We start from the raw sequence: 144,179 nt of genomic DNA on the forward strand, positions 1-144,179 counted from the left end.
GCTCATTCACCACAAAGCAGAATGCTTAACAACTTAAGTAACTTTGGTTTATGGTAGTACAATATTCCTTCAGAAATCTAGTTATGTAAAACTTTTATATTTCTAGATAACTTTACTTTTTATGTGTGAAGGAAGTAGTGATTCTTTGCATATAAGGAGCTTGGAGCCACCACTCCATCCCCACAAGTAGAAAGCTGAATAAACTGAAAAATTAACAACTCTTTTTGGAACCCTAACCGAAGTGAGTTCACAGGAAAAACTGTTGCTCCCCAAATTGGAAAGACTTAGAGGCAAATACAGAAAACCAAAACTTATCAGAGAAGATACCCATAAGCAGAAATCTCTGCAGGAACCAGAGCCAAGTTAGGAAAACCTGATGTATAAGAGGCAAATTGCTGAAGGCTCAGTGTGGACAAGTCTGAGAGAAAAAACTCCAGGAGGAGGCGCTCATGATGGTGGTGTGAGTAGGGTGGTGGAAAGGGAAACAAAAGCAAAAATGAACAAGTGGGACTAAATCAAGCTGAAAACCTTCTGTACAGCAAAGGACCCAACAAAAAGGCATCCTACAGTATGGGAGAATATATTCATAAATGACAGATCCAATAAAGGGTTGACATCCAAAATATATAAAGAGCTCTGCACCTCAACAAATATAAAGCAAATAATTCAATTAAAAAATGGGCAGAGGATCTGAACAGACACTTCTCCAAAGAAGAAATTCAGATGGCCAACAGGCACATGAAAAGATGCCCCACATTGCTAAGCATCAGAGAAATGAAAATTAAAACCACAATGAGATATCACCTCACACCAGTTAGGATGGCCACCATCCAAAGACAAACAACAACAAATGTTGGTGAGGATGTAGAGAAAGGGAAACCCTCCTACACTGCTGGTGGGAATGTAAACTAGTTCAACCATGGTGTAAAGAAGTTTGGAGATTCCTCAAAAAATTCAAAATAGAAATACCATTTGACCTAGGAATTCACTCCTAGGAATTTACCCAAAGAATGCAGCCACCCAGTTTGAAAAAGACATATGCACCCCTATGTTTATCACAGCACTATTTTCAATAGCCAAGAAATGGAAGCAACCTAAGTGTCCATCAGTAGATGAATGGATAAAGAAGATGTGGTACATATACACAATGGAATATTATTCAGCCATAAGAAGAAAACAAATCCTACCATTTGCAGCAACATGGATGGAGCTAGAGGGTATTATGCTCAGTGAAATAAGCCAGGCAGAGAAAAACAGGTATCAAATGATTTCACTCATCTATGGAGTATAAGAACAAAGCAAAAACTAAAGGAACAAAACAGCAGCAGACTCACAGAACCCAAGAATGGACTAACAGTTACCAAAGGGAAAGGGACTGGAGAGGATGGGTGGGAAGGGAGGGATAAGGGGGAAAAAGGGGATTACGATTAACACACATAATGTGGAGGTTGGGGGGCACTGGGAAGGCAGTATAGCACAGAGAAGACAAGTAGTGACTCTATAGCATCTTATGACGCTGATGGACAGTGACTTGATAATGGGGGAGGTCTAGTAACCATAATGTTACTCATGTAATTATACATTAATGATACAAAAAAAAAACAAAAAAAAAAACGAACAATTCCAAGGGGACCCAGTCATAGGCAGGCTGATAAAACTCTAATGAGTTTTACTTCCTGGAGCAGTAAATATCAGAGGAAAGTCCCCTCATGCTTCCAGCAGGGGAAAGAGGAAAAGGAACCTTTCTGCAGCATATCAGAGCACTCTGTTTTTCTTAAGAAGGTCTGTCCTCAAGGGAAACCATTTAACTGCAGATTAACCTGCTGGAAATTTATCAGAGCCTAACTGAACTGGGGGAAGGTAAATACCCAACTCTAACCCACTGTAGACAACCCTGTCCTATCTAAAGGAAGGGGAGGGGAAACCTCAGCACTTGTGAAGATCTCAATCCAGAGACACAGACTCACTCAACTGAGACATAATCATCAGCTGATAGAATGTGTCTCCCCCACCTGCTCCATACTTACCACTACATCACCTAAGGCCTATTTACAGCAGTTCCTTTTACCCAATATCATTACAAGGCATATTAAAAGGCAAAAAACACAGTTTGAAGAAACAGAGCAATCATCAGGACCAGACTCAGATGCAGCAGTGATGTTAGAATTATCACACTGGGAATTTAGAACAACTATGATTAAGATGCTAAGGGATCTAATAAAGTAGAAAGCATGCAAAAGCAGATGGGAAATGTAAGCAGAGAGACATTCTAAGAACTAAAGGGGGAAAAAAAAAAAAGAAATGTAGAGATTAAAAAAAACACCAACAGAAAAGAATAATGCCTTAATAGACATTAGTAGACTGGATATAGCTGAGGAAAGAACTAAGCCTGAGTATATCTCAGTAGAAATTTCCTAAAACTGAAAAGCAAAGAGAAAAATGAATGAAAAAAAGCAGGATAGAATATTGAAGAACTGTAGACAAGTACAAAACATATGAAGCAGGTGTAATGGTAATACTAGAAGAAGAAAAAAGGAAAAGAAATATTTGAAACAATAATGACTCAAATTTTCCCCATATTAATATCTGAAACCCAATCACAGACCAAGAAGACACAAGGAATACCAGGCAGAATAAATGCCAAACTAACAAATCACAAACCAAAAACAATCTAAAACCATATATATACGTATTATGTTCAAACTACAGAGAATCAAAGAAAAAGGATAGATCTTGAAAAAAGCCAAGAATAGGGGGACCTCTTTCTTATGAAGAAGTAAAGATAAGAATTACATCTAACTTCTTCTCAAAAAACATGTAAGCAAGAAGAAAGTAGAGTGAAATGTTTAAAGACTGAGAGGAAAAATACCCTACCAACCTAGAATTCTGTACTCTGAGAAACTATGTTTCAAAATTGAAGGAGAAGTGATAATAAAGAGGGACATTACATAATGATGAAGTGTTCAGTTCTCCAAGAAGACATAACAATATTTAAGGTATTTGTAGTAGCAACAAAATGAGGCAAACATTGATGGAACTGCAAGGACAATTGATGCATCCACTATCACAGCTGGAGACTTCAACGCCCTTCCATCAAAAGTGGACACATTCAGCAGGCAGAACCAATAAGGAAATAGTTGAAATAATATCATCAATCAACTGGATATAAATAGACAATATAGATGACTTCACCTAGCAGTAACAGAATATACAACCTTCTCATGCTTGCAGGGAGCATTCACCAAGATAGACCACATTCTGAGCCATAAAACATGCCTTGATTTAAATGAATTAAATACACAATGATTTAAAATAAGTAAGTAAAACAAACTTCAAATTTAAGAGTAGAAATCACATGATACCTGTTAACAGACCACATCGAATTAAGATAAAAATCAATAACATCAGGATAGGTGGAAATTCCCCCAACACTTGGAAATTAAGCACTATACTTCTAAATGACACATGGGTCGAAGAGAAAATCTCAAGGAAATAAAAACACAACTGATCAAAATATGCAGGATGCAGTGGAAGTATTGCTTAGGATAGTTTATAGCACTGAGAGCATATAGAAAAGAAAAAAGATCTAAAATCAATTATCTAAGCTTCCATCTTAGGAACAGAAAAAGAAGAGCAAAATAAATGCAAAGTGAGCAGTAGAAAATAAATAATGAAAGTCACACAAAAAATCAATGAGATTGAAAACAGGAAATCAATAGAGAAAATCAGTAAGACCAAAAGCTGGTTCTTTAAAAAAAAATCAGTGGAATTGGTAAGTCTCTAAAGAGGCTAACTAGGGAAAAAACAGTGGACAAATTACTAATGTTAGAAATGAAAAAGAAGAAATTACTGATCCCACAGACATTAGAAGCTCTATGCCCATAAATTTGGTAACTTAGATTCACTTAGATCTTGGATAACCCACATCAATTTTTGTAAGATGCAAAAGAAGATATACAGACGGCACATAAGCATATGAAAAGATGCTCCACATGATATGTCATTAAGGGAAATACAAATTAAAACAATGAGATATTGGTACACACTAGCAAGAACAGTAAAAATCTGGAACCCTGGATATGAGAATGAAATGAGAGTAAGAAGGATGCCTTGGTTGACTGAATCAAAATGGTGCTGTTCAGCGCACAAAACGCAGTGGGAAACACAGGGTCACTGAAGGTTAGTTATATCTGTGGTGGTGGTCTGTTTTGGCACAGGACAGTCACTTGGTGTGCTTCCCTGGGACGCTGACTCTGAAACAGACTACCGTAAAGGAAGCTGATCTGAGAGCGCTCATGGGTCATACTGTGGGGGAAGTAAAAGAGGCAGAGTCAGACTGAGGGAGAGGTTGGGCTCTAGAGCAGTTGTGACAATGCTTCAGCCCGTTCTACAGGGAGCCCTGAAGTGGGGTGTGTCAGTCCCCTCCCTGCCTCTGACCCGCAGATATGGGAGGAGACGCGATGAGACATCGAAGATCTGGAAGGGCCAGCCAGGGGACTCAAGGTGTAACAGCACAAGGGTAATGCTGAAAAGGCATTCCTCATATTTATTGAGCAAATGAACCCAAACATCCAAAGAATTCTGAGTAGGGGGTTCAACACATGACCAACACACAATCATTATCTGACCTTGAGTCCAGCCCTAGGGTGTGATGCTCCTCAAGGACACCGAAACCATGTGATGGCAGTCACGAGAGTAGGAACTGTTTTGTCTTTACTCATTCTGTTATTGATCATGCATCAGGAGTTGTAGGAGAAACAATCAGGTCATATGTATTTGTACATCTGATTCCTATATTACTTGATTTATGTATTAATCCCATTAATCCCACAGAGTTGCTCTTCAGATTTGTCCCAACTTGAGACACACCAGTCATTGGATGCAGACTGGCTCCTCTGACATAAGTGACCTTGAGTGAGGTAGACGTTTTTGGCTGCAGGAAGTATCTGGAGAGCAGTGAGCTCACAGCTATCAAGCAGCAACAATTCCTCCAGTCCTGAAGGACGGTGTGGGTGGCAAGGCACAACATCTACAAAGGACATCAATGGAAAATCCTAGTAAACATATCCTTTTGACCACCCACAAGATAAAGAATTGTGCTGCAGATAAAATCATCACTGGTTACTTGATGAGATCAGGAAAAATATCATCTTTTAAACTCTGCCATCTGCAAGGCACTGTTCTAATAGTCTATCATGTGTCAGTTCATTTATCTGTGACAATAGATTTAAGTATCTGTATTTTTAGAGAAGGCTTAAGTTTGTGAGATCTGCCTGCCTTTCCATACTCCTATATTGCTTATTAAAACAGCTTTGATAGCTTGATCTTTAAAGGGTAGAACAGGTTCTGTTTAGTGGCAGAGTTTGGGGAAAGGGTGCCATTTGGAAATTGAAAAGTTCAGGGAGGTTTCTGTGCTTTCAAGGAGAAATGTTCCAAGAGACAGGAGAAGAGAGAAACTTTCAAAAGGGAGGTGGGATGGTGCAAATAACGATTTTGTTCACTTCTTATGAGGACAACTCTTTTTAAAGGGATTGGCCTCAGGTCAAATAAAATTAAGCCAATGATTATTCAGTAATGTTGGCTGCCCATTTGAGGCAAACATCATTATGAATGGTAAAGCCTTTTCTACATTTTTCCATTACTGCCCTTAATGGGAAATGTTTGGGTTTGCATTATTTTTAAAACTAAGAAAAAGGAAAGGCATGTGATTTCTTATTCATTCTGCATTTGAATCAAATTGTTTGAGTCAACACATAGCACAATATTAATCCAATATTCTGAGTGCTAGATCTGTGCTTACCTAAAATAAATTTTCTAATTTATCAAATTAAACAAAACATTCATCTTGTTCTTGTCTATTGCAGGTATGTTGTTTGTTTTTCCAAATCCTGTTCACTTATACTATCATCATCCCAGTTCAGAATTTAAAAAAATGCCTTACTATTCCATCATATTATAATTGTACAGCAAATTCACTGGCATTACTACTTTTATTTTAGAAATTAGGGAAAATGTGTATATGATGAAATTCACAAAAAGAATGAAGGCAGGGTTTTGAGCCCCAGACTCTCTGACAGAAAAAAAAGGTGTTCCTTTCACTCCAAATTTTCATTCCATGTTCACTTTTCATCAAGCATCTATTATATTTTTCTAGCTATTATTTCTTTCATTTATACATTATTTTTAAATTGTGTATCCACATTTGAGCCCTAATTCTAAGTCTTATTTTCTAATGTTTTACTTAGTGTACTAGATTCCTGACCTGGTTCTCTATTTCTCTTCCTCTTTCTTCCAAGTCAGCTGTCATGGTACTGGTAGATTTCTATTCTTAAAATCTATTGTGCTTGGCTACTCCCTTACTCAAAAATATTTATTGGCTTTTTACAACCTATACAACAAACTCCTTACTTTGGAATACAATGGCCTTCATAATCTTGTTTCAATCCATTTTTCTAAATGTTATCTCCCATTGCTTCCAAATGCACACAGCCCTTGAGCCACAGTGGTCCATGGTAACTCACCACACACTCTCTTAAACTCTGTGTGTCCATGTGAATTCCTGCCTCTGGCTCTCAGAACATGCAGTTTTTCCTTCATCAGAAAAGGCATTCTCCAGGCTCCATGCTAGGAGTTTCACAGACATTTTTCCTAATCTTCTAAAGAATGTTGTAAGTCTCTTGTTTAATGAGGGAAGAAAATAAGTCTTTAAATATCAAGAAATTTGCACAGGACAACACAACTGCCAAGAGAATGGTGGCTCTTGCCTACAAATTCCATGTCCTTTTAGTATTCTATACTGTGTTCTCAATGCCTTTTCTTTCATTCACTTAAAATTTTAACTACAATTCAAAGCATAGCTGAAGTCATAACTTCTTCACAACATTTCTTACCCTATATAAAAGCTATGTCTCTTCCCTGAACACTCTGAATTGTGTGTCTGTGTGTGTATACAATTCTTCTGATATAAGCCATAAACCTCTTGTACCACAGCTTTCATTTCATGTGCTCCTGGGTTGCTGTCCTAACTATACATTCTTCAAGAGTATCTTTCTCTAGTATGACTATAGTTCAAAACTTCAGTAAAGATATAAGTGGAGTTGAACAGGCAGAGAAATTTGAAGATTAATTAGGGAAAAGATAATTCCAAGGAGATATGAAATTATTCTTTAGCTAACACAATGAAGAGAGAAAGGAGAACACACAGTTGTTGAAACATTCATTTTTCTTCCTGCTACCACCAACAGCTAATATATCTCTCTGATCCATATATGGATAGAAAATAGAAATAGCAGCAAATAAGAGTGAACATACTGAAACATGGGCTAGTGTTAGGAGAGTCATGGCTCTGTGACTGCTTTCTGACACTCATGTGTTGTGGGCAATGAGAGGGAAAGGAGGAAATAGCCAGATGAGGATTCATGTGGCGTGAGTCATAGAAAGAGGGCCCAACACAAGTACAGCGAGTCCTGCAGTGGGTGAGGCCTGGACCTCGTGTGGCATTCACAGCAAGGATCTGCGTGTGGTGAGATAGATGGATTTGGCAAATGAAGTTTTCCCTGGAATTCTTACTGTTTAGATGAAGGCTGAACATGTAGTATCTAAAATCTACTAGATCCTTATATCTATTGAGATTTAAGTCCAAAATCATTAAAATTAAATGGAATTTAAAATTTAGTTCCTTAGTGGCACTGGGCACCCTTCAAGTGTTCAATAGCCTCATGGAGCTAGTAGATACTGGACTGGACTGCACAAATACAGAGGATTTTCATCATTGCAGAACATTCTACTGCACAGTTCTGACTAAAATACAAGTAACATACAGTACTCTTCTCAGATTTCTCTGTCTCCAAAGCCTACAGTTTATCCACTGGAATGAGTATAAGCCAGATATAGAAATGATTTAAATAAACTGAGGTAAATCCATTCAGTATTATAAAAGGGATCCCAGTAAAACTTGTTTTCAGAGAACATATACATAGCTTTCAAGTTTGGGTGGAGCGGAAAGTAGCAGATGCAGTGACATTTGCATGGGCATTAATAAAGTTTTTTAGATGAGAAATGGCATTGCAGCAACAAGAACAGCACAGGGTTAGTGAAGAAAGGCATGAAGGCTGACAAAATGTGTGGGCAACAGTCATTTGACTCCCATTTAAAATGATCAGAGGAGAGAAAAGTACAATTTAGGAGAAAGGTGGGTCGAGATTGATTGGTGTAGATATAAAATTTTGTTTTTTTTATAAGGCATTTTGTTTTACAGTGCATTCCTTCAATCTGGAAACACAAAGTAAATATTCACACAGGGATACTGAGAAGGGGAGAGTCTTGTACAGTGGATAATTTCAATAAATCTGCAGTTATTTGGTCTTTGTGATAAAGGTGGTGGACTTTGGTTTTATTTAAACTTGCAATTCAACAATGATCCTGGGGAAGTATGGTCAGTAGAAGGGGTGGAAACTGTGTAATTTCCACAAGTAGGGATTGTTGAGTGTTTCAGTTTTTTCAACTCCTACTGTTTAGCTGACTAAGGAAAACAATAAAAACTCAGCTAGTTTCTGTCCATTGGGACTTTTAAAAGTTTGTTTTCAATTTAAACAGTGGACATGTTATAAGGTATGTTGCCATTTGTTCCTGGGGAAGATAAATTGTCCATCCTCATGATGCCAGATTGAAAAAGAATGTGGATGAAAAGAGGAAGTAGGATTCATGCCCCAATACTAAGGAGGAGAGAGAGAACCATGTGCCTGGATAAGAGGGTTGGCAATGGGAACAGAAAGGGAGAAAGGATTTGAAAGCACTTTTAGGAGCTACAGAACCTATATTAAATGCAGGAAGAAAGGGAGATCCAGACATGCCTCAGATTTCCAGTGTGAGGGATGATCAGAATTGCACTGCCACACCAAGGAATGGGGAAGGTGTATGAGGCAATGTGTCAATTTCAGTTTCAAACACATTGATTTTGAAGTGCTACGGGACTAGCCGCAGACTGAGGGGCATGTAGGTGGAGATGAGCTTGCGGGGCTCCTCTTGCCAGAGTCTGACCCCTCAAGAATAGATCACAGCACTGTGGTCCACACCTCCTAGTTCAGCGGGCTTGCCAAAAAGCAGCTGTTTGTAGGGGTGTTAACAACTTGGCCAGAGCTTGCCAGGCAAGAGTTCTGCCATGGCAAAGCCTGGAGTTGACAGTGTGAAGAGAAGAAGGGCAGGAGGCTTATTCTTTCATGTTCCAGTGTTGAAAAGGAGTCAGGGTATGTGCTAACTTTGAACACATCTTTTCACAGCATTATGAAGTTATTTCTAAGAAGAAAGAACATTTTTATATAACAATATGTTAGTTTGATTTGTAACTATTTAGATGTGCAGGATGTGAGCTTTGAGTGACACTTTGCCCTTGAAAATCTCAGTTGTAGGCCTGACTGGATTCAGTGACTGGATTCAGTGGCTAAGAAATTCTCAACATATTTTCAATTGACCAAGCAGTAGCATTAGACAAAGTCGTTACTCCCTTCTCTTAACACTCTTTCTTCCCTTGCTTTCTAGGAGGACAATATGTTCTCCTGATACTTCTCCTCCCACAGTAGCAGCAACTTCTCAGATTCCTTTAAATGACCTTGGACATAGTCCCTAAATGTCTTTTCTATCTTTGCATTTCCTGTACTTTATCATCTACTTTTGCAACTTTAAATGCCAGTATCTGCTGATGACTCATAAATCATTCCTACCCAAAATTTTGACCTCTAGACTCATACATAGTGGCCTGCTTGAACTCTTAATTTAGCTGCCTGATAATTATTTCAAATGTATGATATTCAGGATTGAGTTCATCTTTCTCCTCTGAATCTGTTTGTTCCACAGTCTTCCCTATTTCAGTGTAAGCAACTCCATTCTTAAACTTACGTGGGCTCCTCTCTCTCTCTTAAACCCTACATCCCTCACAACCTGCCAACTCTACCTGTAATGAGTATGGTGACCATTCGTCACCGTGCCAATAATCTCACCTAAATCATGTTTCCTTTCACCTGGATGATTGTAAAACTTTCCTAATTGTCAACATGTTATCTGGATTTCTCCCATTAACATGTTGCTTATGTCAGTTTACTCCACTGTTCAAAACCCTGTTTTCCAGTCTTAGAGTAAAAGCCAAAGTCCTGAGCTAACCTAGGAGGCCCTCAATAATCTGGAAAATCCACCTCCATACCCCTTCTCTGCTTTCCTCTTCTATACTGTTCCTGCACTCACTCTAATCCAGCCACCCTTACTCCCTTACAGTTTGCCAGTCACACTAGGCAAGAGCTGGCCTCACATCATTGGCTTTGCTGTGACTCTGTTTGCTCAGATTTGTTCTCCAGATGTCTGTGTTTTTCATTCCTCATCTCTTTGATGCTTTTGCTCAAATGTTACTAAGGTGGACTTTCTGTGCACCACTCAGAACTCCTTTCATGACTGAGACACTCATCCTTCCAGCAACTGAGAGTGTTGGCAGTAAGTCCCCTCCAGGAACTGTGCTTGGCTAAAAGGAGATGCCCTACCCAAGGTGGTAACTCCTACCCGAGAGCAGCCCACATCCAAGGACCAGGTGGTTTAGGAGTGTAAGGGCTTATCTCCCGTCTCAGCTAGGACTGAAGAGTCAGTCCACCTATGGATCCCCTGGAGGATCGTCTGAGGCCTCTCTTGAGACTACCTTGTAGGTCAGGCTTTCCCACTGCCAAGTCCTGACCCCCTCATTCCATACAGCTGTATCTGCCAAAGGTATTCACATTCTCCTTCCTCATGCAAATCTGTGTCAGATTCTGTTTCCAGAAAGCTTAATCCGAAGGAGTGGTCCTAAGAAATGACAGTAAGTCGCAGACTCTAAAAGCAGTATTGGAACTAGATTACCTACCCCCATCCCTCAAGCTCTAGCCAGCTGGACAATTAGAACCCCGTTACTGGTGACAGGTATATTACTGACAGGTATATTACTGATCCAGGTGCCAACACATGGGAGATGGCTTGTAGCTACAATATCATTTTTAAAATTATCACTGGTAGTGACCTGAGAAGGCACACCAGTGAGGGACAATGTACAGATGCGCAAACTCAGAGTTTAAGTTAGGGAAGTAGAAATTATAAGGAGTCCAATTGGGGGCTTTCTCAATGGAGAAAGATAACAGAAGGCCCAAAGTGATTAATCACCAATTTAATGTAAAATACAAAAGCCAGAGGATCTCCTGTGCTGTACAAAAAGACTCTAGTCTCCTGCAGTGGAAGTGAGGGAGAAAGTGAACAGAGTTCATTATAAGGACAGGAGAGTTTCAGAGAGGATTGAATTTTCAACTGTGGCAAGACTATAACACCAAAATCAAGATCTTCATTGGAAAGGAATGGAAACAGGACAGCCAGGCCTGGGCTGATGCACCAAAAAATCATCAATTCTTAGATTCCACTTGGATCCTTTGGGCTGCAAAAGTGGTACACTCTTCCCTTTAAAGGCTAGCACTCTCTGCTTGCATGAAGACAACACAGAGGCCTTTGTCTTCTAAGATAACATTCAATCTGGTGAGGATCTACACACACTGCTCCTAGAGACTAGGTCAACAGCTATAATCTACTTGTGACATAAACTGCCAAGGAAGTTCTGAACATGCTACCACAAGAGCTACAGAAACTAACCAACATGTCTTTACAGGCACTGGAAGAGTATTTGGAATTACAGATGGTGACAAGTGTCACATATATATGATTGGATTCTCAGAGTGCTAGATCAAAGGAAGGTGGAATATATGGTTGGGTAAAGGAGAGGTATCATATGGAAACCCTTTCCTATAATCTAGGTGCCACCATAATACCAGGGAGATAGTATTAACCTGTTTCATAAAATGGCTCTTGGAAGACTGGATATAGTGCTGCCCCATGGCAAATGGTAGACAAAGGCAATAGAAGGCTCAGAGAAGTTGGCATCCTAGATTGGAAAACTAGTCAGACTTTAAGAAATGACCAAATAGCTTTCCATGCATTGAAAGAATAAGGAATGCACTAGTGAGGTGGATTTCAAACATTATTGAGGAGGTTCTTTACAGGAAGGGGTTGATGACAGAAATGCAATTACAGACTTAGTCATCCTCAAAGCACCGGAAATAAGATCCCCAATTAAGAGAGATAAGGTACGCTGGGAATGCTGTAGGGAGACGTAAACCAAGATTTCATTTTCAAAATGGAAAATCCATCTGACTCAACTGTGATTTTACCCAGCACTTCACAAGCCTGCAAAAGTCTACCATCTCCCTGCACAAGTAGTTCAAGAAAACAACCTATGAGTGCATCACTTAGAGAACGACTAAGGAAAACTAGATCTTCATTGAATTCCTGTTCCAGTGTGGTAAAACGTCTTAAAGTAGAAAATTAAGAAAATAAGACCTTTTCAGAAAAACCATCTTCAAAAGAAGAAAACTGTTTGGAATTTCAAGAAAGTATTAAACACATAGACGATGAATCTGAAGAAAATATGTATTTAAAAAATACCTTCAAGAATATCAATGTATGTGAATCTAAGTCACTTGATAGTGGGTCATGTACTGATCTCCAGGATGACTTTGTAAATGAAAATCTTCCAAAAAAATAATTAAATGAAGAAAAAGCAAAATTGGTGAAGCAGATTCAGGAGAAAGAAGACCTTCTTTGGAGGCTAAAACTACTCAAAATGTATACATCAAAGAATGACCTGTCTCAGTTACAGTTGTTAATAAAGAAGTGGAGAAGCTGTAGCCAGCTGTTGCTTTATGAGTTGCAGTCAGTTATATCTGAGGGTAACAAGAAACTCAGCCTCACTCAGTTGATAGACCAGTATGGATTAGATGATAAACTACTACACTTTAACAGAAGTGAAGAAGAATTTATAGGTGTTTAATTCATAATTTTTTCAAGAATGTCTTTAAGAATGACAACTTTAAAGATACTTATATATTTTAAATGGAAGGTATAAACTATTAGGGCTTAGAGAAAGGTATCTTGATGAACATCAATTTAGGGCCTCTTATAAAAATATAAAATTTCTAAAATGAAAATTGAGTATTTTGGATAAATTTGCAAAAGAAAACTTTACATTTAAACTAATGTAGAAAAAAAGTTTAAATCATGTTTAAAAAAATAATTTGAGCAATTCTGGAAGTCAGTTTTAATACATTGTTTTGTTTATTGTGGTAAAAAAAAGTTTTATTTTAAATGTTAAAAAGTAGTCCAGTCTGGTGAATGTCTAAAGCAAAACTGATCTAAAAATGCCTGCCTCTCTCCTAAGTTTATGAACCTTGTTTCCATCTATTTACCACATTTCCATGGGGATGGTCTAGTGGGTAATTAATTAAACTCCTATGTCTAAAATTTAAAAAAAAACAGAGAGAGATCAGGTACCAGCATTTAATTTTGAGATCCAAAGTAGGTATAATGTTGCAATGTGTCAAGATCACAGTGGCAGTCAGGAAAGCCTAATATAAAGAAACCTATGGGAATAATTAATAGAACAACGTTCTTAGAGCAAAATAAATGGGCAGGCAACACGAGTATTACTCAGTTTAGTCAACCAGAAGAGTCAAAGTTAATCATTATGCGGATAATGATGGCCACCCTCAAAAAATGTTAAGACTCCTTGTCCTATTTCTAGACCTGAGTTATATCTCAGAGCCAGGATCCAGTTACTGAAAGGTCCCCAGGAAAGCAAAATCTTTACAACCTGACAAATGTATGGAGTGAAGATTTACTAAAGATATCCTAAGGGGTCTGAGTGCACCTTGATACCTGGAGACCAGCAGTAGCATCACGGTCCTCATGTTAGAGTGGAAACATATGGGAACCAGGTACTAAATTGTATCCTGGACCATGTCAAGGGTGCAGTGGATCCAGTGGATTCGCAGATGCAGTTGACAATGATTTGAGTCCCTACATTTACTATCGGAATGAACATGGCAGTTGGCATAATCCCTGTATCATTTTTTGGTTTGTGTCAAAGTGAGCCAGCATAGTGAAGAATATCGAGTGGAAGCCGCTGAGACTGACCAGTCCCCCGCTGTTGTGCTCTCTACAGGAGTGTGTGAGGCTGGTCTTTGCGCCTCCTTTCAGCATGAATCTGAAGGACCATCACAGCCTCAGGGCTCCCCGTGGGATTGGCTGAATTCTCTGTTGCAACTGCTTTGACATCTGATTTCCCCTTCTGCTGATACTGTTTCCTTCACTCACTTACATGGACTGCTCTGAAGGACACTTTCCAATAACCTTTCCAAGTGCATTTTTCATATTAAAGTCAGGTGTTTTTTTTTTGTTTTTTTTTTGTTTTTTAGGAGAGCAAGGTACAGGCTTTTATTTAGAGATACAGTGAAAGGACAGAGCTCCTGGCTCACACCAGGAGGGGACAAGAGAGTCCCTAAAGTCAGTTTTAAGGGAACTTAATCTAAAACAATTATCTTTTCAGTTAGGTCTTCCCTGGATATGTTATATAAACTTCCAATATCATCCTCACCACCACCACCACACTTCATTCATTCTGTTGTTGCTGTTGTTTGTCTTAACATTTGTCACCATCTGCGGTTATATATACTTTAAATATTCATCATATTTATTGTTTGGGTGAACCCCTCTACAGACTCACATACTAAAATTTAAGTTCTGTGAGAAGAGATATCTAATTTGTTTACTGCTGAATCTTCCATGCCTGGTATAGAATGCTGAATACATCAGTTGCTGAATAAATGAATTCCTGCAATTCTAGAGGTAATATTTCTAACTTGGAATCATTTGGGAAGGAGGATCATCATTTCCATGATGGAACAAAGAGCTATCAAACTCCAACTGTCTCTCAATCACTCACTATTCACTGATTATTTTAATGAACAAGATTTTCTAGTTACTGTCAGTTTAGAATCTGCAAACAGAAGAGAAGAACCAGAAGGTATAAGCACGGGAATGTATCCTGCCTACCTAGTGAGGAAGCACAAACTGAGCAGCCGCAGATTCCTCTTAGGAATTTGGAAAGTAAAGAATCACCCAATGGTGTCAGTCACTGAGACGCATAACAGAGAATATGCATATTAGGTTCTTTCTTAAAGAATTGGTAGTATATAAAGTCAGCTATGGAAAAGCACAATATTCCAAGGGAAGAAGAAAAGCATGAGTGAAAGCTAAGCTGGGGCACCTAAGTAGGGAAGAGCTGAAGTCCGGCTATAAGAGAGGAGTTGTTATGCAAAGTACTGGGAGATACACTGGACAATGGGTAGTGCTAACTAGATTATTGGTAGCAGGACTAAAACAGGAGTCTGTAATAAAAAAGGAGTTCTTGTTTTTTCAACAAGGGAAGTATAGTAATGAAATTTGGGTTTGAGGAAGTTTAACCTGGCACAGTCAGACAGGTTCCACTGGACTAGGGCAGGGACTAGAATCAGGAAACCTAAGATTCAGAGGCTGGAATCTAAGGAAACCTAGAGACTAGAATCAGGTTAAACCTAAATGGCAATAATCAGGACTGAAGTTACTGAGGAACAAGATTAAGGGATTAAATAGTGGAAATGTTGTGTTAAAAGACACATAAAAAAACATCCCAAAAGAGGCAGAATTTGGGACAGAAAAAGGCTCCTTGGGAAATCATGACTCTCATCTTCTCTGTCAGTTAAGCTTGTAACATTTTTATTTTCAATAATCATTGCATACAATCATATCCTTATCCATAAAGAAGAGTATGGGGCATATGCAAAGGTAGAAATCGACTCTAATGAATAAAAATAAATATTCATATTACCTTTTAAGACATAATAGCTGTGTAATGCTGACATTGTAAACTTATTGCACCATCTCAATGTACTAACTTGAAACAGCAAGTTTTGTCCTATTCCCTTCAGATCAAAAGACCTCTCTCAGCAAGTCCCCGAAGACATGAACTCTCTGGAGGAACTACTATGCACAAGGCTCCCAGAAGTACACATATGAGTACCATTAGCAAACAAGGCATGGTTTGCCTCAAATTTCATGGGAATATGCAAGGATAAAGGTCATTGTTAAGGCAGCCAGGCCTCGAAATACCTGGAGACCCAAGGCCTGAAGTCAACACCTCCTATAAAAAATGGAAACAAAATAAAGAGTAATACAGATGGCAGCTTGTCTTTACAATTTCTACAAGGAGCTGAGCCATTGAGGCTACTTACTGAAGTCAGCCACATGGCACATTCTCAGGGGGAATCCATCCTGATAACTGTAGAAGCCCAGGTAATACTGGCAAAAGAGATGTCTCCAAAAATGTAGGTTGAAATCTCATTACTAAAAGCAGGTGGGAAATATCTGCATGCCATCTCAAGCTGGATGTTGAATTATAAATATAAAATAGTGATTACTCAAACCTTTTAAGGGCTAATATCCTCTTTTGAAGATTCCACAGAGACCCCGACCAAAAATAGCCAGAGGAAAAATTATTCACACCAGGCAAGCCTGTGGTATTTCAGTGACAAGCTTGTGGTATTTCAGTGACCTTTAGAGTTGAGGGCTTACTCTCTGTATTTTACCTCAAGTTGATTTTCTTCCTTGCACAGCCTCGTATCAAAAGAAGGTATGCTCAGTCAGGTAATGCTGTGATACAAAAAAAAAAGAAAAGAAAAGAAAAAAGCAACAAAGTTTTTAGAAGTCATTCTCAATGACTTTTCTAAAAGACCACAGTGTTCCAACACCATGTCCCTTGCTTTCAGTATATGTGCAGCGGTTGTACATGCATGTGTGTGGGTGTACACACAGAGCAGTCTCTATTTAGCTGACCAATATATACAAGTCTAACATGGTGGTGTCCTGGAAAGCCTTCTGTACCTTGTTTTGAAGAACAAACAAAATTTATGGCCACGTTTTTCCCTGAATAAAAAGCATCTAATTTAGTTACCTTTTCTTGTTGCCATCTTCTATCAATTTTCCCCTCAGTACAGAACAGGGTTTAACCACAGAAAGGGAGTATGCTGGTGTTATTTTTCAGGCTGAGAAAGAAAAGCTTAAACAGTGTAACAATTGTAATTTTATAGATTGACAGTATTTCAATATACAATTGGGCTTTTTCATTGATTTTGGAGTTATTCTAAACTTTCTAGGGTGTTGAGATAAACCCACTATGATGCTGAATTTTAGAAGAAACGCAACCATACTGTCATCCCAGCAGAGCACAAGAGAAAAGGGGCTCTAGGGGCTCTAGGACTCTAGTAATGCATTAGCAAGAAATAATTTCTGAACACTTCGTATGGCAAGTTCAAATCCTGTGCATAGCCAAGGGAATAAGATACTATCCCCCACACTAGTGGAATTTGCTATTTTATTTTCACCATTTTCTTAGGTCCAGAAAGCTCTAATTCTAAGTGAGGCAACACAGACTAACAACTGTGTTAACAACTACAGCTCATTAGTGAAGCTGAGTCCCAGGTACCCAGGGGAAAGGGCTGAGAAAGGAAACTACTCTCTGGCTCTCCCCAGGCTGCCTCTCCTAAATATAGATGCATCTTGAATTTTATGTTAAGAATATTTTAGTCCCTGATGAAAAAAATCACATAATAATCTCATAAACTTGATGACTAAACATTCGGGGTTACATAGAAAAGTAAAATTTCATAATTTTACACAGTGCAGAAAATGTACACTTCTACTCCTAAAAGATGGTCAGTTTTAGTCAGAAATCCACACAAGAAGTCTTAGTAAAATGCATATCCTTTCAAAACCAGGGTATGTCCCCACCAAGCAGCTATGGGCTATATTATGAAAGAGCAAAAAGCTATAGGGTATTACTTCATCCGTTGTCAATTCATATGAAGTACTTTGCCAGTTAATAATTGCTACGGAACATACAAGAATCTTGTACATTCAGGGTACTGTGTATAATCAATTTTGACATAAAAACAATTGGCAAAAACAGATTTCAGTGTTTGTGTTCTTTTGTGTTTCTGTCAGAACGGACTCTGTTCCTGGGTAAGTATAAATAAACCGGGCAGTGTGAATTCTGTTCCTTTGGGGCAGGCCCTTTGCATTGTAAAAGCAATAGCACATGATTTGCACAAACCCTTGCATACCTACTTGTCCACATTTTTGTACTATCATCTCACATGGATTTGAAGGGATGAAATCCAAAAAGTTTTGACTATGCTTATGTATATGCAGACTATTATTTTATGTGAAAAAATAAACAAAGCAGGAATATGTATTTAACTCAGAAGCCTATTGCCTTGCATGAATATGCAAAAACCCACCTGTTCAGACTTTGCACACGATCCCACAAGAAGATCAGCACTGACAAGCTGATGAGCTGACTCTATTCTAGTATTTCCTGGTAACCCACATGCACAAATTCCAAAATGTGCATTGAAAGATTTGCCTGCTGCCCCAGGTAGGAAAATATTGATTGATGACCTAACAAGTGTTTTATGCTTCACATAAACAAAAAAATTGTTCAATATAATCTCTGTCCCCAAGCTTGCAGATTTTCAAGAAGTACACGATTACTATTAGGGTAGGGTATTATCCTATAGGTAGTATACAGAGCAATTATGAGGTATGGAACCTATTTAGGTATACTGCACTATTCTAACTTTTCAGGAAGAACCAAATTACCTACTGTTTCAGAGTATGCCACTTTTTATTCCCTTGGTACCAAATCAATAACAGTCCTTACAGTACAGCAGCTTCTGTAGAGATTCTCAAAAGCTGAGTGAGAATCTAAGTACAGTAGACTATAAGTGGATAATTCAATATAATCTGGTAGTTAGAGTGATTATTAAGAATTTGAAGACAGAAGAAAAGATGCAAGCTTCTTGACTAGTAATAACTTCAAGTAACAGTAAAAAGATTGCTTATTAGTAAGAAGCTTTCCATTTGAATTGCTCATTTCAGATTATCTTTGGTGTATAGATTTGGACAACTTTCTACATTACTGTATACTCTTCTTTAAGGAGATGAGTAGATTTTCAAAGATGTTCTAGAAGTAGCCATTTAATTTAAAAGCATAGGAATTTCCTCTTTAGCTTCAACCATACAGCCACAGGGCTGTATGATTTGACCCTCTGATCAGGTGACAGTTCAGAAAGCTTCTCCTTAGTCAAAGCAGAATCTTAGAGAGTGAGGGACTGGGCTGCTGGGTAGCTGGACAGAGCATTACTCTTGGATCCTGTGTCTTAACCAGAGAGCTGAGCTCTGCGTTTGAAAAAGTTTGAGCAAATAAGCTGACAAATATCTAACACCACAAGATGGGAAGCAGAATTAGCTCAGAGAACAAGGAGTCAGCCAAAAGATCAAAGGAACTGGAGAAAAAGCTTCAGAAAGATGCTGAGAGAGATGCAAGAACTGTGAAGTTGCTGTTATTAGGTAATTTTTTTTCCATTTGCTTTCAAAATGCTGATTTTTTTCCAAGTGTGATGTATCTATTTTTCTCAAACTTTAATTTCAAGTGTATTACCATACAGGAAATTTATTATGAAAATGTGGTTAGAAACGTCAATAACTTTATACATACTATAAATATTTACTGATTTTTTGTTTAGCATTTCATTCCATTTTTATTGTTAAGCTGAGAGACAAACATTACATGACTCAATTTCTCTATGTCAGTAATGCATTTTACTATGATTGAAAGAAAACTCATACACATTTATTATTTTATCACACCCCAGTCATAACCTGAATGTCAGCTTTTTAATACTGAAAACAATCCTTTAATAACAAACTATAAAGATTTGTTATTGTCTTTGAACAGAAATATATTGAGTTGTTTGATATGTTATTTAATTAGTTGAGCTATTAAAATCAGTCTCAAGTTATTCAGAGAGTAATGATAAGATACTTCAAGTTATATTAATACTATTCAGCCTTCTGAATACTGCCTACAATAGTATCTGTATGCTCAGAAAATGTTCGATTTAAATCCCTTTAGGATATATATTCATTCAGGTTATGAATTATGTCTCCTCTGTCTTTTCATTCCCTTTAACTCAGTACAATGTTCTATACAACTATAAATTCAATAAATGTTCAATGACCTGAAAGATTGAAAATTATCCATATACCACACATTTTTCTAAACAAAATGTTTAACATGTAGTGGTTACTGGAAGATAAATGTGTTTCTGAAATAAAAATAAAGACCCATAAAAAGAATACAAAACAGTAACTTTAACCAGTGTGCTTTCCTCCTGCTCTTATACACAAAGACTTCATTTTTATCTTAGCATTGTGAGTCTTTCACACAACAAAATGTCCTCAGTTTCCTAAGTGGTCCTTTACTGTGTCTAGTTGGCTCCCAGCAGCACGAGTGTCTGAGAAACCAGCTGTGGGTATTTCCAGCACTTACTCCTCAAAGGAAAGGAAATGTGCTCCCCGTTTATGAACAAGTTCTGTGGCTGCACCCTTGCCCACAGCACTTGTAAGTAACCACCTAGAGGGCTGGAAACTGAGAAAGATACTGGGTCAACTCTTATGAAACCAGCAAATATACTTTCCCTAACACTCCAGAGTCATCTCTGAGGCTTTGGTCAAGCAAAGAAAAAACAAATAAAAGGTGAGAGGGAAAGCCAAGTATTCCTACAAACGCATTCTGTGTCTTTCTTGTATTATTAACAATAGCATAAGAGTAGTGGCAAAATACATTTAAAATCCCCATCTTTGAATAGAATTTCAAAAGAACAGATATATTTTCAATGTATCAAATATTTTTACATTAAAGTGGTGGGTTAGATCAAGAAGAAAGGGTAACTTTTGGAGCCAGAGATATAAAAGAATCATTAGTGGTACTACTACATCTTTTACTCTCCCAAGACAATCACAATTTCATAATTTCAGATCCAAAGTCACCCTTCAATCTGTTTAGATTTCTTTGGTTCCAGGAACATGTGCACTGAACTTGTCACATCTTATTCACTCAGAATGAATCACATTCTCTTAAGCTCTTCCTATTTCAAATACATTTCAAACACTTGACGAAGTTTTCCCTTCTGGACTCTGAGTACTATGCATAATGATTCAATTGCAAGTTCAAAACAATAGTCTTGTAACAACTCTGCTTTGATTCTCATTTTTTAATTGAACTTAAATTCACTAAAGTGCAATTTTTATATTCAATTTGCCGTCATTAAGATATAAATGTGTTCAGTGCAACTAAACTAAGCCTTCCCACTCTCCCATCCCTAGATCCTCTCACTAATCAAACCTATTTAATTTCTCCCATCATTGAAACAGTGACTCATTTATCAGTGTAGTGTGAACAACAGTTTTTAAGTTTATCAATAAGTGTTTATCACATCAGACTAACCTAAGTTAAGGCTTAGGGATCAGTCTAACACAATTTTATAAAAATTAGAAATTGAAAAGCATTTTTGACAGAATTCATTCTTTATGTTGACCTTGTTTTCTGATGAATTCCTACATACTTAAGCACATAATGAAACTTGCCGAATTTAACATGTACTATAGACTAGCTGAACAATTTTGTATTATTGGACACAAGATTCCACTGAATCTAAAGAGCTCTCAAAGTGCTATCTTACAAGTAAAGGATCACCTTGCAGACAGATTCCTTCTTTATTATGCCTTTCAGACATTCAGTGAAATTACACAGATGCCAAATTTTTCTTCTTAAGTCAAAAGAAGGCTTCTAGGAAACATTGGAGATGACTCATATATTCCTGGCACATTTGATAATTGCTATTAGGACAGTAAGTCACACACTTAAAAAAAAATGCCTGTAAAGCTGCCCCAGAAAAGAACATTTTAATAAGAAAAACAAATTCTAATTAATAAGATGTTCTCTTTTGTAGACTTCCTAAGTTAGCTTTTTTAAGACTTAAAAATGTTTGATTAAACTTTATTTCTATTCAAACGAAATACCTGTCATTTAATGATGGAAAGAGTGTGGATCGTGTTTCCATTTTTTGTAATGTCCCTTCTCTTCAAATTTTACATTACTTTCTTCTGTAGTTTTTTTAGATTCAGAGCTCCATGGGAAGTATAGGGGAAAAAATCAGCTTGTTTTCCTTCATATGTGAAACACTACACATTCATTCTACAATTCTCAGTGATACATAATGAGCTTTCAGACTTGATTTCCAGCATTATCATGGGCCATGCATCGTTGGTGTTCTCTTTCCTTTAAGTTTTCTAAAACTTTTTATTTTTTTTCTATGTGCTATATTGTAAACATCAGACTTTTTTGATGGTGCCATCTGAGTTCGTTTTAAAATACTATTCCAATTATCTGACTTCTACAAACATGAACTTTGGTGGATTCTAAAGATAAAAGAATGTCTACTTTAAATGTGTTTATATTTACCTAGCTGAGCAACATTTTCAAATTTTCCAAATGGTCCCATTTATTCAATGAATGAACATTTTTGGACGCATGACTTTTTTTTAGTAAGACATAGGAAAATCATGATGACTGTAAAGCTCTCTAAAAGCCTGTTACAAAATAGCTGGAAATATAAAATTGCACAGCAGAATTATCTAAATAGGTTTGTCTACCTGGCAGAATGGAGAGACTACAATTCAAAACCAGTAAAGTAGAAGATATTTTTAAGCCATCTGAGATAAAAACTGATATGTTAACATTTTTATCAAGTGCTATGCTTTTTTCACTTCTCTGAGTGACCTAAGACTAGTCACATGGCCTCAAATAATGGGTGTCAAAGGATTTTGTAAATTGTACAAATCCAGACAAATATGGCTTATTCTTCTGGGTAATAGATTCTCAAGACTGAAGTAAATTGAATGTTAATAAATATATACAATTTTCCTTCCTTTTATGTATACTTAAAAGAAAACAGGACACAAGCCTCAAAAACTTAGTTCTATTTTTAAATAGGTCTTTATTTTTATTTTTAAAAAGTACCTCTAGATATGAGTAGGAGAGGATGCAGGAAACAAGAGGTGTTCCTGAGTCACTGGATAGATTATAAATTCATCAAATGTAAGACATTCTTTTTGAGTTTCTGTTACACCAATAGAGTCAATGCCTGTCCATAGATACAATCAGAAAAACAGATCCCCTGAAAAAAATGGTATTAAGATGAGCCAATAAATTTATTTGTGATCACTAGTAATAAGAGAAGTAATTTGTGAACATGTAGGGCATATTCCTGAATAATGATTCTAATTTTTTGTTTTATTTATCTAAATTAAAGCTGTTCTTTCCATGCTCTAATATTTTATTTCAAAATATAATAATTCATTTTATGTCTCTAAAGATATCCACTCCTGTGGATGCATGAATGTTTTTAATATAAGTGTTTAAAATTGCTTTTCAATAATGTGGAGAGAAAACATGCAGTAAAGCTCTACTTGGAGAGTTTCAAACTGTCTCCAAAATGTAATAGACCACATCACAGCGATTTCAAAGTTCCAGAAGCAAAGCAAAATATTTATAAAGTTGCATTTATAAAGAATGGCATGTGGCAGCATCAAGTAGCTTTCTAAAATATACCTTTTTCCAAAAGCAAAAAGCACTTGGGTAAATGTTTTGAATAAATCTGATTATTTAAGATTGATTTTATCTCAAATAATCAGCACATGCTAAACATAGACTCACAAGTCTCTCATATAAAAGATGCAAACTGGGGGCGGAGCCAAGATGGCGGCATGAGTAGAGCAGCGGAAATCTCCTACCAAAAACACATAGATCTATGAAAATATAACAAAGAAAACTCTTCCTAAAATAGAGACCAGAGGACACAGGACAACATCCAGACCACATCCACACATGCAAGAATCCAGCGCCTTGTGCAGGGGGAGAGGAAGGCCACAAACCAACAAAAAGGGAAGCTCTTCCAGCGGTCACTCGTACCAGCTCTGCAAACTATCTCTATCACCATGAAAAGGCAAAACTACAGGCAGACAAAGATCACAGAGACAACACCTGAGAAGGAGACAGACCTAACCAGTCCTCCTGAAAAAGAATTCAAAATAAAAATCATGAACATGCTGACAGAAATGCAGAGAAAAATGCAAGAACAATGGGATGAGATGCAGAGAAAAATGCAAGAGCAATGGGATGAAGTCCGGAGGGAGATCACAGATGTCAGGAAGGAGATCACAGAAGTGAAACAATCCCTGGAAGGATTTATAAGCAGAATGGATAAGATGCAAGAGGCCATTGAAGGAATAGAAACCAGAGAACAGGAACATATAGAAGCTGACATAGAGAGAGAGATAAAAGGATCTCCAGGAATGAAACAACACTAAGAGAACTATGTGACCAATCCAAAAGGAATAATATTCCTATTATAGGGATACCAGAGGAAGAAGAAAGAGGAAAAGGGATAGAAAGTCTCTTTGAAGAAATAATTGCTGAAAACTTCCCCAAACTGGGGGAGGAAATAATTGAACAGACTACGGAAATACACAGAACCCCCAACAGAAAGGATCCAAGGAGGACAACACCAAGACACATAATAATTAAAATCGCAAGGATGAAGGACAAGGAAAGAGTTTTAAAGGCAGCTAGAGAGAAAAAGGTCACCTATAAAGGAAAATCCATCAGGCTAACATCAGACTTCTCAACAGAAACCCTACAGGCCAGAAGAGAATGGCATGATATATTTAATGCAATGAAACAGAAGGGCCTTGAACCAAGGATACTGTATCCAGCACGACTGTCATTTAAATATGATGGCGGGATTAAACAATTCCCAGACAAGCAAAAGTTGAGGGAATTTGGTTCCCACAAACCACCTCTACAGGGCATCCTACAGGGACTGCTCTAGATGGGAGCACTCCTAAAAAGAGCACAGAACAAAACACACAACATATGAAGAATGGAGAAGGAGGAATAAGAAGGGAGAGAAGAAAAGAATCTCCAGACAGTGTATATAACAGCTCAATAGCGAGCTAAGTTAGGCAGTACAATACTAAAGAAACTAACCTTGAACCTTTGGTAACCATGAACCTAAAGCCTGCAATGGCAATAAGTACATATCTCTCAATAGTCACCCTAAATGTAAATGGACTTAATGCACCAATCAAAAGACACAGAGTAATAGAATGGATAAAAAAGCAAGACCCATCTAAATGGTGCTTACAAGAAACTCACCTTAAACCCAAAGACAACCACAGACTAAAAGTCAAGGGATGGAAAACATATTTCAGGCAAACAACAGTGAGAAGAAAGCAGGGGTTGCAGTACTAATATCAGACAAAAAAGACTTCAAAACAAAGAAAGTAACAAGAAATAAAGAAGGACACTACATAATGATAAAGGGCTCATTCCAACAAGAGAATATAACCATTCTAAATATATATGCACCCAATACAGGAGCACCAGCATATGTGAAACAAATACTAACAGCACTAAAGAGGGAAATAGACTGCAATGCATTCATCTTAGGAGACTTCAACACACCACTCACCCCAAAGGATAGATCCACTGGGCAGAATATAAGTAAGGACACACAGGCACTGAACAACACACTAGAACAGATGGACTTAATACACATCTATAGAACTCTACATCCAAAAGCAACAGGATATACATTCTTCTCAAGTGCACAGGGAACATTCTCCAGAATAGACCACATACTAGCTCACAAAAAGAGCCTCAGTAAATTCCAATATATTGAAATTCTACCAACCAATTTTTCAGACCACAAAGGTATAAAAGTAGAAATAAATTCTACAAAGAAAACAAAAAGGCTCACAAACACATGGAGGCTTAACAACATGCTACTAAATAATCAATGGATCAATGAACAAATCAAAATAGAGATCAAGGAATATATAGAAACAAATGACAACAACAAAACAAAGCCCCAACTTCTGTGGGACGCAGCGAAAGCAGTCTTAAGAGGAAAGTATATAGCAATCCAGGCACACTTGAAGAAGGAAGAACAATCCCAAATTAATAGTCTAACATCACAATTATCGAAACTGGAAAAAGAAGAACAAATGAGGCCAAAAGTCAGCAGAAGGAGGGACATAATAAAGATCAGAGAAGAAATAAACAAAATTGAGAAGAATAAAACAATAGCAAAAATCAACGAAACCAAGAGCTGGTTCTTTGAGAAAATAAACAAAATAGATAAGCCTCTAGCCCAACTTATTAAGAGAAAAAGAGAATCAACACAAATCAACATAATCAGAAATGAGAATGGAAAAATCACGACAGACTCCACAGAAATACAAAGAATTATTAAAGACTACTATGAAAACCTATATGTCAACAAGCTGGAAAACCTAGAAGAAATGGACAACTTCCTAGAAAAATACAACCTCCCAAGACTGACCAAGGAAGAAACACAAAAGTTAAACAAACCAATTATGAGCAAAGAAATTGAAACGGTAATCAAAAAACTACCCAAGAACAAAACCCCAGGGCTGGACGGATTTACCTCGGAATTTTATCAGACACACAGAGAAGACATAATACCCATTCTCCTTAAAGTGTTCCAAAAAATAGAAGAAGAGGGAATACTCCCAAACTCATTCTATGAAGCCAACATCACCCTAATACCAAAACCAGGCAAAGACCCCACCAAAAAAGAAAATTACAGACCAATATCCCTGATGAATGTAGATGCAAAAATACTCAATAAAATATTAGCAAACAGAATTCAACAGTATATCAAAAGGATCATACACCATGACCAAGTGGGATTCATCCCAGGGATGCAAGGATGGTACAACATTTGAAAATCCATCAACATCATCCACCACATCAACAAAAAGAAGGACAAAAACCACATGATCATCTCCATAGATGCTGAAAAAGCATTTGACAAAATTCAACATCCATTCATGATAAAAACTCTCAGCAAAATGGGAATAGAGGGCAAGTACCTCAACATAATAAAGGCCATATATGATAAACCCACAGCCAACATCATACTGAACAGTGAGAAGCTGAAAGGTTTTCCTCTGAGATCAGGAACAAGACAGGGATGCCCACTCTCCCCACTGTTATTCAACATAGTACTGGAGGTCCTAGCCATGGTAATTAGACAAAACAAAGAAATACAAGGAATCCAGATTGGTAGAGAAGAAGTTAAACTGTCACTATTTGCAGATGGTATGATACTGTACATAAAAAACCCTAAAGACTCCACTCCAAAACTACTAGAACTGATATCGGAATACAGCAAAGTTGCAGGATACAAAATTAACACACAGAAATCTGTAGCTTTCCTATACTCTAACAATGAACCAATAGAAAGAGAACTCAGGGAAATAATTCCATTCACCATTGCATCAAAAAGAATAAAATACCTAGGAATAAACCTAACCAAAGAAGTGAAAGACTTATACTCTGAAAACTGCAAGTCACTCTTAAGAGAAATTAAAGGGGACACTAACAGATGGAAACTCATCCCATGCTCATGGCTAGGAAGAATTAATATCGTCAAAATGGCCATCCTGCCCAAAGCAATATACAGATTTGATGCAATCCCTCTCAAATTACCAGCAACATTCTTCAATGAATTGGAACAAATAATTCAAAAATTCATATAGAAACACCAAAGACCCCAAATAGCCAAAGCAATCTGGAAAAAGAAGAATAAAGTAGGGGGGATCTCACTCCCCAACTTCAAGCTCTACTACAAAGCCATAGTAATCAAGACAATCTGGTACTGGCACAAGAACAGAGCCACAGACCAGTGGAACAGATTAGAGACTCCAGAAATTAACCCAAACATATATGGTCAATTAATATTTGATAAAAGAGCCATGGACATACAATGGCAAAATGACAGTCTCTTCAACAGATGGTGCTGGCAAAACTGGACAGCTGCATGTAGGAGAATGAAACTGGACCATTATCTCACCCCATATACAAAGGTAAACTCAAAATGGATCAAAGACTTGAATGTAAGTCATGAAACCATTAAACTCTTGGAAAAAAACATAGGCAAAAACCTCTTAGACATACACATGAGTGACCTCTTCTTGAACATATCTTCCCGGGCAAGGAAAACAACAGCAAAAGTGAGCAAGTGGGACTACATTAAGCTGAAAAGCTTCTGTACAGTGAAAGACACCATCAATAGAACAAAAAGGAACCCTACAGTATGGGAGAATATATTTGAAAATGACAGATCCGATAAAGACTTGACGTCCAGAATATATAAAGAGCTCACACACCTCAACAAACAAAAAACAAATAACCCAATTAAAAAATGGGCAGAGGAACTGAACAGACAGTTCTCTAAAAAAGAAATACAGATGGCGAAGAGACACATGAAAAGATGCTCCACATCGCTAATTATCAGAGAAATGCAAATTAAAACTACAATGAGGTATCACCTCACACCAGTAAGGATAGCTGCCATCCAAAAGACAAACAACAACAAATGTTGGCGAGGCTGTGGAGAAAGGGGAACCCTCCTACACTGCTGGTGGGAATGTAAATTAGTTCAACCATTGTGGAAAGCAGTATGGAGGTGTGTCAAAATGCTCAAAACAGACCTACCATTTGACCCAGGAATTCCACTCCTAGGAATTTACCCTAAGAACGCAGCAATCAAGTTTGAGAAAGACAGATGCACTCCTATGTTTATCGCAGCACTATTTACAATAGCCAAGAATTGGAAGCAACCTAAATGTCCATCGGTAGATGAATGGATAAAGAAGATGTGGTACATATACACAATGGAATACTACTCAGCCATAAGAAGTGGAAAAATCCAACCATTTGCAGCAACATGGATGGAGCTGGAGAGTATTATGCTCAGTGAAATAAGGCAAGCGGAGAAAGAGAAATACCAAATGATTTCACTCATCTGAGGAGTATAAGAACAAAGGAAAAACTGAAGGAACAAAACAGCAGCGGAATTACAGAACCCAAAAATGAACTAACAGGTACAAAAGGGAAAGGAACTGGGGAAGATGGGTGGGCAGGGAGGGATAAGGGGGAGGGGGGAGAAGAAGGGGGTTATTAAGATTAGCATGCATGGGGGGGAGGGAGAAAGGGGAGGGTGGGCTGTACAACACAGAGAGGACAAGTAGTGATTCTACAACATTTTGCTAAGCTGATGGACAGTAACCGTAATGTGGTTTTTAGGGGGGACCTGATATAGGGGAGAGCATAGTAAACATAGTATTCTTCATGTAAGTGTAGATTAAAGATTAAAAAAAAAAAGAAAGAAAAAAAGAAAAGGGGGATTACTCCTTGATAGGATAAAACTATTGGTAAATCAAAGATGCATGCTTTAAATATCCTTAATGTTGATCACTTAAAGGGTGTCAGATGATCAGCTATGGAGGTACTCTTTTCTCATAATATTCGTTTCTCTTAATAAAAAAAAAAAAAAGCAGTTCCTGTGTGCTGACCTCCAATGAGTTCTACACAGTGGTATAGAGGGCATGTCAAAGTGTGGGCAAAGGGTCTGTTTGTTTCTATGCAGAAGATCAAGGCCTAGCTTGGATACCCAGAAAATGAACTAAGATACGAAATGAGGAGAAGCTTCCGGCATCAGCACTCTCTGGAGGACTTGTGCCAGGGGATGATCATCAAAAAGCCTCCACAGGGATCCGGACGATGCTGCGGTTGTGGCTGCATCCACTCCACCATTTCCTGGACTTGCCATTGGAATGAGGAGGGAGATGTCTAGGCTGGCATGTGCATACAGTGAGACAACGAATTTGACTGGATCTGTACTGTTGGAACTCAACCAGGAGTTGGGAGGGGTGCAAGTTGTAGCACTCCAAAATCTTATGACTATAGACTGTCTACAGTTAAAAGAACACATGGGATGTGAGCAGATCCCAGGAATGGGTTGCTTTAATTTGTGTGATTTCTCTCAGACTGTTCAAGTACAGTTGGACAATATCCATCATATCATAGACAAATTTTCACAAATGCCTAGGGTGCCTAAATGGTTTTCTTGGCTTCACTGGAGATGGATGGTAATTATAGATTTGCTTTGTTTATGTCACCGTATTCCTATTATGTTAATATGTGAGCGCAAGTTAGTTAGTAGTTTAAAACCTATACATGCTTAAGGTACTCTACAAGAAGATATGTCAAAGAAATAATCAATCCTCCCATGTTTTCTTCCATATGCTACCTCTATAGCTTTCTTCTTCCTTCCTAATTACAACCCTTAAATAGAATTCGTGCCTCATATCGAATTTACCGAGTATCATAATTCCTCCAGGTGGTAAAGATACCTCGAGACAAGTGCTGGGCATAGAAGCCACAGGGCATAAATATGCAAAGAAGTAAAAAGCTAACCTTTTCAAACAATATGGCTTCTCTCTCACTTATCAACTTTACATTTCCCTGTATGGCCCCGGAAGATGACTGGTTAGCCAGAGACGGGTAAGATTCCTCAAGGGAGGAACAACCTAAGACAGGCACAGTCGCAGGGGGGCCACCAGGTGAGAAATTGGGGATCAACAGAGGTGAGGCTCAGAACCTCACCCCCCCTGCTTTGAGAGAAATCTTCTGCATTCGTGGATGTTTTGCTGCCCTTGTCTAACTCGGATTAATACTTAGTCCATAGGCACACACCTGATCATCTATCTACATTTGCCCTCTTACAGCACTAAACTATGTTTTCTACCTTTATCTTGCATCTACCTACCACTTCAGCATTTTATTAAAAATAAAAAAATAATAATAATAAAGGGAGAAATGTGGGATCCACATATAAATCAAGTATAAAAATCAAACAAATATTCATATTTGACCTGATTGTTTATAGTTCATAATGTGTGATCAAAACCAAAAGTTTCTGTGATGACTGCCCTTGTACTGTTCACCATGTAAGAATTTATTCACTATGTAAGAATTCGTTCACCGTGTAAGAACTTGTTCGTTATGCTTCAGAAGATTGGAGACTGACGAGAATTAGGCTTGAGATGGATTAATGATTGTGCATTGAGCATTGACCCCCCTATACAGAATTTTATTGTTGTTAACAACCATTTGATCAATAAATATGACAGATGCCCTCTCAAAAAAAAAAAAAAAAGACGCAAACCATTTATTAAACCACTTCGTATTTAACCAAATGATGGTATTTGTTAATGAGATTAAATATCCTGTGTTGCTAAGAATGTCTCTTCTTACATTATAATTTAACAGAACCTCCCTGGTAATATCACAGAACATTTTTATATTCACATTTTTTCATTCAAATCCTGAATTACTGATTCCAGAACAACAATTTGACAGGCAATCAACAGTTAACAAAAAGTTATTTAGCCCTACTGTTAGAAAGGAAGCAGGTTAGTGGAATATTTGACAGTATAAAGATTCACTATGTTTTACATGAAATAAATATACTCCAGTTAAGATTTTAGATGCAAATTCAGAAACCATCTCCTTATTTAAGGGTCCTCTAAATACTAATGTATAAATACATCAATGTAGAATTTGAACCTAAAGAAGTAGGATTCAAGATGAGATTTCATTAAGATATGAAAATACCCATTCTGTGTCTTTGATCTCAGGGCTTATAAAGTACAAGTCATGGGTTATTTCCTGCCACAATATTTTATATTCAAGTAGAATGAATTTGCTACTTAGAATTGTTCTTCTTTTAAGATAGTCTAGAAATTTCATTCTCTCACCAGGATGTTATATTGTATTATTTCTCATACTTTTCCATGCTTATTGTGTTAGTTATTCAATTTCAAATACTTCCCTCCAATAAGAGTCAGTCATTTTAGATGCATTCCTATTAAAATTCTGGAATATGTTATCCCCTTAATCTTCTACCTTTATTGACACTCACACCATCAACCCTGAATAATTATTCAAAGTTCTCCATTTACCACTCTGTTCTAATACACTGTTCCCAATGGATTTCCTCCAAAGAGATGCTACTGAACATCCTTCCAGCCCTTAGTGCTCATCTAACCCAGATCCCCCCCATAAACTCCTAATTTCCTCCATTCCTAGGCATTGTAAAACAAAACAATTTATCATTTTCAGTTTCCTGGCTGAAAAATTCATTTTGAACTTTGGCTGGGCCAATATTATTTTATTTATTCCTAGTTTTCTACTAAAATACTCTAAAAGGCAGCTGTTTCTGCATTCCCAACTTTCACGTAAAATTTCCTCCCCTCCCTCCCACCCTAGACGACCACCCATGCATGTGAGAGTGATCAAGCCATCACCTCCAGATCTTACTGAGCACTAATTCATCCTCTTCTACTTCAACCACTGTTAAGGAAGTGGTAGTATTCCATTTTAAGACTCTATTTCAGCCTTTGTGCTACAAATTATATCCTCTTCCCTATCTTAAGAATCTTGCTTTATGAATTATTCTTTTGCCATTTTCAAAATTCTTTACTGACTCCTTCCGCTTGTAATTTAAAGATATTTCCATTAGTCTAAAAAAAAAGTTCTTTGACTCTATAATCCCCTTGAATTCATCCTATGAAGATATGGTTTTATCTTTTAAAAGTGTTTTTATATTGAAATGCTTCTCAAAGTAGTTTGTGCTCACTACTTCTATTTTCTTGCCCTCTACATACTTCTCAGTTAATTACAATTTAACTTGTATATCCTCCTCTTTACTAAAAAATTATCTCCCACAGCTCCAATAGCCCCCAATTCACAAAACTCAGACCTCCATAACTTTAAATCTCTGTTCTTTTTAAACTCCTGTAACACTCCAATACCTTCTCAATTTTCATATCCCTTCACTCCTCAATTCAAGCTTGCCTCTTCTCTCCATTCCTAAATGGTTTCATTCGCCAAAGTTTGTCCTTGGACCTCTGTGTTTTTCAATCTGTACTCTTTCTTGGGAACCTCTTATCCGAACATAACTATCATTCCTAGAAGAATGGCACTAACATCCTTTTTTTACCACATTTCTTGACCCATATTTGCAAATTTCTATTATTTATCAATAACCTGATTGTACTTTGAGAGACCTTAAAATTGTTTTCCAAGTTTATCTTGCTGTTTATTCATCCCCAAACTTTGCTTTTTATGGGGTTCCCATTATATTTTTTCCATTATATCAACTCTCTACTTCTATCTTCTTTAGCTCATTTCTTTGTGATCATTCCCTGCCCATTGTCAATCTTTTCACAAAGGTTAGTTTTAGCTCTATCTCTGATGGGATAGACCTCCTATTTCTCTTTTTCCACTGCTTCTGTTACTGTTTTCAATATGCATGAAAACCCTATGAAATAGATATTATTTTTATTATATTGATAAAAATAAAATGAGAATTTAAGAAAGAAATTCAGTTTCTATGATCACAAACTTGTATACAGAACAAAACCTTTGATTTTTATGTGTGTCAGTTTTAAATTAGTTATCTGTACTCTGAGTTCAATGAAAACAGAATGTGTCTACTTTTGCTCTTCACTGAATTCCTGCAGCTTAGCACCAGATAGCATGCATGCATAATGTATGGAGGCATGATAGGATTGGAATATAAAATATTTCTATAAGTTGTTCATCCTGACTAAAGCATAAACATACATTTGGCATGTAGGAATACAGCTAGAAGACAGCCCTATATTTCACCACAGAGGAGCTTTCTTTTTTTTAATTGAGATAGTAAGATATTGATAAGTTTTCAGATGTAAATGAGAATTATAATACCTGGAGTTTTTTGTCAAAAGCCATCCTGGCTATCCTATGAGACTGAGATTTTATGATGATGATTAGGAAATTTGTCACTGCCATGGAAGTACTTGATGAGACTGTAAATTAGGTGGAAATTACAAGTTTGGAAGTAAGATTTGAGAGACATTAGGTGACAAAAATCAATAAAATTTGGTGGCTGACTACATCTGGGTGTTAACTGAAAGGAATGATTAAAGGTGGAGTTGTGTACTATGATTATTCATCAGTATATGAAATAAAGAACAAAATTTACATTGGGGAAGAAATGAAAGATGTAATTATTTGGAACATTCAAATTTGTGATTTCTGTTACACAACCAAGTGGGGTTATCTATGAAATGGATGAATATAGGGGCCTGGGTATTAAGAGGGACAACAAAGTGAGCACTATAAATTTGACATATTCAATCTTCTATTTTCCCTTTTCCAGGCATCAAATGTGTATAGGCTAACCATGTAATTAACCAAGGTCTTTTTTAAAGCTTTATTTTATACAAAAAGTTGTGTGCATGACTGTTCCCACAATGAATTTACCTTTAGACAAATATCTATCTATCTAATCTTCTATGTTTCTATTTAAAATAGGCCTGTTTGGGAAATATTCTGTACTTCGGTTTCTTCCTTTTTTAGCCTAAAAGGAATACTAATAAAAAAGGTGACATATTTGTTTAAATATGTCTCAAAATCCCAGAAGACTCATATGTCAGAAACATTATCAGATGTTTTTAAAACAAGTATAAAATTGAAAGTATTCAATAAAATTTCATAAGAAAGAAAAGACAGTACATAGTCACAACATTCTTTCTGACAACTGAAACATGCTTAGTTTTCCTGATGAGGTGTTTTACAGATAAGTGAAATTATTTTGCTGATTAATACTATAGCACATAAATAAGCACTCAGAAATATTAGTAGTCATAAAAATACATCTGACTCAATGTGATACACTGAAAAACATATTACTTGTGTCATATTTATGGAAAAATATTTACATTAAATCTAATCAAATATAGAATACAGATTACATAAAATTGTGCTAGAGTTTAGAAAAAATATCAGTGTCATGAAACAAAAATACCAACAACATGATGAGCAAAATGTTCTAAATTAAAAGAATTTAAGTAGCATAATAATATGTAAACCTTGATTGGATCCAGGATCCAAAAAATATGAAAAAAATTTTTTGGTACAGTCAGATAATATGAATATGGAGTGTATATTAAATAATATTTTGGATTTATATAAATTTTCTCAAGCATGAAAATAGTATTGTGGTTTTATAGAAAAATCTCCTTATGATTACAGGATGTATTATGAAGTATTTATGAGTAAAGTGTCTGCTTTCAAAAGGTTCAGCAAAACAAAGCATATAAAAATATTTTGTGTATAAATATATATTAGAAAGAAAGTAAACATGAAAAAGCATTCATAACTGGTAAACTTTAAGAGTATAAAATATAGGTTTCTAATGTACTATTTTCTCAGACATTAAGTTTTAAGATTACTAAAATTAAAAGTTTGGGAAAACAAGTGCACATTGGGATATTACTTATTTTCTGGCAAAAGAAATTACACAATTTATCTATGAATTTATCTGCAAATTCAATATAGATTTAGAAGTGAATTTTTCCTATTATCTCATGAATGAATCATTTTAAAAGTACATAAAACTTATAGTAAATTCTTAATGAATTATTTGATAACCTTGCCAAGTAAAATTAACAAAGACAGTGACCTGCCAATCTCCTTCACAAATATTAATACAAAAGTCAAAGCAAAATATTAGCAAACTTATTCCAGCAATGTATACAATGTAAAAAAATTTTAAATAAAGAGAGGAAGTTGTGGGATGGGTGGTAGTTAAAGTGGGAGGGAGTTATCCCAAGAATGCATGGTTGAAACAGTTCTACAACATCAGTATTACTCAGTACATTATTGTTAGAGGAGAAAATTCATCATGATTATGTTTGGAGATGCACCAAAAGAAAAACAGAAAGATAAAACTTTTATCTGTTTTGTAGTAAAAATGCTTAAACTAGAATAGATGGCAATCCCCTTAACCAAATAAAACAGTATGTACACAACCTTCAGTAATAGCCATACTTAAGAGCAAACATTTAGCATTGTTGACTACAGATAACCAGGACTTATTAATGGGCCTGTTACAGTCTCTCGCCCTTGGTGCTCTTCTCTCCAATGCTCTTATCAGGGATTTGGGTAAGGTGGATAAGGTAGCATTTCACACTTGAGTAAGACTCAGAATTGAAGCATACAATGACATATAACAAAGTGCTCTCAACTAGCAGAAATACTTGGTCCAAATAAACAAAGTGGAATTTAATAGCTACCTTTTACTGAGGTAAAAACCAATGACACATATGTAGTATGTGAGAGAATCTGTTTGCTAAGAGGTGATGTGAAAAAAAGTAGACAAATTTTAACTAGTATAAATACAATATAGGTGAAGAATGTTATAAAGCTACAGAGAAAAAAAAAGGCAAACTAATCATGGTCTCTATTAAGAAAAGTGTTTTATTTAAAAACAATTACCAGTAGTCAGGCACACCTAAATTGCATTCCTATCCTATTACATCAGAATACCAGTGCTGTTGATAAATCTCCTGATATCTACATCACAATATTTAGTACCAGCATTTTGGAAGGACATTGGCTCTTGTGTGGAGTGTGATTCAGTGTAGAAGGAGTCTAAAGATCATGTTCCACAAAAAAGGACTAAAAAAATGGATTATACTTGAAAAGTCTCTTACAAAAGAGATAGAACATGCTTCAAGTAATAGAAAATGTTGAGAGCTCACTATCTGAGTATGTCCTAAGTATTTTATGTGTAATTTAATCTGCCCAAACCCTAAGATGTAGATATTAATAATGCAATTTTACAAAACAGGAAACTCACTCTTAAATTTGATCTGGATACTCAGTCAGAAATAAGTGCAAGCTCACATTTACTTAATTTCAAAACATAAGTATGCTTATTACATTCTCCTCCCCTCACTCTAGACTATTTGAAGTGTTGTCATGTGGAAGAGACAGGTAGAATTTTTGTTGCCCCATGAGAAGGAGGAATAGTGAGGCAACAAATCAAGCGGCTCAAAAGGACTGCCCTAAAAAGTCTTTTGTGCCAACAGTCTACCAATGGTTAACAAGCAGATACTGCGTACCAGTACATCCATGGAAGTATACTGCTTTTATATTAATCTAAAATAAATGAATTTAAATAATTTGTAAGTACTGAAATCATTTTGACATTGAACACTATCAGTGCATTCTTAAAAACAAAGCAATATTACAGCATTAATACGGAATCAGGAGACCTAGGGTCTCTGCTTTAAGGCAGGTCTGAGACTTTGGATGAGTTATCAAATTTCTACTGGACTCACTGTTCTTATGCATAGAATGAAGAGAGGTGCATAGTTGATTTCTGAAGTTTCCTTCTACTGTAGAGTTATGTGAATTTTTAAGATTGCCTACAAAAAATCTTATTCATGATTATAAGTAGAAGTTTGCATTCTTATTTTGCCTGTTTCAGTGAATTATATCAAATAAGCACTCAAGCCTTCAGTGTGTTCAATTGAAGTTCAGTTACAGATACAGATATAGTGTAACTTTAAAATTGTTTTTGATATTTGTAAATAAAAATGTGGAATAAATACCCTAATTAATTCTAATAAGATTAAAATAATTTATGGATATTTAAGTATGAACAGAGTATAAACTTAAGTAATTATTTGAAACATTACCTACTTCAAAGAAATAAATGTGTATTTGTTAAAATTCCTTTGGTACCCCTTGACCCAGAAGATAATTTTAGTGATGACCACAGTTTGGAAGGAAGAGATTATTTTGGGACACCCACAGTCTATGTGAATGTGCTGTTTTGATGTAATATTTGGCTCTGTGACATGATCTAATCTTACAAGAATAGAATGGCTATTGTGAACTAAGACCTAGAAGCATTGTGAGAACGGGATTCACAAATTTATTTCTGAAATACATTTGCAATAGGATTCCAAGTAGTAAATGAGATTTTTGGAGAGATTGAGTTTTCTTCAGAAATTATCCTGTTAATGCTATAGTTGATCCTACTGAACCTTCACAGAGAAGTCTGAAATCAACGCACAGAGCAAGGAATCCAGATACCTTCTGTAAAGTCTTCCAAAGGAGCATATTAATGTTTCATATGAAGTTTTGTGGTAAGGCAGGGACATGGGACAAGCAAGCATCATCTTTAACTTTTCCTGTCCATGATGACAAATGAAGAGATATAAATAGTATAGTAAGAACAGGAGGGACCCAACCTTAAGGCTAAGGTCCCATTTTAAAAACCAGGGAGTAGGAGGTAAGATTCTTAACATATTTTATGGTAATTAACCAACAACTGACCCTATGTTAAGCCATGGCAAGTGGTCCTAAATGGTATGTCCCCATTGCTTGCGGGTAACCACTATCTTGGAGAACAGGATCAAGAAATCCCTTGTGTTAAGTTTATCTTACAGAACATCTAGAGGACAGACTATGGATGATGACACAGTGTCTCTCACCAGAGAGGGACATCCTGAGACCACATGTTACGCCTAGGCTGACCCCCACCACTCCCTTTACCCCCCATATCCCACCCCCAACCCTTTGCCCCATTCTTGAAAGCCTAGAAAGACAGAATCCTAAGGCTCTAAGCATGCCTCCTCTCTTGAGTTTGCCCACACTCCCCTTTCTTCGAGTACTTTTTGCCTTAAATAAAGAATTCTCACTGCTCAACTTTTGCATTTTGTCTCTGTGCTCTTTCAGTGATAAGCATCTTTGTTACTTCATTATTTCATTCTGTTTTAGACTTGAACACAAGTCTTCACTCTCTCTGTCCTACTTCAAACAAGCATGGAACGGCTACTGAGACCTCTCATTTGGGTTTACAAGTTCCCATTGCCTGGGTGACCCAGACAGGACTTCAGCTGTAGATAATGCTTTTTAGTAGCCTCCCTGAAAATCTCCTTTCTTTGACTTCGGGAAGTTCTCAGAATATAATCTCTACCCAGTGCTCTGCAGCTCCCCCAAATCCTGGGGTCTGGGGTGGTAGAGGCTTAGTTCCCATGCCATGCGATACAAGCAAACACTGGATGCCAGGTGACTCCGGCTTTAGGAGTTGGCAAGGGATTTTCCCTAAACCAGCAGGAGTTCAAAGAGCTTCACTTCCCTCTCTGCTCTTCCTTGTTCTCTGCCATTCACTACTATCTTACTTTAATGAATTCCTTACTTACCTATACTTGTCTGACCTGCTCAAGAATTCTTTCTCTTTCAGAGTCAAGAACGCTCCACTGTTCAGGTTGAGGTTTCACCTAATGGGCAGCAAGAGACCTCCCAGATGCAGCTGCCCTGGCAACAGTTTCTTAACAAACTGCACACTATTTTTAAAGTGATAGATTACTCTGCTTACCTGAGACACATCGTGATCAGCTAAATTATAAGGAATCATTATATAATAATATACTCTCTAGTTTCAGAAATAATTTGGGGAACTTACTAGGTCTTATTGTCATCAGTAAATTGGCCATATTTATGAAGTGTAGAAAAAAATTCTAGATGTACATCAGTTCTCTGACACAGTCTAAAAGTTGCTTTCCTCAAATGTATGATAAACTTTTGACTTGTCAGTAACACAGAATGAATATAATGAAATTTGGTTGTGATTACTTTAAAAACTGTATGTGTTCCATAATGTAGGGGGGTCACGAGGAAGGCAGTACAGCACAGAAAAGACAAGTAGTGACTCTATAGCATCTCACTACAATGATGGACAGTGAATGCAATAGGGGGTGGGGGGACTTGATAATATGGGTGAATGTAATAACCTCAATGTTGCTCATATGAAACCATCATAAGATTGTATATCAATGATACCTTAATAAAAAAATTATCGTAGGTGTCCATAGTGGTTTTCAATTACACTGTATTTGTCCAGAACATATACTGGTACAACTCTGGAAAATTCTTTACACACTTTTTTTCATTATTCTTAAGGTAGATAATTAATTTAAATGAAAATGATCTAAATTAATTTCATACCACTGTAGAAATATAATATCATAGAAATATCATAGATATTATAGCAGTTTTTAAGTAAATTTAATTGATAATCAGAAATGAAACATTCTTTTCTCAGTCTCAGATTTTCACCAGGCTTTTTTAACCCACTATTTCCAGTCTGATTGAAATAAATCTACCTGCATGAACAAATGCTGAAACCCCTGTTGGGCCCACTGACTTTCCTCCCACATCCCTATGACTCTGAAGTTTTCCAAACAGCAAAATTGAAAAAATATCTTTGGAAAAGTGAGATAGTCTCCAAATCTGTCACCTGTGTAGAATGATGCTACAATTTCTAATGCTCACTTTTACTGTTAGAGAGTATAAAACAAAAAACTACCAAGAAGAGTTTTACTATCTTATTGGATAGCTTTTCTTTCAGTGACAACACAGCCTGGAGCAAAAGAGCAAATTCTCCAAAGCCAACGAACCAAGATATTGTGCAAAGCTCGCTGATTGGCTATTGCTACTCACACACAAGCAGTGCTCAGCCATGCAAAATAATATAGCCAGTTGTCTTCTGAAAATGGGGGATGTGGTATTTTACTGTGACTTTTATTTTATTCTCAAATGTTTTTTATTCTTGGACATAGTTGCCTCTAATTAAATGAGATGGTTGTGCCCAATCTGTCAGTTTGTGTTTGATTATGTTAACAGAAGCGTATGAAAAAAGATTAGCAAATTGCTGTGGTTGATTCTTGCATTCATCAACTTCGTAGTCAAATTTCACACTGTGTGGTATAGAATACTCTAGCATAAATCAATAAGGAGAAGTATGCTAGTGGTTTACCCAAAGTATGGTGGGAATCTATATACCATCCCAGGCAATAAAATACTATTTCCCATAGCTTCACTACTCAAGATTATATAAAATGGACAGCTGTTTCAGATAACTGCACAAACTAGATACATTTAAATATGCCTGAGACAAAACAAATCTGCTGTGAAGTAGAATGAAATTTAGGTGTAGTTATATCTGTCCATCATAGCCTAAGAAAACATTGTAAATCAGGCTGAATATTTCAATATGAAAAAAATGATATACAAAATAGAGGACAAAATTCTATTTTTTAAATTAAGGTATTATTGACATACACTCTTATGAAGGTTTCACATGAAAAACAATGTGGTTACTACATTCACCCATATTATCGAGTCCCCCCCCATACCCCACTGTAGTCACTGTCCATCAGTGTAGCGAGATGCCACAGAGTCACTATTTGCCTTCTCTGTGCTACACTGTCTTCCCCATGATCCCCCCCATACCATGTGTGCCAATCATAATGCCCCTCAATCCCCTTCTCCCTCCCTTCCCACCCACCCTCCTACACCCCTCCTATTTGGTAACTGCCAGTCCCTTCTTGGAGTCTGTGAGTCTGCTGCTGTTTTGTTCCTTCAGTTTTGCTTTGTTGTTATACTCCACAAATGAGGGAAATGATTTGGCACTTGTTTTTCTACACCTGGCTTATTTCCCTGAGCATAATGGATCAAAATTCTATTTTCAAAGTATGAGTTTAAAGAATTCATCTGTTTCATTAAACTTCTACTATCAGGCACTTTTCTAGGTGCTTCAGATATACCAGTGAACAAAGCAGACAAAGACCCCTGCCCTTATGGATTTTACCTTGTAGCAGTGTAACACAGACAGGAAAAATTAAGAACAATATGTGAACAATTTATAAGTTTGTAGAATAAGACAAGTGGTAGAAAAAAATGGAGCAGGGAGAGGAAGATAGAATGGGTTACCGTGGTATTACAATTTAAATAGGGTAATCAGGATCTTCTGATTCAATATATATGTTAATATAAATCTGAATAGAATTCTGAGATTCACTGTTACCAAAAGTCATACTACCTTTGCTGACATAAATTCATACTAGTTTTGGTAAAGCAAGGCAGTTGACTGCTATGCTGGTAAGAGATGTGTATGTCTATTAGTTTTTTTGAATCTGGATTTTTCTTGGGAAATGTTTCAATTGCCTTCATTGTGTTACTCTGAAATATGTCTAAAATTTAACAGGCACACTGAGCCTTGGAAGATGTCCTGTGACCCAATTTCTGGAATGCCAGTAATATACTAATTATATTTCCTTCTCTTAAAAGATACAAAAACTGGTATAAGAAGACTAAAAATCTGCTCACTGACATTTTAGATCAAGCCCTTGGTCCATATCATATTTCAATCATATTTCTATTAATAAATGTTAGTTGTAACCTGAGGACACATTCTAAAAGATGTGATTCCATTATCAATTCTAAAATACTGTTTCCTCAATACTTTCTAGGTTTGTTGGTGATCCTCTGTAAAAATTCTATGAACAAATTTGTATTATCAGTTCTTGGTGACTCCCTGCTTTTCTCCTGCCTATAAAACCAGGACTTTTAAGTTGAACTCACTGCCTGAATATGTTCCTTCCCACTCCTCCCTCACAAGCCTAGGATTCACAGACAAGGACAAACTAAAAAGTTTGTTTTTATTTTTTATCCATATCCTGCATATTGTGTAATTTTAATAAAATTCTCATCACTCTCAAGAGTCATATTAATTTTAATTTCTCATATGGCAGCCATCTTTATATCATTATTTTAAACACCCTTATATAATTTCTCCTGAGTCCCATTGCATTTCCAACTGCCTAAAATTCAACTACATATATGTAACATCCCACTTTTTAAAATTCATGATATTTTGGTACTATTAGACCTTGAAAATTGTTGAGGTGTTTTGCTTTATGTTCTCTATTTTTCCTGATAGTAATCTACAATATCATTGCTTTTAATTTTGATGGTTTATGTTTTCTAAACAAGATTATCAGATAAAATGTACATATATAATAGCAAATACTTAAAGGCCACAACTTGATGAGTTTTGACATGTATACGCAGGTGAAATTATCATTACAATAATCAAGATCCTGAACATTCTCATTAACCCTAAATTTTCATTATATGCCTTTACAATCCATTCCATTTTCTCCCTTGAGCAGGAAATACTAATCCACATTCTGTCACTGTACTTTGGTTTGTACTTTCTAGAATTTTATGTAAATGGGATATGTTATGTAATATATGGAATAAATATATTGATACATACATATGGAATAAATATACTTGCCCCTTGCCCCTCCCCGAGGAATGTGTAATCCATTTTGAGACATTGCCATACCAGTCATTGTTAATGAAAGAAAAAAGAGAGGATGTGAACCCAACAGTCCAAGCAGGTTTATTGCTAAACCTGAGAGAGACTCCCCTGTTCTGGCTGGCAGAACAAAGAAGGTGTCTCTCACAGGCTGAGAGGCTTTTTATGGCCAGGATTTCTGCGGGGGCTCTTTGAGGGAGGGGTCAGGGGAAAGGTGGGCTTTGTGCCTTGTTGATGTGTCCTCTGGAGAATGCTTGTAGCCTCAGTAAGATGAAACCTAGGTCTCTCTGAGATGGTGGATGGGCTTACTCCTGTCCAGATTCTATCAGTCAACCTATAGGCTTGTAGGTTTTCTTAGTGTTATTAGCAAATCTCCTTTTTTTAAACAGAAAAGAGCTGTGTACCAAGTTAAGTATGATGTTGATGACAAGAGCCCATCCATCAGTCAGAATCAGCTTGAACAGTTGTGAAAATAAAAGGCTATTGTTTTATTTTCACTATGTCTAGTGTTTTTTGTTGTTGCTGTTCTTGCTGTTTAATCAAATAAGATGCATGAGAAGTCATTCTGGGAGAAGGAATGATCTACAGACTATGAAGTTGGGACCATTTCTCTTGGGTTACAAACCAGGAAATACAAGCTTTCCAAATTGCATCCAAATGCAATAACAGAATCTTTTTCCTGATTGTATACACTTCTTGCTTTAGAAGATGTTCTGTGCCTTGGAGCCAGACCTATATCTGGATCTAGCATCAATATACAGACATTTTATTTTCTTCTGCTGTCCTGGCAAGTAGACAGCTAATACCTTTCAAGATTTGTCAGAAAGATTACTCTCCTTTACACAGGGGAGGTGTCTGTCCGAAAGATTAATCCATGACAAAGTGAGACACGAGTTTTAATATCTATATGCTTTTGGTGTGTCAGTTGGTAATCTTTCTGTTGCAGGAGCAGGAGAATCTGGAAAAAGTACTATCGTTAAACAAATGAAGTAAGTATGCATTATTTGGTGTCTGTCCATGTATTTAGCCATTCTTAAAATTAATAATTTTGGAAAACTCTGTTTGGTAGCCTCTAAATCACAGGTAGTGGCAGAGCTGTGACAATTCCTGTGCAAATATTCCTCCTTTTAGCAGAAAGCATACAAATGGGTAATAATTTCCATTTTTCTATTAAATTTTGCCTCTCAATGAGATGAATACTAAAAGCAGTTATTTTTTAAATATATTAATATGAATATGATCTAGGGCTTTAAATCCATGGTCATAAGCCATAAGTATTTCAAAATATGCCACTCAATGATATATTTGAATTTATGAGGAAATGATTTGTTAAATCTAATTGGCATTTTGCCTACCTGGGCACAGGATGCATATTTAAAACTATCACTCTCATGGATTTCAATTTATTTTTGCATATATTTTGTCTACTTTTTTTCTCTTTGTAATGAAATAAGTGGACCTGAATTTCTTAATAAGGAGATGATGAACACAAAAGTTCTGTAATTCAAGAATGCAATGTCTAAATGAATAAAATGGCAATTGATAAGCACAGATGCATACAAAACCTCATGGCTCTGTCACTCCTGGAGAATTTTAAGAGACAATTGTTACAGGAGAAGAAGATAATCATTATTTACTTACTTTCAATTATATGTTTGAAGATCTTGTTCCTTGTAACATACTATATAAGGGAATTATCCCAGTCAATGATGAAACTGTTTATAAGCTAAGCCACTCTTTTATTCTTCTTCCTAGATAACAATGCCATGTAAGTTCTGTATCAACCAGTATTTAAGTCCTACTTTTGACATCTCCTGTTACCTTTATCTGCAACCAAATTTTTACCCTTTCTCCTGTCTTTAAGGAATAGAACTCCTTTATCCTAATCACTGACCATACAGCTTTCAGGTGTTCAGCTCTACCTTTGCACCCAAGTCACTTCACATTTCCTTATGACATTACTACTGTGTTCACCTGACCTTTCTTTCAGGCTATAACCATGCTAGAATCCCTTTTATCCTTTTACCTCTCCATTTTCTACGAGGTTAAATGCAGTAAAAAAAGAAATGACCAACTGTCTAGCTACATAAAACTTAAAACATTTAAATATACCAAACTTTAAATAAAATTAAACAATGGAAAACTAGAAAAAATTTACAAATATGATAATTGACTACCTTAAGATATAAAAATGTATAGACTATTAAGAAGAATAAGCTGCCCAATATATAAATGGGAAGAGACTATAAACAGTATACAAAACATAAAATTCAAAAATCTATTAATAATTAACATAATTTTCCAATTTCAAGTTTTGACAGTGAACTGGGATTTCGTGAATGAACTTACTCCTGGTCTATCCATAAAGACATTTTACTGCATTTTTTTCTACAGCCTTCAATTTGTTTTAATTACTTATGTAAGTTAGTTTAGTATTTAATTCAGCAAGACAAATATGGCCATGTTTAAAGTAGAAATACAGCAACCATTGGCAATCAAATATTAAAAACAATAAATAATAGATCTAAATACTGCCTTTACTCCTTTCACTGCAGAATCCTTGTATTTGAAGGTTTTAATATCTTGGGAGCATTTGTGTTCTTTTTCCCCTGTGCTGAAGCCACTATGTGTAGGGATACAACACAAATCCTTAGTAATTGGCAAATAAAATAATGCCAAATGAACAGAAAGCACTTCAAAAACAATGAGAAAAAACAACAGAAAGTAACGAGAATATATTATGCAGCAAAATGCAATAAAGTAATTAACATATGCAAAGCTTTGCATAGGTAAATCTATTTTAATCTGTTTTTCCAAAACTGTTGGTTAAACTCTGAGTTCTGATTAAATGAATGGAAGGAAAAGACGAGTTCCCCCAAATAAAACGATGTCTGGGCATTTCAGCCTTCAGAACTCAGTGACACGTACACAGATGGAAAAGTAACAAGGAATTTCACCGCAGGTAATTACTTACATTAAACAAAGATGCCTTTGTTAATGCTATAAATAGAAACCAGGCACTCCTATTTTCCACTGTATCTTAAGTGATAGGAAAAGACATGAATGTCCCACTAAATTACTTCACTTCCTCAAGATATGTTGTAAACACGACATGTTTCAGAACTCTGCATATATCTTTGTCTTGAGAATCTGGAAATTTTTCTCTTGAAAAGATATAAGCTTTCTAAGTAAAATGCTCATGATTTACTCATTTTAGCATAAAAACCTCAGAAAGAAAATATTATATTAAACCCCAATGATAATAAAAATCCAAAGCCATAAAATTGTGCAGGTTTAACAAACATGTGTGCAAAATTCTTCTTTTTAACAAATCTATACTGTAATTTTGTCCAAGCAAATTATTATTGATGTATTTTAATGTTACAAAAAATCAATTGTTCAACTCACAAAAGCTTCTCATGCTTACATTATAGGATCATCCATAAGAATGGTTACAGTGAACAAGAATGCATGGAGTTCAAAGCAGTAATTTACAGTAATACATTGCAATCCATCCTAGCTATTGTGAAAGCCATGGATACCCTTGGGATTGATTATGTAAATCCCAGAAGTTCAGTAAGTATGCAAATAATGACAGGTGTAAGTCCTACCAAGGAGTTTGAGCCATAAAACAGTAGGACTTAATAAATTTGTAATAGTAAATCTTCAAAAAAAATTTAAGAATATAAAGTATGAATTTGGGAAACATTAATTCTGTTTAGTGTAAGATTTCCTATTTTCCTTTAAATGAAACTTTTCTTTTTGGCTGTGTGCTATAACCTTATTCAGCATTAACTGCTTTTCCAGGAATCAAACCTAATATTATATAATGTACTATATTAGAGAAAAATACTGCTAGATTTGCTAGATACAAAAGAGCTTATTCCATAAAATCAAGCTTTCATCTATCTATATTTTCTTAGTTTGAGTCATTTCATGGAGACTTTATTGTTAGTAATAACACTATAATTATCATTAATGTTCAATACTAATTACAAAGGCTATGTGGTACAGGGAAATGGTTATTTTATAATGCTAATTTTTTTTAAAAGGAGTTCAGAATTATGTAATATATAAAATGCTTGTAAAAAAATATACTCAGTCACAGTTTTGTTCATAAGGTAAAATCTAAAACTTTCATTTTTCTTCTACTTTATGTTTTATAATATAATGATTTTATGTTAAAACACACTAAAAATCTCTTAGTTTGTAACAGTTTATATGTAAACATAAAATTATTTTAGCTGGCAAATGAAGCATAGTATTACCCAAATATCAAGAGTAACCACACCCAAAAAAGAGTAATTGTATACAAGCGGTAGGAAGAACTCACCTTTTCCATGTGTCCCCTACTGGTTGCCTCTGGATGATGTCAACTGTTCACAGTGTAGTTCTTCGATACCTTGTATTAATAAAAATAGAAACAGTACAGTAAGTAGAGAGAGGAAAGAGACATTTGACTCCTATCCCCTACCCTCACCCCAGAGTTTACTGTTAGACTGTGAAAATTACCATTGGAAGGCATTAGGATGCAAAGAAAAATACTTCTTCCATGCTGTTAATTTTAAAGGAAATGGTAAATCAACATTTTGTTCTGCCTCATTCCAACAGAGCATGAAAATGCTAAGTACATCCTTAAAGCAGATAGTTGATAAGCAGTCATGAATTCTGCTAGGCTCTCCTTCCATTTTTGGCTTTCTCTACAACTTGGCTCCAGCAAGTCACCTACTTTTTGAGGATACAGTTTCCCTCTCACGTAAAAAAGGGGGAAGTTACAGGAACTGAACTCCAATATTCTTTAATTCTTTGTCATCCTGTGACTTATTGATTTTCTTTCTATGGACAGTTCAGTTATTGCTCTGACCCTGGCTTTTCCTAAAAACCTAGGATTTTAAGCTGACCTTTAAGAGACTTCCTGGTATTGTTGTAGGGCAGCTGCATCTGGGGAGGTCTCTCCCTGTACACTAGGTGAAACCTCAGCCTAGAAAGGGGAGCGTTCTTGACTCTGAACAGGAATGAATTCTTCTGCAGGTCAGAGGAGTGTAGGGAAGGAAGGAATTCATTAAAGCAAGAATAGTAGTGATGCCGGGGTTCTTGTTGGTGTAGTTAAAGAATGAACCTCGTGAACAGACAAGGCAGGAGATTTACAGAGAGTTTTTATTCAGATACAGAGAGAGAGAGCTTTATTCAAGATAAGAGAAAGTATGGAACTCCCCGCAGGGGCAGGGAGGGGCAATATTGCCATTTGGGGTCTCAGTGTCTAGGTGTGGGTAAAATTGTAACATTTCCAGAATATCTCCCCTGGCTTTAGTACATCTGCAAATCAATAAGCGTTCAGAAATGGAAAGAAGTATGGCTTTAGTGCATTTGCATCATTCCTCAGGGGCGGAGAGAAGTTCATCTCTGTATCAATGTGTAATTACCTGGGCAACAGAGGACTTCTCTGTACTTGAGAGGTGAGGGGAGGGCTGGTTTTCTTCTGCTGGAGCAGGACTGCAGCTTGTGAGCAATAAACAGATTTTAAACTTTATTTCTCCCTTTGACTGATTTCTGTTTTTAGAGGTATTTTGCCCCAGTATTTCCTCTCCCCAGACTTACATCTGGCACAGTTGGCCAGATTCCTCTGAAACTGAAATCTGTCATAATAGATGTGACCTTTGGGAGGGCTGCCCCTAGAAATGATGGGGAGAAGTGGCACTTGTGCTGAGGGACGTGTGTCTACACTCGTGCGGTCGTGGAGGCACCACCACTGCTGGCCGCATCGACCCCAGCCATGGCCTGAGCCTACTGCTTCTGCCACTGCTGCTGCTTCTGCTGACGGCCAGAGCCTGGTCACAACTATGGAAAGGAGCAGAGGTCTGGGTCACCTTGATAGAGAAGCAACTGGCTATTGTGTATCACACCTTGCTGGCTATGGAGCCCATTGCTGGAACAGCTCCAACCAAGGTAATAATCACCTATCCCATCATGGGGTGGGTGAGAGACTGGACCCAAAGACCATGAAGTGGTGTGGCACAGATACCTACCATATGTCATGTGACTGGCCATTTGCCTTTGGCATCCCCAGGAAATAATGAAGAAGATGCATTGGCCCAGGAGTGCTCTGGCCAGAAGGAAAGTCTGCCTCTAATGTGGCCCAATGGCTACATCAGAGTTTGTTGCACCTGGGGCAAAAGACAATGTGGGCTGTAGCCCACCAGTGGGGCTTGCCATTGACCTTTGAAGAAGTCAGCCAAGCCCAGAAGGAGTGCCGTGCACGTTGTGCAGATCGTCAAACCACCAAGAGGGGCCTAGAGCATCTCTTTGCAGCCTATGGCCAGTCGCTGGTGATTGAGAGCAATCAAGGCACCCACTTTACTGGACATGCATTGCCAGGATGGGTGCAGCAATTAGGAATAAAATGGACATATCCCTGGACATTTCTACACATGGACCAGCAATGGCTGGATCTTCTGGCATCTTGGGGAAAAGGCCTAGAAGCTGGCCTCCTGTGTGGTCCTGGAATAACAGCAAATTGGCCCCCCATATCATGGTTATTTGCTTCTACAGTCCTTGTGTCCTGGATGCACCCCCTGGCTGCAGCTGCTACATGATGGCTGGAATGGATGAGCTTTGGACTTCATCTGCATGGAACTTTGAACCTAGCTGAATCCTCTGATTTGAGAATTATCATGATTGTGTTGCTATTGTGAAGAAAAAAATGCTTAAAGAGAGGCTTGACTTTGTCTAATGTTTGGTTAAAGTTTTGTGAGCAATCTAGCATGGTTGTTAGGAATGAGTAAATAAGTGTAGAAAAATATTTGTGCTTAGTGAGAGACTGTGCTGTAAAGTACATTTACTTAATCTGCATAGGCTGAATCTTCTGGCTTGAGCATTATCAAAATTTTATTGCTGGTGCTATTGTATGTTACTAGATTGGTTGGAAGAGGGGGATCGAGTAAATTGTATCATTTCCAGAATACCTCACCTGGCTTTAGTACATCTGCATTATCAACAGGCGTTCAGAGGTGGAAAGAAGTATGGCTTTAGTGCATCTGTATCATTCCTCAGGGGTGGAGAGAAGTTCATCTCCTTATCAATGGTAATTACCTGGGCAAGGAGGGCTTATCTGTACCGAGAGGTGAGGGGAGGGCTGTTTTTTTTCTGCTGGAGCAGGAAAGAGAGACATCCCGGGACTGCAGCTTGTGAGCAATGAATGGATTTTAAACTTTATTTCTCCCTTTGACTGATTTCAATTTTTAGAGGTATTTTGCCCTGGAATTTCCTCTCCCCAGACTTACACTAGGGTTTTATGTTTGCTGCAGTGGGAGTTTTCTACAGATTCAGCCAGAATGGTAGTTATATTTTAAACTATCTCTGTGAAGGTTTCCTAGATGCTTTGTTGTAAGCTAGTGGGACTACAGGACTATGAGCGATGAGCTATTCTATACCACTGGGTCCCGATGGGGATAAGTTGTTATATTGTTTCAATTTCAAGCACCCTGTTTTGTAAGACTGTCCTTTTCCAGGTCCCACGCTGTACTCTAACTGGGCAGGAGTTGCGCCCTGCTGCCTTTCTATCTCAGTAGTGAATGGCAGTAGCCATGTAGAGAGCAGACAGCAAATAAGAAAAGAGGGAGGAAAGAGAAGCTCATTGAACTCTTGCTCAGCATAGGACAAATTCCTTGGCAACTACTGAAGCCAGGGTCACCTGGCATCTAGTGCCTGCTTGAATCTGCTCGGCATGGGAACTAAGTCCCTACCACTCCAAGATTTGGGGAAGTCACAGAGCCCTGGATAGAGTAAGATTATGTTCTGAGAGCTTCCACTTTTCCTACTGGTGTGAAATAAAACAGGAAGAGAGAAAAGGATTGTGTTAAGACTGGAAAGCTGAATGAAATAGCAAAGGGACAAAGACATTTACCACCAGAGGTGGAGGCTCATCGAGTTCTTGTCTTTACCATGGAAAAGAGTTCAGAGACAAGCACAATTGGCTTATGCAACAAGAAAGTTTATTTGAAAAGATGGTACATGCTCAGAGGGGAGTGTGGGTGACCTCAAAAAGGAGGCATACTTAAGAGTTTAGGGTTTGGGGTTTTATAGGTCTTTTTGGGTAAGGGTCAGCATAAGACATGATGATACAGATGGTTTATAATTCCTTTGAAGTTTTGCCTTAAGAATAGGTTATTTAGGTGACTGTGTTGGTCCAGATCTAGGCATTCTTTATCCACATAAGTTCATTTACACTTTGGAGGTCTATCTCCTGTTCTGGTTACAAAGTTACTTAATTGATTAAGGTGCTGGAAGAAGAGGAAGAACAACATATAGATTAAGTTAAAGAATAAACTAGGCCTTTTTTCCAAGCTAAGTAGATTTTACAATAACATGACCCTTGTCCTATTTCCCTGCCGTACCTCAATATAACCCACTAATTTAAAGATGTAAAAAATAAGGACCAAAGAGAAGATTAGCAATTTGGTCTACATTAAATAGCTAGAGTTTAGGGAAAAATCTGCCCTATGTGGAGCAGAAATTCAGTGAGCTTCTTTTTCCTCCCTCTGTTATTCCCTGCTCTCTGCTGTCTGCAAGGCAGCTGCGATTCCCTGTTATTTTTGCTTTAATGAATTCCTTCCTTACCTACACTCATCTGACCTGCTCCAGAATTCATTCTTGTTCAGAGCCAAGAGCCCTATCCTGTCCAGGCTGAGGTTTCACCTGGTATGCAGGGAAAGACTGTCCCAGGCATGGCAGCCTGACAAAACCATGGCTTTTGATTTAGCTTTCAATTTGTTTATTTATGCAGTTTGTATGTTTTTACATAACCATTTGTATATAATCACACAGATTGCCATTCCAAAAGAGAAAGAGTCTTGAAAGAAAATTTATGTAAGTTTTTTTGGTCACTGGTTTTAAAAGTTTGAACAAGTTAGTTGAACTCTCTGTCAGTTTCTTCATCCAAAAATGCCAGTGCTTCCCTCATTGAATACACATTAAAGTACAAAATATTGTAGAATGTAAGCTCCTAGTAAATATTAAGTATTACTACTTTCTAATAATAACTTTTAATGTAGGATAAGGGTTGACTTCTTCTGATGCTTATCTTTATTGTTTTGGCAAATTAACCTCCAACTTTTAGATTCCTGATTTGTAAAATGGAGAAAATGCAGTGTCTATGTGACTGCTGTTGTGAGGAGTGTGTGAGATAATACAGGTGCTGTCTTGTATACTGTAATACTAATGCGCACTAGAAAGAGGATGAGTCTTTGGAGTATGACAACCAGGATTTGAGTCCACACTTTTTCATTTGCCCAGTAAAGTATCATGGTCAGTAGTTTAATTACTTTGAAATTCAAATACTTAATTTAAAAAATTTTGTCATAAAGAATTTTGATTTTTAGTTTAAAAATAAACCATGGAATACATTATTTACTCAATGAACCTTTATTTCTGCCTTTGTCACCTCCAAATATCCTATCAGGACTAAAGCAATGCTTGCCTTCTTTATGTTTTTTTCCTTCTTTTCTTAATGAAATCTCACCTCTGCCCTATTTGTTTGCCCCAAAGGCATGCAATTAACACCACCTACAGAAATGCTCAAAAACTGTCTGTGATTCAAAATGTTTACCATTGCTTATTTATATGACAACAAAAGGTATGTGATGGCAAAGAATATTACATAACAATATATTTTTTAAATACTATGAAGTTTTATCTTCCACTTTTTCTTACTTGGTATTTATTTCCTGGATAATACAGGGCCATAATCAAGGGAAAACAAAGTACAGATTAGGTCAGATTCATTACCCTTTTACCCTAGCACTTTGACACTCTGAGAGCTCAATGAACTTACACTGAAGTATTGTTATCACTTTTAACATTATATTGAGAAGTTAGTAATATATGACAAAATATCTTATTTTGAGCATACAATATTTCATAACTTTCACAATGGATTACTCTTTTTGGACATCAGCCAGCCATTATAAAGAACAGCAGTTCTATTAACCTTTATATTGAATAAATGTTAAATAGAATTATTACTTAAAGGAATATGACAAAAATCATCAAAGTGAAATACTCTACTTTAAAAAATAAGATTTGTGATTCCAAATACCACATCTTTATCCTTTTCACAAAATCACCGTATATAGGAAGACCAACAGCAGCTTTCTGCGATGGCAAATGCCCTGGAAGATGGCAGCATGACCCCCGAACTAGCTGAGGTAATCAAACGGCTATGGAGTGATCCAGGAACCCAGGCCTGCTTTGAAAGGGCATCAGAGTATCACCTCAGTGACTCAGCAGCTTAGTAAGTGAATGCACTTGACAGGAGTTATAGTTGAAACATTTAAAATTAAGAATTATAATTCTGCATTTTCTGCATGTGTAATCACAAATGGGGAAAGGAAATGGCTTTACATTTTATTATACTTAAACAAAAGTAATTGAGGAGAAATTAAAAAGATCAAGATAACATAAAAGAGATGTAAAAATATAGGCAGAGGAGAATTTAAAGAACTAATTTTGAAACTATTTGCCTGAGAAGACCTGTATGTTGCAAGTATTTTCTCCCAATTACAAAGAATTAATCATTGTGTACTGTGCTCAACATAACATAGACTGGTGACATGTACTCTGGGATTTGGAGCTATTCATTTCCTCTCTCTTTAATTACTGATATCACCTAAAATAATTCTGTAATGACATATGCTTTGGTTTCACTGGTTTGATGAGCATGATACAGAATTCTAGAAGAAAGTAATATATTGATTTCCAAAACAATTGCATATTGTGGGATTCTTTTTGAGACTCAAGAAAGATTATGTAATTTTCACAGCTAATAACCAGTTAGCAATCATCAGCCTCAAAGAAATTAGAAGGTTATGACACTATTTATAGTTTCATTATCAAAATGATTTTAAATTTCCACTTTAGTAAGTGGTTTTAACCTATTTTATGGTTATATGCTTGTGTGCATGTATGCACATGTATGTAAATATAACTGAATTTTTCTATATTTTTGTCTCTGCACACAGTTGTATGAAACAGTATAAATACAATCCTTTGATGAACTCCCAGTAGAACATGCTATACTTTAGTAGTACTTTTAGAAAAAAACACAGTGTAAAAATGAAGCAAATGAAGGATTATTTCAGGACAGACCAATGAGTGGGGGAGGGCAAGTAGGGAGGGCGGGAGAAGGGGACTGAGGGGTGTTATGAGTGGCATACATGGTGTCGGGGGGATCATGGGGAAGACAGTGTAGCACAGAAAAGGCAAACAGTGAGTGACTCTGTGGCATCTTGCTACACTGATGGGCAGTGACTGCAATGGGGTGTGGGAGGGGACATGATAACAGGGGTGAATGTAGTGACCACATTGTTTTTTCATGTGAAACCATAAGAGTGTATATTAATAATACTTTAATTTAATTAATTAATTAATTAAAATAAATAAATCGTGATGGCAGAAGGATTATGGAGAGAAAAAAAACATAAATTTTAGGAAAAGCTAACAGCAACAGTCTTCTAGGATTACTCATTCACTTTCATTTCAAATCCTAATGGACACATTGCCCTTGGTGGAAAGTCCTACTCTCATCTCTCCAATAAAGCAGAGAATGGAAATCATCATGTGACTACATAAACTTAAATAATTGTTTTTATAATTGTCCCAGTGCCTAGCCACATTTTAATACTAAGAGGGCTCCCTCTAGGATAGAAACCATTGATTTTCTATATGAATCATTAATAAAGGCAGTCACAATTAATAAGAAACTAAATTGTGAAATATTTTCATAAAATGTTGCTGAGCAAAGTTCTAGGGAAGGAGGGAGAGATGGAGAGACAGATGATAGATAGCTGTAATTAATATACTTAGTATTAGATGCTTATTATTGATTACACGATTGTGATTACACATTAGGTATCACTTGCAATTATATACATGTGTCACTCTGCTTACATAAACTTTATCATTATGCTTACCAAATGCTTTGATCTTTAGCATCAATATTTATTCACTGTATACTCTAAATGGGCAGATGAAATGATATTTATTGTATTTTCTAGTCTTTCTCATTTTTAGATTTAGCTTTTTTCTTTGGTTTTTAACTACTGATTCATTTACAGGATGGCAGAATAACAACAAGAAAGTTGATCCTCACCCCCCTATCTGTCTAAGGTTTCATATAAAATGAAAAAATCTAAATGCTAACTCTTTTATGCCCTTAGAAGAGGTCCTTAAATATATATAGTAAGTAAAAGCTTGCAAAAATAGTTGAATGGCCACTGCTTTCTTCAAAAAAATTTTTTTTCAAGTACTGAATTACATTCACATATTAAAATTAAATATAATACCAGAGTGGTCCCCTATCCATGTCTATTTCATATGCATTATACAGGGCATTTTCTCTTTCCCTCCCTCCCTCTTCCTCCCTCCCCCTTCCCTCGCTCCCTTTTATTTGTGGGGGGATGAAAGTGAAATATTTTCTCAAACCTAGAGCCCCTTCAAGTTTAGGCTAACAAAAAGGTGAGTCCTACTCATAGTAAAGGACTGGCACATTGTTGACAACACAGCACCCCCTTCCCATCGGTACTAGCAAATAAAAGAGAAAAGGGCATGACGGTGGCAAGAATGGTAAAGATTTTAATTACTACTTCATGGTGTAGTGATTGAGGCCATCCAGTATGCTATTTAAATTCTGTATGCTTTAATATTTAACATAGACTTTACTAGAAAAAAAACCTATTTTTACATGATTAGAAAAAGAATCAGGTGTTTTTTAAAGCAGTTGAGCTATATTAAGTTTTAGACCATACACTCGAGCACCCAAATCCCGTGTTTGTTTACTAAAGCAAGCATTTCAAATGCAAATGTGTCACTCTGGTAATGCTTTTGTTTTGCTTGAAATCATTTAAACATGCAAATGAAAGTACATTAAAATCTCTCTTTACCAAAGTATTCACTGAGCTGTTATTAAAATGAATTTAATCTCTGTGTTGGCAGGTATGTTTTTTTTTTTTGCCCCTACATGAACCAACTGTCAAGATACCTAACCACACACGCAGACCAAGTCAGTAGGGAATTCACAAAGGAAAGTGCTTCCCAAAATAGGAAATGGATAAACAAACTAGAAAAATCTCCCAATGCTTTCTTCTGACATATTTATATCTTGCTTTATCTCTCTTTAAGAAAATTAAACTTTATTAGAATAAGACATGATGATACATTTTCACATTACACATATATGTGTTTCTGCAGGATAACTGTCTATTTTTCCTTGGCCAAAATACCTTTGGGGTACTTGCCCATTCTTAGTTTGTTTCAGCTTAAAAGCAGGAAGATCCTCCAAGAATAAATGATCTATATTGCTCTTGAATTTACTTACTAAAAAAAGATTAAATGATCATTTATTGTTGTTTTCTTAAGGCATCATTGTAAATGCTAAGCTATTACAGCTCTTTAGGCCCTGAAAAATTCAACTTTTGGATCATAACTAATGTTCAGATGGATTCTACCTCTCTATTCTGTCTGGACGCATGTATACCTATCACGATCTTTCTATTTAAGCAATATGTAAACTTGATTCAATATAGTGGCCAATTTGGTCATAAAAAGTTTACCAGGCTATTATAATCTCTAATGTAACATTTTCACAGAGCTAGCCATATTGCTAAACTACTAAAGACTTGATATTTCAAAAGTCTAGAACAGTGATTTTTCAACTGTTTCTAAAGAAATAAAATACTTTTAACCTAAAGACATTATCTGGTTTCAAGGAAGGAGCAAAGAACAGATTCTCTCCTCTAATCCAACAGACTTTTAAAGAGCACACAGCTTAATCCATCTTATTCCTGCTCCTCACTACCCTGATCTTGTGGGCAAAAAGAGAACAGTATTCAACTGAGCAACGGTAGGGATTTACATAAGGCTTCCAGAGAAGAGTCTAAGGACACTCTGATGCCCTGCTGGAAGAGAAGAGGAGGTAGGAATGGATATAATGTATAAATTTGGCTGAACTTAAGTTCTTTCTCCAGGATTGCTGATCAGGGATGGGTCAGCAATTTCATGAGTCAGTTCTAGCATTAGCCAGCAAGGAAGTCAAAAGATTTTCTTTTTTGAGTTAACTGGATGGCAGTTAACAAAAATGGTTCAGAGTCCTAAGCAGTCACTCTCTTAAAATTGAATGTCTAAATTCAAACTACAGCATCTTGAGAATAGTCTAGTGACTAACATAATAAGGCAGCTTTTTTTTGGATTCTCCAGAATCTTTAGGAGAATTTTTCTCTCAATGGCCTATCCATATACCAGCAAATCTATCACATACGCCTCAGAAAACACAGCCTAAGGCAGCACTGACCTAGCTGCCTTTGTAAGAGGCCCCCACAGGTCAGCTCTGTCCCTCACTCAGAATACCACACTATCCCAGCCACTCAGATCCTAAAATTCTGATGAGCAGAGTATGAAAAGCAACAGTCTGGAGTTAAATAAGTTTAATGGACCCTAAACTAAAAATTCATTTATTCTGAATCCTGGTATTGTAAAATGCGAAGTTAAAAATACATATGCTGGATTTTTCTTTTTTATTAGCTACCTTAATGATGTAGACAGAATAACAGCACCTGGATATGTCCCAAATGAGCAGGATGTTCTACATTCTCGAGTGAAAACAACTGGAATCATTGAAACTCAATTCTCCTTTAAAGACTTGTACTTCAGGTATGACCAAATGTCTTTTCTAACTGGCAACAGAAATATGCATCAGGTTGAATACTGGTTTATGGGGGAAGGGTCTGCCCCACATTTAAGTGCAGTGAACCATTAGGGCGTGCTCACTAGCGCTGGCTCGCTCTGAGTGCCAGGCTCCTTAGTGATCTCATGTATCCGGTGCCCAAACCCTCACCCTGAGTATCAACCATCCCACAAAGAAAAATGCTTCTATCTTGAGCAGGTAGGCGTTAGATTTTGTTTTTCTCATCCTTGAAACTGATATCCTGCTTTGAAAAACACAGAAAGTATATATAAGTAACATTTATTTAAATATTATTTACATTTAAAAATCTGGTGCCACAGATACTATTTCCTTTGTCTTCCTACAATCCCATTTGCCTAAAATATTCTCATTAATTTGTTTCCTTAATTTTAAAAAACTGCAAATAATTGGGAAGAGAATTACTTGAATGTGATGCTATTTTCTGGAATAACAAGGCCTATTTTATAAGCTTATTCAAGTATGAAAATAAGTCCATTATTTTTATTGCTGTTGCAATACCAAAGCTTCCTAGAATTTCTATTGCAAAATTACTCATTTCCAATACCAACAAATTGAAATCATACCATAATGTTAGAAAATGTCTCTTGACACATAAGCACCCCTCCTTATGGAGGTGAATGAAACAGACTATTAAAGCATTAAAACTAAGTTCTAGCTGTACCATTTAGTAGTGAAAAAAAAACAATGAAACTATAAGTCATTCATGTATGCAATAATGGGAATATTCTCAAAAAGCAGAAAAGGTGGACAAATGGTGACCTGAGTTATGGGGATCCATTTGTGAGGAAAAATTTATTTCAGTGGGATAAAAGCCTTAAAATGTTTTAAGTATTAAAATTGGTGATACATAATATTAGAATTAGAACAGCTATTACATAGATGGACAGGGCATTTTCAAATTGATATGAAAGAAAGCTCTTTAAAATTTATACCTGAATTTCAGGTCCACAAATAGTTAATTTTCCAAAAATGAGGCAAAGATCAAGCCAGGAAAAAGGGACTGAAAAGACTGGGATTGACATCCACTCTTGGCAAATGTAAGCCAAATTTGTCTTCTGTCCTGTCATCACTGTGCTACAATTCCTCTTTGGCAATTATTTTCCCCAGACTGCTGATCTCTCATCCAGTTCCGGAGTTTTTCTTTGGGAGCCCAAGTCCAGCTATTCGGACCCTCTGCCCCTCCTAAGCCTGTGAAAGCATTTCTGGCACACTCCCCTTTCTCTCTTACTCTCCTTTCCACCTCTCCAAATTCCTCACTGAAACCCACACAGGAAGCTGAGTGTCAGCCTTGAGGCTGGTCCTACGAAGGTTCCAATCCTAGGTTCCAAGTAAAGATGAAGTCAAGTCAAGTCCTGGCAAAGAGTTACAGCTGGTTGTTAGCAATTTTACATGAGATCACAGCATTTTCTGGATCTTAGATTGTCTGGACCATAAGCCAGTTTTGCTGTCACATACTGAACACCTACAGACTCACAATCCTGGTCCTTCTCTGCACCACCAACCAATTTACTATCTTCTCAGAAAGAGTCACAATTAGATTATCTTTTTTATGTATCTATTCCTTGAACATTCCAAGCCTTAGGGTCTTTGCTTGGACTCACTATTCTCTTTGCCTAAAACACTCTGACCCTGGATCTCTGCAAGGACTGGCTTAACATCTTATCACTCAGTTCCCATATCAAATGCTATCTCCTCATGGAAACTTGACCATCCTATTAAGCATCCCTGCATATGCATATCCCTGTCGCTACTACACCCGGCAGTGTGCTGGTGAACACAGAAGAGCTGGCTCTCTGGGGCTGGGGGAGAGGAGCCTGATCTGTGGCTTCTCTGGTGTCTGTATCTTGACAGTGGCCACTTTCAGCCTGCCAATGTTGTGCCACTAAATGCAGAGTTGAGAAGAAACCAAGCAGCTCCCACTAACCATGCCAAGATGAGCCCGCACCACTGTACCACTGATAAATCACACTACTCTCTTTTGTTGAAACCTACCAATATATGAAATTGCCTTGTTTATTAGTTTGCTCTTTTCATTTCTGCTTCTGCCTCATATGCTCTGAGCTGCACGAGGCCAGAAGCCATGTCTGATACAGTACTTTGTCTCCTGTGATTACCATGGCACCCAGCAGAGTAAGCATAAAGTTAATTCTTGCTGGATGAATACACGACTATGCCAAGCATTCTCTGTACACTATCTTTACACCCTCCCTGTAACATGATGAACTGGGCATGTAGGACAGAGTCAAGAAATGGAGGCTAAAATGAAGTGAGAGATTTTCCCCAAGACTCACACATACATCATACATGATTTCTACATCATGATAGAAACATGATTAGAATGCCCATCTTTCTAACTTCAAAGACTAAAGCTTTTACATTGCATATCACTGAAGGGCTATTATGTAATCTGGAGTGGAAACCATTCTTTTTCTGTAGAGTACATGCTTCTTCCAATGCTGTTAGCCATTCATCATTCCCTTCAGAGAGAGGAGAGAAGGGGAAATAAAATGACAGCCAATTGGGGAGACATCTCTGAGGTAGAGGGCTCTATGGTACTTGACAGGTCTGTGCTTCTAGAACCAGGATGCATGAGAATTGCCAATGAACATGTAAAACCTCAGAAAATCATTTTCATTTCCTGGAACAACTGTTTCACTCAATACCAAGTAATATAAATACTTGTAAACTTTTTAAAATTACATTCCAAGTAGAATATAGCATTTGCAGTTTTTAAAAAAGTAAAATATTATTTTAAAGATAATGTTTCCTTCATAATAGGCCTCTTTAGATTAGACTTCTCAACCCCTATTGGTACATCATCATTTCCTGTCCTTTTGTAGACCTGTGGTTAATTGTATGAAGCATTGCCTTCAGTCACATAAGGAGGTGTATTTAGTGTATTGTTGGCCCTTACGAAGGAATGAGAAGTGCCTTGCTGATTCTCTATTACACTATCAATGCTAAAATGTAAGGCGTTTGTGAATTGAATTGTGAAGCCCCATGACACCTTATTTTGACACATTTTCTGTACTATTCAGCTACTACCTCTTTGCCATCTATTAAAATAGGTTTTGAGGCCTTTTGTTTTTTTAATAATAGGTTTTGGTTTCCCTCTGGCTCTGGGGGGTTGTTATTAAAGGCATCTTCTATATGGAAGAGAATAGAGAATACTAGCTACTCACTCAGATGTAGGAAGTTTCTTTAAAAACAGGTATTGAAAAAATGCAATTCTACTGCATAACATAAAAATGCAACTATACCTTTTTCTTAAGGAACAATTTAAAATCACTTAAATACATTTTTAAGCTTAGTCACAGCAACTGAGATATATTAATCTCTTAATAAATTCCCCCGGTTAAGTCATTTTTTAAAGTGAATAAGTGAATATCCAAAAGTGCACAGGCTTTTGTAGAATAAAATTCTGTAGTTCAAAATAGAAAGTATAAAAAATAATGTACAACTTCATTTCAGTAAGTGCCCAGAATTAAAATACCTTACATTAGCATTGATTTGTATTCATATAGCATAAATCATCCTATGACTATTTAACCAAAGACTTAATTTACATATTAAATAGGAAAATACTTGAATTTTAAATAGGAACATCAAAATGAAAAATTCCCTCTGCCAATGTATTGTATTATCTTCATGTATCACCTAATTCAATGGAAATTTTCTTACCAAACCAAAATTCCAACAGTCAAAATGATAAAATTAATTATCTTTACAGATATTGAAGTACTGTGTAAATTTAAAATACAGTGTAAATGTGGGCCATTTCCTTTTATAATTCCTCAGGACAAAGAATTTACCGGCTTAAAAGAATTTATCAAACAATTATAGAAAAATCACTTTCTCCTTAACTGCTCTACGATTAAAAAACAGAATTGAAAGGACAGAAAACTATATGATAGACAAGGAAAAGAGGTTGGCAACTATTACAATGTAGAGCTTTAGATTTTGTAAAGATAGCATAGCTATTTTTAACAATGGTTGAGCAGATCTATGATATGAAATAAATTATAATTTCCTGAATTTGAAATTAAATCAGGTACACTGTGTTCATTTCTGTGAAGGTGTAAGTCACCTTAGCTTAGGAGTGAGTCTGGTTGTCCACTAACAGCTATGATCTCAATTTAGCTCTTATTTTCTATTAGAGTTCACAGATCAATAATTTATATATATATATAACTATATATTTGTTTCAGGTATGTTCATGGTTAATATTACCAAAGTAAGAAGAAACCTAACATGATGTCTAATTTATCTAGTAATAGAATTTACTTTAATGACTTTATGAACTATTTTATTCGATCATGAGATATTGTCTAGGAGGCATTTTAAGTTCCACACACATGCAGACGCTTTAATAGAAAGTATGTAATTATATTAACAATTATAGGAGTTTAAGACCATGGCTCCCATATGGTTGTAAGTCCTTTTGATTTTGTTTTTTAATCACGAGCAGCTAAGGGATTTGGAATAACCTCTGTCCATATGCTTTGTGTCTGCATTTATCAACCCTGATCTATTTCCAGAACAGTGGACAAAGGAAAGAGTCGGTTAGACCATTTGATACAGTGACAACACAGATCCACCTGTTGGCACTGTTGCATGGAGTCATCTTAAGTAGTTATACCAAATCTGATACAGTCAGGTATCTTGAGTAAAACCCATTCAACAGAATAGTTTAAAATAAATTCCAACTCAGATTACATATGAATTGTTCTATGGTCAAATATATGGATGTCAGAAATTGTGATATTTTAAGTTATCTTGTTTATAAGGTGAACGAAGACATCTAACAAATAAATTAGCTGCAGTAGTATTATTGATTTTTAGCTATCTTTGGTTATATAATGATTTTCCAAGCACTATAAAGGGCAGATTATTTCATAGTAATTTATTCTGATATGATGTGTGAATAATCTTGTGTGGTCAAATATGTAAACAACTGTTTGACATAATAAGCCCATAAAACTCAACAGCTTTCCCAACTATTTAAAACAGACTATAAAATTCAGCTGCTCAATCAGCTGCTTAATATAAAGCCATAAAACTCTAATGACTTGCTCTACATTAATGGCATGGTCAGTTTGACAAATAACCAATATTCAGCTGTCATTTAAAAGCCTGACCTGTCAATGTTTAGCTACATATACTTCAGGCACTTAAAAACTTTTCTGTTAAATGTAAGAACCCTCCTTGACCCAGAATGAGGACTACAAATTCCATTCAATATCATTAAGGCTGTGGTTACCTACATGCCCACTCACCTCATCGAATGCCCCTGTAGATTTGACCAAACCAAATGTTTAGTCAGCAAATATATGTGTTTTGCTCTGATTTGTATTTTTGTTTTTCCACAAAATGGCCATGATGGAGTGTGTGTATGTATATATTCTTCAGTGAAAAATATAATTAACAAATGCTGCACTTTGAGAATCTCCAAATTTTCTCAATTGATTATAATGCTTTACTCCTCTAAAATAAGCCCCAAATTAAACTTTAGATGAAGAGCTAAAAGTGAAAATAGACATATGAAAAAGAAATTACTACAACAGGGGCAAAGCAAAATAACTTTTCTTAGAGCTAATATAATAGAAGAATCAATATATATGTAAACCTCCAGCCACTGGTCTGATTTGCTAATGAACCCTTCAGTTCAGTAATAGCAAATGACATCAGAGAAAAGATTAATGCTCCTTGAACCTATGTCTCTAATGTCAATCAGCAAAAAAAAAAAAAAAAATGTTTATCAAATGAGTCATAAAATGAGATTATTAGCATGCAATCCAAGATAGACTTTTAAAAGCCACTTTATCAATATGAATAAAATCCTAAGACTGAGTAATCTTTGTCCTCCTGACCTTGGGAGAGCTAAGCCTATTAAAACATGTTTATTGGAGGCTGCATATGTTGAAAGAACATTGAGCTAAGGGCTTTATTAGGTTATACTCATTGATTGTATAAATTATTGAAGATAACAGCTGTATCTTTCACATCTGTGTTAATATCAATAGTAGGCTGCAAAGAAGCTGAATCATCAGAGAAATTCATGAGATAGCCATTGAGGTTGCTGGGCTTACTTTCACTCTGATTTTCACCTCAAAGATTTTTTTAGATATTCCATTTCTGGGGAAAGCCATCTGAGATCATTATGTTGTAGAAAAGAAATAAGTAGGAAGTATATGAAATTTCCCTTTTCACTCTTCCGGGGAGTTCAGATTCCCCCTCGAGTCCATTGGGAATACCCATATCTTGATAATTCATTCTTACTACTGTTTTTTACTGTTAGGGATTAGGGACACCCTGCAAAAATTTTTTTTTAATTTAAAAACCATTAACATAGAAAAATGAAATTATTCTCTCTGAGATAAAGTATTTTATTTGGTCACTATGCAGGGAGTCTAAGTATACAAAGTCACCTTAGGGACAATTATACAAAGTCACCTTAAGGATATTCTCAGATTTGCAAGATTTGAATAAATCAGACTGAAAATATAAATGTATTAAAGGAAGAAGTTATCACTCAGAATGGATGGAAATAGGTAGTTCACCATAAAAGCAGAGAAAAGAAGCTCAGATGTTAACAGGACTAACCCAAGTCCTGTTTAGTGGAAGAAAACTAATAAGGTGTTCTGGAATTTGATTCCTAAAGCACAGTCATTCCTACAGTGGAAATTGAACTTTGAGCCCTCTCAACATAGACATTTCATTAATTTCAGTGACATTTATGCTGGTTTGATGACTGGTTAGCTCTCCATTATAGATGCCCACTATGGAAGCAAACTCCAAGGAGGAAGTTAGAGCAGAAGGTGAAATAAGAATTGTGGAGGTTCTTACATGTTAAAATCTAGTGGGTGGGGACAAAAGGCTTGGTTTTCATTTGAAAAGCCTATGAAGAGTTTCAACCTAGTGATGTAGACCCTCTCCTCAACTCACTGAAATCCACAAATTAATGCATCTTTGTTTAATTACAGTATCATATTTGCCAATAAATGATCCATCATATATTCATATGTGATTAAACTTTGAATATGTACACCTACAATCTAGATAATTTACACTCACTCCATTAAAAGAATGGAACAAAACACCTGGGAAATAGTTTTAAATTTTTGCCCAGTGACCTACTGACGACATGGAGAACTGCTTGACCTGGGGAAGAATGATCAGTTCGACTGGAAAGATAATTCTAATCCACTTGGTGAGACGCTGACAGCTAATGGCAGACACTGTATACTAGTTGGGACCTCTGGTCTAAGTGGATAGACTTACACTCAACGAGCTTCACAACAGAGCTCAGCTTTCACAGCATAACTATCATGTTCACAGAACCTGCCACGGCACCTGGTACATAGCAGCCTCAACAAATATTAGTTGAATTAATAAGCCTGGGACAAGGTGTTTAAAGGGTCCATCTGAAATACAAAGGGTCCATCTGAAATACCTACCCCTTAAGTTAATAGTGAGGTTTAAATGAGTAAATTGTTATAATGCCTACATGCCTGGCAAATAGTAAACTCTTAGTACACATGACCAATTAAGATTGAGACATTATAATCATTGATGTGGGAATTTTTGGAGAAAATAAAAATTATGATAGAACTATTTCCATGTTTCCCACATTTTACAGTTTATTTAAATAAAGCAATAGATAAACTCTATTTTCGAAGTCTGAAAAAAAACTGAGATCACTTTTATGAATTAAGAAAACATTTGACTAAAAATTTAAAGATGAAATGCAAATATATTATCCTTGGTTCCATAAGAATGTCAACTGATTACATTCAAGTTTTAAAAGTTAAGTTTGTTGGCTAATTTTCACATTAATATAACTTTAAAATCAAAATTCTGTCCTCTTCCTCCAGTAACTATATTGCAAGCCTGAATCTACAGAGAGTCTGGTAATTACAGCACATATAAATGTCTTCATTGACACTTAATTTAAATTTCCAAAACAAATAACTATGGAACACTTAAACATTATCTTGAATATTGTGAGCATCTTCTCTTTCAATCTACTACTGAATGAAGTGATTTTTGCATTAGTGCATATATATATACAGTTGACCGTTGAACAACACAGATTTGAATGGCCTGGGTCCACTTACACATAATTTTTTTTTCAATAAATATATTGGAAAAGCTTTTGGAGATCTGCAATAATTTGAAAAAAAATTTACTTTTGCTTACTTACTTTATTGTAAGAATACAGTATGTAACATATATAACATACAAAATATGTGTCAATAGACTGTTGTTATCTGTAATGCTACTTACCTGTCAACTATTAGGAAAGTTTTCGGGGAGTCAAAAGTTATATGCAGATTGTTGACGAAAGGGCTTGGAGGGGTGCCCCTAACCCTATGTTGTTCAAAGGTTAGCTGTATTTGAGGAATTTTAGTTTCTATGTATTGATTCTATTATTAGTTCACACATGAATCAGAAGTACAATGTATTGTACTTTTGATTATCAACACATCAGCCAATTGACATTTATTACCCCAATTATAGTTATTGCCTTTGAAATCATAACAATAAACAAACAAAAAATCTTAATCCCTTACCCAAAAACCTGCCACAGTCCCCCATTGACGGCAATATAAAATCTAATCTCATATAAGATAAAAGACCCAGTAAATCCATTTCTGGCCTAACACCTCAGGCTTAGTGCTGCCTGTTTAAATCCATTGCTCTTGCTGTTTCCTCTGTTGCCTCTACCTGGAACATTTTACCCTAGACATCCACTGGTTTGATACCTCCTCTCCTTAGATTTTTACACAGGTATCATCTTCTGCAGCTTCCAACTACTCCATTTCAAATTATAATCCACCTCCTACATTCCCTATTGTATATGGATATCCTAAATCTATTCACAAACACACCACACACCACCACCATCATCACCAGATTAGAAGCTTCTTGAGGCTGGACCTCTATGCTTGGCATGATCAATAAATATTTGTTGAATAAGTGAATAATTATCAGCCCATACATCTCAGTGTTCCTACCTTAATCTTCATGTTCCCCAAAATAATAATCACTTGCTTACCCCAAATATGCCACATTCTCTCACTCCTTGATGACTTGAACATGCACTTATGTAAAAGTCCCCCCTCCATCCCATTAACATGGAATATATTCATATATTGAGCAAATATTCATTGTATGCCTATCATGTGTCAGGCACAGTGCCTGTCATTGGGAATGTACTCGGCACTAATATAGATAAGCCCCTGCCCTCATGAGGCCACTATTGTATTAGAGAAATAACAGGTAATAAACAAGTTTTAAAAAGTTTATTGATTATGATAATTACTATAAAGAACATAAAGAAAGTGATGTTATAGAAGTAAATGGAGGATGGAGAGAGATACAATTGACATGGAACACTCAAGAGACTTCTTTCTGAAGGAGACAAGACTTCTAACTTGAGGAAGAAAGGAATCATGTCACAATGAAAAGAGAGAGACAGTGCAAAAATCATGAAGCAGCAAAAAGTTACATTTATATTAAGGGAACTCAAAGACTGCCTTGTGATTGGACTGTATTAAAAGAAGGGAAGTGGAACTTGGAAAGGTAAGCAGCATCTGAAACAGCTAGAACCTCAGTGGACATAAAACCAGTTTGTGCTTGATTCTGAGGGAAATAAAGAAGCCTTTGCAAAACTGTAAAATTTTTGCAGTGGCCCTGGTGAGATATATTGGTGGCCTGTACAAAAGGAGAAGCATTGGAAAGAAGTGGATGATTTAGAAAATACATTGTTCACGTGTAAGTTGGATAAAGGAAAGGAGGTATTAAGAATAACTCCTAGTTTTCTTTACTGAATTGCTATGTCCACAGTGGTACCTTTTACCAAAATATAAAAACAGAGGGCGAGCCAGATTTTCAAACATCTCTAAGAAAGTTTCATGATCCCTCAGGCTAGCTTAAGTCTTCCTCTGGACTTACATTTAAGCTTGCATGTTAGAATATCTATTACATATTACAACATTGTATTTGTCTCTCTACAAGATCATAACTTCTTTGAAGACAGTGATCATATCTCTTAATCTTTGCATCAGCAGGCCTGGCACAGTGTCCAGTTCACAGAGTACTAGTGGACAAAGGGCAATAACTGAAGGAATAAACAAATAAATGTCAGAGGAGCTAAGAAACAGGCAAGAATCCTAGTATCAGAACTACAGTAACTTCCAATCTTCTTGTAGGTTCTCTTAATTTACCACTATGTACAAACTTTGATCAAAATATATGAAAGCTTAGAAATTTCTTGCTAAAACTCTAAACTGCTTTAAATCTCCCAGTTGCTCAAAGATAGTATGTGAATTATTTCAATATGGTTTGTATGCATGAATATGGAAGGCAACAAAAAAAAGATGACCTTCCTCTTTTTCAATAGTCCATGAGCTGCAGATTGGCCAAATAAGACTTATTTTATAATCAATAAAATCAGAAGAATACATTCTAAAGACATGAGAGCATCCACTTATCACTCTAAAAGTTAACCTTAATGTAAGTTTTGGAGGATATCTGTAAGATTTGTTACTCGGTTATTTTTTATTTCTTTGAAGAATGTTTGACGTAGGTGGACAGAGATCTGAGAGAAAGAAATGGATTCACTGCTTTGAAGGAGTCACGTGCATTATATTTTGTGCTGCACTCAGTGCCTATGACATGGTCTTAGTGGAAGATGAAGAGGTGGTAAGTCTAACCAAAAATATGGCCAGGGTGAAAAACAAGTGTTTGGGCTTGCCAACATTTCCACCACATTTCCTAACCCAACAAAGGCCTTCCAAAAATAGGTGCTATTTCCAAATCCTTGTTAATAATGCCCCAATTAATATTTGCAAATAATAACCCTACATTCTCATCTTTTATACTTAACAGAACAGAATGCATGAAAGCCTTCTCCTGTTCAACAGTATCTGTAATCACAAGTATTTTGCAACCACCTCTATTGTCCTATTTCTCAATAAAAAAGATCTCTTCCAAGAAAAAATAACCAAAGTGCATCTTAGTATCTGCTTTCCAGAGTACACTGGTAAGATTATTTTCTTTAATTCCACAGTACTAAATTCCTGTATAGCCATGTATTTTCCTATGTAGATCTTGACATGTAATATTTATGAGGTTGAGGCCTATGGTAATTTTTTGAGTCATGTGTATGATCCAAATTGGAAAGAATCTTACAAATAAAGAGAAAAATCTCTCTACACAGTCAGCATTAAAGCAAAGCTCTAATGAATAAATTGGAAGTAGTTAGATAGACCAGGGTTGCTTATATATTAAACTGCATTGGAAACTGTTATTTTAAGTACTATACTAGGAATGTAATATTCTTCTTAACTGTCATTTTTTAAATATATTTCCTAGTGAAACCTTGTAATACTGTATTAGATCTCAGTAGCATCTCAAAGTTTGAATTAAGTTCCTGGACGGACAGCTTGAATGCATTTGATAGCAGTGACATCTTCTCTTTTTCCAGTTTTCCCGGTTCTGAGTTTTAATGCTGCTCCTATTAGTCAATGACTGTAAATGTTAGCTTCGGAAGAAGGGCTGTTTTACCTTTGGAGACAATTTTTCTTTTGTAAATACTTATATTCCCTGTTGTTTATGAAATTATATAAAGTGGAAATATTTATGATTTAAACACAATTACAAGCCCAATTCCAACACTTAGATATGTGGGTAGCCCAGATGTTACTAGGAGCATGGCATTCTGTCAAAAAAGCTATTTGTGCTAATCCATAATTAGTGTTTATATCTTTCTCCTATATTTATAAATATTAATTACAGTTCACATTTATCATGTGATTAATACAATCATTCTATATTGAATAATACACATTAAATATACACTCATAATTAAAGGCTGTATGTTTCCACTTAGTTTATTTCTTAGAGCAGGTTTTAGTTTATAGAAAAAAATGAACAGAAAATACTGAGTTCCCATATACTCCCTCTCCAGTCAGCTCCCAGTTTCTCCTATTATTAACATATTGCATGGATGTGGTACATTTGTTGCAATTGATGAATGGATATTGATACATCATTACCTAAAGTCCATAGTTTACATTAGGGTTAGTCTTTTGTGTTGTACAGTTCTACAGCTTTGACCAAATGCATGGTGTGTATAAATCATCACACTATTATGCAAAATAGTTTCACTGCCATAAAAATCACCTGTGTTCCACCTATTTACATCTCTTCCCTCCCTGCCAAGCCCTGGTAACCACTGAACTTTTTATTTATTTATTTATTTATTTGTTTGTTTGTTTACCTGTCTATTTATTTAATTAAAATATCACTAATTACAACCTTACATTGGTTTCAAATGTACATCACAGTGGTTCAACAGTCCCCATGATGAACTTATATTGTGATTGCAAAGTATTGTGCTCCTATATGCCCCTCCCTCCAGCACCTGCCCTAACCCCTTGGTAACCATCAGTCACTTCTCATTGTCTGTTAGTCCACTGCTATTTTGTTCCTTCTGTTTTGCTTTGTTTTTATATTCCACAAATAAGTGAAATCATATGGTATTTGTCTTTCTCTGCCTGGCTTATTTCACAAAGAATACCCCCTAGATCCATCCATGTGGTTGCAAATGGTAGGATTTCTTTTCTTCTATGTGTGAATAATATTCCATTGTGTATATATACCACATCTTCTTTATCCATTCATCTACTGATGGACACTTAGGTTGCTTCTGTATCTTGGCCACTGCAATAGTGCAAGTGATAAATATAGGGACGCATGCATCTTTTCAAATCAGGGATTTTGTTTTCTTCAGATAAATTCCTAGGAGTAGAATTCCCAGGTCAAATGGTATTTCTATTTTTAGCTTTTTGAGAAAGCTCCGTACTGCTTTCCACAGCAGTTGCACCAATTTACATTCACACCAACAGTGTAGGAGGGTTTCTACTTCACATCCTCTCCAGCATTTGTTGTTTTTTGTCTTTTGGATGTTGACCATCCTAACTTGTGTGAGGTGATATCTCATTGTGGTTTTGATTTGCATTTCCCTAATGATTAGTGATGTGAAGCATCTTTTCCTGTGCCTGCTGCCCATTCATATTTCTTCTTTGGAGAAGTGTCTATTCAGGTCTTCCAGCCATTTTTTAATCAGGTTATTGTTTTTGGGTGTTGAGGTGTGTGAGTTCTTTATATATTTTGGATGTTAACCCCTTATCAGACGAGTCATTTACAAATATATTCTCCCATACTGTAGGGTGACTTTTTGTTCCGCTGTTGATGTCCTTTGTCATACAGAAGCTTTTTAGTTTGATGTAGTCCCACTTGTCCATTTCTGACTTGTCTCCCTTGTCCAGGAAAAAAATTGCTCATGCTTAAATTCAAGAGATTTTTGCTGATGTTTTCTTCTAAGAGTTTTATGGTTTCATGACTTACATTCAGGTCTCTGATCCATTTCAAGTTTACTTTTGTGTATGGAGTTGGACAGTAATCAGCTTCATTTTCTTACATGAAGCTGGCCAGTTTTCCCAGCACCAGTTGTTGAAGAGGCTGCCTTTTCTCCATTCTATGTTCATGGCTCTTTTATCATATATTAATTGACCATATATGGGTTTATATCTGGGCTCTTTATTTTGTTCCATTGATCTATGGGTGTGTTCTTGTGTCAGTGCCAAACTGTTTTGATTAATGGAGCTTTGTAGTAGAGCTTGAAGTCAGGGAGCATAATCCCCCCAGATCTTTTTACTGTAGTTATAGTTTTACCCTTTCCAGAATGTCCTGTCACTGGAATCATACAATATATGGTATTGTCTGATTGACTTTTCACTTTTCAATTTTAAGTGAACATGCATTTAAATTTACTCCATGTCTTCTCATTCATTGATAGTTCATTTATTTTTATTGATGAATAATATTCCATTTCATAAGCAAACCAGTTTCTATATCCTTTCACCTATTGAAGGATATCTTGGTTGCTTCCAGTTTTTGGCAATTATGAATAAAGCTGCTATAATCATCCATATGCATGTTTTTGTATGCATATAAGTTTTTTTGTAGGAGTACAACTGCTTGGTTGTATGGTCAGACTATATTTAGTTTTGTAAGAAACTGCCAAACTGACTTGCAAAGTTTTTGCATTCCAAGCAGCAATGAATATGAGTTCCAGGGGCTCCACATCTTTGGTAACACTTGGTGTTGTCAGTATTTTGGATTTTAGCAGTGTTAACATAGTTTTAAAGATTGTCCCTCACAGAATTTCTCTCCTAGTTATATTAAGTGGGGAACAAAATCTTATCTCCTAGGAAAATCTTTATGCTACTTCCCTACCTGTTAGGTCCCCACTAAACCATTCTGCTACAAAGCCAATCAACAGGTCACTTTAGTTGTCTTGTATTTATTAGCCTTACTAATTTCTGCCTTTCCTCATACTATAGTTTCCTCATACTATAGAAAACTTGTAGTTTTCTACTACAAGGCTTTACTTTCTCGAGTACAGCCTTCATCAGCTTTTCAGTTAGCTCTATTGAAACCTAGTCAAGAACAGCTCTTTATAATCTCAATGTATCTCATCGCAGCTACTTTGTTTAATTAGCAACATAGTCTATGATTTGGCTCAGATCATCTATTCTATCTTCTGAATCATTCCTTGACAAAAATCTGTCACACTCATCTGACCAGATTCTCTAAAGTGCACATTCTCTAAAGGGTTGCTTTTCAACCCTACCCTCAGAATATATGCTATTCTCACTCTCACTTACTGGCTTTCACAGATACTGTTTTTCTTCTCTCTTTTACCTACCCCTCAAGGTCCAGTTTAATGCCACCTTATTCTGTAGTTTACTCATCTATACTTTGTTTTCTTTTAGCTTATATTAAAACACACACACTTGTGTATACATCCACACACAAATCCTTAGATACATACATGGACTTTCTTACTCACTTTGTTGTATAAATATGTTAGTATTTCTACTGTATTATGAGTTTTTTGATGCAAAGGTTCTATTTTAGCCACCTGAGTCATTTGTTGGAGTAAGGATAGTTTTTAGCACACAGCTGATGCATAAATTCCTGACCATTGCCATTTTTATTTTTCTATACTGAGTACACCAAACTACAGCAAAAGTAAACTCCTAAAACTCACTGAAATTTTAACTTTATTCTTTTTAAAAAGTAATTAATGTGTTCTTTTTCTTTTTTTAACAAGGGCCAAATACATTTGAAGATGCAGGGAACTACATCAAGAATCAGTTTCTAGACCTGAATTTAAAAAAAGAAGATAAGGAAATTTATTCTCACATGACTTGTGCTACAGATACCCAAAATGTCAAGTTCGTGTTTGATGCAGTTACAGATATAATAATCAAAGAGAATCTGAAAGACTGTGGGCTTTTCTAATCAATTCTTTTTTCTTCCATTCTTGCTCATGTAGGTTTTTCAACATTAAAAGGAAAGGTGCTGTATGACATGTTTAGTTTTAATAGATATAAACTTATCCAGAAATACAGTGTGTTACAAGGCAAAATTTTTTTCACAAAAATTTTAATGTACTGCCACCTTTATTTGGATAAGATTCCATTTCTATGGGGCAATGAGGATGGGTTATCTTTGATATCCTCAGGTCTTGAAAACTGGTATATTTTGGTAATGTTCGGTGACACTGAATTTAGTTGGAACTACTTTTCTGCATTGTGCCTATTTTTAATCATAGAACAATGAAAAATGCAAGATATTCCATATTATTTCCATTGGCCAGATTTTGAGAGGCATTCATTTTTGCTGATAATGTAACTGTGCCTATATGTAGAAACTGTTCAGAGACGATATTTTATTGGTCAGTTAATACCATTTAGTCAGTTGCAAATGAAATGTTCATTATACATGTACCTGTTGATAGGAAATTATATATGCAAAAGAAATATAATTTTTTCTGCTACATTTTTTTTCCCTTAGGAAAAAATCATTAATGTTGAATTTACCCTTAGAATTGAGGATTCCAATAATATATCCTTTTGCAACAACCTAGTTGAAAACAGGGCCATGTATGGTCAAGTACATAGTGTAAAGCTGTTCAGGCTGAATAAAAGACCTCAATGGACATTTCTCACAATTTATTCTAGAGTGGCATGGAACATTATTATAATTAATGGTTTTGGAACAACAATTCTAGACTGCAAGAGAGAAAAATAATTCTATGTCTCAGCACTAGTATATTTTGATTTTATGAATAAGAAGTTGGAAGTAACAACATAAAATTAAGGAGTTTTTTAGAAGAGAAACATGGAATCTCTCTGTTAGTACTGTATGGTCTACTCTAAATGTCATACAGCATGCCAATGGTGAAAGACTACTTTTTAAAAGATAACTTGGTGCCTTAAATCATATTATTTACAAACAGAAAAGAATGACTTTTTAAAAAGTGTGTTCTTTAACAGCATGTACTTTGTAAACATGTCTCAATATTGTTTACCCTCTATACTTGTAGAAGGTGAGAGGTCAGAATAGTAGGTCAGTGCATAAGATTTATAACCACTCTGAAAAGATAACTAATTAGGTTTTTATAAATTAAATGAGATGAAGTGAACATAAATGAAGCAATCTGCCAATCTAGTTCAGAACTTAGGTAGCTCTCAGTATCTCAGTGCTACTACTTCATTGTTCTGTAATACATTTCCATTCTAAACACATAACAATGATCGCTAACAGAGTTAAGTAACCTTGACTAGAGTGTCTCTGGCCCTATTTTCAAAAATGCAAAGAAGTTATCAACAAATACAGTTTAATAAAAAAAGCCATAGTAAGAAAAAGTAATTTGAACTGCTTTGCAGAATACAGATTACTAAGGAGTCTCTGATACCACAGACAAAAAAAATGAGGCAATATTCAGTTCAGGTTATTTGATATTTTCTGATTAAGAACCAATATCTATGTAACAACAGCCCAGTGTTTTGCTAGGAGATAGTCAATGCTATGAGATTGTAAATTAAGATTACAAATGCTAAAATTTTCATTCATTGCTTTGTCTTTTTTTTCCCCCTCCCATTCTATTTTAACCTGTTTTCTTCATCAGTATGAAGAGAATTTTCCAGAAAGGAGTAAGACATTTTTTAAAATATAACTGTTATTACATTTTAACTGACTTGCTTTGAGGGGTTCCTCTTTTAGATAACATAGGTGGAAAGGGTGGGGTCAGAAATTATTCAATTTTTGAAAAACACGTAACTCACTTCAATCTGTGCAAAAAAATTGACAGGCATCAATATTTATTTATGAAACATTATTCTCTGAGACCTTGAATAAGTTAAGTGATCAAACAAAAATTAGAGGAGTCAGTTTGGATTTTTTCTTTTAAAAAAGCTGTTAAATTCCTTCCAATCCTATGATTGAAATTTAAAATCTTTTTCATAATCAACAATACTTGCTATGCTAAACAATGAATTTTAATTAAGACAAAAAATTTTAATAGCGAAAAATAAAATAGATGTTTGCATTACTTTTTAAGATCATTGCACTCCTTAAAACTTGGTCTCTTCCTGATTTTACTTTTGAAATTTTTAACAAAAAAAGAGTAGATGCATACATTTTGGGCTAACAAAGGAAGTGACAAAGTGGAAAATATGGAAAGCTATTCCTTAGCTGAAAGACACTCACACTGAGACCAGCAATGTTAACGTTAGTTAGAAATGAAACACTTGTTTCAATTGAAAATTCAACTTTAATTTTAACTGGACAGTTGGTGTTCTTGCTTTTATAGTGTCTGTAAGAAGCAGTCCTAGTTTGTCAGAGTTCAATATGATTACACTGATTTTTTCCTGTGAGTTCTCCTTCCTGACTCCGAATGTTTCCAAATCTTGCTTGTCTCAGTTTGTAATACTCCCAACGCATCCATTTGTAAGATGTGTCCAATCATACACATGCTGTTCTACCTCAGACACCTGGTGGAGGCTTATATCTAATGGGGCCATTAACAACTAGTTCTTGCAAAGTTCTCCCAGCAGCATGAAGTGGTCAATATATGAAGCTCTGCATCTTGGACTAGTGACCAGAGAGTTAAATGAAGACTAGTAAGTGGATATACTTTTGAGCGAAAATATAAAAGTTGGTAAGTCTACAAAGAAGCTTTATGGGAAAGGAGTTTTAAGTCCTGTGGAATTTACAATACACATTATAGATTTCCAATATCCTATACATTAACAAAATTTATAAACAAATAACAGTCTTTGTGTACATCATACAAATGGACAGTTTCAGGTCAATTGGCCTGTTCTATTACAAATTTTCTTGCTTGATCTATTATCCTATTTAATCGCAAAATATATTTTAAAATAATTGCAGAGAATCACTCAGGTTTGACTTAAACACTATGTACATACAGAAAAATAAGTCTTTTTTTTGTAGATTTATGTGTTTTTACTGTGTTATACCACTTCAGAATCAGAGGTGGTGTGTTGTTTAACATGTATGGCTACTAAAAAAACATTTGTAGGGACTGTAGGCAAAATGGTGGCTCCTCTGGCTTAGGGTAGCTTTGAAAATAGAGAGAACCTTCGGTGGGGGACAGAGAAACATTCACTAGATAATATAATCAGTTAACGCCCTCTTACCACTTAGGCCTTTCTGACATTCTTACAAACTAGTCTGTAGCCACAGGGGGGCACACTTACATCATGGTTTTCTACCCAAATGTTGCAGACAATAAATTTAGATTACCAATAGCTTTAATAAAACAGATAATAAAATCCTATTAAAAATCATAGTTCATTTTGTGCTCAAGCTCAGTAGTGTATAATAATTTGATAATCATAATATACACACTATTTTAGTCAAGTTTTGTGAAAACAAAACTACTGAAACATCTCTAAACATTTTTAGGGTTATACACAAATAGCCAGGTCTTTTCTCCTTTTTTTTCCCACCATTTTCAAATTGTTTGTTACTATTAATTGTGGAAAGTGTATTTTTCCATTAATCTGTATTGTGCCTAAGATCTTGATTAGCTTATAGTGAAAGGTAGAAAAATAATTGATGCCTAACAACTGTTTTGTGAATAATCAACTGGCTGCTTATTAGTGTGTATCTTTTCAGTAAATTAAAGCAAAATTCCATTCTGCTATAACTTCAACCAGTCCATTATTCTGTTTATTGCAACTTGTTCCACAACCGACACTCCATCAAATTCAGAGGAAAATGAGTACTTTGTGACATTCTGCTACTAACAGCACTGCTGATGCCAACACATTTTTCATTAGTAATAACACAATTTTTGTTCTAAACCGTATTTGTCACACTGTTAGGAAACAGGCACATGAAAGAAAAAGGAAATAAAAGACCTTATGTACTTCACAGAGTCAGTAATGGCCCTCTAAATTTTATTCCTTTCAGATAAAGAATGATGTATGAGACACACAAGCAAAGTGATAATTTGAAAGACATTCATATTTTTTAAGTTGACTGAAACAAAACCTAGCACACATATGTGAATAAAAATTATTTTTATCTATATATATCTCTATTTCCTTTCTGAAAAAGAAAAATGATCAAATATTCAATGCCATTACAGTATCAAAACCAATGGAGAATATTTCTATTTTAACATACTAAGAGCTTTACATTAGAGGAAATACTAGTCTCTACTATATTTGAGAAACAATCACTCCATATTTTTATTCATATATATGGTGTATCCCCAACAATAATGTTTTATCAACTAGCGGAGTAGCATAATCATCTCCACCTTTTGAAAGAAAAGGCAGAGTATTCTTCTATAAAAAATATATAAGCCACTTACATTATGTCAAAACAGACACCAATGCTTATTTTTTTTTCATAATTCTGTTCTTTTGTTAATCTAAAAAGAAGTATTTCTTCATAATCTTACACAACAGCCACACCATTTTATTATAGAAGGTAGTGGAGTCATCATATTCTGGACCACCATGCTTAGAAGGCTTCAGTACACTTGGAAATCCTAACAGCAAATTGTTCATCAATTACATCATTGTGAATCTGTGGCGACAAGTTCTCCTGAAGTGCATTCACCCCCACTGGAACAGGTGACTTGGTCACTATAGGGAACCCTAAGGTGCTTGAGACTTGAGCGGAAATCTCACTTCTAGCCTCAGCTGTACCTCTATGGGACTTTGAAAATTTAAATTTTTCTAGATGACTTTTATTCACAACTATGGATGACCAGAGTAGATTAAACAATCACCATAGACCAATATAGATTGAGCTTCCAAGTCAGCAATTTGTTTTGAAAACTGACACCAGAGTAAGCTGGTTTACTGAAAGGAAACAGAAACAAGAAGAGAAAGGATATGCAAGGGATTTTTAATTAACACTTAGAAAGTGACTTTATGTTTATGTGTAAAAACTGTGATACCTTTTTGTCAGTTTTAAATTGAGGGCTTAAAAGTGTTATTTATTCCTGAGAAGAAGAATCAAGCACCTAACATCACCCTGTTCATTGTTCAGCCTGGTAGACCATCCCTTGTCATCCAAGGAATGGAATACATTGGTTAATGTATAAAAACTTTATTAAAGAATAATGTGAGAACTTGGTAAAATTACCAAGCATTGAATTATATACTTAAAATGGTGAATATATAAATTATCCATGAAAATAAAAATAATAAAGATGATTTTTAAAAAGAATAACATGGCACTCATTTTTCCCTGTAGTATCTCACATATGTAATGGAACTAGCAAACACTTAATAAATTTATAAACAATGAGTTCATATTCACCATGATTACCTTTCAGACTAAAACAGAAATAGTTCAAACTCTAATATCCCTGCCTCTCTAGGACCACCCATCATGGTTGGTTCCTTAAAAGTAATCATTTAGTTTTGCTTTTTAAAAACTAGAAAGCTGAGATCATTCTCATGCTAAAATAAAGTTCCAGGATAACTTCCAGTGCTCAGGGCACATGGCCCAGTCCTTCACATGGCAGGTCCTCGGCGCTTGCTATTTTGTTGTCAGAGCTGCCCTCTTATACTCCATGCCTTATTAGCGCCTCAAATCTTAACTTAGAGTTCACCTCTTTAAACAGGGGTTCCCAGACCTCACAGATGGAAGTTCATCTGCTTCATACTTTTATACTTCATAATAATTTCACTCTTTATGACTGAGATTTACAATGGAATATTTACTTGTGTGACTGTTACATTTGTTTGCCACCCTACTGCATGTAAGTTTCCTAAGGGTGAAGCCCACATACAGGTTTTCCACATTGAGTTTGATGGCAAAGTAGGAACTAAGGATATTAGTGAATTAATGAAAAAACAATCCAAAGATTATTTACCAGTTCCTCCTAGAAGGCCTTTTCTCTTGGCTTACAGAATGTACTTCTCTGATTTTTCTCCTGTGTCTCAAACTCCTCTAATCTTCCTGCAAATGTTAGTATCACTAAAAATACTTATCCCTACCATCTTATTACTCCACATATTCTCTATTAGAGATCTTAAGTACTTTCCTGGTTTCATTTTATTCTAGGCAAGATCAGTCTCCTGTTCTCTAGCTGTATATCTTAATTGCTTCTTTGGACATATACATACAAAATTCAACATTTTCAAAATTAAACTCATGATTTAATGAGTTTAACTAAATTTAAGCTCATTGAATCTATTTTTCCTCCCAGGATCTATCTCAGTTGTTCAGCCCAAACTTTAGATTTTAACCTTTTCTCTCACCTGTTACCCATTTCAAATTACTCAAGAAGTTGTAGTGATTCTACATGCTAAATATTTCTTTGATTATTTGCTTTTTTCCATCATTACTTCCCCTTGTCTAGTTCAAGTTCCTCTCTTGCAGAGATTCTTGGAAGAGCTCCTTAAACTGTCCACCCTGTATCAATTCTTGCCACTTCCAATCTATTTTCCATCCAACTAATAGGTTGATGATGATTTGTCTCAAATGTAGGACAATTACACTACATAACTTCAAATGCTTCCATGGTTTTTCAGTATTATGAAGTCTAAATGCCATGATGTTTAACTATTCTCCATGAACTAGTACCTCTTCTCTAGCCAATATTTTGCTATTCTTCAATTTAAATCCACTAGTAAAGGTGCTCCCTCCTAGATATATTTCTTCTCCCCCATTTGTTCACTGATTAACTCAAACTTAGGACTTCTGCTTTTTTCAGAAATTATCTCCTCTCTGGCCATGTCTTGGCTACTTGCCTATCCTATGTGTTCTCTGACTACCTTGCACCCCCTTTTTTGTAGGCCTTATTATGATAATGAAGCCAAGTAAATCCGTTTCAGCCCCTGTGAAGAGTATGCAAAGCAGACAGTCCACTTTAAGATAAGCATAGTTATATGTTCTGATAAGTGTGTGTGTGTGTTTTAAAGTTTCCAGCTCTGTCTTAATGTTTTTGGTGAGGTAGGGAGGAATAAAAATGTCTAAAAGAAATGATGTATCATAATTAAAAAGACATGTTTTTTTCCCTTCCAATTCAGACTTGAAAAAATCTTGAATGCATTTGGCAAAGTTTCCAATTGATAAGTCTTACATATCTATTTTATATTCCAAATGAGGCTACATGAGATCAGTCTCTGTTTTCTCTAGCCATTTATTATGTCCAATTAGTAAAAAGAGGAATTACACAAGCTCCTAGAGAGGAAGCCAGATCCATCACTATTCAAAGAAATAACAGCACTATCCTAAAGACATTGGGAAGAAAGTTACATCTCTCTTGCCTTTGCTGTGACATTGCCTCAGTACAAAGAGACCCATCTAATGTTTCAGAGGCCTTGAAACGAGATCGCTGTTCGAGAGCAGACACAGAAATCCTATCAATGGATGTTTTGAGGCCTTTGATAACAGGAGAACATCACAATGCCCTATAACAATTAGTCTATTACTTAAAAAATCATAAACCTTAAAATGTGAACATTTTTGTCTGCTTGTAAAGCTACAATTAATGTCATAGGAAGTCCTGTCTTAGAAGAGCAAAACAAAATCATAATCAGTAGAACCTTTACAAATTATTAAAGGGTGACCTGTTTATATTTACTACTAGTATTTTCATGTTCTTTTTTAAAAACTGCCTTCAAGCCTTTCCAAAGTAATTTCTGTCCCCTTAATAACAAGAAAGACTGAACTGCATACTTACACAACCACAATATACACATAAATCGTATTTCACCAAAGTATCGGTAACTTTTAAAGCTAGTACCACCTATTACCCCCATCTGTAATATTTCAAAAGATTATAAACCATAAACCTGATCGAAGTGTACGGAGCTTTGGAAAATGCTTACATTTCAAAACTTACCATATAACTTGGAGAATTTATGAGCAGATTAATTACCCTTCAATGTCTATAAATATAAGTAGATAATAGTGGATAAAATACAATTCTTAATCGTATGTTTTCTATAATTTGAATGTATTGTTTTAATTTCTCACATTTTAACATATCTTTACATTAAAAAATGTCCTTCACTGAGCTATAGAAGAATATATTCAGTTGTTTGTAATAGATTTCAGTTGAAAATCAATAAAGATTTATTCTTGATAAAGTTTAGCAATGATCTTTGTGATCTCTGATACACATTTAGGAGTTCCATTAAGTGTGTGTGTGGGCGTAACTTAAGGAAATCCTCATAAAATTTGTAGATTTCTTCTACTGTCCTTTAAATTTATAAACTCCTCAAATCAAGCAAATCTCAGTAGTTTGGTCTTCCTGCTATGAAGTATGGGGTCAGATTGCTGCATACAATCACCTACACCATCTTATGTGCTTTTTACACTGAAGAAAGCTTCCAGTTACTTAGTCTTTCCTGAACTCACAAATTTAAATCCAGTTAGGGGTTGTAAATTTTTTTGACACAATTCATGGTACTTTTTTAATGAAAAATTAAGTTAAAAAACTTTTAAGAAAGATTCAGTGAATTTCCACTGTCCATGGACTCAGTCTAGTTGTGTTTCAATGCTAGCTAGCATCATTATAACTAGCATCAGTTTTAATGTTTAAAGAGAATTGAAGAGGCAAACTTCCTCTCAATCATAATGATCAGACTAAATTACAAACAACTTGCAATCTATTAATCTCACAAAGCACGAATGGTGAATGTACACACTTTGACTTTCTGATAATCATATAATAGTCTATAAAATGTGTTGTTACTTTCTGAAAAAAATATTTTCACTTAGAAAGTGTTTTCTCTTCTTTCAGTTAAATCAAGCCTTATTCCATGAGAAGCCTATCTTTAAACCTCATCTCAGCAGAGGCCCCGCAGATGTCTGTTTATATTACTTTTGTGAGCTATGGCAACAAAATGCCCAGCTGAGCCCATAGCATTTCATAAGTGCTCCAAACCCAGGAGGTTGGCATATCAAACATCCACATACTAATTGTGACATTAATCTCCAACCATCATCTGACTATGGATGTTAGAGTTATATTAGAAGCATTGCAGTTTTAAATCACCTCATCAAGTAACTCATGTGTGCCATATTTTATTACTATTCCAACAAGCAGAGCAAGAATAGTACAGCTGAGTATGAATTTTGAAAGGACAAAGCTCCATTTAGATACAGAAGTTGTACAAGCAGAATATAAAATTGTGCCATCTTTCAGAACTCAAAGGGCATTATTTATTCTTGATCACCTGTCTGTATGGGGGATTTCTTACTACTTAGGGAGCTTTCAAACTACTCGAAGATTTGCTCCTTTCAAGCCCTGGTATCTTAGTTCAACAATATTACAGACTATTCTGTCTCATGAGGCAGAATATATTCAACATATCTTATCCTTTCCTTAATATCCCAGAATCATTGTGATGAACAATAATCATTATATTGTAACTCAACCATGGTTGAGTTTCAATTTGGGCATGTGGGTTTTGTTTTATTATTTGTCACACAGACTCATCTGTGTGAGGAGCTAATAGGAGTGACCTGGAGAAAAAGCTCTTGCCTTTGGAGACAAAAAAGCAAGAGAAACAGCCTCTCAAGTGTGTAGAGAACAGCGCCAAGTAAGGTGAGAACTTCAGTTAGTCATCTGGACTGATACTCAGCTCTCTGATTAGCTGAATAGCCTGGAATAAAGTTCTTAACTCCTTAGTATCCACAACCATAAACATGAGGTGTTGGGAGCCGGGGCTATGTCCCTTCCCCCACGTCTGAACGCAGCGTGGGAAAGCACAAGCTTGAGAGCAACCGGTGCAGTCCTTGGAAGTTATCTGCTCACAAAAACATATCTTGTCCTTGAAGATGAGCCAAGACTCCTCGCTCTGAAAATAGGGAGACCTTGAGGATGTGTGAGAACACCTCCCCGCCAGCGCCACCTAAGGTCCAATCATCTTCTGACCCACCCCTTACTTGCTACTTGTATAAATTGAGCCTGTAAACAATAAACTTTGCCAGCTTGATCAGACACCCTGTCTTGCTGGTCGTTCTTTGTGTCCCTTGCTTGTTCATTTCTGCAGGCGTCTCCGGCTACACTCCACGTTAATCCCGCGGGTCGGGACAACTGGCGCCCAACGTGGGGCCCCCCGGGACTCCTGCTGAAACGTCTGCTCGGAAGCCCTGGCCAGGCATTCATTTGAGTCACCGCACGGGTATTGACCTGATGTCGACTCTGCATGGAGAAGGATCACTGCGGCTCACCCGTCCGTAATACAGATCCTTGAGAGGTGAGTAGACGAATTCCCCAAGCAAGATTCCAGACAACCTCTTGGGTGTTCAGCAGTTCATTTGATCTTATCACTTTCCTCCAGTTTGCTGCCGCGATTTATTCCTTGTTTTGTTCACTGGCCGTTCCTCTCTGAAAACCTTGTGTTTACTTTGGGCTAAAGGTCGTCCACCTCGAAGGCATACCCAGGGGACTCCGACTCCAGAGTCCCTGCCCTAGAGGGTCCGAGCAGGCGGATTGTACCTGCCGACTGTCCTACGTAAACAAGGGCTCGTCAGAGCTGACGAGAGTGACTCCAGTGTTTCAGGACATTGATGTAGTTGCGGCTACATTGGAGGAAAAGTTTCAAATTTTTACAGTGCAAGGGTTGCGGCCATAGTGATGGGCAACTCTCTGAACTCCCATGAAGTTTTCCTTACTGGACTCAAGGAGTCCCTCAGGACACGAGGAATTAGGGTTAAAAGAAAAGACCTTAGGTATTTTTTTACTTTTATCCATGAGACTTGTCCCTGGTTTCCCCTAGAGGGCACTATTGATCACAAACAGTGGAAAAGAGTTGGTGATGCCCTTCAAGATTTTTATCGGACCTTTGGCCCTGAAAAAGTTCCCGTCTCAGCATTTTCATATTGGAACCTTATTCATGACGTCCTTGAGGTTCATTCACAAGATCCTGACATTAAAACTATAATCAAAACAGGAGAAAAAGCTCTCAGAGAGGACTCCCGACCGCCCTCTGCCTGCCCTTCTGTAGCCGTAGATATTCCTGATGAACCCATAACCCATACTGACAAATCCCCCGAATCTCAACCAGACACAGAATCTCCAAATACCCATGATAAAATTGATACCCAGGACATAGCTGATCCCCCTAAGATTCCAAATATTTATCCTGCACTTACGTCCTTTAAATCGCAAACTGAAGAACCCCTAGAAAATCAGACCATCCCTTGCCAGGCTGAAAGAGACCCCTGGCGCCCTACAGCGCCACCCTTTTATAATACCACCTACATAGGTTATAGACCCCCTCCGTATAATCCCACTCTTCCAAAAGGCGCCCCCATACCTCAAAATCCTACTCTAGAAGTACTTAACTTATCTTCTTCCACTGACCCCATCAGGCAAGTAAAACTTTCTCTAATTAAAGAAGTCTCTTCGCTTAAAGAGATACTACAACAAAAGCGTGAACATGTTCAGCTCGTTAAAGAGATTAAAGCCCTTGACTCAGAGCTCACTTCACTACATTCTGCGCATGCTTCGTCGCTTCCTAAAAAACCCACGAAGAATGCGAAACCTAAGAACCCAGTTTTAGCCTTTCCAGTCACCCGCGGCCGCCCGCTCGTCCGTGGTCGCCGCCCAGAGACCCCCCCAGAAGTCGTAGGAGAGAGTGAGGATGAAAATGCCCCCGATTCTCAAGATCCAGATATTTCAGACCAGGAACAAAATCCCGAGGGAGAGCCCTCAGACCATGAAGAGCCCAATACCAACATAAGAGATCCAGTTAAAACCCAAAAATATCGCCGCCTGAATCTTAAACATTTAAAAGACTTAAAGGCAGCCGTCACCAATTACGGCCCCGCAGCTCCTTTCACATTAGCATTAATTGAAAGCCTGAGTGATCGGTGGCTAATCCCTAATGACTGGCTTTCCCTAGCCCGAGCTGCTTTGTCAGGAGGAGAGTATGTCTTATGGCGTACTGATTTTGTTGAGAACTGCCGTGAGACCGCGCAGCGCAATAGTGAAAGTAAAACCTCCCGCTCATGGACAAGAGATAAGCTTCTCGGCCGAAGTCCCTATGAAACAAACGAAGCCCAAGCAGCCTTCCCCCCAGGTCTCCTAGCTCAGGTCCAAAATGCAGCCCTTAAGGCATGGCGACGCCTCCCTCCTAAAGGCTCCGCCACTACCTCCCTAGCAAAAATCCGCCAAGGACCTGATGAACCTTACAGTGATTTCATTAGTCGCCTAACTGATGCTGCCGAGCGGCTAGTTGGGGGAGGAGAAACAGAAAGTGCCTTTGTTAAACACCTAGCTTATGAAAATGCTAATCCGTCCTGCCAAGAAACCATAAGACCGCATCGCTGTGGCAGTCTCACTGATTATATTAAACTCTGTTCAGGCATAGGTACCTCCCATGCAATTGGATTAGCCATAGGAATGGCACTTAAAGACATCAAAATAGATAATAATAAACAAAAAACCTGCTTTAATTGTAAACAACCAGGACATTTTGCTCGCCAATGCCAGGCAGAGACTCAGCCTCACCCACCTCGCACTTCCCTGCCTCATACACCCCTACCTCGTGCTCCTCCCAAAACCCTATGCCCTCGATGTCGGCGTGGTTTCCATTAGGCTAATGAATGCCGCTCTAAAACGACTATTGAAGGTACCCCCCTTCCACCACTCCAGGGAAACATCGAGGTTTAGATCTTCTCACAGCAGAACAGGGAGGTATCTGTTTAGCCTTACAGGAAAAATGCTGCTTCTATGCCAATAAGTCCGGCATTGTTCGAGATAAAATAAAGATTCTTCAAGAAGATCTCGAGAGAAGAAGGAAAGAACTTCAGAACAACCCTCTTTGGACAGGACTAAATGGACTCCTCCCATACCTCCTTCCTATATTAGGCCCCCTTTTAGGATTACTACTAGTACTTTCTTTCGGCCCCTGGGCTTTTCAAAAACTTACAATGTTAATCAAACAGCAAATTGACTCCCTCGTAGCAAAACCCATACAAGTTCATTATCACCGCCTTGCTTTAGCTGACCAAGGTGTGAATCTTTACATAGAGCCCTGAGCTGGCAATAAAATAAACCAGGAACGAGCTATGTCAAAGTTTCTTGTCCTGTCCCTTGACAACATCTCTGGGCAATTAAGGCGGGTAGTCAATGACGGGTAATTAAGAGGTTGTACCTGCAGAAATACAGGACAGACATAAGACCTCTGATAAAAATAACAGGGGCCGATCTAATACTGGGGCAAGCTCCTATTTATGTAGGCCGATCCAGTATTAGGGCAAGCTCCCCTGAAGATATCAGGCCGACTCCAAAAAGAGGCAAGCTCCTGAAAAACAGAGGCCAGGTACAAAACCTCTAAACCTAAGACAGGCACCGTCTACCCAGTAGATAAAAAGCTCCAAGTTCCTGTCCCAATCCCTCCTAACTCATCCAACAAGCCTTAAGAGACCTGCATTATTTGAAATTGCAGACGGCTCCCCCACTTGTAAATCATAAGATCTAAAGTCAAGTATGGTAGCCAGTGACGGGTAAGATATAGTTGAATAGTAAATACCAACCTAAGACAGGGAGTGGTCGACAGAGGACTATGCCCCCATGACGGGTAAGGATTTACTTCAACCGTACAACCTAAGACAGGCACATACCTTGACCCAGTCTGAGTTAGGCTGGTTATTTTATTAAAGAAAAAAGGGGGAGATGTTGGGAGCCGGGGCTATGTCCCTTCCCCCACGTCTGAACGCAGCGTGGGAAAGCACAAGCTTGAGAGCAACCGGTGCAGTCCTTGGAAGTTATCTGCTCACAAAAACATATCTTGTCCTTGAAGATGAGCCAAGACTCCTCGCTCTGAAAATAGGGAGACCTTGAGGATGTGTGAGAACACCTCCCCGCCAGCGCCACCTAAGGTCCAATCATCTTCTGACCCACCCCTTACTTGCTACTTGTATAAATTGAGCCTGTAAACAATAAACTTTGCCAGCTTGATCAGACACCCTGTCTTGCTGGTCGTTCTTTGTGTCCCTTGCTTGTTCATTTCTGCAGGCGTCTCCGGCTACACTCCACGTTAATCCCGCGGGTCGGGACAATGAGGAAAATAACTACAGGAATAAATGAGATGATAATATGTGTGGAATGCTCAGAAGAGTGCCTGATAATCTAACCTTGTTAGAAATTTTTGGTTATTAGTGGAGAGGCAGAAAAATTAACATGCAGCTGTAATGTTGTACATAAACTATAAAGAGGGTTTGTTGTGTAACAGAGGAGCTGGTTGAGCAGGGGGAAGGGATTTGAAGGTGTGGGCAAAAGAGGAAGAGACTAGGAAGAAATGTCCTTTAAAAGGTTAACACATTGATTAAAAGGATGATGCTAGAGGATTTTTCTATATATACTGCAAATATTGGTCCATCTTACAGGTAGCATCTGACTTTAGCAACCCTTATTTCATCTCTACTATATGTTTAATAATTATATTCATGGTGTTAGGCCTCAGAACTATTTTTATTAATTTACTTGATCATCCTTCCATCTACCTATCCATCTATCCACTAACCCATTCACTTAGTCATTCAATTTTTCAACAAAGAGCTACTATACATAGGCACTTTGAAAGGTTCTGTGGAATCATGCAACTTCAAGAGCTCTGCTACCAATATAGTTTCAAATAAATAGAACAAGGTTTCCCTTCAAAACTCCAGCAAAAATAAGGTTGAGAGATTAGCTTTGTCAGACAAATTTTTGATATATGAGGTTAAATCAAGCTAAACATTTCTTTAATGCTGTGTTTCTTTGAGACAGACACACAGTTTAAGAACTCCTTTGTGGAATCTCTTTTTTTCTAGCTAGTGTTTTGGGAAATACAGTGTGGGAAACATAGATTTTCCCACACCCCAAGTTAATAGCAAAGATGTTGTTACATGGACTTTGTGACAGGTTTTTGGTCAAAAGCCTTTTCTAGTTACTTCCTCGTTTCCAGTTATGTTCAGCATAAGGTGATGTGGCCACCAGACTTCAGCACAGTAATAGGCAATTTTGATGACCAAGTCCGGGTAGCAAGAGAAGTAGCGATGTCCTGGGTCTGGCAAGGCCAGCTTGTAGCTAGAGGTGTTGTACCAGGAATCAGAACTGCTTTTTTCTGAATAAGGCTTAGATAATATTTTATGCAGAAACTTTATTTACCAAAAAAACCCTGAATAAGGAAAGGCCTTCAGAGTTCTCCAGAGACTTAACTTTCATTCCGACTCTCTGAAGTGAATGACGCAGTCATCTTTAAGTTAGGAAACTGTAATCCTGAAACACAAATCCTACCCTAGCAGAAATCTTAATTATTCCAAAATTAGAACCATTAGAATGTCGTTAATTTGACTTATCATTTTAAAATGCTGAACCAAAGACAAGATCCTCTCTCTCTTTCCTTAAGAAACCACCTGCCCCTTTGTATAAAATCAGTATGAGGTCATTTATCTGAGTACAACTCTTCCTTGACACTCTAATTTTTCACTAAAATACTGTTGGAATAATCTTAACTTGGCTTTCTCAGTCTGGCTATTTTCCAGGTGATTTAACCCACACAATTGAATCTAGAAAAATGTAAGCACTTAGGTTGAGATTTCCCAAAAGAATACACAGTAAAATATGTGAGATATAATTATGTCACTGTGAATTAGGATAAATTACACATTATTGGCTATAACCATGCCATCAGCATCTAGTCTTAACTAACATATCTTCAACCTCAAGACATAACAATTTCTTTATCACACAGAAGGACAAACATGTTTCTGTCCTTAGCAAAAAGTTGGTCAGTTGAAATCAGTGTACTTATGAATCAGGAAAAAGAAAGCAACATTTGTAGTCTATCATAAATAACCTTGAGTTTGATTTTGGACTACATTAATATGAACACATGGGTGGAAGAAAGAAATGAAGGTAGAAACGACATATATTTTCCTTAAGCCACGTAGATAATGTCATTGGTTTTTCCTTATCACTACATCTGTTATGAATATATTAACTATATTAAACTGATTTTTTTCCCAAAATTGCCTTCCTAACACCAGAGATGTCTGTCTAAAAAATAGGGGTTCTGCTTTGATTCTGTTGCTTTGAAAAACACTGAAAAATTTGTGATCCTTTCATTAGGCAGTAGGGGAAATAACACTTAAAACAACAGAAACAAAACACTCATTTGAATTAAGTTTTATTTTCGCTTGTATTTTTTCAGTTTAAATGTTAACAAAGCACTTAAGCCATATTCCAACTTAGACATCTGGGGGAAAAGTGGTGGGTAAGATTAGTGTCTTCTTTCAAAATAGACTATTCTAGTAAAGGAGATAAGCTATTTATATCAAGAGGAATTATACAAAAAGGTGATATCTCCAATTTTGCATTTACTAAATCATTCACTTATTCATTTACTCAGTAAATATACTGAGTACAACTCTTCCTTGACACTCTAATTTTTCACTAAAATACTGTTGGAATAATCTTAACTTGGCTTTCTCAGTCAGTAAATATACTGAGTAAATGAATAGGCATTGTGTTACTGAATAGGCATTGTGTTAAATTAGGGGGCTATAATAGTAAAAACAAGAACAAGTTCTACATTCATGGAACTTTTAGTCCAGGAGGGAGAAAGCCATTACACATATCAATAACATAATAAGTATAAAATGCAATATATGCTATAAAAGCAGTGAATATGATCCCATTAGCACATAAATGCAAACAGTGATCTAGTCAGAGGGGCCAGGAAGTTTTCCTGAGAAAATAACCTTGAACTGAGGGTGAGAAGGCAGTAATGAGATGAAGAGAGGAAAGGAACTATTCTAGGCCACAGGAAGCACATGTGCAAAGACCCTGACGTAAGTGAAATTATAGTGCATGTAAAGACTGTGGTGGCTGGAGCTCTAAAAGGAAGGGAAGAACAGAGTGAGGTAAGGTTGAAAAGACCAGACTACAGGGGTCTTTTAAGATATATTAAGGATTTTTTGTCTTAATTTTAGAAACAAGTGTTTGGGGATGGGATGGCATGATTAAGATTTGAAATTTGGAAAGATCACCTTGGCTGTCGTGTAGAGAAATGACTAAGGGAAAGAAGATGAGATTTGTATAGATGAGTGGGCAGCTATTCAAAATGTTCCAAAAGGAGATAATAACCTGAAGTAGTGCAATAGAGATGGAGATCAAAATGGCAGTCTTATTTCTAATGTATTTTGGATGCCAAACCAGAGACCATGGTGCTTAATTCATCACTATCAGATATGGGAAGGGCTAATGGGCAGTCAGGAGGTAGAAATTTCAGGGGTGGTGGTGACTTACTGAGACAGGGAATTGTAGAAGAGGATCAGGTTTGAGAAAGGAAGAGGAAGTACCTCAAAATGGTTTTGGATATGATGACTCTGAAGTGCCCTGAGATGGCCTTGCAGAGCTGATCAGGAATTTGGAAATTCTGATCCAGAGGTCAGAGGAGAAGTCTGGACTGGGGATAGATAGACATTTTTGAATCATCAAGGAATAGATAGTAATAGAAACTGTGGGCACCAATAAGATTGTCTAAAGGTACAGAGTAGGAAGAAAAAGAGCTTGGGATACAGCCTTGAAGAATTATAAATAACAATTGTTTGGCAAAGAGGAGGAGATTGCAAAGGAGGCTGACAAGGAAAGGAAAATAAAAGAGGAATTCAGACCAGGGAGTGCAGGAATAAGGCAACATGGGAGAATGTTCCCAACATGGAGAAAAGCAATCAATAGTTTTACATTTGGAAAAAGGTCAGCAAAGATGAAGCCTGAAAAATATCCACTGGACTTAGGGACACTGATGTCACTGATAACATTTTGACAAAGTGATACAGCTAGAAGTCAGAGTCCAGGAATTAGAGGATAATGATGACAATGAGTACTGACAACCCCTCCTACGAAGACTTCAGTGGCCCCATCCCTCTCTGAGATATTGATGGTATCTGAGTTCTTTCCCTCTACTCAAACAAATGTGACTTCATTGCATCAGAAGCTCCACCCTAGTTTTACCATAGTTAACAACTTAACCTTTAGTAAATAAGTAAACTGCCATTAAATATAGCTTGCTTAGTTAAAAGGGAAGATTTATCCTTACTTGATGGATCTCCATGAATGCTCGCTGGGATAGGGAGTCCAAAGTGCTTTCACATTTCCTGATTGTAGATCTCAATGATTATCAGTTGAATTTGAATGCAACTCATCTATACACGATATCTTTTATCCAGTGCTAAAAACAAGACAATAGGCCCCAAATGGTAAATCCCTCATCACCAAACTGAGACTTAAGTACAGTTTTAGCTTTCCCAGAAATGGACTCATAAACCAGCAGATCAGAAATTGCCTGATCAGCACTATTAGGTAATCTGTCTGCCATCTTCTAACTCAAAATAATCGTGTGATAACCAACCTGTTTTTTCCCTAGTATAATTTTTCTTCCTGCTCCTTCCCACCTATAAAGTCTCCTTTTGTACTGCTTCTCTGAGCTCCTTTCTAATGGCTAGATTGGATGCTGCCCCATTCATAAATCATGGATAAAGCCAGTAAGATGTTTAAAATTTACTTTGTTGGATTTTACTTTTTAATGCAAGTTTCCACTTAGTAACTACATGTAAAAATGAATGAGAATGATATAAAATGCTGGTGAGAAAATTAACTTCTAAACATCAACTTAGATTAGGTTGAATCAAGAAGATATGTTCTTTTAAACTTTATAATCATCATCACATTACTTTAAAATAGACAGTGCACTATTTCAGACCAAGTATTCTAAAAAAATTAAACACACACACACAGAGGGAATATTAGTTCAAGTTATGTACAATAACATTCTTATGACTATTTACTGCAAGATTAAGAGGTTGGCTTTACAATAATTTATTTGATAATTTAGTTTGCAATCTTTTCACTTAAGAAGAATTTATAAATTTGCAGAGATGGAAGAATAATATTTATAATTTGCTTTCATCACTTTCAATTTTAATATTAGGGATGGACAAAAATATTCTACACAAAATAGAAATACAATTACCATGCACTCTCTTGGGTTTGCAAATTAAAAGGAAAAACAAGCATAAACATGAAGAAATAGAAGAATGGCAGAAGAGAAAAATCCAAGAGCCATTTTACAAAAGGATGGTGGAAAATCATGAATCTTTAAAAATATATTCATTTTCTTTTGTGTGTTACATCTTTGAGATCGCTACTAGAAGCAGGCAATCTTACAAGTGATTAAGAGCAGAAGGAATATCTCTTGATCTTCTCATTTTTTTGATACACAGTTGGAAAACTAAGAGAGAAGCAATGATTCCAGAAGAAAAATCTGAAGCAGCAGTAATAAAGGTAGGGGATTTTAATATACATTCAATTAATAGAACATGACATAAATAAGAAAAGGAGGAAAACATCTGTGAAGTTGTGCTTATGGTAAGTAAACCTTTCTAGTGAATGAACAGAGGCCCCTTAGGGCTTAGGAGAGGTCCCTACATTCAGTGGAGCCCTGAGAGGGAATCACAGATACTGCTAAGTGAGAGAAACCCTGTTGTCCACTCCATCAATTTCCCAGACTGCTGCCTTTGGAAGAAATGATACTGCGTGATCATAGTCATCTCAGCCTAGTGCTAGGGTACAAATGTAGGATTCAGACTCCTTGAGTTCTACTCCCAGTTCTGCTGCTTGCTAACTGTGTGACTTCAACCCTGAACTTCTGTTTCTTCATCCTTAGTGTACATGTCATTTGGGCTGCTCTAACTGAATACCACAGACCAAGTGGCTTGTAAACAACAGAAATCTATTTCTCACAGTTCTAGAGACTGGGAAGTCCAAGATCAAGGAGTCAGCAGATTGTATATCTGATGAGAGCACACTTCCTGGTTCATAGAAGGTTGTCTCTTCACTGCCTTCTCCCATGTCAGAGGGATGAGGGGCACTAATCCCATTCATGAGTGTTCCACCCTCATGACCTAATCATCTACCAAATAACTGTCCTCCTCATACCATCACACTGGGGGTTAGGATTTCAACATATGGATTTTAACAAGACATAAACAATCTATAGCAGTGGCAATGATAATGGTTTCTTAATTCACTGAGTTGATGTAAGAAGTAATATATTTAAAGCATACTGCACAATGCCTGGGATATATTAAACATCAGATAAACGCTAGCTTTTATTGTTAATACAGCCTTCTAAGAAATACAGAAGTGCCAATATATAAACATGCCCTTGTTAATAAACAGAAAACATTCGTTGTACCAGAGATTACCAAAACCCTTATCTACTTCAGCTAATACTCAAGGAAAAAAGTGAGGTACAATTTTTTCACTTGTATCAATACAGAAGTTCAATGAAGATGCCCTAGATGTATTCATACATAAAAATCACACTGCAAAGCCTTTGAAATAGCACAAGTTTATGGGTGGAGGTCAGAAGGAACTCAGTGTACATACAGCATGAGGACAGGTGGCAGGAACTGATATGGAGTCAAAAGATACTATCAGAGAGAAGCAAATGAATGCTCTGTCTGAAGTGTAAGAGAGGGAAGAGGGGGTGCGTGGGGAGAGCAGGTCAAAGGATGGACATCAGGGGTAAGCTATTCAGGCAAAAATCAGGGAGGTCATAGAGATACATGGAAAGACCTGAGGCTGACATTATATAATTCATTTTTCTTTCTTGATTTTTCTAAATTTTTTACAATGTTGCTATTATTCTTATAGGTTAAATTGTATTTTAAAGTAATTATTTAGGCAAACCTGTTTATAGCAACATGGTTTTCAGTGACATGAAAATGGAAAGTTCTTTGGCAACTTTTATTTAACATATTAAGACATTTCAAATTCATGTGGAAAATAAGGCAATTATCTTTAATATTCATGTACCTGAGATTGAAATATTAATCTGTGGCCCTAGTTATAGCACCTGCTCTCTCTCTCTCTCTCTCTCTCTCTCTCTCTCTCTATATATATATATATATATATATATTTTTTTTTTTTCTTTTAATTTCCAAGGTTACCTTGGGGTCATAGGCAGAAGCCTAAGAAAGCCCTAAGATTCCCACCCTCTGGTGTACGCATCTTATACAGTCCCCTCCTTTTTGAGTGAGCAGGACTGAATTTTATGGAATACACACCTGTGATTACTTTGTAATGAGTTGATTTTGAGTTTATCAAAAAGGGATGTTATACTGGGTGGTCCTGACCTAATCAGGCGAGCTCTTTAAAAGATGAAGAAGCGTCAGAGAGATGCTCTCTTGTTGGCCTCAAAGATGAAGTACATTGCCATGTTTTGTCCTATATGTGGATATGTGAGGGAAATCTGTGGGTCTCGAGGATGACAACCAGCGAGCCATCAGGAACCTTAGTCACACAGCCATCAGGGACTGAATTCTGCCAAAAACTGAGTTTGGAAGAGAACATCCAAGCCTCAGATGAAACTGCAACACTGCCCACCACCTTTGATCTCAGCCTGGTGAGACATCAAGTAGAGAAGCTGTCTAACTAATACCCAGAGCCCTGATACAGAGAATTCGTAAGATAATAAATCTGTAATGTTTCAAGTCACTAAGTTTTTTGTTATTTGTAGCAATAAAAGAATTCCTCACAGAGAAAGTCAAAGGAAAAAATTCTGGTAATATTTGAAGAGTAAAATGTAAAGCCACAGATATAAATATGTCAGGAATCATTCTCAATGATTAATTTGACAATAATTTAAACATAACTCCTAATGCTAATGAACACAGGGTGAAATGTGCTAATATAAATCCATACAGGCCTTGTGAACAGCATATCTCAAGAAAATAAATATGCCCACTTTCTCAATGCATCTCTCTTAAAACCAGATATTTATCCACAGAAGTAATACAAAGAAATAAACAATTATGACTGTGAAAATGCTCAATACAACATATTTTGGGCCTAAATATAAACTACATTTTGAAACATGCTAGGGGTATAATGGTAGAGGAATGGCTTAATATTTATGATAGTTCAATCCTATGTAATAAAATGTTCAGATTAAAATCACAATAATGAAAATCATACAGCAATAAGAAAATGTTAAAAACATAATATAAAGTGCATATTCACTATGACTGCAATCACATCCACATTGCAAACAGGATTAAAGACTAGAGGGACATATTTAACAATATAGGAGATGTGTTACAGTGGCTCAATTTCTGAACCATCTGAAATCTCAGTAATGCATTACAATATTAATTGAATAATAAAACACTTAAAGGAGTAAGCATTTTTTGAACCGCCTGACATTTTAAGAAAAGATGAAACGCCAGAGACAGTCTGGTTTTCTTGCATTTGTTGGGATTTGATTAATAGAATTTATAGAGTTCCTACAAACTGTGTTTCTAAACTAGCTCATATTGAAATCACCAGATGAATTATTTTTGTTATCACTACAGTTAGTCACATTTGTATACCCTCAAAGTTGAAATAGCTATATGTCCATAGTTCCAACTGGATGTGGAAATGCAATTTGCCTTCTAGCATTTGCATTTTAGAGAAATGGCTATTAAGCACTGTTATCTGCTAAAACTAACATTGACATTTACATCAATAGCTATGCTCAGACTATCCTCAAATTCCCCTTTAGCCAGTGCTTCAACAGCATCACTGCAGTGAAACTCGGCAGCGCCCTGTCTGAGCCTCGCAGCATACCTTTGCTTCCTGACTGGGGACTCCTCAGTACTGTGGTATGGGACACCCTCCGGAACCCACGGGACATTCAGAAAGGTGCAACCAGAAACTAAGGGGAGTGAACTGCCCTGAGGCCAGACAACAGAGATTAGAAGCTTATAGGAACTCTCTCCTCCATCCTATCGGCATGGACAGTTCTGTGAGGCAGTTTATAGGCTCCTCCAAAATCCCAAGGGACAGAGCACCAACAACCAGCTCAGTGCACGCCCCGCACGGGGTTTCTCTGCTGCTGGTTCTCACTTTTATCATTCATTCAACCTTGCTCCCCAGGATCACTTCACAAATAAATCACCTGTAAGGAATCCTTTCTCAAAGGGTCTGCTCTCTAGGAAACTCAGATTCAGACAAAATGTATGTGAAACATATTTAAATTTCTTCATTTTTAGTACATTTAATTTTGATTACAAATGTTTAAAAACTTAGTAATTATGTTTTTGAACTCTAAATTACAACCTTGTGATAATGTATGTTTGAACAGAAGTAAATAGTTTCAATCAGATTAAAATGTTTACCATATTAAAAAGAATACAAAATGTAATTCTCTTCCTATTAAAATTTTTTGAGCTTTTTCCCTCCACTTTTCACTATTACTAACTCTTTCACCACTTTCACTAACTACTCACTATTACTAACTAATACTAAAAATTTCACTATTACTAACTCTTTTAGTTCGTGACAAGTGCATGCTTATTAACCTTTTCTTAAACATCTACTTTCCTGAAGTCTGAATGAAGAATCTGGTCCCATTATAATCTGGGAGGTTTCATCTATCATATGTTGGTCTAGGTGACAAGTACAAGATTACTTTTAATTAATAATATGGATTCTTTTTTCATAAGAGAATGAGAATACAAAAATGTTGAGAAAACAAAAATGTAGAAACTGGATATACAGGATGCATGCAGTTTGAGAGGAAGTGACCTTGGCCTGGTCATGTTCAGAGAAATGGGATTCACTGAGTATGTACCATACTATCATCCTGAGGAACTCTAACAGAAAAAGCTTCTGCTCAGCCCTGCACGTAGGCTTGTTAATCATCAAAAGGAGTTTTGCTCAGGCTTAAGATTGATGCAAACAGCTGCTTACCCAAATCGACTTCCCCAGTAGATAAGTATGTGTAAATAGGACAATTGTTCTGTCAAGGATTTACAGGAACATCCGGACCAGATCGACAATAACAAATTCATTAGCATCAGCTAACCAAGAAAAAGGAGTTTCGCAACTCTCCTCAGACCCTTGCTGCTGCCCAGATGTCTGAGACCACCTCCTGACCTCAACTTTCTTTTGCCCCTCATCTTCCTTAGCATAAAAGCAGCTTGAAATCAACCCTGAGTTGTCGGTTCTTTAGAACATTAGTCTACCATCTTCTTGGTTTGCTGGTGTAACTCTAGGGAGAAAAACGTGTTTCCAGCCCAGGGCAAGTAAACCTTTGAAGCTGAAATCAGTCAAAGGGAAAAACAATGTGGGAGAAACCCATTTATTGCTTACAAGAAGTTGTCTACTCCCTTTCGCCCATGTCTCTAGTGACCTGGCTGCAAAGGCCCCACAAAATCTCTCTGGTCCAGGTGCAGGCTTGCTCTCCATTCCCCTTGTAATCATGTATTGATGTAGAGATGGACTACTTCTCTCCTCCCCTTGGAAACACCTGTTGATATGGAGATGCATTAAGGCCAGGTGAGAGATTCTAGAAATATTACAATTTTACCCACAGCTGGCTTTCTGAATAAATTCTCTGTCCTTCCCCCAATACCTTCCTTACCTCTTAACAGGTGTGTCGTGTGGCAGGTGGCATGAACTTGGACTTGGTAACAAAATAAGCATGATTTCTTCAGTGAAACAAAACAAGATGAAATTAAACAGAATAGAGTGAAAGGGCAAAGAAAAACTTCATTTTTTTAGTGGCTTTAACTGAAAAACCTAAGTAATCTGGCAATGAATAGTAAAGGAATACATTTGCTTTATTGTGGGGATTGCTCTTAATGACAAAAATAAAGGTCACAGTATGCATGAACCAACTGGAAGCCTCTAGATAAACAGACCATACCAAAATCCATACTCAAAAACTTCTCATAACTACAGGAAGGACAATCATCTGATCAGTATGAAAAACACAAAGGGAGCTTATACCTGCATATGTAGTAAGGGGTTTTCAAATTAGAAGAGCTTTATGAAAGGATGAGAAATTACAACAAAATTCAGCTATGGGGAAGCAAGAGTGTTAATAAAAGGAAGAGTGTTTTTGGAATATGTAACCCAAAGGAATAAAAGGAATATGTTACCCAAATAAAATCCACCCTAGCTCTTAGGATTTTGCTCGGCCTTTACTTGGATTCTGGAAACTCAAATGGACTTACATGCTCCAGAGGGTTTCTTCCTCTGTCATTCCTCATAGGCCTATACTTTTTGGGGGAAAGACATTTTCATGTTGCTAATATCTCGAGTTAACTCTGCCTGAGAAGATCTAAGGCAGTGTGATTTAACCAAACACATGCCAAGAAGATTCAATCCTACTCTCATGCTTGAAATTGCCCTGAAGGAAGGGAGACAGAGAAAGGGATTGATAAAATTTTAAATACTCTCCACTACCACCCTAATCTGACACTCCAGGGAAGCTATCTCTTGTGCATATTTGGGGAAAAAATGTTCAAATGATTACAATAAGACCAGATTTCCATTCTCCTTTTTTTGCTCTCTCCCTTCACTGAAAACCAGTTTGAGAGAGATAGTGGCTTTAAAAATGTAAAACTTTTGAGATTTGGCCATGTTTTTGTAGGCATCAATAGTTCATTCTTTTTTAGTATAATATTCCACTGTACTGATATGTCATAATGTTTATACACCCATATACTGATAGTTGTTTGTCAAGTTTGGAGCTATTTCATTTCTATGTACACGTCTTGGTGGGGATGATATGCTTTCAGTTCTGTTATGTAAATACCTAGAAGTAGAATGGCTGGATCATTTGGTAGGCATAATTTAGCTTTTTAAGAAATTGTCAAACTGTTTTCCCAAAGTGGTAGTACCGTTTTACATCCCCTACCAGTGTTTGAGAGCTCCAGTTGCTTTACATCCTTGTCAGCACTTGAACAGGTCACTCTTTTTAATTTTAGTCAATCAAATAAGTATGTATCAGTATATCATTGTAGTTTTAATTTACTTTATGACAAATGATATTAAACATTTACTGATGACTAAAAATATTAAACATGTTTTCATGTATTTTTTGACCATTCCTATAGTACCTACATATTGTACAATTCCATTTATTTAAATTCAAGATCTTATAAACAAGTCTGTAATGACCAAAAGCAGATCAGTGGTTGCCTGGGACATGAAAGAATAACACATAGATTATAAGGGTGTAAAGATTAACTGTTTTCAGTCTACATACTTCTCTTATCACTACTCTTAATACTTCATGTTTGACACCAGATGTATGTGCTTTATTGCCACATCAACCAATTCTCTGATTCTCCAGATACCAGCTAAGTGTTTTATAATTTAGCTCCACCCTGACAACTACCTGAGATAGGATCTGATCCCACAGGTCAAGGGCTCAGTCCCACAAAACCTCCCGATGTCACATGCCAACTGGAAGCCTGGCTGCTGCCTGTGCTTCTGACCAGCATAAGTCCGGGGACAAGCGTGTTCCCAGCCCAAGCAAATAAACCACAAACCACTGAAACCGAAATTAGTCAACAGAAATACTAGATGGGGAGAAGGCCTTTCATTGCTTATAAGACATCATCTACTCCTGCTCGCTCGCTTCTCTGGCCACTGCTCTCACTCTCCCCATTACTCTCCTGTTCTTCCTGGGAGGCCAGGCCCTCTCCCGGCCAGGTGTGCACTGCCATCTTCCCCGGCCCCGTGTAAACACCTACTGATGTGGAGAAAGACTAAGGAGACAACAGCTTCTCTCCACACCTTGTAAACACATATTGATATGGAGATGGACTAAGGCCAGGTGAGAGATCCTGGAAATATTGCAATTTTACCCACACCAAACCGCCATAAATCAGAGATTCCTGATCCCCTCCCTCCACTTCCATCATTTGCTAGAATGACTCACAGAACTCAAAAAAACAGTTAACTGATCAGATTCTGAAAGGATAATGACTCAGGAACAGCAATATGGAAACGATGGATAGGACAAGCTATGCGGGACCGGGTGCACAGGTGTGCCTTCCCCGAGCACACCACAGGCCTAGCAATGCCACCTGCTCCATGAGACATACTCAGAACCCATCCTTTCAGGTTTTTTATGAAGGCTTCCTCACATAGGCATAATTTATATCAAATCATTGACCTCCGGTGGTTAATTCAACCTCCGGTCCCTCTCCCCACCCCCAAGGTCTGGGGTAGGGCTGAAAGTTTCAGCCCTCGAGTTACAAGATTGGTTTCCTTGGTAACCAGCCCCCATCCTGTGATTATCTAGGGCCTTACAAAATCATCTCATTGACATAAACTTAGACGGATGGAAGGACTTGTTATAAATATCAAGACACCTTTATTACTCTTATCACTTAGGAAATTCCATGTGTTTTAAGAGGTCTGTGCCAGATATGGGGACAAAGACCAAATATATAGTTATTATAAATCACAGGATCATAAAGGGTCACCAGAAAATGTTTTGGAGTTGTGGAAGTCTTTGTTACCCTCATTATGGTGATGGCAGTACAGAAGAGACCCAGAAGTTGAGAATGGAAGGAGGAAGAGCACATTCCGGGGAAGAGAGACACAGGAATCAGAGGAGGAGCACTGTTCTTCACGACATGGCTCTTCCACCACTTTTCTGGGAGATAGGTACTGTATCTAGAGCTCCTCCTCCTACCTCCTCCTCACTTTTATATTTAGGAATTGTCTTCTCAAGTACACTGATAGAAAAATGTAAAGGATACTTAGGGAAGACAATCTACTTTGTTACTAGTTCTTCTGAACCATCTTGGTCTCAGTGCTTCTAACGCCGGGGTTGTTGTTTGTGGAGTCAAAGAACGAACTTGTGAATGAGCAAGGTAGGAGATTTACAGAAAGTTTTTTCAGGATAAGAGAAAGTATGGCACTCCCCACAGGTGCCGGGAGGGGCAAGGCTGCTGATGGGGTCTGGGTGTCTACGGTTTTATGTCTGTTGCAGTGGGAGCTGTTAGTTTCCTACAGGTTCAGTCAGAATGCTAGTTTTAACCTATCTCAGTAAAGGTTACCCGGATACCCTATTGTAAACTAATGGGCCTACTGTGACTATGGTCAGCAAGCTGTTGCATATCTCTGGGTCCCGGTGGGGAGTACACATTCACATTGTTTCAATCTTAAGCTCCCTGTTCTTTCTCTACATTCCTGACACCTCAGTGAGACTTGGTCCTTTTCCAGTGTCCACACTCTACTCTAACTGGGCAGGGGTTACTCCCTGCTGCTTCCCTGTCTCATTTCCCCCTCTATGGAGGGAGACCCTAACTGCTGCTGGGCATTGGGCGATGACTGCTCTGCTTCAGGGTGAGAGGGGGCGAAGTGAAGGATGCAGTCAGGTCTCCATCACTGGCTGATCCAGGGGTTCTCAGAAAATGGACATTTCCATCCTGGGTTCCATTTCCATCACCATTTGTAGTTTTATGGCTTCTAGGCATGATAGAACAAATTGCATTATTAGGTTAAGTAAACAGGAGCCAAATATTAGTATGAGAATAATGATGACTCCAGTAAGCATAATATATATCCACCAAAAGGACTGAGAAAACCAGTTCCATGTGATAGTGGTCCACAGGACCCCTGGATATGACAAAGCTCAGACCTGTCGAGTGAGGGCTATTAATTCTGCCAGCTGGGCACTTGTGCCCAGTGGAAGTGGTTGGTACTTGATAGTATCCCACAGACTGACAACTGTGTAGCCAGCCTTCGATAGGCCCTGCTCAATAAAGGAGCTGCCATCTGTGAAGAGGATAAGCTCTGGGTTCTCTAAGGGGGTGTTTTTCAGGTCTTCTCTGGCAGAATAGTTCAGGGCAAGGACCTGCTGGCAGGCATGCTCAGGTCCTTCGCTCATGGATTCAGGGAGAAAGGTGGCTGGGTTCAGGGTGGAGATGTCTGCAGCTGGGTGACAGGGCCCTCAAGGAGGAATGACTGACTTTTTAGTAGCCTGCTATCTGATAACCAGATTATTGAATCCCCCCAGGGGTTCAATAAGCTGGTGATATTATGGGGTGCATGCACTATCAAGTCTTTACCCAGGGTCAGTTTTGTGGCTTCAGGAACTAACAAGGCTATGGCTGCCACAGATCTCAGACAGTGTGGCCAGCCCTTAGCTACTGGGCCCAGCTCCTTGCTTAATAGGCTACAGGCTGCTGCATTTCTCCTCAAAGTTAAGTTAGTACCCCCAGTGCCACTCCTGATCGCTCAGTAACAAACAGGTTATACCGGTTTCCAGTGGGCAAGCTTAAGGTGGGGGCCTGGAGCAGGGCTTTCTTTAAAATCTCATAAGCTTTAATGGCATCAGGTTCCCACTGGAGTTTTATGGTGCCTTCCCTTTGTGCTTCTTTAAGAAGTTGGTAGAGGGGTCTGGCTAACTCTCCACATGTGGAGACCCAAATTCTGCAGTATCCAGTGAAGCCCAAGAATCTCCTCAGGGTGTTGATAGTAGAGGGCAAAAGGTGGCAGAGAATGGGCCTCATTCTCTCTTCTCCCAGGGTTCTGGTACCTTGGGAGAGGTTAAGGCCCGGATGTTTCACCTGCTGCTGACACATCTGTGCTTTTTGACAGGAGACTTTATAGCCAAAATCAGCTAGAAAGGTCAGTAACCTCTGAGTACTTTCCTGACACTCTGCCTCTGTGGTGGTGCAGAGAAGTATATCATTCACATATCGGATGATTTCCACTTCTCCTGAATCAAAGGAAGCCAGGTCCTTGGTTAAGATCTGCCCAAATAGACGTGGGCTATCTCTGAATCCCTGGGGCAAAACTGTCCAGATTCACTGGGCTGAGGGATTTATAGGATCTTCAAAGGCAAAGAGAAATTGGGACTCAGGTGCAAGTGGGATACAAAAGAAAGTATCCTTCAGATCTAGCACCATAAACCATGCTGCTCCCTCAGGAATCCTGGATAAGTGGGCATAGGGATTAGGTACTACCAGATGTAGGGGCACAACTGCTTCATTAATGGCTCGTCGGTCTTGCACAAGCACACCAGCTTCCGTCTGGTTTTTGTACTCCCAATATGGGAGTGTTACAAGGACTGTCACAGGTTATCAAAAGACCTTGGATTTTCAGATTATTAATAACTAGCCTCAGACCTTCATGAACTTCTGGTTTCAAAGGATATACTGCCTCTTATGAGTAAGGTGATTAGTGTCTTTGAGATGAATCCATATTGGTTGGGCTGATTTTGCTCTTCCAATGATCCCGTTAGTTGCCCAGACCTCAGGATTAACTAAGGGCAGGCATCGCTCGGCCCTTTCCATGTTCATATGTACAGAGGCTTGTACCTTAGAAAGTATGTCACCTCCTAGAAGTGGTGCAAGACTTTCTGGGACCACTAGGAATGCATGGGAGAAAAGCACTTAGTCCCATTCACAACTTAAAGGCTGAGTAAGATATTTGTTCATTGGTTTCCCAGATACCCCTTTAACAGTAGCTGACCAGAAGGAGGGAGTACCAGGATCATGGAGGAGAACTGAATAGGCAGCTCCTATATGGAGCAAGAAATCGATGGTGTGGCCTCCTACAGAGAGAATCACCGGGGGGCCCTGTGGAGTTATGATGGTGACAGGAGCCAGCATGGGCAGCCTCAGGCCCCCCTAGTGTTGACACATTGGTGCAAGCCAAACCCCAGTTGCCTAAACCTGTGAGGGCAGTCCAGCTCCCAGTGGTCTCCCTGACAGAGCGGGCAGGGCTTTGGTGGCTTTTGGTGCCCAAGCTTAGGGCATTCCCACCTAAAATGCTCATCTCCACTACAGTGGAAGCAAGTCCTGGGCCTGGTCCCTTGTGCTGGTCTCCCTTTCTCAAACCTCAGAGGCCCAAAGTTAACTTCCTAAAAGACCATCACGAATGCCTCCACCTTCTGCTTGTCCCTCCTGTCCTGTTTCTGCCACAGCCTGGGAATTATTCTGTTAGTCACCCACTGTAGGAAATCTGGACTGTGAGACAAGAGGTCAGAGGTCATCTGTGACTCTTACATAGGCAGCAGCCTAGCTGGAGGTTCACTCAGCGCCATCGGTTCTGTAGGCTGAAGCCAAGATCCAAGGACCACTGTTTACTACTCTGGTCTGCCCTCGGAATCCGCAGATCCCGAAAGTAAAGTAGGATGTTGGCTCAGCCAGTCCTTGACATTCCCGTTCAGAGGCGGGGGATCAAGGGGCGGCAGACACCGGGAAACCCTTGAGGTTGAGAAAAAAAGTTCAGTGTTAGGTCAAGAGTACAAGCGAAGTGTGGATCTCCTACCTTGCTGCGGTGAGCACTGGGTTCTGTGAAATTGATGGAGGATTTAGAGGCATACATAGAGCATGTAAAGGAAGTAGGGAGTGCCTCTGCCTCACACAAAGGCCAGGGCAGCCTGAAGAAGCGGACTGAAAGTCAGAGACAGAAATAGAGAGAGAGACACACACTCCTCATGGATACCCAGTTGGGGCCTGACTCCAGACAGTAGACCTTTGAGAAGCTGCTGAAGTGTAGCCTCAGGCTAGACTCTCACAATTGTCCACAGCTTTCCTCAGTCCCTCTCATCCAAGTAGAGTCTCTGAAAGGGAATCCTGGCCTCCACCCAGTTGACTTCCCTGGCTCACAGGGAGATGGGGGATCCACTGACGAAGACGCAGGGGAATCTATCACTCGAGACTTGAGATCGGCAGAAGGGCTAGTCCCATTTAAATGACTGATGACTGTCTGATGTTGCGTGCCACAGATGGTGTCCTTGTAAAAGGAGAGTGAAAGAGAACGGAGATCTCAGATGCCAGTACTCACTTCTGAAGATGATCCCGGACAAGCCCCCAAACATGATGCTGGGGCTCTTGTTCACGGAGTCAAAGAGTGAACTTCCTGAATAAGCAAGGTAGATTGACAGAGAAAGCTTTTTCAGGATAAGAGAAAGTATAGAACTCCCATCAGGTGCCCGGAGGGGCAAGACTTCTGATGGGGTCTGGGTGTCTAGGGTTTTATGTCTGTTGCAGTGGGAGCTGTTAGTTTCCTACAGGTTCAGCCTGAATGCTAGTTATGTTTTAACCTATCTCAGTAAAGGTTACTCCATTGTAAACTAATGAGCCTACTGTGTCTGTGGGTAGCAAGCTGTTCCATATCCCTGGGTCCCCTTGGGAGGTACATTGTTACATTGTTTCAACCTCAAGCACCCTGTTTTTCCCCCATCTTCTTGAAGCCTCAGTAAGACTGTCCTTTCCAGGGCCCATGATGGGCTCCAACTTCACAGGGGTTACTCCCTGCTGCTTCCCTGTCTCACTTCTCAGGAGTCTTAACTCAGGAGAAGGCATTCTATGTGGTGGATTCAAATATCTCTATTAGGTTGGCAGAATGAACCTAATATTTGGGAAAGATCACGATATCTGGAGTTAGGCCTGTGTTTGAATCTTAGCCTCAAGAGCTATGTGACCTTGGGTAAAGTGACATAATTGATTTAAGACTTTTTTTTTCAGCTGTAAAATATTATCTATTAATTAAATGATGTATTTCCACACAGCTGCTGTTAGGTTGCTGTGTGTAATTTCCTAGTGGTAACTCTGAATACTCTAAAGCTATAATTAATGTATTTTTAAATTATATGTCTCTAAAAAATATATCCTAGATTGCCTTTAAACATAATGTTTTCTTATCTTTAACCAAAAAGTTTAGTTACTAGATGGTTTAAATTTTTCTTCTATTTCAAAAATTCCTAATCTGTGATGATTAAGAAACCATGATTTTTTCCTGTATGTTCAATAATTACACCAAGCTCAAAGAACAGTTTTTTTAAAAACAGAGTATCTGATGAAATAGTGGTGATTAGAACCCGATTAATAAAATGGCGAACATAGAATGTGTCATATTCATAACAAAAACCTCAAATAGTTGAGGGGCCTTCCAAACACAAAAATAAATTCCATCTTGTAATAGTATTAGGTTCTCTTCCATTTAGCCAACAACAAATATTGCTGTCTTACTCCTACGCCCCACCCCCCATTTAAATGCTGGAAAATCTTAAATGCACCAATTTCCAAGCACTGATTTTGTAAAATTGCTCCTAGTGTTCTGAGTTGCACAAATTAGGTTTATGATGGATAGTAAGTTAAATGTATTTGATGTTGAGATTAATCTATTAGTTCAATTTCTAAGAAACTCCCTTATGACTCTCAAACAGAATTGACAACATAACTCTTTTAAGTAATAAATAAGGAGAAGTATATTCCACATACTTACAAAATGTTTTCTGAAGGCAGGACCCTGTTACTATAAGTTTAGTTTCTCCACTATGTTTTTCTGGCAGACTCTTCAGAGCCTTTTTTTGTGTTGTTTGCAGGTGCAGTGAGGGGCTGAGTGTGCTGGTATGAGCTGCCCCCTACTGCAGAAGGGCACTGCCTCAGACCAGCCTTCATGTCATTGTTTCCTCAGCTCTGTTAAGGACATTTAGGAACAAGAAATACTGAGTGTAAGGTTTCATATTTCATGTCTACTCTAGACTTATATTCCTAGACATTAAAACAGGTCACAGATCTAGTCAAACACCCCATATTCCAAAGGTCAGCCATTGATATCCTTTCCTAATTTATGAAAAAGATTAAGTCCAACATAGTAGAAAGACTAATAAATTTGTTTAAAGCAGAGTTACACAGGCCTGGGCTTAAATATAACTTCACTGTTCTGTGGCCTTGACTAAGTTGCCTTAACATTAACTCTCAGTTTTACTATCTGTAAATTGAGATTTGTCATGTTACCCCATAAAATTGCTATGAGATTAAATTCCATGCATAAACCACTTTACATGGCTTCTGGAATAAAAAATACATGCTTAATGAAATGTCAAAGAAATAATCATTCAGTTAGGCTACTTACTGTTTCTGCAACTAAAATAAAAATTTTCCAAAGGCAACTTCCCTCCCTACCTCAAGCATCTATTAGGAAGGTATGCCTACCTTCAAAGTTTGTGCCCTATGCTTGCATTCTTTGTCTCATGCTCTAACATCTCACTTGCTGCTTTTCTCAATTAACAATTCCTTCTCTTTCAGAGTTCCTTGTCTTTGTACTGACTTTCCTTCTCTGATTATCCATACTTTCCTACTTAGAGCTACAGCCATACCACAGTCTTTCCTTCCAAAATCAAAATTGCTAAAAACTACTCTACATTGGCGACCTCCCTCTTACTCGTTAAACATTTGTTACGTGAAAACACTTTTTTCAATCTACCAAAGCTGTTCTCTCTAAGGTCACCAGTGTTTGGTCCCCATTTCAGCACACTGAGCACCCATGGCTCCATTCTTGCTCTTCATGAACTATTTATAGCACTGCCATGGTCGTCTTTTTCAGTTTCAGAAAGCTCTCTTTCACCCCTTTCTTCAATTTCACGTTCCCACCCACTACTTTAATCTGAACATATCCTTGAATCAGTATTTTGCCTCTTTCCTTTTTGCTCTGTACTGTTGAAGATCTTATCTTTATTTTCATATTACTTATTGCTTATCCCTCTGTAAGTCTCAAATCCACCATGCTCATCAATATTTCATCACACATACCATATAACCATACAATTTCACTCCTACATACATACCCACAAGAAAACATGCATCCGTGCAAAAACTGGAACATAAATGTCCACAGCAGTATTACTCACAAAAGCCAAAAAGTGGAAACAACCCAAACGTCCATCAATGGATGAAAGAATAAAATATGGTATATCCATTCAATGAAGTATAATTTCACAATAAAAAGAAATGTATTGATAAATGCAGCAACACAGATGAACCTTGAAAACATTATGCCAGGTGAAAGAAATGAATCACAAAAGGTCACACATTATATGATCCCCTAAATATGAAATATTTATATTAGGCCAATCTGTGGACACAGAATATATATTAGTGGCTGGTCAGAGCTGGAGGGCAAGAGGGAGTGGGGATGCTGACTGAGTATGAATGAGTGCATTGTTTCTCTCAGGAGAGAAGAAAGTGTGCCAAAACTAGATTGTGGTAATGGTTGCACAATTGTGTAAATACACTAAAAATAATGAATTGTACTCTTTAAATGGATGAATTGTACTGTATATAAATTACATAAAAAGCTATTGAAATTAAATGCACACAAATAAATCACTAATAAGCATCTAAATAATATTTTGGAGAATTATTTTTCCTTAAAGCATTTGATTTTAACACCCTTTTCATTTCTGAAGCTCAACGTTGTGGCTTTCACATCTTCTTCTGTTTTACATAAATATTTATTTATCTGGTTAAATGGACAATCTGAACCTACACTACGTAGAGAGAGAATTCTGTTTTACCTTTTTTCTAAGGAAGCACAAACTAAAGAAACTAATAGAATACCAGATTCATTTTATACTTTACGTAGAAACAGTGCATACTTTTTTAAAATCTGCAGTGACAATTCAAAGCCTATAACCTTAATTTTTTATTGCAAATCTTCTATCCTTCTAATTTGCAAATGGAAAATATGAAGTTGGGATGTCTGACTATATCCATACATCTTCTATTAAGGTGATATAACTATTTGTTGAGGAAAAAATGATACCAAGGTCAGACTTATTTTTAGCTGTGGATGCTGGCTATTCCATAGAAAACTCATCCTCTAAGGTGGCAATGTCAGGTTTTGTCTTTAATTAGTGCCATATATGACCTTTGTTTCACCAAGCTTTTTACTCCTACAATAAAATGAAGGTCAATGACAGGAAAATAGGATGATATTTTTTATAGTGAAAGATCTGTCAAATACACAGGAAAGCTGTTCTACATTAAACTTAGCTTGTTTTTAACATCTTACTGTATACACTGCTAATGTTAATTCAGCATCAATCATGATATAGAAGCTAGATTTAAGTTCTTTTTTTAATGGCACACATGATTTTTCATAGAAAATCCAGAGTTTGTTTTCTGTCAGTATCCAATTGAACTACTGAAAGTGATGAGGAACCCCAGATCTTGATATCTCTTCAGAAATACACCAAGACTGAAAAGCAGAAAAATTGGAAAGGAGAAAATAAGGTAAGCTTAGAAAACAGAGAATACCTAAACAATGCTTTAAAAAAAACAAAAGATAAGGACCATATCACTTAGGAATATGTGACATCTCAGAGTAATATGAAAGGCTTTTTGTTCCCAGACATGGATGGTGACGTTAACAGTTTCAATTGTCACTCTCTTTAATACAACTGAATTACTTTTTTAAAGCATCTTTGTTGCTAATTCTTAAAGTTCTCAAGTCTAAAAATTTTTGCTCTTTCCTTCTTATTCAGAAATATGTTTTGTTAGAATATTTAATGACATTTATTTGTGATATATTGTATATATGAAAAATGCTTTTATGGCTTTCAGAAGTTTTCTTATGCTTTATCTCAGCTGCCTCCTTACAAAAATCGCCAGATCTTGGGTAGGGCAAATATTGTTATACATAATTTACAAAGGAAGGAATTGAGGTTTACAAATCTTGAGTAAATAGCCTAAAGTATGTGGTTAATAAGTAACATGATCAAGAATACAATAAGTCTTCTTGGCCCTAAACTCAAATTCTAAAATTTTGATTGATCTACATTTTTAAAACAGTATCTTTTTTTTCGAATCAGAAGGATCAGACATGCACATTAGAAAATATTCATATAACATAAAAATTTATAGGGTAAAAAGTGAGAAGCTTTGTATTTTAAGTTCCAGTGCTCACTACTGTTAAGTGTTCAGTGTTTATTATTCCATTGTTTTCCCTTAACAAAAACATATTAGGATTTTTAATAAAACAGATTTACACAACTGTTAACTAAGACTGCCATAACATAGTATCAGACACTGGGTGACTTAAACCACAGAAATTTATTTCTCACACATCTGGATGATGGGAAGTCAGATCAAGAAGCCTGGAAGGCAGGTTTCATCCCAAGGACTCTTCTTTTGGCTTGTTGCAGCCACCATCTGGCTATGCGCTCGCATGACCTCCTCTTTAGGCACCCCTGGGGAGGCGGGGAGAAAGAGACGTGCAAGGGGGAGCGAGGGAGCGAGGCAGAGCAAACTCTCTGGATCTCTTACAGGGGCACTAATCCCACCATGAAGGCCCTTCTCTCATGATCTCATTTAGCCCTAATTAGTTCCTAAACACCCCACCTCCAAATTCTACCACACTGGGGGTAAGGGCTTCAACATATGAACTTGGCAGGGGGCCCCACCAACGTTCAGTCCATAAAAGTAACAAATACTTTTCTAGAAACTGTTTTTATAAGCTATACTTGTAAAATACTCTCTGTTGCTATAAACATGCTATATCACTAATTCAATGGCCTTATATTAATCTACCACACAGATTCAGTAATATAACATTGTTTACTGAATTATTGTTAAAATGAAAATTCTTTTACATATCATTGTGTGCTTGAGTTGGCAGTTTCCATAGATTTAAGTGACTATATTGGCAAGTATAAACACTTATCAATTTAAATAGTATTGCTAATATTGGTTTCTTGAGAGAAATTTTATGAAGGAATGAGAATCTTCGACTTAATAGTATGAAGAAGTTTCACATCTATTATCATACTTGATTCTTCCAAAGACTATGTAAAATAAAGAGTAAGCACATTTAACCCTATTTTTTTCTACACATTAGGAAATAAAAGCATAAAGAGTTAAAGATCACAAATTAAATTCACATTTCAATAAGGACCAAAATTAAACTTCAGGTACAGGTCTGCAGGAGCCCATGGTTAACATTCTTTATTTTCTCTGACGCACTCACGGAAACAAAGGGACCATGTGGGAAATGTGTGCTATCCACTCTGAATAGGGCTCTCTTGCTTCTGGGACTCTTGAAACTACCTTAGTAACTCTTTGCTCAGTCTCACTTTTTCTCTGAAAGGCATTTTTCCCCAGATGCACTTCAAATTCAGATATGACAGCTTCCCAGTTTTGTGTTTATTTCCTTGGACTAGACTTACCTTTTACATCTTGCAAAACAGAAACTTAGAGAATAAATACCAGCAGAAAACATACAAAGCTCATATCACAGTTGTGTTACATACATACATACAAACATACATATCCACACACACACTTTCTTCATAATTGAATGGAGTATATTCAAGGTTATGGAAAACTCTAGGGAGAAATATATACATTAAATATCTTTACATCATAACCATTAGTGGATATATATAAACATGTCTCTTTCTGACTATGCTGATAGTCCTATGTTTTGGATTTTTTTTTTACTCTACAGAGGTCATTTCACCTCTGTTTATAGCTGTCCTTTTAGCAAAATGGAACTTGTTCTGCCAAAACCAAAAACACACTATTATAATGAGTAGAAATTCAGTTATTATGGCCTGGAAAAAAACTGGAGCATGACAAGGACTAAATTCATAGTTTGTGTTGTCAATAAACACCAAAAGTTTCATCAAGGAAGTGGCAAACATTGTACCTAAAACACTGTATTTACTTAATATATGAAAAGTGGGAAAAATCACAGGAAATATGTGGTCAGGCACTAATCAGCAAATACTAGCATTTCAAGAATAGGATTTGGAGATAAAGTATGTAACCACTAAATTGTGTGCCTTCAAAGTCATTAAATACCCCCTTCTTCCCCCCAAATTTTCCCACAATCCCTGATTATTTCTTCCCTTTTTTCACTTTCTCATAGTGACTGTATTATCATCAACTGAATATTTATTAAATTGTCTTATTTTAAAACGCAGACTTTCCTCAAAGGGTTTGGAAGTGGTTGTGGGTTATCAGCTATTCATACTTCTGGTATCAATTTTTATAAACCAGTTGCTTTCATTTTAGCTCCAACTGACATCAGCTTCAGTGTAGGACTGTGCGCGTGAGTGGAGATAAAAGGTTTAGCACAGAGTGTTTTAAAGGGAGTAGAGAAGTTGGTCACCTGTGGATTCCTGGTGAATTGGGAAATTTTGGACAGTAAGAGAACAATGAGCACAAGAGCAGGGGAGAGAAGAGCGCATGGGCCTGGGCCAATGCAAACGGAAGAAGCGGAAGCCAAGGCCAAACTGTCCTCGCCGGTGTCTGTCTAGGACACTGGTCCTCCAGGCAACAAGGAAGGTGTAAAATATGCATCTTCATCTACAATCTTTCAACTTCTGTGGAACAATATTGAAGTTTCCTGATTACCAGTTCATAGATTTATGCACCTCATCTTTCAGATCTTCACTGTACCCCATGTACCCCAGAGCTTTTTTTCCAAAACTCAACCTAACCTTCCCATTGCTGTCTCTCTAGTTTCAACTCTTCTTTGCATGGACAAACCAGTAGAGGCATTAATAGCTCACACAGACTTGTTATCCTACTAGATCAAGCTGTTCGCCACGTCATCCTCCACCACTAAACTCCAAACAAAAAGCTAAACATGGAATTCAAGAATCACAGAGCAGATCTATTTATTCTTTACCCAGAAAAGGACACCACACAGCATCAAGCCAAACGGACTTTAAAAGGCCTTATCTTAATAAAATTGCTCAGCTGTCTGATTCATAGAGTTTGTTATTCTGGTTCTTAAAGTTAATTCTTGGGTTCTGAAACAGATTCACAAAGAAGAAAGCCCAAACTGAGAGTTTATCTTGACGTGGATAATACATATGTACTTCAGCTTATATAAAAATGTAAGTTCCCTCCTTTCACTTAGCAGAAACAACTTATAAAATTTTCTATATAGTCCAAAATGTCAATCTCTAAGAGACAGATAAGTGCATTCAGATAGATGTAGACTAGTTTTTTCTTTCATTTTCTTCAGAATTAATTTCTGCTATGAGGAATTTGTCCGGCATGCTAAGATCATGATACTGTCTTTCTTAATCCATATCAGAACATTGCCAATGCCTTATACTTCTTGATAGAATCCAGATTACTATCTTGATGTTTTTAGTTTTTACTGTCTTCATTCATGACATTTCAATTGCTTTTTGTCTAACTTTAATTTTATTATCTAGTTGTCTAATATTGTTAACTTTTTTCTTTCAGTTTTTCTTGGTTGTTCATTGCCAGTCTTCTGTTGTATTCTATGCTCAATATTTTTAGCTCTTAATTCTTACTCTCATTTATCAGTCATATCCATTTATATGATTATATCTTATGAGATATTTTATGTGTTTTTACATTTATGAACATTTTATCTTTTTGAATTTTCTCTTTTATGTTATATCTAATTAATTTTATGTCTAATTTTTAGGATTAAATTTTTACTTTTCTGGTAACCTATTCTTTCACTTTTAAATCATTTATTACTTCTTTAAACACTTTTATTTCTACCTTTTTTTCTCAGTTTGAATCCCATGCTAACTGCCTGCTCTCCATCTAGTTTAGTTTAATTTTCCACATTTATTTTTTTCTATTTTAATATTTTAATAAATTGTTTTGTGATAGTTACAGTAATTATGAGCATGGCTTACGTATATGGATAAAGTCCACACCAGAAGTTACAAAACTGGGAAGGCTCCTCTGATCCCACTGTCCATGCAGCTACTACTCTAAATCTCTACATGGATATCCTATCCTTTCAAAGAATGCGTTCCACAAGTCCTTATCATAAGCAGCCCCTAAAAATAACAGGTTATTTTTTATACTGATAATTGTTCCCTTGATGTAGATGTTACATTTTAGATAGTGTTAATGGTTGCCATGCATCCAGTTCTTTATATTATGAGCTTGTGTTTGTTAATATTCATTTGTTCAATGTTTATTATGTGACATACAGAAACATTAGACTTGGAGAAAAAGTGGTAACAGTTTTGGCTAAGAAACTGGTATCTGGATGAGGGGGCCAAGTGGCACTGACACTCCCAGGAGACATTCATTGCAGGAAGCAGAGGAAAGTACTCCCTTCAATGCTGGCTTCCTGCTAATGTATTTATTAACAGTTTGGCCTCCCTCCCTTTTCCTTAGGTCCGTGGGTGGTCCAGCTCGCTTGGGGCATGACTCTCACTAACTCCACTTCATTTCAATGGGCTAGGAGAAATTGGCTAGACAAGTTAGCCTGAAGGATTTCTATCGGTCATTGGTGTACCTATTTGGTGGATGCCATGAACTTTCAGAAACTCTCAGTAGGCCTGGGCCCACTGAGAAAGTCAGAATCTAAGAAAAAGAGAGACATACTTAATCAGTTCTGGGTATTTCCCGGGATGTGAAGAGACAGATGGCTTCCCCTCAACATCTCTGCCCCTGTTTTTTCTTTTTACTTTTTCTCTGTAGGTAGTGAAAAGTAAGGAATTTTCAAAATTGAAATTATGATTACCCTCAGAATGAATTACAGTGATTCAATGTGTTTAGCTCAAGTTCAAATAGTTTAGCCCTTTGCAAGAGATGATGTAAGAATTTAAATTTATGCTGAGTACACTGAGTATAATTATAAGATCAAGGATACAATACTGGAAAGTCATTGTAAATGAGGAAGGTCTTATTTTGGTGAATCTTTTTCTTTCTCCGGAATAAAATCTTTTCATGGAGGAAAATGGTCTAAACATCAGCTACAAGAAGAGAACACAGAGAGAGAGAAAACTGATGTGATATCTTTAGCATTACCCAAGCGTGCCTTGTCTCACAGACACATGTGCTATGTGGCAGATTTTATATATGTAAAAAATATATATAGGGTGAAAGTGTGCACTGGGTACCATGGTTTAATGAAGCATTAAGGTAATCCAGTGAAATCCCTATGTTCTCATTATTTGCATGCTTATGGGCAATTTCATCATCTGTAAAGTAGGAAAATTAACAATATTAACAATATTATTCTATGAGATTTAAATAATAATGTAATTATGTCTCCTACGATATAAGTGCTCAAGAAATATGAAGCACTATTATTATTATTATATAGTTATCAAAATTAAGGATTTGGAACTGTTGTCAAAAAATGTAGACACATAATATGCATAGTATTTTAGAATCTTTGTTAAATACAGTATTGACATTATGAAAGATTTTTTTCATCTTCTAATTTTAGGAAAAAGTGGTGATTTTTTTCTGTGGCTATTGTCCAGTTAAGTACAATTTGTAATGAATCAGTTTGTTATACAATCCGTGATGCAGCTTGTTCGGTATGCCAGCTGACCTTCCATCAAAACACCCTAATTATAAACCGCTGTATTAGTCAGCTCAGGCTGCCATAATAAAATGCCATAGACTGAGTGGCTGAAACAACAAAAAATTTTTTCTCACAGTTCTAGAAGCTAGAAAGTCCAAGATCAAGGTCTGGCAGGGTTCCGTCTCTGCCGAGAGCTTTTCCCCTGGCTTTCAGATAGCTGCCTTCTCACTGTGTCTCACATAACAGGGAGAGTGGGAGGGAGGGAAGAAAAGAAGGTACAAGAGAGATCTTTTCTTTTTCTTACAAGGACACAGTCCTATCAGATTTAGGGTGCCATACTTATGACCTCATTTAACCTTAATTACCTCTTTAAGACCCTATCTCCAGATACAGTCACATTAAGGGTTAGGGCCACAACATATGAATTTTGGAGGGACACAATTCAGTCCGCAGCAACTGCACATTCCAGTTAGAGAGGACTGTCATATTTTGAAGAATAGGCAGCATGCTTTCAGAGTACTCACGTGAGCAGACGTCTAGTAATAATACATATAGCATGTTCTTTTCTTTAATGAGAATAGTTAGATCCTTACATCAGTATGAGAAAACATTCAGTTACATAACTGAGATATTTATTTTCAAACTATGAGGAGAAATCGTTTTCTATTTGGGGAGGGAGAACTCTGTTATGTTGGAATGTTTACCATTAAGAATCTACTTAAAACATTTATAGAATAAGTCTCTTCATTCTTTAAAAATAACAATAATAAACCCAGTTTGTTTACAGACACTGTACAAAAACAGGAAACCAGGAAGATGAGTTAAATATATTTCATCATAGAATGATGATGTGCATCTTTTATAAAGTAGTGTATCTCCATTTTAGTTGGGGTCTATATGCCTAAAATGAGATGTGTTAATTAAAGCTAGGTTTTCACTTGGTCACTGAAAGTGCAAAAGGTATGCTAAAACTCATAGTTTCTTTACTGATCAATATTAGTCACTACAGTAAACTGCTTATGTGGTAACCCTCAACTATGAGTAGAGAAGCCAGTATGAATAGATAACTCACCTACAATCTAATCATTTCACATGCATGAGCAATCAGTTCATAAAATCTAATATACAGTCAATATCAAATGCCATGTAAGAAAGTGTGCATAACATATATAAAATATGCATAAATTATGTGAACAAAAAGTAAGCAGAAGTCTCTTTATAAGAAACCTAAGTGTTTCTAGTTTTGTTGTCAAAGTGAGAGAAGATTTTGTATTAACACATGACAGAAAGGATTTAATAATAAAACAGAATGTAGACAGAATCAGAGAACCATTTTGTCAGGTCATCTGTAAATTCTGAAGTTTCTGAGAAGAAGGGTTATGTTCCAACTCGTGAGGATCAGCATTTCATAGGAGGAGAAATAAGCTGTTAGTATAAGGAAGGAGTGACAGCTTCAGATCAGCTAACTCCACTATCAATATGAAGCATTAATCACACACTTTCTCCATTGAGACTGGAGCATAGTGCTGGATTTTGACCTTTCATCTCACTTTCTCTAGAGTATTATAAAGATTAGTTCAAAGGCTAACTGCTTTGATTTCTTAGTTTCACATATACAATTACTTAAAATTAAAACTTAATAAAAGAACAATTATATTTTTTCTCAGACTGTTGTTCATATTGTCATTGCATAGTTTATGTTTTCCCTTTATGTATTCTTACTTCAATCATACTGTATTTATTGTTCTTTGCCCTTCTTTTTTTCAAACATTTGGAAATCCTTTATGAAATAATAATTTCTCTTAAACAACTTACTTAAATAATTACCCAAGTCATCACCATTTGTGGAAATTTATAGCTTGGTCAGCACCTTATTTCCAGTCTATGCATCAAAGGATGACTGGTCATAAGAGTAATAAAACAACATAATTTTGCACTGGGTGTTATTTTTGTTTACATCAAAACAGCCATTTAGAAAAATCTTAAAAAACAACTCTTTAAGAACACAATACTTAACTTTTTCATAAATAGAAAATAAGCAAAACTGATGGTATACTTAGATATCTTGGTTTAAAACCAAGTTGGGTAACATAAAAGGTACTTTGTTGAGCTACAGATGTCCAGCACAAGTGGATCTTTAAATATTAAAAACAAATAAAGCTATATACCCCACCAGTTTTCCTAGAAATGAGTAGAACATCCCAGAATCAGTCATATGGCACAGCTTGAACTAATAATGAACACTTAGGATTATCTGACTAAGAAGCTCATTTGGGACTGAGACAAGCAGTTCCTAATTCTAGTCTCCTGGGCCATCATTCAAATATATTATTATTCAAATAGCTAATGAGACAGGAAGAACTTGAGCCATAATTGACTTGCATTCTCTTGGGAAGTCAGCTCTGAGAGTATATCTAAATACATTCCCCAAGTGTATTGCAGACAGAAACCATTGTAATTAATTTACTAGTCAAGCCCAAAGCATTGAGTGAAAGAATTTCCTGACTCCTAGATTCCAACTATTTTAGGAAAAAAATAAAAACCTACATATTCTGAACTAGATACAGATATGATTTTGAAACATGAAATGGCATATAATATATGTATTTCTCTACTTTTCCAAAGAATATGGTATAAAGAAAATAAAAGCACTCACTTATTGTGTAGTACAGTCTGAATGTCACAGAAGTTCAGTTATTAAATATCATATTATTTACATTGATATAAACATTCATATCATTTCTTCTATTATGTCCTACATCCTAAAATCTAATTTACTTACAAATTTTCAAAAATTAATTGTAAAATTTTATTTAAACATGGCTAAAGCTTTTTTTTGCCAAAGTCCAGTAAAATAAGACCAAAAATATTTTTAAGCATACACATAAATATGTGTACATATATAACCACAATCACAAAAAGCAAAGAAAAGGAGACAATATGGATAAGAAATTTCTACACTTTTTGGAAGGTTGAAAGCATATACATAAGTGTTAACTGACTGAAGTGGAGAAGGTAGAACCTGGGCCCTTGTAGAGGAATTTCTTGGTGGAAAAAAAAGGCCCAATTTCTTCCCAGAGTTTTGCAATGTATTGAAAAAGGTAACATAGATATATAGAGCAGATGCAAGGAGAGTTATTCGAAGTGCACACCAATCTCTGGATCTGGTCCTCAAATCACTACATTCTTTCACTGACCCAAAAGAGCCTAAGGTTCCACTGTTTGGAGAAACTGAATCACAGAAGCTCTAGATTAGTGAAGAGAAAAGAGAGTAGCAGGAGGTAAGAGGGTATGAATAGGGGAATTATTTGACCATGAAACATTTAGGGCTCTGTTCACACACCATTTTTAGTATGAGCTTCAGTAAAGTAGATACTACTGTATGCCTCCTATAGGCAGGAGATTATAGACTCTTCTCTAGAAAAATGGAATTGCCCCAGAGAACATGATATATAAATATTGTGATAAGTTGTTACTTAATATGAAGCCCAGAAGTCAGCAAACACTAATCATGCATATGTATGCACAAATATGAATGGCTAAAGCTCATCAGGAATTTGAAGAATGCTTCCAACATGAAAAAAAGGGTGGGGGGTGCCAACTAAATAAGCAGAAGAAAAAGAATGGGAGAAGCCAGAGATAATAAATTTGTAAATTAATATCCTTTGAGTAGGAAGTAGAATATTTCATGCATGCCAAAAAAAAAAAGAACAAAAATGCAGCAGAGAACAGGAAGAGAATCTATTGCAAATATTTTTGAAATTCAACGAAAAAATTCTGAAAAATCTAAAGGAAATTGTCTCCCAATGAAGACAAACAGACAAAAAACACACACACAAAAGAACAAGAAAAAGACAAAAAAAATAACATTGTGGTAGAAAAAGGTAAGAAGATTAAGAGATCATTCTAGGTGGGTTTCAGAAAGAAACCAACTTAAAACAGTTTCAGGAAGAGACAAGAGAGGGAAGAAATTATTATTTTCCAGAATTGAAACGCTTATGTTCTGGTTACTATTACCAAGTAACAAAATATCCTAAAAATACCTGCTTTGAATAATCATTTAGTTTGGCTCATGACTTTAAGAATTAAGAATTCAGACAAGGAACAGTGAGAATGGCTTATATGTGTTTCACAAATTCTGGACCTTCACCTCAGAGCACTTGATGGCCAGGGGTAACTGAACAATGGGGTGCTGGCATCATTTGGAGCCATCTTCACTCATATATGTGGCAACTGATGCTAGCTTGAAGCTGTGACCTCAGCTGAATACATATGAACTGTATGTGGCCTCTCTATGTGGCCTGGCCTTCCACACAGAATGAAAGTTACAAGGTAGTCAAATTTCGTACATGGTGGTTTAAGCCACCAATATAAGTGTTTCATCAAGCAATGTGGAAGATGCATCACCTTTTGTGACTTAGCCTTGGAAGGTCATACAATATTACTTCCAATATATCTATTCAATATAAAGAGGTCACTAAATCTAGCTCAGATTTAACCAGATGAGCTAAAGACCCCACTATTGGAGGAGTGTCAAAGATTTGTAGATAATGTCTTAAAAATATCAGAGCTTGACTATAAGAATGAAGACCTAGCATAAGGAGTATTTCATACACCAAAACTCTGATAGTAAAATTTCAAAACATTTGAGATTAAAATATCTCTCTAGAAGTTTCCAGGAAGGAAAAAATATAAATATAAAGGATAGAATATAAAAGTGATATGGATTATCTGAAGATTAACACTAGAATTGAGGATACTATATCAATGCCTTCAAATTTCTATAGGATCAATTTTTGACAATGAGGCCAAGAAAATTAGATGTGGAAAAAAAAATCTTTACAACACGTGGAGGTAAGACAATAAGAATAGCTACAAGCAAAAGAGTAAAGTTATATCTCTGTTTCACCCCTATGTTTTTACAGCACTATTTACAATAGCCAAGATATGGAAGCAACCTAAGTGTCCATAAGTAGATAAATGGATAAAGAAGAGTTGATACATACACACAATGGAATACTATTCAGCCATAAGAAGAAAACAAATCCTATCATTTGCAACAACATGGATGGAGCTAAAGGGTATTATGCTCAGTGAAAAAAGCCAGGCAGAGAAAGACAAGTGTCAAATGATTTTCCTCACTTGTGGAGTATAACAATGGAGCAAAACTGAAGGAACAAAAAAATCAGCAGACTCACAGACTCCAAGAAGGAGCTAGCTGTTACCTAGAAGGTAAGGGCTTGGAGGGGATGGGTTGGGAGAGAAGGAGAAGGGGATTAAGGGACATTATGAGTAGCACACCATGAGTGGCCTTTCCCATATAGCATGGAGAAGACAAGGTGTCTCTATAGCATCTTACTACACTGATTGACAGTGACTGAAGTGGGGTGTGGGAGGGGACTTGGTAATATGGGTGAATGTTGTAACCACTATGATGCTCATGTGAAACCTCCATAAGATTGTATATCAATGATACCTTAATAAAAAAGAAAAAAGATAACACGGATTTGGCTTCCCTCTCATTTCAGCTGCCTCCTTACTGAACATCCTTGCAAAGAACTTCATAGAATCCATATTTAGCTATAGAGGTTACACCTTAACCCTAGGGCGTAGTTTGAGACCAAATGCATTTGGTCACATCCAAAACATCCAGATAACATACAAAATGATAGATAAGAAATAAAAATCATATGTACCCACATCAGTACAAACAAGGACAGATGAGAGTTTTTAATAAAGATGTCGAAGGCTGAGACAAGTGTGTTAATTTATCAAGCAGAGAGGGGGCTAAACATTCTAAGTGGGACCTGCAACTGGAGAGTATAGAATTAGAGTGGAGATCCAGATAAACTCAGAACTCAGAGAGCAGAAGTTGAAGAATGGTCAGAGTGAGAGCTGGGCATTAAAAAATTGAAATAACCCAATTTATAAGGAAGTCCCTTTCCTCCAATAATACATCAATATATTACGTATAAACATATGTTTAATTCTAAAAAAAATTCATCAGGAGTCTGTCTTTAAAAAATAGTAGGACGAACTAGGGAAACTTACATGGAAGTTAGCACTTACAGAGCTGAAACTCCTTCTTCTGGCATTTAGTGATCCATCATCAGAACTGCTGGCTTTGTACCATTCATTCCAAAGGAATGTTGTCTTTTAGCAAGCCCCAACTACTTTTCAGAGCTCCTCATCACGCCTTTCATTATCAACTATGGACAACTGAGTGTCATATGCCATTTGAAAAAAAGCTTTAATGTGAAAGAGTAGACAATTGGAAAAACAGGAAAAATTATCTCAGAGGAAAGATAACAAGCTTATAAGGAAAAAAATTAAATATTCTGATTAATATACTCATATGAAGAGATTCCATTCATAAAATAAAAATAAAAAGCTATGTGAAATGGAATAATAGTGAGGTTTTGCAACTTAACATAAGTATTTGTAGAAATTAAGAGAAAAGTTAGAAAAAATAGTCAAGGACTGTGGAGGGCCGGAAGCAATGTAATTCCAGAAGTGATGTCATCCTGCAAGTGACATCACCAGATCCAGACACCAGGAAGTGAGATAACTGGAAGTGAGATCACCTGAAGTGGAAGTGACAACACCAGACATGGGATCAGTCAGGAAGTGACATCATTATGAGCCTGTGTACATAAGTTGTGTTCAGAAAATAAACTGTGTCATTTGTCCACCACCAGCGGTCAGTGGACCTCCTGATCCCAACTTTTATTTCTGTGTCTTTCTTATATCTTTTTCTGTGTTTTCCTTAATCACCTCATCCACTCCTCTCAGATTCAGCTGGTTTGTGGAGCTGGTCTCCACAAAGGATATCTTCCAGAACATAGAATAAAAAGTAAAAGCAAAATACAATAGGAAGCAAAGGACCAATCCAACAAATCTAGTACCAAGTTAATGGGAATTTTTAAAAATGGGAAGAAAAAAATTATCAAAGAAATAAATTATCAAGAAAATTTTCTAGGACTAAAAACAGCCATCAGTCTTCAATAAGAAAAGGTCCACAAGTGCTGAAAGAATAATAACCTATATCAAGGTATATAATTTAGACATTTTATAATGTAGGAACCATAGGGAACCAAGTCTGTATCCTATAACTCTGTTTTTTTGATAGAACTTTCTTCAACTTTGCACATTTTCTTAAAAACTTCTTTATATAGCCATGAATCAGAGTTCCTCTTATGAGTTTCTATACAAGATTCTGGCCTCTTTCATGTCAGAGGGATCCCAGATTTCCCAAGGGTCTGTCTGTGGACTCGCACTAAGGAAATTTTCCAGGAATGGTACATGTGAGGTGGTCATTCCGGCCTACATACTACCTAACTAAACACTGACATCCGCATATTGTCTTTTAGTTGATTTTCCTCCTTGCTCCACTTACAATTCTCAGTCTCTTCCTATGATCTCTTTTTAAGATAGCACTACATCATCTCTTAGGAAAGAGAAAACCTTGTGCTTCTGGAGAACTGGAACTTTTGAATGAATTTTGCTGAAACTTGGGATCCTTAGCTATAAGCAAAACTCAGGAATTCACAACTGCAAAGATGATAAGAACTCCAGAGATAGTGACCTAACTCTAGAAGTACCTATTTACATTTCAAGGAAAAACAAGGGCTGGGACCTTGAAAACATCTTCAGTTATAAAAGTCACAGACATTAGATCTTATCTGGCCATTGGAGAGATGTATTTACACTCCAAAAGATTACAGTGAGAACACAGGATCCTTTTATCCATATCCAAAGAGGAAAAGTTTTTATTTCTCCTTTTGGGAGTGGAGGGGAAGTAGTTACCTCTTTCTTCTGTATAAAAGCACTGAAAATCCATTTTTCTCCCCTTTGACAATGAATTTTGAAATTTGCTTTTATTGGACATTATACCTAGCTTTTATCTCATTGCCCAGAGGTAACTATCAGAGTATAAGGAATTACACAATTACTGATTTTCAAGTGTAAAATGATAATCTATCAATACATAAAACTTCATGTGCACATTTAGAATTAAATTAACAAAGATAAATATTTAAAAACCCAATGCTTATACTGCCCTAACTCAAGACTGAATATCAATCCTCACAATAGCTCCAGAGGTCAAAAATCAGAATTCTAAAATGTTAGCTTTTGAAGGAACAAAATAGGTACCCTTTTCCAATTTGTAATCTATTATGATAGCATAATACATTTCATAATAATGTGACATAACCAAGAAGTAAATAAATTTTTTTCACTCTACAAAAGATACATAGTTTTAACCTATTTGGAGAATTTATTCATAAATAGCTTTGAATTAAACATGACAGAATGGCTAAAGCTGGAAAATAACATTTCCAGCTAGATTTAGGCCACACTCAAGGCTAAAATAAGCTGAGTATTATAAAGGTCACTTTATCTCACCACCTCTCTGAAAAAAAAAAATTGTGGAAAAACAAATTATATTATATACCTTCTTATATCTTGGACTAAGACTAACTTTGATCTTTATGGGATATTAGGATTTAGACTCTGTGCTTTCTAATAAAGTTTAATTGTAATTTCATTAAGCTTTACATCCCTACTGTGAAGATGTATATAATAGAGTGACCCCTGCATTATTTTATATCAACTATATATATAGAAGAGTAGCAATTTTAAGCTACTGGTGTCATTTCTAGCTTCATAATTGTCTTGTTTTGTTTGGCTTGTGCTTAAAGAAGCCGAATAATTCGAGTTGAAGTCTTTGAGATCACATTGTTCAACTCTGCACTGATGCACATTTTAACAGAGGTAAGTCTATACAGGAAAATAAGCTGGGAGCAATACCATATCAATCTTTAGTTTGGCATCCCAGTGTTCATAGTTTCATTCAAATGACCCTAAGAGCCGCTCCTTTCTCAAGTTCAATAATAACTTTTTGGTTTGTCTCTTCATCACAACTATCCTGATAATACCATCTCTGGAGAAATCTGTCTCCTTTTTCCACTCCAAATTTTAGGCTGCCATGCATTGCCAGGGAGAATCAGAAAGCCTTGCGGCTAGGCTTCATTACAAATATATACTTTTCTTTTGAACCAGCCTATAATCTGCTCAGATTTCTATTTCTTGACTCTAATCAGCCCCAAATCACTTTTCTCAAAGCAATTATTCACGATCTCGAGTATTATCTCCAAATCTTTATTTTACTCTAATTACCTTCATCTAAAGTTGATTTACAAGATAATCTTTCAAAAATATTGCCCTCTGCTTTCATATTTTACTTTATATTCAGCCATCTTTGTCTACCTTCAAATTTTGATTGGAGAGTTGAGCCTCCTATTTCTCAAGGTTAGCTCTTCCACTTGTGATCTTGATTTCATCTTCTTCCACCTGCCCAGGACTTGCTCCATCAAATATATTCTTTGCCATTTGTAACTGCATAAAACTCCCTTTTTAAGACTACAAATAATTTCTGCTCTTTGGTCCTAGATCTACCCTAGATCACCATCAAATAATCTTTCTTCTGTTCAAACCTCTTTGAAGACTAGAAACTTTCCCATCTCATGCAGTGTTTGTTAAATGTACTGCAATCTGTCTTTTTCAAAGAAAAGGTCAATTGCCTAAATAATGGCTAACTTTCATAGTTTAATCCTATTTGTCTCCTCTTTGACATTTTATATTTTAGGTCAGTCCATCATTGATACTTTTTGCTTACGACTGCCAAGGCCCTACTTTCTTCTAGTGCTCATGCTGCCCATTGAACTTCTGGCTTCTAAAGTCTCTTCACATACGACCTGCCTGGTCTTCTCCCATGTTATCCTTGAATAATCTCATCAAATTCAGCTCTGATAGCACCTTTGAATCAATGATCCTCAATTCTGTATCTGTTTCTCTTCTCTACTTGGTTTACCTCCTTAGAGAGATGGAGTAACTTCCATTCAGGAACTTACCTTTGTCAGAAATTTAATTTCCATTAAAAAAGTCAATCCTACATCATATAACTACGGCAACATATGACTGCACTTAACTGGAAACTAGAAAAGCCATCCTCTAAGTACTAGCCAGGGAGATGAAATAAAATACACCACTGTTTAATATTATTAATATTAAATATTTGCTCAGTCAAAACAGTATTTATGGAATATTTCCCAAGGGAACTGTAGTATATTCCTACAGATGCTCAAAAATGTATCCTTGCTTATGCAAGTTACACCATAAAGATTCTGGTAGATTCCTCAATTTATTATACTTATCCCTCCTTCCCAAATACCTTTTAGTAACTGGGCTAGGTTGGTTTGTATTGAGGTAGTGTAAGAAACAGTTTCAGGGAAGATGGCAGCGTGAGTAGGACAGTGGGAATCTCCTCCCAAAAATATATATAGTTTTGAAAATACAACAAATACAACTATCCCTAAAAGAGAGACCAGAAGACACTGGACAACAGCCAGACCACATCCACACCTGCGAGAACCCAGCACCTGGTGAAAGGGGTAAGATACAAGCCGCAGCCCGGCGGGACCTGAGGCCCCTCACCCCAGCTTCTGGAGGGAGGAGAGGAGTCGAAGCGGGGAGGGAGAGGGAGCCCAGGACTGCTAAACACCCAGCCCTAGCCATCCACACCAGAGCACAGACACAGTGCATGCATGGGGTGCTGGAAACTAGGGAAGCAGGACAGTAAGACCTGTGAGTGGGTCCCAAAGCCGGTGCCCCTGGGACAAAGAAAAGTGAGTGCTTTTAGAAAGTCTTAAAGGGACAGGGACCCCACAGCTGGATGGAAGCATCCTGGGTCACAGTCCAGCAGCTGGAAATTCCAGGGAACTCTGGGTGCACTAACCCCCTGGGCAACAGCTCTGAGACCCCTCATGGAGGTAAGCAGCCAAACAGCTCCCTGTCCATTACCCCTCCAGGGCCCTGCCATAGCAGAGCAGCAGCCTGAGGCTGGCCATGCCCACAGCAGGGGAGCTTCCTCCATACAGGCTGGGCAAGATACAGAGACCCAATCTACACGCAATTGCCCAACACAAGCCACTAGGGATCGCAGTTGTCCCAGTAAAGAAAGGCCAGGAGCAAGTGGAAAGTCTTGACTCTCCCAGCTGACAGATGAGTCAATAGCACACCACTGCACCTATCAACATGAAAAGGCAAAAAAATTTGATCCAGAGAAGACTAACCCAGACAGCTTTGACATCTTCTACATCTTCCCTTGAGAAGGAACCTGGGGAGATAGATTTAACCAATCTTCCTGAAAAAGAATTCAAAACAAAAGTCATAACCATGCTGATGGACTTGCAGAGAAAGATGCAAGAACTAAGGAGGGAGAATACAGAAATAAAACAATCTCTGGAAGGACTTCAAAACAGAATGGATGAGATGCAAGAGACCATTAATGGACTAGAAAACAGAGAACAGGAACACAGAGAAGCTGATGCAGAGAGAGATGAAAGGATCTCCAGGAATGAAAGAATTTTAAGAGAACTGTGTGACCAATCAAAACAGAACAATATCTGCATTATAGGGGTACCAGAAGAACAAGAGAGAGAAAAAGGAATAGAAAGTGTCTTTGAAGAAATAATTGCTGAAAACTTCCCCAAACTAGGGGAGGAAATGGCCTCTCAGACCACAGAGGTACACAGAACTCCCATGACAAGGGATCCAAGGAGGGTAACACCAAGACACATAATAATTAAAATGGCAAAGATCAAAGACAAGGACAAAGTATTAAAGGCAGCCAGAGAGAAAAAAAAAAGATCATCTACAAAGGAAAACCCATCAGGCTACCATCAGACTTCTCAACAGAAACCTTACAGGCCAGAAGAGAATGGCATGATATACTTAATGCAATGAAACAGAAGGGCCTTGAACCAAGAATACTGTATCCAGCACGATTATCATTTAAATATGAAGGAGAGATTAAACAATTCCCAGACAAGCAAAAGTTGAGGGAATTTGCCTCCCACAAACCACCTCTATAGGGCATCTTACAGGGACTGCTCTAGATGGGAGCACTCCTAAAAAGAGCACAGAAAAAAAACACCCAACATATGAAGAAGGGAGGAGGAGGAATAAGAAGGGAGAGAAATAAAGAATCATCAGACCGTGTTTATAATAGCTCAATAAGTGAGTTAAGTTAGACGGTAAGATAGTAAAGAAGCTCACCTTGAACCTTTGGTAACCACAAACTTAAAGCCTGCAATGGCAATAAGTACATACCTTCCAATAATCACCCTAAATGTAAATGGACTGAATACACCAATCAAAAGACACAGAGTAACAGAATGGATACAAAAGCAAGACCCATCCATATGCTGCTTACAAGAGACTCACCTCAAACCCAAAGGCATGCACAGACTTAAAGTCAAGGGATGGAAAAAGATATTTCATGCAAACAACAGAGAAAAGAAAGCAGGTGTTGTAATACTAGTATCAGACAAAATAGACTTCAAAATAAAGAAAGTAACAAAAGATAAAGAAGGACATTACATAATGATAAAGGGCTCAGTCCAACAAGAGGATATAACCATTCTAAATATATATGCACCCAACACAGGAGCACCAGCATATGTGAAACAAATACTAATAGAATTAAAGGAGGAAATAGAATGCAATGCATTCATTTTGGGAGACTTTAACACACCACTCACTCCAAAGGACAGATCCACCAGACAGAAAATAAGTAAGGACACAGAGGTACTGAGCAACACACTAGAACAGATGGAACTAATAGACATCTACAGAACTCTACATCCAAAAGCAACAGGATACACATTCTTCTCAAGTGCACATGGAACATTCTCCAGAATAGACCACATACTAGGCCACAAAAAGAGCCTCAGTAAATTCCAAAAGATTGAAATCCTACCAACCAACTTTTCAGACCACAAAGGCATAAAACTAGAAATAAACTGTACAAAGAAAGCAAAAAGGCTCACAACACATGGAGGCTTAACAACACGCTCCTAAACAATCAATGGAACAAAGACCAAATCAAAATGGAGATCCAGCAATATATGGAAACAAATGACAACAACAACACAAAACCCCAATTACTGTAGGATACAGCAAAAGCAGTCTTAAGAGGAAAGTATATAGCAATCCAGGCACATTTAAAGAAGGAAGAACAATCCCAAATGAATAGTCTAATATCACAATTATCGAAATTGGAAAAAGAAGCACAAATGAGGCCTAAAGTCAGCAGAAGGAGAGACATAATAAAGATCAGAGAAGAAATAAATAAAATTGAGAAGAACAAAACAAAAGAAAAAATCAATGAAACCAAGATCTGTTTCTTTGAGAAAATAAACAAAATAGATAAGCCTCTATCCAGACTTATTAAGAGGAAAAGAGAGTCAACACACATCAACAGAATCAGAAATGAGAAAGGAAAAATCACGATAGACCCCACAGAAATACAAAGAATTATTAGAGAGTACTATGAAAACCTTTATGCTAACAAGCTGGGAAACCTAGGAGAAATGGACAACTTCCTAGAAAAATACAAAGAAAAATACAACCTTCTAAGACTGACCCAGAAAGAAACAGAAAATCTAAACAGACCAATTACCAGCAATAAAATTGAAGCAGTAATCAAAAAACTACCAAAGAACAAAACCCCCGGGCCAGATGGATTTACCTCAGAATTTTATCAGACAGACAGAGAAGACTTAATACCCATTCTCCTTAAAGTTTTCCAAAAAATAGAAGAGGAGGGAATATTCCCAAACTCATTCTATGAAGCCAACATCACCCTAATACCAAAACCAGGCAAAGACCCCACCAAAAAAGGAAACTACAGACCAATATCCCTGATGAATGTAGATGCAAAAATACTCAGTAAAATATTAGCAAACAGAATTCAACAGTATATCAAAAGGATCATACACCATGACCAAGTGGGATTCATCCCAGGGATGCAAGGATGGTACAACATTCAAAAATCCATCAACATCATCCACCACATCAACAAAAAGAAAGACAAAAACCACATGATCATCTCCATAGATGCTGAAAAAGCATTTGACAAAATTCAACATCCATTCATGATAAAAACTTTCAACAAAATGGGTATAGAGGCCAAGTACCTCAACATAATAAAGGCCATATATGATAAACCCACAGCCAACATCATACTGAACAGCGAGAAGCTGAAAGCTTTTCCTCTGAGATCAGGAACAAGAGAGGGATGCCCACTCTCCCCACTGTTATTCAACATAGTACTGGAGGTCCTAGCCATGGCAATTAGACAAAACAAAGAAATACAAGGAATCCAGATTGGTAGAGAAGAAGTTAAACTGTCACTATTTGCAGATGACATGATATTGTACATAAAAATTCCTAAAGACTCCACTCCAAAACTACGAGAGCTAATATCAGAATTCAGCAGTTGCAGGATACAAAATTAACACACAGAAATCCGTGGCTTTCCTATACACTAACAATAAACTAATAGAAAGAGAAATCAGGAAGACAATTCTATTCACAATAGCATCAAAAAGAATAAAATACCTAGGAATAAACCTAACCAAGGAGGTGAAAGACCTATACCCTGAAAACTATAAGACACTCTTAAGAGAAATTAAAGAGGTCACTAACAAATGGAAACTCATCCCATGCTCCTCACTAGGAAGAATTAATATCGTCAAAATGGCCATCCAGCCCAAAGCAATATACAGATTCAATGCAATCCCTATCAAACTACCAACAGCATTCTTCAATGAACTGGAACAAATAGTTTAAAAATTCATATGGAAACACCAAATACCCCGAATAGCTAAGGCAATCCTGAGAAGGAAGAATAAAATGGGGGGGATCTCACTCCCCAACTTCAAGCTCTACTACAAAGCCACAGTAATCAAGACAATTTGGTACCGGCACAAGAACAGAGCCACAAACCAATGGAACAGAATAGAGACTCCAAACATTAACCCAAACATATATGGTCAACTGATATTTGATAAATGGGCCATGGACATACAATGGGGAAAAGACAGTTTCTTCAACAGATGGTGCTAGCAAAACAGGACAGCTACATGTAAGAGAATGAAACTGGATCACTGTCTAACCCCATACACAAAAGTAAATTTGAAATGGATCAAAGACTTGAATGTAAGTCATGAAACCATAAAACTCTTAGAAAAAAACATAGGCAAAAATGTCTTAGACATAAACATTAGTGACCTCTTCTTGAACATATCTCCCCAGGCAAGGGAAACAGAAGCAAAAATGAACAAATGGGACCATATCAAGCTGAAAAGCTTCTGTACAGCAAAGGACACCATCAATAGAACAAAAAGGTATCCTACAGTATCAGATAATATATTCGTAAATGACAGATCCGATAAAGGGTTGACATCCAAAATATATAAAGAGCTCACACACCTCAACAAACAAAAAGCAAATAATCCAATTAAAAAATGGGCAGAGGAGCTGAATAGACAGTTCTCTAAAGAAGAAATTCACATGGCCAACAGACACATGAAAATATGCTCCACATGGCTTGTCATCAAAGAAATGCAAATTAAAACCACAATGAGATATCATCTCACACCAGTAAGGATGGCTACCATCCAAAAGACAAACAACAACAAATGTTGGCAAAGTTGTGGAGAAAGGGGAACCATCCTACATTGCTGGTGGGAATGTAAATTAGTTCAACCATTGTGGAAAGCAGTATGGAGGTTCCTCAAAATGCTCAAAATAGACTTACCATTTGACTCAGGAATTCCACTTCTAGGAATTTACCCTAAGAATGCAGCACTCCAGTTTGAAAAAGACAGATGCACCCCTATGTTTATTGCTGCACTATTTACAATAGCAAAGATATGGAGGCAACCTAAATGTCCATCAGTAGATGAATGGATAAAGAAGATGTGGTACATATACACAATAGAATATTACTCAGCTATAAGAAAAAAACAGATCCTACCATTTGCAACAACATGGATGGAGCTAGAGGGTATTACGTTCAGTGAAATAAGCAAGGCAGAGAAAGACAAGTATCAAATGATTTCACTCATATGTGGAGTATAAGAACAAAAGAAAACTGAAGGAACAAAACAGCAGCAGAAGCACAGAACCCAAGAATGGACTAACAGTTACCAAAGGGAAAGGGACTGGGGAGGACGGGTGGGAAGGGAGGGATAAGGGTGGTAAAAAAGAAAGAGGTCATTACTGTTAACATGTATAGTGTGGGGGGGGCACAGGGAGGGCTGTGCAGCACAGAGACGACAAGTAGTGATTTTACAGCATCTTACTATGTTGATGGACAGTGACTGTGAACGGGAATGTGGGGGGTACTTGGTGAAGGGGGGAGCCTAGTAAACATAATGTCCTTCATGTAATTGTAGATTAATGATACCAAAATAAAATTTAAAAAAAAAAGAAACAGTTTCAGGGTACTTATTGCAGCATTTACTTAAGATGCTAGGGATGAAAAAGATACCACTTTGAGAAGACAGAGAGTGACATCAGCATCAGGAGTGTGAGTCATTCCTTTTTTTCTCTGCCCTTTAATTTACAAGAATCAGACATCCATAACGAAAGAAAGGGAAGGAGGGAGAGCTCAAGGAAGGAAGAGGCAGCTCTACACAACACACCCATCCATCTGTGCGCCCCCCGCGGGCGGGCTGGACTGCAGAGGAGGCTGCAGAGGCAGTGGTGGGAGAGGCAGGGGGGCAGGTCTGGCAGTGGGCCAGTGCAACCTTTCAGGCAAAGTAGGTGGAGGGTAAAGGAGCTGAGTCAGGGTCTGCCCAGCTGGGCATGCTACAGCTGAAGGGACACATTGCTCTTTCTGATGAAAAACTGCAGTGGCTTGGAGAGAAAGGAAAGGGAAGACGGCAGGCAATGAGCCAAAGGAAAGCATTTCTTGCTTTCTGCCCTGGGATTCTGGCAACAGGACTGCCCACAGACCTCTGGGACACCCGCTCCATTCACCAGCCACGGGCATACAAAAGCCAAAGCGCTAAGCACATACCTCCCCCCACTCTGCCACCACCCTTTTTTTCTTCTGCCAGCTTTTTTTTTTATGCCTATGTTCTTTGGTAATCAATCAGCTCTGACAAGAGAAACGGAATATATGTGCTATAGTGCCACCTTCTGGAAATCAAAAGGAAGGCTCCTAATTATCAACCTGCTGAACTGTTAGAATCAAAATAAACAAAGCCTTACCTAAGAAATGTGTTCACTACTTCAAATGCAGTGACAGAGGCACTTTTCATCAAAAGTGATTTTACTAGGACAAATCACAGCAATATAGTATTACAAAAAGAAAATGATAATTTTCTAGGACCAGAACCCAAAGATGCAGAATACTGTGATCTGATAAAGAATTCAAAATGGCCGTTATGAAGAAATTCAACAAGCTAGAAGAAAACTCAGAAAAGCAATACAATAATCTCAGGAATAAGATTAATGAACAAAAGGAGTACTTTATCAAAGAGACAGAAATTCTAAAACAACCAGTTTCTATAGCTGGACAACTCAATAAATGAGATGGAGAATGCATTAGAAAGCATTAGAAATGTAAGATAAATTCTAGCTGAAATAAGCAGGCAAAGAGAGGCAACAAAGGGCCAGGTAATTTATTTAAATACCCCCAGGTGAGGTTCTGTGGCCTTCTTGTCAGAGGCCAGAGAAGTCACACCCGGTTGGGGAGGTGGGATCTTATAAGGGGTTAGGAGGGGGAGGAGTGGGCAAGCTATTCTGGGGGGTGTAGAGAGGTATGATTGGCTAAAGGTGACATAATAGACAACTAGAAACTTTTTTCCTTCCAAGAGGGAGGAGGCTGACATCCGGGTCTTAGTTGGCACATCAGGATGGAATTCAGGGAGAGCTGTCTCCTTTCTACATATGGCACGGACTTTGGGGTCTGGTCTGTTCTCCCCCTATGGCATCTCTCTGTTCTGTTTGCATGTCCTTGTTTTTCTTTTCTCCAGCCTAACATTCCAGCCTTTTGGTCATAATGGGCGACGACTCAATCTGGCTACTTCTGGCTGATAAGGGACGTCGTGGGGGTTTGAGGCTGGTATTAGGCTGAAGGAGGGGGTTCAGTGGGAAGAGGTGCGTAACGGTGAAGTAACATCTGGTTGGTGGCGACTCAGATCATCAGAGTTAGCTACTGTTGGAGGACTTTGAGGAAACAAGGGGCAACTAAGAGTAACATCTGGTTCGTGGTGACTCAGATCATCTGGGTTAGCTACTGTTGGAGGACTTTGAGGAAACAAGGGGCAACTAAGAGTAAACTACAAACTGTTATTAAGGGGCCCAGTAAGGGCATTAGCCAGGCTATTATGGGGGACTGGAATTCTGGATCGAGTTCACATGTCAATGACTAGTATTAGGATTTAGTATAGATAAGACTGTATTATTGAAACAATACTTTTCTCTAAAATCACCCTTATTTTTATTAGAAGTAGCTAGATTAAGAAAATAATTAACAGTTGGCTTGATTATTTGCATAAGTGCAGCAAGAAGAGCAATTGATTACATAGGCTCTTTTAAATATGCTTTGCTAGAACTTTTTGTAAGGAATTTCAGATTGAACTTTCAAGGGCTTTTTGAGGCCAGAAAGCTAAGCCAGACTTGCCATCAGGTTGTGCCTCCAGTACCTGTACATTTGGGTGAATTCTCTTCTCTGAGGTTCCCAAAACATTCTTGAGGTTCTTGCATCTGCCAGGCAGTGACTTTCTTTACTCACTTGGTAAGGCTGCTGGGAACTTTGTAAGCAAGGTACCAGGCCAGTTCTTTTAAGGGGCTTTGTTGGCTTTATAAAGTTAATCTTAGTTCCTTAAAGCTGTCTGTTCATATCTGAGTTTACACACGTGTCTCTCAGGTATGACGTTCCAGTCAAAGCCTTGGTAATATAATCAGTGATTTTAATTGGTTCTCTTACAAGGGAAGCAGATTCTTATTGAACTTGTGCAAATAAATATACTGCCATGAAATATAAAAATAGTTACTGAGAGTTTTTAAATTCTGGAGGGATCAGGTAGAAACATAAAGTTTCAATTCTGCTTATAAAGGCAGTCATTTACTAAACTGTTGTCAGCTTAAGAGAAAAAGCTTAAAACACTTTATCAACAACATTTGAAACAAAAAGTCACAAAATCATCTTCTTTAGTTTACTTAATCCTAGGTAACTAATATTTGTTCTGCTGCAATTTACTTTTTTACTAGCTTAAGAGTAATAAAACAGTGACTATAAATAATAAAAGACTTACAAATGACAATGGTTAAAGATCTGATGAGAGCTTACTGTAAGAAAGTTGACATAAGGAAATTCTGATATTTCTGTAACACAAAACATTCAGTAACAAAGTTTAGCATCATTCTCTGTGATAGTGCTTTCCAGGTAATTAAGCAGGTAAATAAGCCAAATTAGCCAAATATTTTCTCCAATGAGAAAAAATTCCTCTGACATATTTCAGGGGCCCTCTGGAAAATATCAGAGTGAAGTAGAGGTAAAAAGCACTTTTGAATTTGATTTTGGGAAGCTGTTAAAAGTTTTAAGGCGCTTGCTTAAATAGTTACTCACATTAGACAAAGCTACACTTCACTTTAAGCATTTTTCTTTGAAAGATTTAACAGATACCATCAACTTAAATGACTTTATGTAAACTTAGGCAGCTAATAACCTTAAGGACATGTCTATTTCAGCTAAACTCAAATTAGCATTAATGTTTAATATTTTTTACTAGATTCTCTGGAAGTTCCAGAATGCTCAATCTTCACAAGCGCTTGTTTTTAAATAAAATATTTTTCACTTATACACACAAATGTACAAACTGAGATACAACAACTACAGTCAGCAACACTTTTTCATAAAAACATATACACAGATAGACAAACTGATACAAAGACTTGAGTCAGATATCCAATTGCCGTCTCTCTTCTCAGCTTCTTGCCTGTGGCTTCTGGAACTAGAGGGCAAGAGGGACATGTTCTGGTGGGGGAAGAGGGCGGTGAAGGTGGAAGGAGAAGGGGAGGGGGTGGTGTAGCTACTGGAAGAGGAGAGCAGAACAATGGCATGGTTGAGAATGCAGGACTTTAAGATGGAGGTGACACGTGCGAAGACAAAGGACTTAAAGATGGTGGTGGAGAGAGGAGGAGGGGATTATGAGCTGAGGGAGGCGGGTGACTGAGGTTTTCTGGTGGATCTGAAAAGGAAGGACTGAGCAGAGTAAGAGGCTGACAATCTTTAACTGGAGATTGGGCCAGGAGAACCTGAGTTATAGAACACTTAACATAAAGGTCTTGACAGGAGTGCAAAGTCTAAAAAGCCTGCACATATGGGATTTCATTCTACTTTCCGCTCCAGTGGCAATACTTAGTTAAGTCGGTGAGGAGGCTAAAATTAAAAGTTCCCTCAGGGGGTCAGCGAGATTGGTTGTCCAAGGGATACTGAGGCCCGGCCTCAGAGCAAAGGAAGACTAACTTCCATTTGTGAACTTCCTGGGACAAATATAGAGTAGCCAGATTAGAAATGAGACACTGCAGTGGGGTCTGAGCCTCTGCTTTCCTGGGCTGGTTCCTCATGTCTGCGACCACTTCCTAAAAAAAAAATCCCACTGAGAGGAGCACCCAGCATCCCAAGCGCACTAAGTCAGGGGAGATGGCCTGGGAGCCTCGGTGAGGGACGTGTCCCCCACCACAGGGCCAGGGGCAAGTATCCCGGATACTCACAATGGATGGGCTGAATGCCCAGACCTGGACGTAGCTACGATTTCAGATGGACCAGGCAAAAAGAGTAAGGAAGGGAAGCAGACCAGGGGAAACTGAGGGACTCACCAGAAAATAGTCCATGCAGCAGAGAGCAGGCTGAGGTCCTGGGTTGGGGAAGGAAGGGGCAGGGCCACCGATGGCCGGTCGGGGTCCCACACTCATACTCCTTCCCGCGTTTCAGCACCATATGTAAGATAAATTCTAGCCGAAATAAGTAGGCAAAGAGAGGCAACAAAGGGCTAGGCAATTTATTTAAATACCCCCGGGTAAGGTTCTGTGGCCTTGTCAGAGGCCAGAGAAGTCACACCCGGTTGGGGAGGTGGGGGGCTTATAAGGGATTAGGAGGGGGAGGAGTGGGCAAGCTATCCTAGGGCATGTGGAGAGGTATGATTGGCTAAAGGTGACATAATAGACAACTAGAAACTTTTTTCCTTCCAAGAGGGAGGAGGCTGACATCCGGGTCTTAGTTGGCACATCAGGATGGAATTCAGGGAGAGCTGTCCTCTTTCTACATACGGCATGGACTTTGGGGTCTGGTCTGTTCTCCCCCTGTGGCATCTCTCTGTTCTGTTTGCATGTCCTTGTTTTTCCTTTCTCCAGCCTAACAAGAAATAGAGCAGATCAGGTTGGAGAGAAAATGAGCTCAAGGACAGGAATATGGGAATGATCCAGTGGAAGAGGAGAGAGAAATAAGATTTTTTAAAAGTGAGGAAACCCTAAAAAATACTGTCAGATGCCATTAGGAAAACCAACATAAGATTAACAGGTATATGAGAAGGAAGCAGAAAACATACTTACAGAAACAATCCCTTACAAATTTCTAAACCAGAGTAAGGAATTGAATATGTCAATTCACAAAGCTAATAGAACAACTATGTCAATAGAGTAAGACCTTCTCTAAGACACATTATATTAAAACTGTCAAAAGTCAATGTTAAAGAGCTGTCCAGGGAAAAAGAGACAGTAGCCTACAAAGGATCCCCATTAGGCTATCAGCATATTTCTCAGCAGAAACTCTATAGCCTAGGAGAGAGTAGAATGATATAGTTAAAATATTGAAAGATTAAAAACTTCAAGCCAAGAATACTTTGTTCAGCAAAGTTATCCTTCACATATGAAGGAGAAATAAAGCCTTTTCCAGAAAAACAAAAGCTGAGGGAATTTACCACTACTAGACCTGCCTTATAAATAATATTGAAAGGAGCTCTTCAAGCTGAATCAAAAATAAAGTACACAAAACTCTGATTAAGGAGGTAAGAAGTCAGAATTAGAAAACTGTTACTATTTTTAGAATAGTACATTAAACTCTGAATTATAGCATAAGAGATAAAGGAAAAAGAACATTAAAAATAATTATACTACAACTGAAAACAAAAATCACAGCCTAAAAACAGATAATTTGTGACATCAAAAATATAAAAGGAGAAGAGTAAAAATATGGAAAATTTATACATGAATAAAGATAAATTGCTATCAGCAGAAAAAGTACTATTTTATTAGATGTTTTATGTAAATCATATGGTAGCTATAAAGCAAAACCCAGAGTAGAGATGCAAAATATAAAAAAAGAGACTAAGAAAATCATCATGGAAAACCACCAACTTATAAGTAGACAGAAATAGAAGGAAAAATTAATAATGGATTAAAAAATCAGAGGCAAAAGATAAAATGGCAATAGTAAATCCTTACATCTCAGTAGTCACTCTAGGTAATAAATGGATTGCATTCACCAATCAAAAGCCACAGAGTGGCTGGATGGATAAATAAGATCCAAGTATATACTACCCACAGGAAACTCATTTCATCTCTAGAGATACTCATGGATTCAAAGGGAAAGGATGGAAGATGATATTCCAAGCAAACAGAAACCAAAGAAGGTGAGCATAGCCATATTTACATCAGAAAAAATATATACTTCTAACTAAAAAGGGAATCTAACAGGAGACAAAGAGGGTCATCATATAATGATAAATGGGTCAGTACATCAAGAAGATATGATGACTATAAATACATACACTTCTATATATGAAATATATGAACCAAACACCAGAAGATCTTAATGGAGAAATAGACAAAAATACAGTAACAGTAGGGGACCTCAAAACACCTCTGCAGCACTGGATAGGTAGTGTAGGCAAACGATCAACAAGGAAACATTGGAACTGAACCACACTTTAGAACAGAAGGACTTGACACACACAGAACATTCCAACAATAGCAGCAGAACATATGTTCTTCCCAAGGCCACATGGAATGTTCTCCAAAACATGTTTTGGGCCATGAATCAAGTCTCAACAAATTTAAGATTGAAATCATATCAAGCATCTTTTCTGACCATAATGTTATGAAACTAGAAATCAGTTACAAGAAAACTAGAAAAATCACAAACATATGTAGATTAAACATGCTACTGAACAACCAATGGGTCAAAGAAAATGAAAAAGAAATAAAAATACCCTCAGACAAATGAAAATGGAATTACAACATACAGAAATCAGTTTCATTTGTGTACACTAATGATGAAGCACCTGTAAAAGAATTAAAGAGAACCATCCAATTAATAATAATCAAAAACAATAAAATATTCAGGACTAAATTTCACCAAGAAAGTGAAAAATCTATACAGTGAAAACTACAAGACTTTGCTGAAAGAAAGAGAAGAAACAAATGGAAAAATGTCCACTGAGTAGCCAAAGCAATCCTGAGAAAAAGGAGCAAAGCTGAGATATCATACATACAGATTTCAAACTACACTAAGAAGCCAGAATAATAAAAAAACAGATGGCACTGGCACAGAAAACAGATAACACTGTCCAATGGAACAGAATACAGGGCCCAGAATTAAAACCCAGAGTACATGGTCAACTATTGGACAGGAAGCCAAGAATAGCCAATGGGGAAAGTATCTTCCACTGATCATGCAGGGAAAACTAGAGACACACCTGCAGAACAATGAAATTGGATTCCTATCTCATACCACTCACAAAAAATAACTTGAAATGAATCAAAGATGAAAGAACTGATACCATAAATCTAAGAAAATATAGGAAAGCAGCTTATTGTTGTTGGCAATTATTTTTTGAGTGTGACACAAAAAGCCCAAACACCAAAAGCATAAATCAACAGATGGGAATACATAAAACCCAAAAGCTCCAGCATGGCAAATGAAACAATCAATAAAATGAAAAGGCAACACACAGAAGAAAATTTTTGCAACAACAAATCAGAGAAGGGGTTAATATTCTCTCTCTCTCTATATATAAAGAGAGCTCAGTCAATTAAATATATATAAAGAGCTCAGTCAATTTAACAACAGAAAAACCCAATCTGATTAAGAATGGGAAGAAATAAATAGGTCTTTTTTTCAAAGAGAATATCAAAATGGCCAATGGGCATATTTGAAAAACAGTCAGTATCAAAAATCAGAGAAATGCTGATCAAAACCACAGTGAGATCATTACCTCACACTTGTCAAAATAGCTCTTATCAAGTAAAGATAATGGATGCTGGTGAGTATGTAGTGAAAAGGAAACCTTTATAAATTGGTGAGGATTTAAATTGCCTCTATCACTATGAAAAACTATATGGAGGTTACTCAAAAAAAATAAAAGTAGATCTACCAGTACCAGGAGAGGAAAAAAAGATGGTGGCATGAGAAGTGAGGTGGAAATGTCCTTCCCAAATGACATATATTATGAAAACACAGCAAATACAACTATTCCTAAAAGACTGATCAGAAATAATATTGCACCAGCCAGTCTACATCTGCGAGAAGAGAACATCTCACAGAAAAAGGTAAAGTAAAAAAGCCATGATGTGGCGGGACCTGAGCACTCCCCCTACCCCAGCTCCATGGCAGGAGGAAGAGAATCAGTGCAGGGAGGGAGCAGAAGCCCAGGACTGCTAAATACTCAGCCCTAGAAATCTACTCTGGGAACACAAACTCACATTGCATGGTGCTCCAGAAATTAGAGGGGGAGAAAACCAAAGTCAGGGATTGAGAAGGTGAACAGGTTCACCAACCAGCTTCCATGGGACAAAAGAAAGGCAGGCACTTTGAAAAACTTCCCAACACAGATGGCTGCTGAAGGGGCAAGGGTTTAGGAGAAGGAACAGGTGGACAAAATTATCCCAGTACACTCAGCCTAGCAGGTTGGGAACTTTCAGGACCTTCAGGCACTCCATCCCCCTGGTGGGCAATGCAGCCCCGAGGTCCCTCACTGCGATAACCAGCCTGCCACTTATTTCCCCCAGCTGGCACCTGTGTGCAAACCCACTGTCCCCAACATACCTCTAGGCCAGTGTGAGGGCAGCCCCACCTACAGCAACTACATGGCTTAATGCAGAGGCTTTTCCCTGCACACAGCTAACTGGCCCTGACAGCAGAGATAGGAACTCTGGCCAGGAAGCAGGAAAGGGCTTTGTCCTCCTGGCAGAGACCCATGCCAGTCCCCTGCAAACCCTGCCATCAACCTAGGCCAACTCGAGGGCTGCCCCACCGTGGTAATTTAGGGGATTAACCCAGAGGCTACTCCCTGCGCATGGCTCACTGGCCTGATAGCAGAGACAGACACTGTGGCCAGGAAGTAGGAAAGGGCATTGTCCTCCCAGAAGGACCGGGCACCACTCACCTGCGAACATTGCCATTGTTCCAGGTACCTGGCATCTCCAAAGAGCTGAGCTTATGGGCACTAGAAGGTGCTGCCTATACAAACCAAATATTTCTCACTATCCAATAGGATTATGAATCCCTTAAATATCAGAAACAGGGCTCAGTGAGACTGAAATCACCAATCTTCCTGAAAAGTAATTCAAAATAAAAGTCATAAGCATGCTAATGGAGCTAAAGAAAAATACTCAAGGGCTAAATTCAAGATGAATTCAGGAGGGAGATAGACACCTTAAAAACACAGCAGTTGAAATGAAATATACAATGGAGGGATTTAAAAGCAGAAACGATGAAGTAGAGGAGATGGTAAATGGAAAAGAAATTAAAGAACTAGAATATAAAGAGGCTGAGGTAGAGAGAGAAAAAAGGATCTCTAGGAATGAAAGAATATTAAGAGAACCGTGTGACCAATCCAAAAGGAACAATATTTTCATTATAGGGGTACCAGAAGAAGAAGAGGGAGAAAAAGGGATAGAAAGTGTCTTTGAAGAAATTATTGTGAAAACTTCCCCAATCTGGGGAAGGAAATAGTCTCTCAGGACATGGAAGTGCACAGATCTCCCAAGACAGGGACCCAAGGAGGACAATAGCAAGACATACAATAATTGAAAGATCAAGGACAAGAACAGAGAATTAAAAGCAGCCAGAGAGAGAAAAAAGATCACCTACAAAGGAAAACCCATCAGCCTATCATCAGACTTCTCAGCAGAAGACTTACAGGCCAGAAGAGACTGGCATGATATATTTAATGCAATGAAACAGAAGGGCCTCCAACCAGGAATAATCTACCTGGCAATAATATTATTTAAATTTGAAACAGGGATTAAACAATTTCCAGATAAGCAAAAGTTGAGGGAATTCACATCTCACAAACCATCTCTACAGTGTATTTTAAAGGGACTGCTATAGATGGAAGTGCTCCTAAGGGCTAAATAGCTTTCATCAGAGAAAATAAAACTGCAGTAAAGAAAGTAGACCAATTAAATACTAACTAAATATAAAATTAAATCAGCTATGCACAAAGTCAGTCAAAGGATACACAAAGAGTAACCCACCATATAAAGAGTGGAGGAAGAAGAAAAAGAAAGGAGAAAAAAAAGAATCATAAGATTGTGTTTATAATAGCATAATAAATGAGTTAAGTTAGATTGTTAGATAGTAAAGAAGCTGCCCTTGAACCTTTGGTAACCACGAATCTAAATCCTGCAATGGCAATAAGTACATATCTGCTGATAATCACCCTAAATGTACATGGACTGAATGCACCAATCAAAAGACATAGAGTCACTGAGTGGATAAAAAAGCAAGATCACCTATATACTCCCTATCAGAGACTCAGTTCAAACCTAAAGACATATACAGACTAAAAGTGAAGGGATGGAAAAAGATATTTCATGCAAACAAAAGGGAGAAAAAATCAGGAGTTGCAATAATTCTATTAGACAAAATAGACTTCAAAACAAAGAAAGTAACAAGAGACAAGGAAGGACCTTATATAATGATAAAGGGGTCAGTGCAACAAGAGGATACAACCATTATAAGTACCTATGCACCCAACATAGGAGCACCCAAATAGGTACGACAAATACTAATAGGAGACTTCAACACACCACTTACTCCAAAGGAGATAGAGGTACTGAACAACACATTAGAACAGGTGGACCTTACAGACATCTATAGAACATTCCATCCAAAAGCAGGAGGATACACCTTCTTCTCAAGTCCACATGGAACATTTTCCAGAATAGATCACATACTAGGCAACAAAAAGAACCTCAGCAAATAAAAAAGATTGAAATTGTACCAACCAACTTCTCAGATCACAAAGGTATAAAGCTAGAAATTGTACAAAGAAAACAAAATGGCTCACAAACACATGGAGGTTTAACAACATGCTCTGAAATAATCAATGGATCAATGACCAAATTAAAACAGAGATCAAGCAATATATGGAGACAAATTAAAACAAAAGCTCAATGCCCCAAATTCTGTGGGATACAGTGAAGGAAGTTTTGAGAGGAAAGTATACAGCAATTCAGGCCTATTTAAAGAAGGAAGAACAATCCCAAATGAACAGTCTAAATTCATAACTATTGAAACTGGGAAAAGAAGAACAAATGAGGCCCAAAGTCAGCAGAAGGAGGGACATAATAAAGATCAGAGAAGAAATCAATAATATTGAGAATAAATAAAACAATAGAAAAAATTAATGAATTCAAGAGTTGGTTCTTTGAGAAAATAAACAAAATAGATTAACTCCTAGCCAGACTTATCAAGAAAAAAAGAGAGAGTATGGGAGTTAAAGATAGTGGCATGAGAGGTGAGACAGAGACCTCCTCCTAAAACCACATATAATACAAAAATAAAATTTAATACAACTAATCCTGAAAGAGCAACAGGAAAGAAGGCTGTACCAGACTACATACACCTGGAGAAAAGAGCAGACCTCACAGAACAGGGTAACATACCAAATCTGTGACCTGGCAGGGCCCAAGCTCTTCCCCCACCCCAGCTCACCACTGGGAGGAAGAGAAACAGAACAGGGAGGGAGTGGAGGCCTGGGACTGCTGAACACCTAGCCCTGGAGATATGCTCTGGGAGCATGAACCTACATTGTATGGTGCTCTGGTGATTTAGTGCTGTTGGAAAGCTAAATAATACCTGGAGAGATGGAGATTCCAGCTGCTTGTGGGAAACAGGGATTCATATCTGGCTGATCTGGGTGAGCAGTCTGAGAGACTTCCTAAAAGTAAGAGGGTTGCTAAAGGGGCAAGGATTTCACAGAGTTTACTGCTCAGGAGAAAAGACAAGTAGACAAAATTGTCCAGGTACACTCTGCCAAGCAGGTTGGGAGCTGAAACAATCTTCAGGTGCTCCATTCACCTGGCTGGCTACCCAGCTCCAAGGCCCATCTCCGTGATAAGCAGCCTGTTGTGTTTTCCTCCCAGATAGCCTGCACCTGGCTCAGGCTCACAAACTGGCAACCCCTGCCCTGGAGTCAGGCCAGCCAGAGGGAAGCCCAGCCTATGGCAGCTATAAACACAAAGCATAGAGGCTTACATCTGTGTGTTTGGCCCACTGGTTCTGGCAGTGCAGACAAGCATAGCAGCAGGGAAGCAGGAAAGAGCACTTTCCTCCCCCAAAGTGCCAACACTGCTCCACTGCAACCCCTGACATTGCTCCCAGGGCTGAGCAGCTCCAGAAAGTAGAGCTTCTGGGCACTAGAGGGCACCACAGACAAATTATGACACATCAAAGAACCTGGTTCAAAGCAAAATTATGACTACACCTGAGAAAGATTCAAATGAAATTGACCTCATGAATCTTCCTGAAGGAGATTTCAAAATAAAATTCCTTTAACACACTCATGGAGGTACAGAAAAATATTCAAGAACTTAGGAATGAATTTAGGACAGAGATCCAATCATTGAAGAACACAATGGAGGGTATTAAAAGCAGATTAGATACAGTGGAGGAGACGATAAATGAAATAAAAATTAGGGAAGAGGAATACAAATAAGCTGAGGCACAGAGAAGAAAGGATCTCTAAGAATGAAAGAATACTGAGAGAACTGTGTGACCAATCCAAAAAGAACAATATTCATATTATAGGGGTACAAGAAGAAGAAGAGAGAGAAAAAGATATAGAAAGTGTCTTTGGGGAAGTAATTGCTAAAAACTTCCCCAATCTGGTGAAGGAGATAGTCTCTCAGGCCATGGAGGTATACAGATCTCCCAATGCAAGGGACCCAAGGAAGACAACACCAAGACATATAATAATAAAAATGGTAAAGATCAAGGATAAAGACAGACTATTAAAAGCACCCACACAGATAAATAAGATCACATACAAAGGAAATCCCATCAGGCTATCCAGCAGAAACCTTACAGGCCAGAAGGGAGTGGCATGATATATTTAATGCAATGAAGCAGAAGGGCCTGGAACCAAGAATACTTTATCCAGCAAGATTATCATTTAAATTTGAAGGATGGATTAAACAATTTCCATATAAGCAAAAG

At 37.2% G+C, this 144,179-nt stretch overlaps 1 protein-coding gene, 2 long non-coding RNA genes and 1 pseudogene across 4 annotated transcripts; 3 read left to right on the top strand and 1 right to left on the bottom strand.

Moving 5' to 3' along the window:
* The first annotated feature begins 12,151 nt into the window (after positions 1-12,151).
* On the top strand, positions 12,152-13,328 carry LOC108407747 (swi5-dependent recombination DNA repair protein 1 homolog pseudogene; annotated as a pseudogene).
* Positions 13,329-16,513: 3,185 nt separating this feature from the next.
* LOC140849929 (uncharacterized) lies at positions 16,514-50,114 on the bottom strand. The gene is made up of 3 exons (XR_012132340.1): positions 47,503-50,114; positions 47,107-47,175; positions 16,514-16,578 (listed from the first exon to the last, which is right to left on the bottom strand). It is a non-coding gene; the product is annotated as an uncharacterized lncRNA (long non-coding RNA).
* Positions 19,099-76,613, top strand: GNAT3 (G protein subunit alpha transducin 3). The gene is made up of 8 exons (XM_037021728.2): positions 19,099-19,335; positions 43,720-43,762; positions 46,208-46,349; positions 52,904-53,061; positions 57,345-57,473; positions 68,106-68,235; positions 68,422-68,575; positions 72,716-76,613. Exons 1-8 carry the CDS (start codon positions 19,218-19,220, stop codon positions 72,904-72,906), a joined length of 1,065 nt encoding a protein of 354 aa, XP_036877623.1. The 5' UTR covers positions 19,099-19,217; the 3' UTR covers positions 72,907-76,613.
* A 5,994-nt stretch (positions 76,614-82,607) lies between these two features.
* Positions 82,608-119,965, top strand: LOC140849930 (uncharacterized). 2 transcript variants are annotated; one of them, XR_012132342.1, is made up of 3 exons: positions 82,608-83,156; positions 92,176-92,236; positions 119,737-119,965. It is a non-coding gene; the product is annotated as an uncharacterized lncRNA (long non-coding RNA). The 2 variants fall into 2 exon arrangements; XR_012132341.1 differs by lacking the exon at positions 119,737-119,965 and adding an exon at positions 93,902-94,376.
* The last annotated feature ends 24,214 nt before the right edge of the window (positions 119,966-144,179 follow it).

This window comes from Manis javanica, chromosome 6 (genome assembly GCF_040802235.1).
Source record: "Manis javanica isolate MJ-LG chromosome 6, MJ_LKY, whole genome shotgun sequence".
In the NCBI taxonomy this organism is placed as follows: Eukaryota; Metazoa; Chordata; class Mammalia; order Pholidota; family Manidae; genus Manis; species Manis javanica.

Bases quoted from the DNA above. Each gene is read 5' to 3' on its own strand.
- GNAT3 (XM_037021728.2), top strand. From the start codon at position 19,218: ATGGGAAGCAGAATTAGCTCAGAGAACAAGGAGTCAGCCAAAAGATCA. The intron at 57,474-68,105 runs GTATGACCAAAT...ATTTCTTTGAAG, and splicing joins TTTAAAGACTTGTACTTCAG to AATGTTTGACGTAGGTGGAC. The intron at 68,236-68,421 runs GTAAGTCTAACC...TATACTTAACAG, and splicing joins TAGTGGAAGATGAAGAGGTG to AACAGAATGCATGAAAGCCT.